Below are 127,355 nucleotides of genomic sequence, written 5' to 3'. Positions count from 1 at the left end.
CATCAGGAAGACATAAACATTATAAAGATGTATGCACCCAACACAGGATCACCCAAATATATAAGGAAAATCTTGGAGGACTTCAAAAAGATATAGATAACAACACATTTATAGTAGCAGTTATAACACTCTACTGTCAACAATAGATAGATCTTACAGGCAAAATATCAACAAGAATATTGTGGCACTGAACAACACCCTAGATCAAATGGACTTGATGCATATAAAACTTTTCATCCCAAAGTAGCAAAATACAAATTATTTTCAAACACACATGGAATATTTTCAAAGATAGACCACATGATAGGACACAAAACAAACCTCAACAAATTCAAGAAAATTGAAATCATAGCAAGCATTTTCTTGGACCATAAGGGCTTAAAACTAGAAACCAATCTCAAGGAAAAAATGCAAAAACATTCAAACTCATGGAGACTGAATAGCATGCTATTAAACAATGAGTGGATTAATAATGAGATCAAGAAGAAATCAAGAGGTTTCTGGAAACAAATGAAAATGAACACACAACAGTCCAAAACCTATGGGACACAGCAAAGGCAGTCCTGAGAGGGAAGTTCATAGCCATACAAGCCTACCTAAAAAAGATGGAAACATTTCAAACTAAAAACCTAACCCTACAGCTACAAGGACTGGAGGAACAACAAATAATACCAGAGTGATTAGCTAGGAAATAATCAAGATCTGAGCACAATTAAGTGACATAGAGACTAAAGAACAATTCAAAGGATCAATAAATCCAGGAGCTGGTGGAGCAGGTTCGTTGAAAAGATAAACAAAATGAACAAGCTTTTTATAAGACTCATCAAGAAGAAAAGAGAGAGGACCCAGATAAATAAAATCATAAATGAAAGAGGAGAAATAGCAACTGATACCTCAGAAATGCAAAGGATTGTAAGAAATTACTATGAACAACTACATGCCAAGATATTTGAAAACCTGGGTGAAATGGACAAATTTCTAGAAACATATAATCTTCTAAAACTGAATCAGGAAGATGCAGAAAGCCTGAACAGACCAATAGTAGCTAATGAAGTTGAAGCAGTAATCAAAAACCTCCTGGCACATAAAAGCCCTGCACCAGACAGTTTCACAGGAGAATTTACAAAACATTTAAGGAAGACCTAACTCCTGTCCTTCTCAGACTATTCAAAAAAACCCAAGAAGAGGGATGACTCCCAAACTCTTTTTATGAGGTCAGCATCATCCTAATTCCAAAACCAGATAAAGACACAACAAAGGAAAACTACATGCCAATATAGCTGATGAACATTGATGCTAAAATCCTTAACAAAATATTGGCAAACCAAATCCTATAGTACATTAAAAAGATCATACACTATGATCAAGTGTGATTCATCCCAGGGATTCAAGGATGATACAATATTCACAAACCAATTAATGTAATATATCACATAAACAAATGGAAAGACAAAAATCACATGATCATAAAAATAGATATGGAAAAAGCATTTTATAATGTACAGTACCCATTTATGATAAAAACACTCAGCAAAGTGGGAGTAGAGAGGGCATTCTTCAACATAATAAAGGCCATATACAAGAAATGTCCAGCCAACATCATACTCAATGGGCAAGAACTAAAAGCTTTTCCACTAAGATCAGGAAGAAGATAAGTGTGTCCACTTTCACCACTTGTATTCAACATAGTATTGAAATTTCTATGGGGCAGTGACCAGACAAGAAAAAGAAGTAAAAGGCATCCAAATTGGAAAGGAGGAAATAAAACCGTCATTGTTTGCAAATGACACGATACTTTACATAGAAAACCCTATAGATTCCACCAAGAAGCTACTCAACCTACTAAGTGAATTTGGCAAAACAGTGGTATACAGTCAATATTCAAAAATCAAAGACATTTTTGTAAACTAACAATAAAATATCAGAAAGAGAGATCAGGAAAAAAAAATCTCATTTGCTATAGCAATAAAAAAAAATAAAGTACCTAGGAATAAACCTAACCAAGGAGGTAAAAGGCTTGTACTCAGAAAACTACACAACACTAAAGAAAGAGATTAAGGAAGACTCAAATAAATAAAAGCATATACCATGTTCATGGATTGGAATAATTAACATCATCAAAATGGCCATACTACCGCAAGCAATTTATAGATTCAACACAGTCCCTATTAAAATGCCAATGACATATTTTACAGTTATAGAGCAAAAATTTCACACATTTATATGGAACCATAAATGACCCTGTATAGCCTCAGCAATTTTGAGAAAGAAGAATCCCAGGGATCACTATACTTGACATCAAACTGTATTACAAGGCCACTGTAATCAAAAACAGTTTGGTACTGGCATGAGAACAGATACATAAACAAATGGAACAGAATAGAGGGCCCAGAAATAAATCCATGTCTGTATGGTAAATTAATATTCAACAAAGGTGGCAGGAGCATAAAATGGAGTAAAAATAGTCTCTTCAGTGAATGGTGTTGGGAGATCAGGACAGTTACATGTAAAAAAAATGAAACTTGACCACCAACTTACACCATATACAAAAATAAACTCAAGATGTATAAAAGACTTAAATAAAAATCACAACACCATGAAAGTCCTAGAGGACAAAATAGGCAGAAAAATCTCAGATATTCCACACAGCAATAGTTTCATTGATACATCCTCTAGGGCAGGGGATATAAAGGAAAGAATAAACAAATGGGACTACATCAAATTCAAAAGCTTCTGCATAGCTAAAGAAAACATCAGCAAAATGAAAAGAGAGCCAAGGGTATGGAAACATATATTTGCCAATGATACCTTGGACAAGGGTTTGATCTCCAAAATATAAATAAACTCACATAACTCCACTCCAGGAAGACAAACAATCCAATTAAAAAATGGGCAAAGGACATGAACAGACTCTTCTCCAAGAAGGAAAAACACAGGGCCCAGAGACATGTCAAAGTATGTGCATCATCACTAGCCATCAGAGAGATGCAAATTAAAACCACAATGAGATACCACTTCACACCAGTCAGAATGGCCATCATAAACAAATCAACAAACAACAAGTGCTGCCAAGGTTGTGGAGAACAGGGAACCCTAGTACACTGTTTGTGGGAATGCAGACTAGTGCAGCCACTGTGGAAACAGTAGGGGATTTTCTCAAAAAACTAAAAATGGAACTGTCTTTTGACCAGTGATTCCACTGCTGGGTTATACCCTAAAAATCCTGAAACACCAGTTCAAAAGAACCTATATACCCCAATGTTCATAGCAGTGTTATTTACAACAGTGAAGTGCTGGAAACAGCCTGTGCCCATCAGTACATGAGTGGATCAAAAAACTGGTACCTTTACACAATGGAATACTACACAGTAGATTCAATTTACACAATGGATTCCTGCCCTCCCTTGCAACATGAATAGAACTGGAGCATATTATGCTAAGTGAAATAAGCCAGGCAGTGAAAGACAAATATCTAGTTATCTTACCTCTAAGTGGAACCTAATCAACAAAACAAACAAGTGAGCAAAACTGAACCGGAGACATGGAAATGAAGGACAAACTGACAGTAACCAGAGGGTAGGGGATAGGGGGATAACAAGGGGGAATGAAGAGGAAGGGTCAAGTCAAGGAACATGTATAAAGAACCCATGGATAAAGATAACAGGGAAGTATTGAATATGAGAGATGGGGAGTGGGTAGGACAAGGGAAGAATAATGGGGGAAAAATAGGGACAATTGCAACTGAACAACAATAAAAAAATTTTTTTTAATTGCTTTTTCTGACTACACATACGTACCTCTCCCAAGGCATTTGATAATGGCTCTTAAAGTTGAGAGAATCAGGCTAATTAAATGAGTTTGTTGGTTTCCTTGCCCTAGATGCTGTGGTAGTTATGGTCCCTTAGAATAACAGTACAAAAGTGGCAGGAACATGTGAGTGTTCAATTTGTAGTGACTGAGCCTTTTATGGCATATTCTATCGATTTTTAATGTTTCTATTAGAAGTAATGCATATTCTTGGTAAAATATTTACAATCTGTGGAAAAACATAAAGAAGAAGAAAACAATCTTAGATTGTCAACAATTCCTTCTTCCTCCTGTTACCACTGTAATTCCACAGAGGTATCTATATCTGCAGACCTTTAACAGGTAGTGTGTGGATAAAATCTTTCAGATGTGAAACAAAAGCCTTAAAGAAAGAGAGAGAAGACTACGAAGAAAGGAAAATGTGTCAGAATAAGAGATGACATGCACTACATAGCACTAAAAATGATAATTATGCAAGTTATGTAATAGCATAAAAAACTATTTGTGACATAAGTAAAATCAAAGAGATGTGCATAGGAAAAAGAGTAGGTGAAAATATTATGAAATACTAATAATTATGGAAATTAGGTGGTGAGGTCATGAAGTACTTTTAAGTCTTTTATTTTCCCTATCTTCTGTATATGGTTATCTTTTTATAACAAAAATATTTTCAAAAATCTGTACTAATCAAAACCTTTTGACCTTTCCTACTGGTTTAGTGACACCAGTTAACTTGTTTCAAAGAAAAACTAGAGACCATACTGCTCACCTTACTTTTAATGGCACATGTAGGACACATTTATTGATTTGCGACTCTTACTTAGAAATTGACACAAATAATACAAGTACCATGGCATCTTACTGTATTAAAAACAGTGACTTCCTTATTAATTGGAAGAACTGAAAAGTTAACCCAAAATTCACAGAAATGTACAGCTAGTAACTGAGATAGAGTAAATGACAGAAGGTGTTCAAGTTTGTACATCTAAATTCTAGACTTAGATTTGTCACTACTGTCCCCAGTTTCCTATTTCAAAATGTAAAAAGTGAGAAAATGTCCTGCCTAGCACATTGACTTGTTATGAGGGCAAAACAAAACAAAAGAAAACAAAAGAATCCACAAACTGAATGCAAAATCAGAGGGCCAAGAAGAGAGGGTAGAAGGGATTCCCATTAGATGCTTATGCCCACTGCAAGTGGCCTTTGTTTAGGTAATTCAGGGATGGGACAAATATACCATCTTTGAATTTGGCCATTTTGTTGCTGAGAGCTCTATTTTTACAAAGGCCTTTCTTATATCAGACTCTGGAACTTCATACCCTCTTGTCCTAGTTCCAGATCTGGGGTAGGGTACCTTGGTTTCTAGGTTGTCCTGATAGCTTCCAGGTGTGCAGATATCAATTCCTTTGGCTCTGGGCTAGCTAAGAGGCTGGCTGGTCTTCTCTGGCCACAAGCAAACCTTGTTATCATTTTCTCTGAGTGGCCTGGTGGGAGAACATTTGGAAAACACTGCTCTGGAGGCAGATTTCAAGCGTGACCACCCTTCCTTGTATTAGAAGTTATGCTTCCACTAGGGTAGCTAAGCAAGCAGTCTCTGATCATACTTAGAATTCACAGAGGATGTCTTAGTCAATCAAAACCCCAATATTTGTCTAGTTGTGTTTTCCATCCGTGCTTCTGCTTTTTGTGTGCCTTGTCTTGTCCTAGCAAAATTAGGCTTGGGAAATAAAGAATAGGATTTTAGATTTGTCTCTGTTAACTTTCATATAGTTAGATTTGGCCTCTGGTTTCATCTTAATGGGATCTCTTGGATTATTGATTTGCTTAGTCAGTGAATTTGCAGTCCATGTTAACTCCAGGTCCCCCTCATGTAGATAACTTGTGAGATTTGCCTTTATACTGTCGGGATCTGATATGAGCCTCCCAGCTCCCTTTCAACCTCTAGCTTGGCTTTACAACTCTTCTCAGGCATTCATGGACTCTGGGAATACTACCAGAATCCACCTCCACATTCTCTGTTTTTTTTCCCCCCCAAAACCTATTTGATAATTTTTTCCCCTTCAGATTTTAGTTCTGTTTTATAACCTTGAATTTGCTTTTTTGGGGGAGGGGTGGGGAATGTATTCCATTCATTTTCCTTCCCTCTTCTATTCTTGACTTGCAACACAGAAGGGTGATCATGACCATGTCCACACCCAGCCTGGCTGCTGTTTTCTTGGGAGGGATCAAGTGCAGCACCTGAGGTTTTCACTCAAGACCACTCTTCAGACTGACTCGTTTGCGATGGAGTATGGGTGTTTGTGAAAGTGCCCTATTCTTCTAATCGCATTCTTCATCTTGCTCACAGAAAGAAGTCTGCACATGCTTTCATTAACTTCTGATTTGTTAAGTCCACAGTCTTCTGCCTAGTCTCCCCATTTATGACCCCATTAAATAAAAGATTGCAGGAGTTTTGCCAGACTTAGCTCACTCTTAGTCAGTTCATGCTTTCTTTTAACCATCGTGGTTAAGAGACTATCGCTATCATAATTCATCTAGAATCTTTCCTGTCACTAATCTGTGTTGGCAAAATCCTGTAAGCCCAGAAATAGATGTAAAAGCTGTTTATAGGTCTGAAGTATTAAGAAATGGCACTTTCCTAAGAGGTTTCATAGGAAGCTGGAAGTCACAATGTGGCTCAGCAGTCTGGGAAAGTTATAGAGATGATTGGATTTGTTTATGTCATTGCCTGGAATAAGACTGAAATCAGTAGACAAGATTCAAACCAGATTCTGCCAGGGCCTACCCACAAATGTTATAAGGCAGCGTTTGGACATGGTATGTTAAATTTTCCACAAAAGTTAAACTAACAGAATGTGTCACCAGAAGGTACTTTAGGTTAATCATTCAGGCCAGTGCTCCTCAAACCTTAATGTGCACAGGAGTCACAAGGGGAATCTCATTTAAATTCAGATTTTGATTCAGTAGTTTTGGTGTGGGGCCTGAGATTCTTTATCTCTAACATATTCCCTAGTGGTACTCATGGTCCCTGGCTGCACTTTATGCAACAAGCACTTAGACTACACTCTATTTTATTTTCATGTGCAAAAACTGAGCTATAGACAGGTAAAGTGATTTTCCTAAAGCCACAGTTTTCCTGGGGCCCAGGTCAGTGTTTCTTTAATTACAAAATTGCTGAACTTAGTAAAACAGAGGTTCACAACCTTTTCTTAAGACCCATAGCATGTAGAAGAAGAGCTGAGTTTAGATTCCAGGTATGTACATGCTTGTACACAGGCACACACTTATGCACACACATATGTGCTTCTCCATGTTCTCCTTTCTCATCAATTGTGATGTTTAGCAAAAATGGATTATTTGTGGATCACAGAAACCATGTGAATTCCAACCAGATTAAAAATATTCTTAAATGCAAGTCAATTATGAATATGTAAACTTTTTTATAAAAATATTCCAGGACAATACATAAATTATTTCTGACTGCTTATGTGTAAATACAGGTGTTCTAGAGTCCTGCAAAGACAATGTTACTGATAAAACCAAGTGTACTTATGCCTTCCAATAATTTTAATAGTAACTCTGGGCTTGGCCCAGTGAATTCAGTGCTCTGGCATACACAAATGACCCTGGAGTTTTGGAAATTTTCTTTTAACTTTTGATATTGAATTTTTCTTGCCAGCTATGACTGTTTATCCTAGACTCTGTGGGGGAACTAAGCCATTGACAAATCCCAGGCAAGTGTGTGTGTTCATGTGTGTGTGTTCACACATGTTAAACTAAACAGTACAGATTCCTGACATTTTTCTCTTCACTGAGAAGCAGGAAGGAGGAAGGGGGAAGAAATTGCCTTGACTGGAAAAGGTAGGAAAGTCCTTGAAATGAAATCTCTCCTTTCTGCTAGAGATTGAGTAAAGATAATAAGCTAAACTGATTTTAAAAATTGGTCACAAATTCCCATTTTTGGAGGTGAATATCTATTGTGAGTTAAGCTGATAAGGTCACGTTCAAGGTCTGCTTGTCTACTTGACAGTAAGCTTCTTGGGGCCAACGCTGGGTCTTTGTGATCCCTTTTTACTTCCAAAGAGCCCAGAAGAGGGTATTGTACCCAATGGAAGGCCAGAAGTATCTCTTGAATGAAATATCATTTGCCCTCCGGGTCCTACTAGTGTGTTTCTGAGTGTAAGGACCAAATCTGGGAACTCACGAGGTGGTATTTATTTATCTAAAAGCTGCAAACCACTGCTGACTCCAGCTTCTCCTTTCTCTTTACTAGCCTTTTTTGTCTACTCAACACCTCCTTTACTTTCTTTCTTTATAGGGAGAGAGATAAAAAGGGAGCAAAAAAAAAAAAAAAAAAAAAAAAAAAAGAACAGCAGGGGCAGGGGGAAGGATGGGAGAAGGAGAAGACAGAGGCAGAACTGTGCCTGGCTACTGGTGTAGAGGAAAAGGAGCTCGGCCTCCTTCCTCCTTCTCCTGAGACATCCCTCCCTCTAGCTCCCCAGCTACCTCTGCTCTCTGTTGTGGGAACCTATGCAAGTTGGGACACTTTTGGTTATAAGTAATTGAAAATTCAGCTCTACTGACCTGGCTGAAAAACACCAAAAAGCACATATTGGCTCTTGTCATTGCGCATTCCAGAAGTAATATGGGTTGAATCAGTTTGTACCACTTTCTCTGTAATTCTCTGAAAATACTGCTTTGTGTATGAGCTTCATCCTCAGACTTGTTTTCCTCCATGTCTTAAGAGGGGTGCCCAGAGAAGCCTCTTGACAGGGTGCTTCCCAACACAGTTGAGCAGAAGCACTAAGCCTTGCTCTCACTATGGCCAGAAGGATGCCATGTACTGCCTGGCTTTGCTCAGGAGTGCCCATTCTTGAATTTTTTTGGAAGAAAGGGTAGGATGACCTTGGCTGGCTCAGGCCACTGGGACCAACTATGGAGCTGGAGGTGGAGTTCATCTCCTCAGCGTCATGGCTACTGTACAATATGAGGGAAGGTAGAAAGCTCCCCCAACTTTAGATGGGCTTCTCAGCTACTTCAGTGAGATTGTCAGATGTCTTTTGGTTCACTAAATAGGCAGGTTAACATTGTCAGCCAAACCACTATAAGAATGTTACCTTAAACTTCAAAATCATTCTGCTTATTCTTAACATTGTTGAAATCCCTGTCCATGGCTAAAGGGAAACATTTCATCTCTCCATTAAAGCTTATTAATCTACCAATTAATCATGTCTACTTGGTAATTACCCAGAATGAGAAGGCATTCTGAGGTGGCCTCTGGAAAGGGTAACAAGAAGAGTGAGGAAGTTGTACTGTCCCTGAGTGCATATGCCCCATTCCCAAATAAATAACCCTGATCCCAGGTAGAACTTGAAGAGCAGTGCCAGATTGACTAAGGGATTCTTGGGGGAAAGTACTTGCTTTTTCTATGCATCACTTTTTCTCATCTGAAAAATGGGTCTAAAGAATTTATATTTCCTAGAAAATTGTGACACATCATAAGGGCCCTCACTGACTGTCTCTGTTATTGTTACAGAGAGATGACACAGGTTAAGAGGAAGACAATCAGGAAGCTGCAGACATTATGCTTCAGAGAACGAGAATGGTGGTGAAGACTAAAGTATGAGGAGGGAAAAGAGGAGTGGGAAGTGTTGTGAGAGTGGGTGGGGTCACATTCAAGAAGATAAGGAAAGAGAGTGGCAGGATGATGGCTGCAGAGCGTATGCAAACAAAAGTTTGAACAGTGCCTTCTAGTATCATCCAGATGAGTACAAAGGCTTTTTTCAAAGGCCCATGGAACAAGGTGGGAAGATGTGCTGAGGCCAGACAATGGAAGGCCTTGAGTGCCAGAACAGGAGGTTGGGCCTTTTTCCTTTCTGTGTTGCAGCTTTTTGAGTAGCACTATGATAAGATGGACCCTGTGCCATTTTGAGAACATGATTCTGAATGCGGGACATAGGAGGGACCATAAGAGAGAAATAAAAGAGATAATCGGACAATACCATGTCTCATGAATGGATCAGGTGTTTCTCAGGGCACATGGCAGGGATGGTGGGCACATGATAAAGAAGCCTTGGGTCTGAAACAGAAAAAACTGAATTGAAGGTCCTGTAGCATCATGTATGTAGATGTTTCATAATAAATATTGGGAGGTTGGCAGAAGGGCAAAGGGTGTGAGAGCCCAGACTTGGATGACAGGAACATATGACAGGCTGGACATGTCAGCAAGACTTGTCCAGGTTTAATGTGAACTTATATTAGGGGAGAGACATGGCCTTGTGAAATGCAAGAAGTGAATGTGCAGTACAGAGTGCTGGTGTTTCATAATGCTTTGGCACGTTTTCTGAATGCTTCTGGCTGTCGGCCTGGTTCTGAGTTTCCTGTTTATATTTCCCCACATGTGTCATGCTGAGGATTAAAGCCCCACAGGCTCTGACACAGGCATCGCCCAGAACCTACTTTCTTCTTTCTTTTAGTTATAGCACATTTGGGTCATCTGACAAGATATGAGGTAAAAGTCTCGTGCTGCACAGACCAGATTCAGAGCTCTTTCTCAAAGAAGAAAGGAATTAGTCACTCCATCCAGAGCTAACTTCAAAATGGACTTTTACTTTTAAAAACCAACCTCAGCTCAGCTGGCTCCATTTGGGGAAGAAACCCACAGGCCTCCCCTGAAAGTGACGAACTCCTTCCAAGCTGGCCATGTCCAAATGCCCCAGTGATGAGGAAAGGAGGTGACAAGATGAACTGCACTTCAGGTTTGTGTTCCTGTATTTTTTCTTCCTGTTTGTTTACTTTTGCATTGATGTAATATTTAGAAGGGACAAATGAAATCTGATGAAACTGATAATGTTATGCTGTTTGTTGAAACAAGATTTGAAGATTTTCTTGGAGTTATGTGGCTCCATAGACATATCTAACTTTAAGATGTGTTTGGGAGTCATATTAAAAGATCACTATGATTATGGATCTTTTATTCTATCAAAGATTAACCATGCAATATACTCATATGGGAAATATATTTTATTACTCTCTACTACTTATAAACTCTAAATGGTTATGTGACTTTTGGTAAATTGTGGTTAATTAAAGTCTTATTAAAATGCTATTTGTTGCTGATCTTGTTACGGAAAGCCAGACTCAAGACACGATTCAGGGAATGGAGTAAGCCTTTATTCACACGCGCGGGCTCAGAGGAGGCAGTCTCCAAATTCTGAGCCCTGAATCGGGGTTAGATAGGGGTTTATAAGCCCTAGCATTCTGGCAGGAAACGGCTGGGCTTCCCAGGTGGGGGAAGGGATTAGCATTCAGGTGGGAGATGGATGAGATTGATGTGCTACGCAGGCGGGGGAAGGGATGTGAAAACGGGCTACAGGAACAGATAAGCAATGATTAACAGTTAACCTGGGAGGGGTCTCTGGCTAGGCTGTTCCTCTTAAATCATCTTGCCCTTATCAATCTTAGAATTAAGATTTATTTTGTCACTTTCCATTAAGCTTCTCTAGTTTTAGAGGGGCATACTCTAGCCCAGTGTCTGACTGAAGGTGTTGCAGTACTACTAGACATCTGCTGGTTGCACTTGAAGTTATAATATATTATGTTAGCAAGACTTATACTTGCTTCCTTCAGTAAGGGCTTAAAATGTAACCTTAAAAGCATGAGCATGTTTTTTTCAAAGGCTTTACAATGTGACACCTATAACTATAAGGAAGGCTGTACACCCTCTTTGTGGGTGATCAAAACTGTTTTGTATTTCTTTTTGGACACCCTTGAATTCCATAATTTCTATTAATACTGTCATTGTGGGAAAGAGTAAGAAAATGGGACAGAATCTGGCAGATTCAAGAAAGGAAATAAAACAAAAAGAACAAAATGAGGTTTATCTTTTAATTTGATTAAAACTAAAACTCCTTGCTCTTATGTAAAATGCTAGTTTGCACTGTGGCTCTGAGGATGGGAAGACCTGGATGGTGGGGAAGGATGTTTTGAAAGATACAGAGAGTGACCAGCTGGTTTGGGAAATTACAGTATTCACCCCCAGGTGACTGGAGACCATATGTGTGTTAGAGCCTGAGCGTGCTCACTATAAATGTATGGATCATACGGGCTAAGGAAGAGGACAGTGCTGCCCAAGGGAGCAGAAAACATTTCTTAAGATGAATTTGACCTTCCTGATAGTGGAAATAAATTTTAAAAGATAATAATGGCCTTTCTCAGATTCAACCTGCCGTTGTTAATCTTTTAACCCTTAAACCCTTTGGGCACCTGCCTGCTAGCATACTTCGGTGAAAAACTTGACAGGTGTGGTCAAGGACTGGCTAAGATCCACTTCTGAAACAAATCCTTAAAAATTTATGCAGACAGCACACATTCAATGTCAAAAGTAAAACTAAAAGGGAATACCTATAGATAAGTTAAAAAGATGAAAAAAATACCCCCTATCATTGTACATCATTGTAGTAAGACATTTATATAATTTACAAAGTTATCCCCCTGACAAGTTTAGCACCTGCCTAGCACCTGAAATTATTATAAAATAATATTGAATGTCACCTGGACCTGTAATATTTTTTTAAATGCAACCCCCATCATTGTGAGGTAATATTTTGGTGGGTATTTTTTTTCTCTGAACACATATACATTTTGAGAGAACGTTCTTGTGTTGTACCTGTTGTTTTATAACCTATTTCCCTTTCAGCAACGTATTGTGAACATCTCATCATGATAATGATTTTCTTTCTACAAAAGCTTTTAAATCTCATTATACAGATAACTTATTCATTCTTATTGGTATATATTTCATTGTTTTATATTGTTAATATTATCAAAACTAACATCTTTGTAGAAAAACTTTGTATCACTGCTGGATTATTTCCTTGGGACCAATTCCCAGAGGTGGAATTGTAGGGTCAAAGGGCACAAGGAGTTTTGAAGCTCTTGATACTTGCTACTAAATTAATTTAGGAAAATACTATTAACTTATATTCCCTCCAATGTGGTATGAATACCATTTTCCTACACTTTCACCAACATTGGGTTTTAATATTAAAAAAATAATACTACTCTAATAACTGGCAAGTCTACTTTCTTGTCTTAATTTCCTTTAACACAACCATTTGTAAAACCTCTGGCTTCTTATTCTGTCCCTTTCAGTTCAGTTTCTTGACTTTTTAGCTACTCATTAGCAAAACAAGCTCCTCTTACAGTAATTTATGCCAACCTAATTTCCTGGCCCTTTGACCTCATTTGATGTTGCTAGGCAAGTCTGCTGAATGGGAGTCAGATGCTTTTGATCTGACTTTTTACCATTTGAATAACCTAGGGCAAACCTCAGTATTTATGATTTTATCTCCTTTTTTGTCTTTAAAACGTAGAGATAAGAAATGACTTTCAACCTCACTATATAGTTATATTGGAAACATAAAAAGACAAGATAGAATAAAAAGAAAAAAAAGTAAAAATACAAAATGGCACTATTACTATGATTGTCACTATGAAGTTTATTTATATTCTTACTTTATAAAGTATAGTGTTTGGAGAACTGAATGCTGAAATTCTGACAATGTCTTCTAATTCTAAACTTGGAAAGTTGTGAGTGTGTATTACAACATATTTCTTGGTCCTTAGATTCAGCAGCAGCATTTGGTGTGTTCCCGCAGCACACAGATATATTTTTACATTAGAAAAATGTTTTTTACTTGGTTGCTTATTTATCTCAGTTGCATAGAGGATAACACTCTGCTCTTCTTATACCACATTATCATCATCCCCTTGCTTTGTTTGCTCTAACCCTTGAGAGCTCCTCAAGGGTGGGTGCTGGTTTTATCTGTGTTTCTCTCTCCAGGACCTGGTTTGGGGTCTGACACTTGGCGGGGGCTCAATAAGTGTTTCTTGAATGAGTCAACAAAAGGGAGCTAGGAATATTTTTACCTAATTCTGCAAAGACAGTAATATCTCAAAAAGTGATTACAGAAAATTTTTAAAATGGAGATTTTCTGGGAGGCAAATTGATTATTTTGTTTATTTAGTTTTGTTTGGGTAGATTTCCATTTCTGTTGAGTAAATATTTAAAGCTCTTAGTGGATATTAGACAAATAAACACAAGCCATGAGTAGGGCCAATAAAATGGAGACCGCAGCTTTGGCATGGGCAAGCCCCTTGGGCTTGGTATGAGTGTGAAAAGCTTTACAGTGAGTACAGCATTTCACTCTGATCCTCAGCTCAGTGTTAGGCTGTTAAAATCAGGACCAAACTGACATTTCACAATGGTTTAAACTTTGTACTGAATAAATAATGATGATGGCTAATACTTAATACTATGTGTGAGACTTGGTTCTAAGTATCTCAAAGAGGAAGTAGTCAGTATTATTATCTGATTTTGCAGATTAAGAAAGTGATACACAGAGAACTGATTTGCTTAAATTACTCCAGTAACTGGTGCACAGCTGGGACTTATGATGCAAACACTCTACTCTGGAGCCTATGCATTGGTGAGGGTAGGACTGACCAAACTGGAGAGACAAGGACATGTGGTTTTTGGATGGCCGATGTTTGTGCTGTTAACTTGGGTATATAATATGGTCACCATTTATTGCATTTGCACTAAGGAGTAGGTACTGTTCTGGGTTCTTTACATCCCTTATCTCTAATTTTTCTCACAAACCTGCAATATTAGTATCATTATTCCAGCTTTAGTTCCAAACATAATGAGACTCTGAGAGGTCGCGGTAAGTGGTCCAAAGATGACAGCTAGGAATTAAGGAACCATCAATTTACATCAAGTCTATTTAAGTTCCCAGATCATGGGCCACACTGGTCTGGACAGTTAAGTGCTGATATGCTTGATTCTTCCATCCAAAGGTGCCAAGAATCCAGTGTTACTTCACTTGGATTCATCTTGAGCCTGCAAACTCAGCCAAGTCATCCCCTTACTTAGGGGTTAGAAGGAGGCACTGAGCCTCAGTCTTTCTGAATCTACATAGGCCATTTGGAAATGGCTCCAACAATTGATTTTCAGGCTGATGCTCCCTGGCAGGACCATTCAATTTATCATGTCAACCAAGACATAATGTGTTTAACATATGTGGGGACACTTTCCTTATAATTCATATCTTGAGCCTCCAATTTTGCTCCAAGGAAGTCCTAAGAATGTCTCCAAAGGGCTGGGGTGGAGTATGGTGAGTGCTAGCTTGGAAGTGGAGGCCCAACTTCCTTTTCTCCTGAGCAACTTATCTATCTTCTCTTTGCTTAGTTGTTCTAGTTATAAAATGAGATAAGAATATAATTTAAAATGGTATTTTACTTATTTTCTCTTAAACTTTTCGGTAAGATTTTGGAATTAAACTTTTTTAAAAAATAGATAAGACATGTTTTATTTACTCTTGAACAAATATCCCACAATTTAATAGGCTATTCAGTGAAGTCTCTCTCTTTCTTTTCCCCAGCCATTTCTTTCCCTCTTTCTTACCAATAGGTAACATGGTTAATATTTTCTTGTTTCTTTCCACCTGTATGAGTCAGGGTCCCCAGAAAACAGAACTGATATGATATGTAAGTATGTATCTGAATAGGAAGGAATTTATTATAAGGTGTTGGCACATCCCATTATGGAGGGTGAGAAGTCCCACAATTGGCCACCTGCATGCCATAGACCTGGGAAAGCCAGTGGCGTATTTTCAAGGTTTGGGAACTGGAGAGCCCATAGTAGATATTGGTAGAGTCCAGGTCTGAAGGCCCGAGAACCAGAAGCACTGAGGGAAGGAGAAGACTGATGTCACAGGTTAATTAGTCAGGCAGAGTGAATTCAACATTCCTTTGCTCTTTTGCTCTACTTAGGCCCTCATCAGATTGGATGATGCCTGTCCACATTGGAGAGGACCATTGGCTTTACTCAGTCCACCAATTCACATGCTAATCTCTCCCAGAAACACCCTCACAGATACACCCAGAAACAGTGTTTGACTGACTCCCTTTGCATCCATGGCCCAGTCAAGGAGACACATAAAATTAACCATCACACACATTAATGATATACATGCCTCAGTATTTGTTTCATATGTGTATCTAATATTTTGAACATTTTGATGGACTCTTTTACTATTTACAATCTTGCGCTATTGCAGCCAATATTTCAATGGAAAATAGCCTTGCTCATGTTATTGCGCAGAAGTACATGCAAATGTATTAGCAAGTGTATTTGTAGACTGAATTCCTAGAAATGGAATTGCTGGGTCAAGACTATGTGCATTTGTGATTTTGATATTTATTTCAAAATGGTCTACCCACCTCCCATTAGGTCATATCAATGAACACTTGCACGAAGAATGTTTGAGAGAATATTCCCTATATACTTGTTAACATAGTATGCAAGCAAACTGGCTTTTATTAAACTTTGGTGATCTTATGGGGGAGGAGGTTAACTCAGTGTGTTTTAAAAATTTTCATATTTCGTATTATGACTGAGATGTTTTAAAGGGCAGTTTTAGGTTCACAGCAAAATGGAGAGGAAGGAACAGAGAATTCTGAAGTATTACCTGACCCCAGACATATAACTTACACCCCCTCCCCAATTATCCATATGGCTGCCTTCTTAGAGTGGCACATTTGTTATAATTGATGAACCTGTGCTAACAGATCATAATCACCCAAAGTCCATGGTTTATGGTAGGGTCCACTCTTGGAGTTGTACATTCTCGGGATCTGGACAAATGTATAATGATGTGTATCTATCATTATAGTATCATACAGAGTAGTTTCACTACCCTAAAAAATCCTCTATGTTTTGCCTGTTATCCCTGGCAACCACTGATCTTTTTATTGTCTCCACAGTTTTGTCTTACAGAATATCATAAAGTTGTAATCATACAGTATATAGCCTTTTCAGTTTGTCTTATTTTGTGTAGTTATATGCATTTCAGTTTCTTTTCTGTTTTTTTTTCATGGCTTGATAGATTATTTCTTTTCAGGGATGAATAGTTTTCTACTGAATGGATGTACCATAGTTTATTATGCACATACTGAAGGATATCTTGGTTTGCTTCTACATTTTGGAAATTATGAATAATACTTACATAAATATCCATGTGCAGGTTTTTGTGTGGACATAAGTTTCCAACTCCTCTGTGAAAAGACAAAATATTGTGATGGTTAGGTTGTAGGGTAAGACTGTGTCTAGTTTTGCAAGAAACCATCACACTGTCTTTCACAGTGGCTGTATAATTTGCCTTCTCACTAGTAATGAATGAGAATTCCTGTTGCTTGAGATCCTGGTCATTACTTGCCAGTGTTCTGCATTTTGGCCATTCTAATAGGTGTGTGAGTATTGAGGTTATTTTAAAACCATTTATGATCATAAATTTTGGTTTGTTCAATGAGTGTTTTTTAACCCCTGGCTGTGTGTCCAGCTGTGGGATGCCACAGTGGGGAATGAGGATTTGACTGCTGCTTTCAGGGGTCACAGAAAAAACAACCAGACAGCAGTACACATGGCACACTTGTGAAAAAGAAAGATGGCTGCTGAGACAGTGACCAATGAGCTGAGCCCTACATTAGCCTGGTGACGAGGCATTGTAGTTGAGGGGGATGAGGTCTGAGAGGACAGGCCAACAGCAGGTGGAACAGCAGCATTAGAGCCTTGTTGGAGGAGCAGAAAGGGGGGCCTGTCCAAAGCTGTGTAGTGAACAGGAGACAGAGGTAGGAGCCAGAACACCATGGCATTTGGACCATGGCAAAAACTTGGGAGTTTCTTCTAGATTTCATGTAGCTTCAGTCTCAGGCTGGGGTCTGTAAGCCTTACTTCATAGACTGTAAATGCTCACTGCATGGTATTAGGGATGCATAGCTTCCATGCACAAGCACTGGAGATGTCATTGTATTTGTTGCAAAAGGTTTTGGCAGGGGTAACATTTGGTATAAGTCTGGCACCCAGGACATGCCACTCTGTTACCCAGCCCTGAATTCCTGTGTTTGACAAGTGACAAAAATTTTGCCTAAATATGGCAATGGAATCATTCCACAAGAATACATTCTGCTTCTCCCAGAAATAAGATAGTTTATAAAAGGCTTTCTCATTCATAATATCATGCATTTCTAAATGGACTATCATTTTGACAAGTTTTTATGGAGTGTCCAGTCTGGACTAGGCCTTGTGCTGGGTGCTATAGGTGGTAAGAGGAAGAAGCAAAGATGAAGAAAAGGCGAAGACACTTAGAGCCTAGTTTTGACACAGAAACAGATGTTAGCAATCAGAAAAAAGGCAGGAAAAGGACAGCAGAGAGAGCTAGCATGCCTCTTTGCTCCAGATGAGAACTCTGGCCTTACAGTGCAGAACGTGCAAATCTGCTTCGGGGACCTGCTTGGTGGTGTTAGGAGCCCTTTGGGGCTGTAGCTTCTCTTACATCCATCTTTGGAGGTGTGGAAAGGGTTCTTATCTAACTCTAGAGCTGAAAAAATAAGAACTTTCTTCTAGACTACTGAGTGGACAAAGGGTGGATCTGGGACTGGCCCTTAAACTTGGAGACCATGGTTCTCTGTGCTCTAGGATAGAGCAAAAATTCCTAAGCCTTATTTTCCTGTAATAGTCTTCAGAAGAGGATCTCAATCTACTTTGTATCCTCTTTTCTTGTGGCTTCTCTGGTTCTGTTATTTCAGAGCTGCTTTATTTACCTGTCTATTCTTGGGAAATGCCCTGCCTGGTTTCAGGGGCTGTAGCCTCGTCGACAGGCGAGAGGGCCCCAAGACTGGAAATAATCAAGGAGGCCTTGGGAAAACAGGCCACTGAGGAGACAAAACCTGTCCCCCTGCTTGGCCCTGTGATGGTCAGTTAGTCAAAGACGGGTAAGATCTCTCACGAGGAGGGACAACTTAAGCCAGACACAGCCGGTATGGGCAGCAGGCAACGACTTGTGGGACACGGAGAAAAGGCAAAAAGGCCTGCACCTCTCAGCTTGGCTTGGACATGACCCAAGTCCTCATTCCATCTGAAAGAAGTCTCCTTATCTATTGGTGGCTCTGCCCTGCCCGCCTGGCTCAGGCTTGAAACAATACTAAAGGCAGGAACAGCTCTAAACTGGATCAGGTGATTCCCGGGGATAATCAGGCCTAGAAGTAAGTTCCTCTAAGCATGCTTTGTTCTTCCCTCAGAAGCTATGATAACCGGCTCATACTGGGAAGGAGATTTACATTATTCATAGACCCTGACTGAAGCAGATCTCTTGTGTTCTTCCAATTGTTTTCTATGATCTCTGTTTTCTGTAAACATAGCCTTTTGACATTGATTGATGAGATTTGCATCCATCCCACTGTGCATATGGTTCTCAATAAAAACCTTTGGAAAAAGGGGCTTGGGGCCTTCTCCACTAGAGGGAAGAGCCATGTCACCTCTCCTGGAAAACAGAGAAGTGTTTGCAATGACTCATGTATATTACCCCCATCAGTGACAACCCCAGGATGGGCTCTGTGGGATTCAGAGCCCTGCTCCCTTCTCAGCTGGCTCCAGACAGTAACCCTCAGATCCAGGAGCACCCTGCAAAGCACTTCCTGTGACAGTCTATAGCATTGACAGGGCCCTCCAGAAAGACCACAACCTTGGGTGCCTTGAGTCAGCCTCTAAGCTTAGAGGTGCTTCCATCTTGTGAAGACACATTGGGAACTGAGACCCATCTGTCATTTGTGGTCAATGCAGAGTGGGGATTAATGTATGCGTGTGTGTGTGTCTGAAATGAACACCTCAGGAACTGCTGGCCCAGAAGAGGTGTTAAGGGATGAAGGTTTTCATGGATATAGGAACATCTGGGCAGAAAGTGGGAAGACTTTGAGGTCAGTTAACACCCCAGGGAGCTTTGCCTCTTGGTCCAGGAGAAAAAGGGCATGGTTTTCTTCTGAGAGGAAGGGACTATGCAGGTGAATTTTAGGTGCACAACACAGACAGAATTGCCCAAGGGAACACAACATCAAGTGATAATGATAGGTAAAAAAGGGTTTCAAAGGGATATTTTAAAAAGAAAAGTCCCAAAACATATTTATAAAACTTGAAATGTGTCTGTGCTAGCCAAAATTGAAATAAATATTTTAGGAGTGACAGATTTTTAGGCTTTCAGTTTCCCTATATTTGTGTTCAATCTGTCAATGACAATGGTATGATTAGCTTCAAAGACTAAAATTTCAGTAAGGACTTTAACAAGTTTGATGTCTGAAACTTTCAAACATAGCCAAATCAATGAACAAATAAATATATATTGCTATAGAACTAAGTGATGGCATGTTTGTCTTTTGTGGAAGTTTTCCTCTTTTTTAACAATTTGAGGGGAAAGTGCTGGAAATGAACATGCTTATTTCATTTGACCATGACATCCTTCTTGGCTGAGATTAGCAGTGTTGCTTTTAATGACTGTAGCTGCTCAGTCATTTATGCTAAATATATTTCAGCATGACCCACAAAACCAACACATTCCAAAGCCATGAGTTAGCCCCGCAAAGAAGGATGTTGCTTCCCTAATTCTATTCCCAGAGTTATTGAGAGGGTATAACTTGACTGGAAATCCTGAGGCAACTTTGTTCGACATTTCATTACCTGTGATTTCATTTGCTGGCCCCTTGATCTCTTCACTCTAGGCTTATCAGCGGCTATCTTATCCTGGAGGTACTAGCAGTGCTCAGCCTCTCTGTAGTCATCCATTTCCTCCTAGCAATGTCTGGGTGATATTCAGACATTACCTATGTTCCTTACATAGATTTTATTATGCTCAAGTTGTCCTGAAGAAAACTGAAGCCAGGAGATAGCAGGCAATTTCTTAAGACTGAAGCAAATGAATGAGTCAGGATTTGGACATGGGTCTGCTCGACCCCCATACCTCTTTACATCTCATTGTGCTGAAATGATAAGGGGACTCAAAGGAGAGCAGCACTAGTTTATAGAACAGTTCTCTTTCAGATGTAGTTGGAACAGTCACATCTATATGAGTACTAACGTTTATCAGAGTTTGTTCACAATAAGCCCATGACCTCTGATAGGAATTTTTCATTCAAATTGGCACATGTTAACTGTAAGCTAGTTGTTTAAAAAATACATTATGTGCAAGGGTTACTTTCCAGCCTCTGAAATGGCCAGCAGATAATATTTAAGCTAAAATCAATGCAAGTGAACTGCACATAATAATTAAGTACAAATGCAAGTATAATAGAGACTCTATAGATATTTCTCTGGAATGATTAAACAGACCATGCCTGAAGTAGGTAGGAAAAACCTGGTTTCACAAATAGTATCTACTACCTGTCAAAAAATAATCCGTACATCAAAAATATAAGAGAAATGTTAGCAAAGGTATAGAAAAATGAAAACTCTTGTCACTATTGGTGGCAATGTAAATTGATAAGTAACTATGGAAAATAGTATGGAGGGTCCTCAAAAGATTGAAGGAGAACTACATTATGATCCAGCAATCCCACTTCTGGGTATTTATCTGAAGGAAATGAAAATAGGATCACAAAAGAGAGATCTGCACTCTCATATTCATTGTAGCATTATTCACAATAGCCAACATTTAGAAATGACCTAAATGTCTGTCAATGGACAAATAAAAACCTGGAGCTTATTTATAAAAATTGTGTATTGATTCTTACATGTGTAAACTTCAGTCACCTTCAAGTGCTCTCCATTTGATGCAATACCCCTACTGAGACATTTTTTTCCCATTGCTCAAAACAGTTTTTTGAACTAGTTGATTTTGATGCCTTTTATTGCTTCCACCATTTTTCTGTTAAGATTTTATTTATTTAATCTGGAGTGAGGGGAAGGGAGGGAAAAAGAAAGGGAGAGAAACATTGACGTATGAAAGAAACATTGATTGGTTGCCTCTCACATGTCTCCAACTGGGGACCTGGCCTGCAACCCAGGCATGTGCCCTAACTGGGAATCAAACCAGTGACCTCTTGGTTTGCAGGATGGCACTCAATCCACTGAGCCACACCCGCCATGGTGTTTCCACCATTTTTTGTTTCGCCTCTTCCACATAGGCAAAATGTTTCCCTTTAAGGATTTTTTTTCACCTGGGGAAACAAAAAGAAAAGTTACTTGGGGTAAGATCAGGTGGAACAGGAAGAGTGGGGCACAGGGGGTCATGCTGTTTTTTTGGTCAAAAATTCGTGAACACTCAGTGTGGTGTGGGCAGGTGCGCTTGTAAATCACCCATCATGAAATGGCAAACGCATTGAAAGAATCTTAAAAAATATTCACTGAAGCTGAACACAGTCTTTCACCACAACACCAGCTGGTATGCTGATACAGATGGGTTCCTTGAATACTCACCTACTCAGGGAGACCTGTAGTACAAGGGGCCCACCCTCCAGAAGATAATTCCATGTTTTGGGGGGCCCTCCTTATATATAAGTGAATATTTAATAAAATGAAATATTATTCAGTTATGAGGAAGAAGGAAATTCTGCTGTTTGCAACAACATGAAGGCACTAAGCTAAATGAAATAAGCCAGACAGAGAAAGACAAGTAATATCAGTTATATGTAGAATCTAAGAAAGCTGAACTCAGAGAAACAAACGGTGGATAGTGTTACCGGCGGCTGAGGGTGGGGGAAATGAGGAGATGTTAATGAAAGAGTACAAATTTCTAGTTACAAGGTTAAGTTTGGGGATATAATGCACAGTATGGCAATTATAGTTAATAATACTGCATAATAATAATACATGAAAGTTGCAAAGAGTAGATCTTAAGTGTTTTATGGCAAAAAAAGTAGTAATTATGTGATATGCTAGAGGTGTTAGTTAATACTATCATATTGCAATATATAAATGTATCAAATCAACACATGTAAGCCTTAAACTTATTCAATGTTATATGTCAATTATATGTTTTTAAAAGCTGGAAACAAAACCATAAAACAAAAAGAGGATAATCTGTAAAACTGTTAGCAAAGATTCACAAGATTTCTTTTCTGGAGGAAAACTGTATGATTGATAGCCAGTGGCAATAGAATGTGTACTTAGACTTAGTTGACTTTAAAAACCTCATGTGAACTTTCCATGACTACCTCTTTTGAATAAATCTGCCTCAAGGTTTAAGCATTTCTCTGGATTAATTCAGTAGATGACTCAGGGAGAAAGGGAGGGTACATTTTTACTATTGTAGTAACATGGGAAATTATACCCAATATCACTTAACATGCTTGAATATCATCAACCTCAAATTCTGAGAATTATTTAACTATAAGGTCAGAATTTGAAACTTTTTTCCCCTTGGCTGAAATTTTTAAGAAATTTTGTAAGATAATGTGACTTGGTGTACAGAAACTAGGCTCATAGGGAAGTAAAAAATGTAGTTGAGGAAGGGGTGGAGAAGACAGGCACTTCTGTTAGTCTGAAACTGATATCCAGGTCATCAACTATTATTCCAGGCAAACCTGCTATGTGTGGCTAAGCCCCTGAAGGTGACTTTTTTTTTTGGCCGAATCTCTGTCTGCTGCATCAGTGTGGAAAAGGGTGTCTGTTCATTAGTGAAGGTAGTGAATGCATTCAGTTACATATAAACAGAGCAAACCTTGCTGAATATGATCACCCTCTGTGATCAGCAGTTGTCAGTCCTAACTATATGTATATTGGAATTACCTGAGGAGACTTAAAAAATTCTGAGGCACATGACTCTGAGCTTTTGAAGTGATTTCTCTAGGATAGAGTCTGGGCACAGGAATTAGAAAAGCTCACCAGGCGATTATACTGTGCAGCTAGTATAATAAGATGGATTGAGAACCACTGACCCAAGAAGTAGACAGTCATAAATCCTGTAAGTTACCAAGTAAACAAGACACTGGCTAGAACACTGCTGTCCTGAATGACTGCCAAATCCTGCCTGCCAGCAGAATTTAGGTCCATTTCCCAGAAAACCTTGTCTTTCCAATTTATCAAAGGCTCTTTATCTTGACAGTGTGGTCTGAATTGCCTAAGGCACAGCAGGCATAAATACAGTTGACTTGAACAACAAGGGATTAGGGACACTGACCTTTGTACAGTTGAAAATCTGCATATTACTTTTTACTCCCGATAAACTTTCCTAATATCCTGGTGTTGACCAGAGGGAGGCCTTCCCAATAACATAAACAGTTGATTAACACATATTTTGTATGTTTATGCATTATATACTGTATTACTACAGTAAAGTAAGCTAGATAAAAGAAAATGTTATTAAGGAAGTTCTAAGCAAGGGAAAATACATTTATAGTATTTATTGAAAACAATTCGTGTATAAGTAGATCTGCACAATTCAAACCTGTGTTGTTCAAGGGTCAACTGCAGTGTAAGTGCAACCACTTTCATTCATTTGGCACATATTTAAACATCTGCTTTGTTCAAGCTAATAGGAAAAAGGCTACCTTTCAGCATTGGGCTGTATCAGGGGAAAGAACTCAAGCAATATGAGGCAGGGGGTGCCAATGCTCTCAAGAGGAGGAGGTAAAGTATCAGGGTTGGAGAAGGGGAAATGGTTGCCTGTTTCCCCTGTTTGGAGGGGTGGGAAGACCTTAGAATACACTCTAGAAGAGGTGTACAGGATTTAGGGTGGGCCTGAAAGGATGAGAAGTAGGGAACTGATCTGGAGGAACTGTCAAGAGAATTGGTGCATCATTTGACTCAAGCCAAAGAAGCATCAAGGGCAGGAGGGAAATGTGTAAAAAGATAGGATCAAGGGAGATCAGGTGGATTTGGAATGTGACATCCAGTAACCTGAGTTTTATCCTAGAGACAGTGGGAAGCCCGGCTGGTTTTGACAGCCAAGGTTGAAGCACAGGGCAAGTCTGGGCTTTGCTATTTTGAGAGAGGAAGGAAGAGAGAGAAACTGAGAGAAAGAAACAGAGAGAGAAAGAGAGAGAGAGAGAGAGAGAGAGACATTGATTTGTTGTTCAACTCATGCATTCATTGGTCGATTCTAGTGTGTGCCCTGATAGGGAATCAATACCTGCAATCTTGGAGTATCAGGATGACACTCTAACCATCTGAGCCACCTGGCCAGGGACTTGCCTAGCACTCTTTATCCAGCTAATCTGCATTGTTTAGAAGAGAAGTGTGTTTTGTCCAACCATCTGGTTTGAAAGGGTGGAAAAGAAGCCTGCATAAGCTACACACAGTTTTCATTGACAAGGTTGCAGCTGAGGTGATTTGGATTTTCCTAATCCCTGCTTTAGTCATCTCTGTTTTTCTCTAATCTTTGTCCCTTCCCAACACTGAGGAAGAAATTTAAGCACTTTCCTCTCATCTCAAACACAAAAGCTTCTCTCGATGAGCAACACTGAAACTCTGAGTATAAAAAGATTGTGTAGGCATTAAGAGGTTTGATAGTTAGCATGAAATATAATGAAAAATTTTGGCCATATTGACTCTTCAGTATTATGGTAACAGTTTTTTGCTCTTCTTTTCAAACAAAAATAAAATAAAATTTAAAGATCAGCCAGTTCTTGGTATATATGACCAACACACTCCTGTAAGTGATGTGTTCGGATTTTATTTTCTTTTTAGGGACAATAAGAGTGCTTTAGTTTTCTTTTCTTTTTTTTAAATGTAATTTTATTATATATATATATTTTATTGATTGTTATTACAGTTGTCCTATTTGTTATCTCCCCGTTATTTCCCTCCATCCTACACTGCACTTCCTCCCAGCATTCCTCCCCCTCCCCCTGTCTTGTTCATGTCCGTGGGTCGTACATATAAGTTCTTTGGCAGTATTCTTAACTTCCCTCTGCCTATTTTGTACATACTATTTATGCTGCTTATCCCCTGTACCTTTTCCCCCATTCTTCCCCCTCCCCTTCCTCTCTGATCTCCATTTCTATGATTCTGTTCCTGTTCTAGTTGTTTGCTTGGTTTGTTCTTGTTTTTGTCCTTTTAGGTTCAGTTGTTGATAGTTGTGAGTTTATTGTCATTTTACTGTTCATAGGTTTGATCTTCTTATTTGTCTTAGGTAAGTCCCTTTACCATTTCATACAATAAGGGCTTGGTGATGATGAACTCCTTTAACTTGACCTTATCCAGGAAGCACTTTATCTGCCCTTCCATTCTAAAGGATAGCTTTGCTTGATAGAGTAATCTTGGATGTAGGTCCTTGTCTTTCATCACTTTGAATACTTCTTTCCAGCCCCCTCTTGCCTGCAAGGTTTCTTTTGAGAAATCAGCTGATAGTCTTATGGGAACTCCCATGTAGGTAACTCTCTGTTCTTCTCTTGCTGCTTTTAAGATTCTCTCCTTATCTTTAATCCTGGGTAATGTAATTATGATGCGCCTTGGTGTGTGTTTCCTTGGGTCCAACTTCTTTGGGACTCTCTGAGCTTCCTGGGTCTCCTGAAAGTCTATTTCCTTTGCCAGATTGGGGAAGTTCTCCTTCATTATTTTTTCAAATAAGTTTTCAATGTCTTACTCTTCCTCTTCTCCTTCTGGCACCCCTATGATTTGGATGTTGGAAAGTTGTCCTGGAGGTTCCTAATCCTCTCCTCATTTTTTTGAATTCTTGTCTCTTCATTCTTCTCTGGTTGAATGTTAATCTCTTCCTCCTGCTCCCAATTGTTGATCTGAGTCCCAGTTTCCTTCCCTTCACTGTTGGTTCCCTGTACATATTTCTCTATTTCACTTTGTGCAGCCTTCACTTTTTCCTGTTTTGTGACCATGCTACACCATTTCTGTGAGCACCCAGATCACCAGTGTTTTAAGCTGTGCATCTGTAGGTGGCTATCTCTTCATCCCTTAGTTCTATTTTTGGAGCTTTGATCTGTTCTTTTATTTGGGCTATATTTCTTTGTCTCGGTGCACCTGTTACATTGGGAGGGGTGGAGCCTTAGATATTCACCTGGGCAGGGCAACCCAGGTTGCTGTGTTGTGACTCTTTTGGTGGGGAGAGGTCTGAGAGGGAACAGTACAGCTTGCTCAGCTCTTGCCAGCTTTCAGTCATGTCCCCTGCTACCCATGAGTAAAGTAGGCCCTTCCAGTGCTCATTCCTGGGTGGATGGCTTTGTGTATGTTTACAATCCTGTGGGTCTCTCCAGTGAACTCTCCTGTGGCGCTGGGATTGGTTTTCTGGCAATTCTGGTTATTTTTTGTTTTTAAATTTTTTATTGTCCTTTTGGTTGTGCAAGGAGGCAAAGTGTGTCTACCTACACCTCCATCTTGGCCAGAAGTCTCTGATGTTTCTGGATTAAGTTTATTACATCTCAGTGCTCTTCAGTTAATTTTATTTTTTAAGTTAAATTTTAGTTTTTATTATGTTTTACTTTATTGTTTACAGTTATATATATCCCCATTACCCCCACCCCTTTACCCACCTCCTCTCCACTCCCTCCCTCACCATACCTTCCCTCTAGCCATAACCACTCTGTTGTATGTGTCCTTGGGTTTATGCATATGCATTCTTTGGCTAATCCCTTCACCTTCTTTCATCCATCCCACCCCTCTGCTCTCTTTTGTGACAGATGTTAGACTATTCCGTGTATTCATGCCTCTGTTTCTATTTTATTTGCCAGTTTATTTGGTTCATTACATTTCACATATAAGTGAACTCATATGGTATTTTCCTTTTGCCAACTGGATTATTTCACTTAGCATAATAATCTCCTGGTCCATCCATGCTGTTGCAAAAGGTAAGAGTGCCTTCTTTTTTACTGCTGTGTAGTAAATGTACCACGGTTTTATTATCTACTCATCTACTGATGGGCACTTGGGCTGTTTTCAGATCTTGGCTATTGTAAATAACACTGTTATGAATATAGGTATGCATATATTCTTTTGAATTGGTGTTTTGGGATTTTTAGGATATATTTTCAGGAGTGGAATTGCTGTATCAAAAGGCAGTTCCTTTTTTAATTTTTAAAGGAAACTCCCTACTGTTTTTCACAGTGGTTACACCAGTCTGCATTCTCACCATCAGTGCATGAGGGTTCCCTTTTCTCTACATCCTCCCCAATACTTGTTGTTTGTTGATTTATTTATGGTACCCATTCTGACAGGTGTGAGGTGATATCTCATTGTGGTTTTTAATTTGCATCTCTCTGATGATTATTGATGTTGAACATCTTTTCATATGTCTATTGCCATCCGTATATTCTCTTTGGAGAAAGCCTATTCAGGTCCTTTGCCTATTTTTTAAAAAGTAGATTGTTTTTTTCCTGGTGTTGAGTTGTATAAGTTCTTTATATATTTTGGAAATTAACCTCTTATGAGAGGTATCATTGGCAAACATGTTCTGCCAAACAGTGGGTTCTCTTTTCATTTTGTTGATGGTTTCTTTTCCTGTGCAGAAGCTTTTTAGTTTAATGTAGTCCCCTTTGTTTATTTTTCCCTTTGCTTCCCTTGCCCTAGGAGATATATCAGCAAAAACATTGCTACAAGAGATGCCTGAGATTTTACTGTCTATGTTTTCTTTTAGGATTTTTTTATGGTTTGTGACTTATATTTAAGTCTTTCATCCATTTCGAGTTTATTCTTGTGTATGGTGTTAAGAAGATGGTCTAGTTTCATTTGTTTTGCCTTAATCTGTCCAATTTTCCCAACACTATTTATTAAAGAAATTGTTTTAACTCCATTGTATACTCTTGCCTCCTTTGTCAAATGTCAATTGACCATAAAGGTGTGTCTTAATTCTGAGCTGTCTGTTCTCTCCCATTGATCTATGTACCTGTTCTTAGGCTAGTTTTGATTACAATAGCCTTATAGTATAGTTTGATATCAGGTATTGTGATACCTCCTACTTTGTTCTTCTTTCTCAAGACTGCAAAGATTATTCAGGATCTTTTTATTTCCATATGAATTTTTGGAATATTTGTTCTAGATCTGTGATATTTTAATAGGAATTATGTTGAATCTATAGATTGCCTTGGGAATTATGAACACTTTAATGATGTTAATTCTTCCAATACTAAACATATGCTTCCACTTATGTGTATCTTTCTCAATTTGTTTCTTCAATGTCCTACAGTTATCATAGTACAGATCATTTACTTCTTTGGTTAAATTTATTCCTAGATACCTTATTCTTTGTTGCAATAATAAATGGGATTGTCTTCTTCATTTCTCATTCTGATAGTTCATTATTGGTATATAAGAATTATACTGATTTCTGAATATTAATTTTGCATCCTGGTACTTTGCCAAATTCATTTATTAGATCTAGTACTGTTTTGGTAGAGTTGTTAGGATTTTCTTTATACACTATCATATCATGTGTGAATAATGACAGTTTTACTTTCTCTTTTAAATTTGGATGCCTTTTAGTTATTGTCTGATCAATGTGGCTAGGACTTCCAGTACTGTGTTGAATATGAGTGGTAAAAGTGGACGGCCTTGTCTTGTTCATGATCCCAAGGGAAACACTTTTGGTTTTTGCCCATTGAATATGACACTGGCTCTAGGTTGTTTATATATAGCCTTTGTTGTGTTGAGCTATGATCCCTTATTTCCCACTTCGATGAGAGATTTTACAATAAATGGGTGCTGGATTTGATTAAATGACTTTTTGCCTCCCAGGGATTCATTTGATCATGGTTATGATCTTTTTAATATATTGGTATATCTGATTTGCTAGTATTTTGTAGAAAATTTTAATATCTGTTTTCATCAGGGGTATTTGCTTATAATTTTTTTTCTTTGTTGTGCCTTTACCTTGCTTTGGACTTAGGATAATATTGACCTCATAGGAAAACCTTGGAAGTCTTTCTTTCTCTTGAGTTTTTTGGAATAGTTTGAAAAATATAGTTCTTTGAATGTTTGGTAAAATTTCCCTGTGAAGCCATCTGCTCCAAGACGTTTGTTTTTGGGAGTTTTTAAAATTATTGCTTCAATTTTATTATTGTAATCAGTCTATTAAGATTTTCTGATTCTTCCTGATTCAGTTTTGGAAGATTGTATGTTTCTAGGAATTTATCCATTTTGACCAATTTGTCCGTTTTTTGTTTGTTTGTTTTTTTTTTTGCCATATAGTTGTTCATGGTATTTTCTTACAATCATTTGTATTTCTTTGAAATAACCGTTGTTATTTCTCCTAATTTATTTCTGATTTAATTTATTTGGGTCCTCTCAATTCTTTTTTTCTTGATGAGTCTGGTTAAAGGTTTATCAATCTATATAAAAGAAAGAAAAAAGAGCAGGCACACCGAGACAAAGAAATATAGCCCAAATGAAAGAACAGATCAAAGCTCCAAAAATAGAACTAAGGGATGAAGAGATAGCCACCTACAGATGCACAGCTTAAAACACTGGTGATCTGGGTGCTCACAGAAATGGTGTAGCATGGTCACAAAACAGGAAAAAGTGAAGGCTGCACAAAGTGAAATAGAGAAATATGTACAGGGAACCAACAGTGAAGGGAAGGAAACTGGGACTCAGATCAACAATTGGGAGCAGGAGGAAGAGATTAACATTCAACCAGAGAAGAATGAAGAGACAAGAACTCAAAAAAATGAGGAGAGGATTAGGAACCTCCAGGACAACTTTCCAACATCCAAATCATAGGGGTGCCAGAAGGAGAAGAGGAAGAGTAAGACATTGAAAACTTATTTGAAAAAATAATGAAGGAGAACTTCCCCAATCTGGCAAAGGAAATAGACTTTCAGGAGACCCAGGAAGCTCAGAGAGTCCCAAAGAAGTTGGACCCAAGGAAACACACACCAAGGCGCATCATAATTACATTACCCAGGATTAAAGATAAGGAGAGAATCTTAAAAGCAGCAAGAGAAGAACAGAGAGTTACCTACATGGGAGTTCCCATAAGACTATCAGCTGATTTCTCAAAAGAAACCTTGCAGGCAAGAGGGGGCTGGAAAGAAGTATTCAAAGTGATGAAAGACAAGGACCTACATCCAAGATTACTCTATCAAGCAAAGCTATCCTTTAGAATGGAAGGGCAGATAAAGTGCTTCCTGGATAAGGTCAAGTTAAAGGAGTTCATCATCACCAAGCCCTTATTGTATGAAATGGTAAAGGGACTTACCTAAGACAAATAAGAAGATCAAACCTATGAACAGTAAAATGACAATAAACTCACAACTATCAACAACTGAACCTAAAAGGACAAAAACAAGAACAAACCAAGCAAACAACTAGAACAGGAACAGAATCATAGAAATGGAGATCAGAGAGGAAGGGGAGGGGGAAGAATGGGGGAAAAGGTACAGGGGATAAGCAGCATAAATAGTATGTACAAAATAGGCAGAGGGAAGTTAAGAATACTGCCAAAGAACTTATATGTACGACCCACGGACATGAACAAGACAGGGGGAGGGGGAGGAATACTAGTGGAAGTGGGTGCAGGGCAGAGGGGAATAAAGGGAAACAAAGGAAAAATAAGGAAATAAGAGAAAAAAAATAAAGGTTCATCAATCTTGTTTATCTTTTCAAAGAACCAGCTCTTGGTTTCATTGATATTTTGTATTGTTCTTTTATATCCATGTCATTTATTTTTGCTCTGATCTTTGTTATTCCCTTTCCTCTACTTTCCTGGGTTTTATTTGTTTGTTTGTTTTTTTTTTTTTGTAGTTCTCTTTGGTGTAGGGTTAGATTGTTTATTTGAGAATTTTCTTGCTTCTTCAGGTAGGCCTGTAATACTATGAAATTCCTTCTCAGGGATGATTTTGCTGCGTCCCATAGATTGTGGGATGATGTGTGTTCATTTTCATTTGTTTCCACGTAATTTTTTATTCTTCCTTATCTTATTGTTAACCCATTCATTGTTTAATAACATGCCATTTAGCCTCCGCGTGCTTGAATGTTTTTCAGTTTTTATTGTAGTTGATTTCTAGTTTCATACCGTTGTGATACTTGATACCAATAGATACTTGATATGATTTCAATCTTCTTGAATTTGTTAAGATTTATTTTGTGTTTTAACATGTTGCCTATCTTTGGTAATGTTCCATGTGCCCTTGAAAGTAATGTATATTCTGTTGCTTTGAAAGAAAATGTTCTGTAAATATCAATTAAAGCCGTCTCATCTAGTGTGTCATTTAAGGTCACTGTGTCCTTGTTGATTTTTTCTCTGGAAGATCTTACTGTGTCATTGCTGACTTTTTGTTTGGAAGACCTATACATTGATGACTATGGTGTTAAAATCCCCTATTATGGCTATATTGCTATTGATCTCTCTTTTAAAAGTCCAACAAGATTTTCTTTATGTATTTAGGTGCTCCTATATTGTTGCATATATGTTTATAGGGTTATATTCTTTTGTTGGATAAACCTCAATATAATTATGTAGTTACATTTACTGTGTTTTATGACTTTTTTTCCAAGTGTATTTTGTCAGAAGCATTGCTACCCCAGCTTTTTGTTTGTTTGTTTGTTTTGTTTGTTTGTTTCCATTTACATGGAATATTTTCTTCCATACCTTAACTTTCAGCCTGTGTGATTCTTTTGTTCTGAGGTTGGTCTCTTGTAGACAACATTTATATGGGTCATGTTTTCTTACCCATTGTGTTATCTCATGTCTTTTGATTGGAGCATTTAATCCATTTACATTCAAGGTTATTATTGTTTGGTATTTATTTATTGTCATTTTTATTCTTTATACCTATTCTCTCTTTCTATTTTTTCTTCTTAAAGCAGTCTTATTTAAACATTTCTTGCAGTACTGGTTGGTGGTAATAAATTCCTTTAGAGTTTTATTTTGTATGGGAAGCTCTTTATTTCACCTTGATTTTTAAATGATAGCCTTGCTAGGTAGCTTAGTCTTGGTTGTAGGTCTTTGCTTTATCTCTTTGAATATGTCATACCAATTCCTTCAGAAATGAAATACTTCTATTGAAAAACCAGTTGACAGTCTTGTGGGAGCTCCCTTTTAGGTAACTGATTGCCTCTCCCTTGCTGCTTTTAAGATTCTCTCTTTAAGCTTTGCCATTTTAATTATGATGTGTTTTGGTGTTGGTTCTCTTTGGGTTCATCTTGCTTATGACTCTGTGCTTCCTGCACTTGTGTGAAATTTCCCTTCACCAAGTTAGGGAACATTTCAGCCATTATTTCTTCAAACAGGTTCTCTATCCCCTCCTCACTCCTTTCTTATTCCTGTACCCTTAGATGATGTTACACTTGATGTACCAGAGGTCCCATAGATTTTTCTCATTTTTTAAAAGATTTTATTTATGTAGTTTTAGAGAGAGGGGAAGAAAGAGAGAGAAAAACATTGATTAATTGCCTCTTAAATGCCACCAACACATGACCTGTTCCACAACCCAGATATGTGCCTTAACCAGAAATTGAACTGATGACATTTTGTTTTGCAGGATAATGCACAACCCACTGAGCCACACCAGGCAGGGCTCCTCATTTTTAAAACTTCTCTTTTATTTTATAGGGGTGTCCAATCTTTTGGCATCTCTAGGCCACACTGGGAGAAGAAGAATTATCTTGGGCCACATGTTAAATACATTGCAACACATAATCACAAAAAAATCACATAATGTTTTAAGTAAATTTCTGATGTTTTGGTGGACCACATTCACAGTCATCCTGTGCTACATGTAGCCTGCAGGCCACAGTTTGGACACCTCTGGGTAAAATTTAGATGATCTACTTAGGTACTTAACTGTTATCTTGTCTTCTAAATTGCTGATTTGATCCTCTGCTCCATCTAAGCAGCTGTTGATTGTTTCTAGTGTAGTCTTCCTTTCAGATATTCTATTCTCCACTTGTCTTTTTTTTTTCCTGTGGCTTCAATGACCTTTTTAATGCTCATTATCTCTTCAGCTAAATTCTAACTGAGATTATCCATGTTCCTCCTAAGATCCTTGAGTATCCTTATAACCATTATTTTAAACTCTGCATCTGGTGTCTTAGTTGCTTCCATTACATTTAATTATTTTTCTGGGGATTTCTCTTGTTTTTATGTTTAGGGCATTTTCTTTGTCTCCCCATTTTGTCTCTGTGTATTAGGTAGATCTTCTATAACTCCCAAACTTGCTTCGATAGTTTTATGATGAAGGTGTCTTGTTGGGCTCAGTGGCACAATCTTCTGGATCACCTGAGCTTTGTGCTCTGGGAATGTTTCTCATAGGTTATGTGTACCTCCTGTTGTAGTTGAGGCTTGAATGGTGTTGGCCCTCCTGTGGATGGAGTTAACTCTTTAGGCTTGGTGGTTATAACGGTAAACCTTGAACGCTTTGTATGAGATGTTGTGCAGGGGCTGTTCCCCAAGGTGGGTTTGTTCCCAGCAGGGTCTGGTGCCTGCCAGAATCATTCTTTCGGTGTGCCACTTGTGTGACTAGTTGGTTAGAGCTCTGGTGTATTATGAAACCCACAACTGGTTGTGTTGGTTCCAGGTCCGCTTGGGTGGGGTTTAGGTACAGGTGCTGTCAGATGTTGTATGTAACCAGCCTTTGGCCATCTGTCTGTAGCTACCATGCTATTCACTGTTTGTGCCTGGCTCTACTGGACCTTATTGTGGATGGGAGGGACAAATCTTTGTAAAAGGGTTGGCTTCTTTCAGTTTAGAGTTGGGGGAATATCTGTAAAATGACTGAGGAACCCTGAGGTCTCCCTCTACCAGTCAGCTACTCCGCCTCTCCTTGAGTTTGCTGGTGTTCCTACAGAACCTTCTGAAAAGAGACTGTAGAATGAGTCCAGGCTAGCTGAAATAGGGCCAAAGGGTCTCCTACTTGGGGATCACACAGTCAGGTACTCAATGAGGAGAAATTAACCCCTGCTTCAAAGCCAAACTCCTCAGGTTCTGCCAGAGCTTCCAACTCTAGTACCCTTAGGGGGGCTTGCTGCAGGTTCAGGTTGGGTACAGCTTGATGTCCCCACTGCAGAAGCAAGTCCAGCCATCCTGGGCTCAGGGGCATAGATCAGAGTCTTCCTTTGGGGATGATGCCATCCAGGACTACAGAAGGGGGCCTAGCAGTTTGTCCTTGTCCCAGGCAATAGCCTCTGAGGGTCTCACACTTCGAATGTCCCTACTCTGAGCTGTTCTTCCTTCACCCCAGGGAATTGCACCCAGTGGAGGTACTGGGAATTGGCAGGGCTGATCCAAGCTGTCTTCTGTAAGAGGTGGTGGCTGCAAGCCTTGGAGGATGGGGGCAGGCACTTCTTCACCTTCCAAGAGTAGCATGGGCTGATTTGCAGGGGAGCTTGGATTTGCCTTCTCAGCACTTGTCCTTCTGGCTCCTGGATAGAAGACTCCACAGGAGACACAGTCCAAAAATCCCAGCTATGCATGGCTCCCTGTCCCCACCTCCCTGAACACTGCTGAACCGGTCAGGATAGGCCAAAGTTCAGCCTTGGACAGCACTTGGATCTCTCCATGCAGCTGGTCTCATCTGAAAGCCCCAGCCTTGTGTGGCTCTCCTATGCCACAGAACTCAGTGGGAGTAGGAAGACTGAATAGTTAGCTCATCGGGTATGGGGAAGGGTGCAGGCTGTGAGCTGGAGGTAGGGAAGATTGGTTTTCTTTCCCACATCACCCAGTTTAGTCACTGTCCGGGTCTCCACCAAAATCCTCCACAGAAAATAGAAGGCTCCTAAAGTCACTGCTGGGTGTAGCCAGCATACCCCTCTGCAGGAACTGAGTACATCAGTGTGGGCTCACCAGCAGTTGGAGTCTGGACCCTGAACTCAGGTGCAGGCCAAGTCTCCCAGGTGGACTGAATCTCCACTGATTCCTACCACCAAGTTCTGCAAGGGCTCCTCTTCCCATCTCTCTTGCTCTGGGTTGGAGATCCCTGTGTGGAGTTAAGACCCCATGATACTAGGGGGAAGGAGTTCCACAGCCACAATATCCCTCTAGAGTCTCAGCAGCCACTGTACCTGCTATCCCTCTCTGTGTCTCTGCCTTTCCCGCCAGTCTCTGTGGCTTCTTTGGTAATCACTGCTTATACTATTTCAGGTCACATAGGCTTCTATTAGTTTTTTAAGTTGATTGTTCTGTAGTTTAGCTTCAAATCCAGTTTGGGGCTGGGAGTAAGTGGGCATAGCTTCCACCTACTCCATAGTCATTTTAGAATCTTCAGGGAATTTTATTTACGAGAAAGTCTGCTGCTAGTGATCCAGCCTGAAGGGAACTAGAGAGAGATTAGTTTCCAGGATTTGAGATCACTTTTTCTAAATCTGATCTTATAGTATCAAAAAGTATTTATTAGGTGCTTTGCACTGTATTAGACACATTAAAGGGGACCAAAAAAAAAAAAAAGGGTTTTGTCCCCAAAGCCTCTTGGGATCTCTTGTCCCCCACTGAAAGAAATGTGTGAAATCATGGTAGCAGACTTTCTATACATGGTCCTAGTGTTTTCTTTGTGACCAGGCTAACATTTTTCTAGGTGAAATTTGCATATCTATAGTTCTCAGTTCTGCTTCTTACTACTGTCATATAAATTCATAATCCCATTGTGATATGTTTGACCCAGTTTGAAAAAATCTAATGATAAATGAAATTTATTCTAAAAAGATAATGCACATTTACACATGAATCTTAGATACATGACAAAGTAAGAAAATAAAACACCAAAAAGTCTTAGTTTTAACACCTTGGTTTTAAATATTTGACATTATTGTCCCATATCCACACCTTTTCTCATCAAACCAAGTGTCTGATTTTGGAATGGGAGGACATCTCTTTTCTACACTTGAAATTGTAGCACCTTCCTCACTTGTCTTTGCTGGACCAAGATAACAACACAAAGCACCTACTATGTACCAACTACCCCAACAAACACTCCTCTTAGTGTTGTCACCATCCTGGCAAGGCAGGCTCTATTATCCCCATGTGACAGGTGGGAGAACTAAACTTGATGAAGCACAACTGGAAAGAGGCCTCCATGGCGTATCCTCCCTATGATTTAATGCTTTTTGTGGTATGTCTGTGTATAAACATTTGCTGCTCAGCTTTCTTGTTGACATCACAAAATTAAGTGGTTGCATATACTACCATTGCTTACCTCTGACTTCTCAGATCCTAAAACAGCCGCCAACATTTCTCTTCACTCTACACAAAGACCCATCTTTGAGTATTTGTCCTTTTTTTCTGGAATGTTTCCTCTTTATTTATTTAGGTGACTCTCACCATGTTCCAAAGAGGACTTGAGGCAGCTTGCTGCTTCTTTAAATGTTTGTCCCAGTCTGTATGGCCTCTTGGGGATGAGTAATATGGGTTTCTCAGAAGGGTGTTTGTGTGTGTGGGGGACACTGCTGGGCAGAAAATATGAACTCTGTCTGGAGCACTGGTTTCAAAAGTTACCCTCATTATATTAAGACCTTGGAAAAGTGCTAATGCTGCTGCCTCCTGGGAGTTTTCCATTAAAATTAGTTAATTGGCATGGTAAAAAATATGTTTGTAAAGTATCAAGAGAAAAAATTATATATATTTAAGTGGCTCAAAATAAGCATACAAATGTGCCAGATGCAAAGAAAACATTTACTGAGAGGTAATCATAAAAACCATAAATTAGTGCTGAAGTTAGGTTGGACCTTTTTTCCATTATTCAAGCATATCTGTTAAAACATAAGCTCCTTATTGCATTTCACTAATATGCCTTTGTCCCTGGAGAGTTTTCACTCTCAAAACACTTTGTACTATCATGTGAACTTGGGATATTTACCATGAAAACCAAATTGCACTTCCTTTGATCTGCTAAAAATTAGAAAATAAATTTTGTGCAGGCAGAAGTTTATTGTTTTAAACTTAAGTTATTGTTTTAAACTTAAGTTCATAAAATAAACTGGAACTGAAGCCTTAATGACACAGTTTCAAAAGGCAATTGTAATATTCACTTGAGAATCAGATGTTGAGAAAGACGTATGGTACACTTGCTGGGTGTACCCCACCCCTTCTCAGCCTAGTGGGGAAAGAAGCTGAGGAATCTTCATGGATATTGCATAAGTACAGACTGTGCACTCTTGGTCACACAGGTGGATTTCAGTTGTAAATCATTCCCATGGTCGTTAGTTCCCTCTCAGACCTTTGTAATAGCCCCTTTGGGAACTCAGATAGAAAAAATGGAGTTATCTTGAAATGGCTCAATCCAAAACCATTTGAGGTCTCAAAGGCTTTCTTTTATAACCAACTTTTACATGCTTATTTGCTTATATGTATCAACCCACATATCTGTCATGTAGTTTTTAGTGTTAAAATACTTCAGCACAGAGACTTTGATGTGTTGGATGAGTATGCATATATTGTGTGTGTGGGTGTTGTGTTTGAGTTGTATGAATGTTGCATAAATGTGTTTGTATGTATATTGTATATTGTGTGAATATTGTATATGTTGTGTGACTATTTTGTGTGGATGTTGTTTATTGTGTGTGTATATTTTATGTGTTTTTTTGAGTGTTTTGTGAATGTTTTATGTGTTGTATGTGTGACTGTGTGTTGTGTATGTTTTGTACAAGTACCTACCACATATTTTACTAAGTCCTTAATAAATATTTGTTAAATAAAGGAAAAAATATAATTTCTGCCCCTGTGAATCTCACTGTATAAACTTACAGGTGATTGGATTGTCAATTCTTTGAGGGTAGGACATGTTTTGTGTTCATTTTTCTGTTGTTTAGTGTTACACAGAGGGAGGTGATGCTGGCATGAAATAAGTAAGGGCTCACATGGGAAATATATATTTTGTAACAACACAATTTTGCTCTCACGCTCAGTCTTCTTGAAGCAGATATTTATTTTTCACATCCAGCTTCTGATACACTATAATGCCTTTCTTTACTATGTTTATAGCTTTATTATCTGTAGAATGTGAGCTCTATGTGGTAGGGATCTTATCTAATATGTTGCCAGATGCATCCCAAGTACCCAGAACACTGCCAGGTATACAGTATATGCTCAATAAATATTGACTGAATAAGTGTAAGAATAAATTAGTTCCGGCATGTTTGGTCTAAGTCAATGTTTTCAGTCAAATACAGGTATTATCTCTGCCATAGTGTACTTTAGATCTCAGTAACTTTTGATAAGTAGTTTTTCAGGGTTTCTCTATCTTGCTTCTCTCTGGTTTCTCCATAAGGGTGATCTAGTGTCCTATAGGGATCTCCTCCCATGCTGACATTGTGGAGGGGGCCCTGACCCAAACTGCTTGTGTCATCCTGCTTGGTCAGTGCTGGTGGCCTCTCTTCTGGATCCTTGCTGCATCCTTTCCACTGTGTGTCTATTGTGGTGTGACAGGTTTTACCTATGGTGTGGGGCATCCAGCTACCCAGTTCCAATAACCATGGGCCTTGCCATAGTCACAGATCTGGTTCCAGAAAATCTTGGCAGCTTCTCCTATTTTGCAGAAGGCAGTTGCCTGGTCACTGTGATTCTCCTATGCCTGGCTGGAAACTAGGTCTCACTCTGTGCCCACCTTCTCTAAGGGAATTGTAATCTCTTAGGCAACCCCAGGGAGAGGAGGGCACCAACCCAATAACCACAGGTTTCTCCTCCCTGCTTCCAGACTTGACCGTAAGAGCTAAGCTCTTGCCCCTTCCTTTTTCTCTTTCTGTGGGCTCTTCCCGTTTGCCATAGGACACTTCCCCCCAACCCCCATCCTTGGCTGTGTCATAGAAGAGCCCCACTGTCCTTGCTATTCTTTGCTTTATGGATCTAGTCTTGCTCCCTGACTCTTGAGATATAAAGCCCAGTTTAGTAAGTTCCAAATAAATGTCATTTCTCTGTTTGCCAAGCACAGTTCTCTACGTACTTTAAAATACATCTTGGAGTAGAAGAGATGGCAGATCATAGTTACTTGTAAGCATTTTTTTTTCTGTCCTATTGTGTATATTACAATTAAAGGCCATGGACTTAAACTCTATTCTGAAGTTCAAAGATTAGCTTCTTTGTTCTCATCTCCATCTTCCTCTCTCCGAGGTAATGGATGCCTCTCATTCAAAAGTGTGAAGCCACTGGGCAACTGGAAATAATTAAAAGGTGACCCAGAAAGAATATACATTTGTCTTATATCTTCAAAAAATATAATTATCAGCACATAAGATCACACTTTGAATCAACAGAAATGGGATTGGACCAACCTAATGAAACTGGCTGGCTCTTAAGCTAGTTCAAGGAATACAGCTAAAGAAAAAAGTGTCCATCTCAAAGAGACCTAGCCTGCAATTGAGGAAGACACAACATGTCCCAGACAATGGCACAGTGCCCATTCAGTCTATGGACAAGTCACAGAACCTGAGGAGTCCTAATGCACAGTGAGAATAAAGGCTCCCAAGACTGATACTGTCAAACACTGGAATCACCCTCCTTTTGATTCCTTATTAAGAACATTTATGATAAGATCTTGATGTCCCATGTATGTCCTTTTTGGAGACGAAAACGTTTCAGTAAGTTGTAATAGCTTGTCCCTGTGGCAGTTATAGGTTTTATTTTAAGCTTAAAAAGTCAGAATTCCACTCCGGACATACACATTTGTCTCAGAAGGCCAATGTGAGTTGAGTATAAGACACTGAGAGGCTTAAATCCCCAAGTCTGTATGATGAGAGCTAGGCCTTAGAGACAAGTGAATTCTCAGGTTATGGGCATCTTGCAGGGCATTTTGGGGTTAACCAAATATCCTTTATAGTACAATTTAACCTCAAACAAAGCCTTTCTTTTAGAACTTTTTGTCACTTCTCTTTGTTTCTGTTTCTGTTTCTCTCTCTCTCCTTCTCTATCTCTCTCTTTCACACACACATAAACACACACACAATAATGAATGTGTGGACAGGAAATAAAGATCTGCTAAATCCTGCAATAACAATCAAATCTAAGGAAAAGATTCTCTAATAAGAACATGGAATTCCCGGTTAGATGTTCATTATTACAAGAAATAGGAGTTGTCCATTGCAAGAACCATGGGCAAGTTTAAATGAGCCAACTTTGATCAAGCAAAAAGAGAGAAGTTGTAGTCAACATTCAGGAGAGCCTCCTGCAAACCAAGAGGAAGGATGCAGCCTGGCTTCTAGAAGGGATAGAACCAGCCTAGGAAGTTTTCTGTCAGAGTATGAAGGAGTCTCTTTTCATTTCTTGTCTCTACTTTTTGCTTTTTTTCTTTCTCTGAAAACTGGCTTTCTTTGGTCTTCTGGTTTGTATGAACTCCCAAAAGGAGTTCAAAGCAGAACAGTACCTTGTTAGTTTTGACTCTAACCATAACACATAGAAATTAACTCTGTGTGTTTTAAGCTTGATGCAAAATTCTTGGGAGAAAGACTGTAAATGTTCTACCTTTGGATCTAGTAAATACCCTTGGCTCAATCAGCTAGGATCAAGAGTATCTTCCTAGGATGGCACTTACAGAATGTAGATGTGGGTGAGGGAAATTGGTTTGCGTTCCTGAGGAGAAGTATGCAATACACTTAGTAAATGCCAACCCAAAGACATCTACATAATTTCAGAAAGAGTGAATCCAGCCTGGAGTTAAGTATTCAAGTATATTCAGTCTGTTTCCTTAAGGTGATATGCTATTCCGGTCTAAGGTGTGTTGGTTTAAAGGATGGTATAATAAAATGGTAAAATTTCATCCATCAAAGTTATTTAACCACAGGTGTACCAATGCCAAGCTTATTATTAATCCAATGCCAATCCTTATTACATGTAAAGTTTTATTTATATATTATTGAGAAAGCATTATGAAGCCCACTTTGAAAAACAAGATGAGTCTTAAAAATACACTTAGCTTTTATTAAGTGAAAAACTCCCAGAATTCCATACTTAAAACAAATTTGAGTAAATAAAAGCAAAATTTACCATTAATGGGCTAGGAGAAATAGTTCTGAATTATATTAATACTTTTCATATATGCAACAAAAAAGTTACACTTGAAAATAATATACACTAATACAATTAAAAGAAAATATATAAATATTGGTAGAGTGTCCCATATGGGTCCTTCTTGGTAGATGCAGATCAAGAAATGAGACCTGGAAGAGATTGTAGAAGATGGAGAATAGGAGGAAGGGGAAAAGGATAAAAGGGGGAAGAGGGAGAGGAAAGGGGGTCTACTGAGTGAGATCATAAAAGTAAGGTATTCAGATGCTATCACCACTATTGAGATAGAGAAAGCTTAGACAATAATAGTGCAGGATGTGGCAGAGCGGCTGCCTTCATAGCTCTTGAGGCTGATGACTGGGAGGATCTCCTGGGGGCTATTCCTTGGTTATTACCCAACTATCTGGAACCTATTGCTCATTTAGCATGTGCTGTCTTCTCTGTGCACAAGTTGGTAGGGAAACCACAGTACAGGATCTACTCTTGCAACTTCCTTTATCATCCTTTACATGAAGAATTATTCTTAGGTAGGATTTAGTCTGGTACAATGGCTTCTTTTCTCCTTGGTAATCACTCTTGGCAACCTTATTATTGTTCTTTGGACTGAGAGCTCCTGAGGAAGTGAAGGGAAGAGCTTCTGACAGGGTGAAGGACAGTCACAAAGGTAAGTTCAGACTTAAGTTACATTTAGCAGCTAGAATATACACTATGGCACAGGTGAGGAATGGGAATAAGGGAGATGTTTAAAAAGGGAAAAGCACAAAATGTTAAGATCTTCCTGCTCCACTGTGGCATTTATTGCTCAAGGATGTCAACTAATATTGTTGGGTCAAATCCTTCTTGAGGCCTGGGGTATAACATTCCAAAGCAGAGTTCACATTAACAAAAAGAAGTTCTGAGATCCAAGGTGGCAGAGCAGTAACTGAAAGCTACATTAACTTCTTCCCAGAGTCCATCTGGAATTACAACTAAATTATAGAGAAATTATCTTGAATAACCAACTGAACACCAGCTGTAAAGAAGCCTTACAACCATGGACAGACAGAAGAAAACACATCAGCATAACTTGACTGGTAGGGAGTGCAGAGGAAATATGAGAGGGCTGGTTGGGCTCCCACAGGAAGCAGCTGAGGTTGCCAGAGGGATATTTCAGTGGCTAGGGGGTTCTCCCTGAGAACTGTGGGGTTTAAATCCCAAGATGGATCTCCAGTTTACAGCACCAGAGCTGGAAAGGAACCCAGATAACATCCAGCAGTGAAAAGCAGCGAAGTTTCTGTCTGGCAGGGAGAGATGGTTGGACAAGCAGGAAGCCTTTTAAAGGGCCAAGGCACAAAATTTCTTTTGCACCCACTTACCCCGGGTGCTGGCAAAGGGATGGGAGAGTGGACTAGAGATGCTTAAGGAGAGTCTGAGGTTGGTGGCTCTGGGGAGAGAACTGAGCGAAGAGCCATGATGACCTATGTATTAAGTCATCCCCCATACTGCAGAAGCCATCTTTCTCAGGCAGAACACTTCTCTCTGAATGACATCAGCCTAAGGGAAAACAATAGCCTGGCCTGCAGGAATTACTATGTCCAACCCTGTGGTGCTTATTAAGCCTGACTGATGATTACAGATTGATTAGATTAACAAATGATAATATTGACAGCTGATTAGTTTAGCATCTAAGGTGGAAAGTACAGAGAAGTAGCCAAAATGGGAAGACAAAGAAATAGACCCCAAATGATAGAACAAGAGAATTTTTCAGAAGAACTAGATGAAATGGAAGTAAGCAATTTATCAGATAGAGTTTAAAGTAATGACTTTACAGATACTCAATTGCATGAAGGAAGATATAGACCATAAAAAAGAATCAGTCAGAAGTAAAGAATGTAATATCTGAAATAAATAAAACAATGGAATGAATAAACAGTAGGTTAGATGAAGCAGAGGATTGAATCAGTGTTTTGGAAGACAGAGTAGAAAAAAACAATCAGGTAGAGAGGCAAAACAAAACAAAACAAAACAAAAAAACAAACAAACCCAATAATTTAAAAATATGGGGAGAGCTTAAGAAACATCTTGGATAACATGAAGCATAATAATATCTGCATCATGGAAATACCAGAAGGAGAAGAGAGTGAGCAAGGGTTTGAGAAGCTATTAGAAGAAATAATAACCAAAACCTTCCCTAATCTGGTGAAGGAAAAATGTCACACAAGTCCAGGAAGCTCAGAGAGTCCAAAACAAGTTGGACCTAAAGAGGCCTATACCAAGACACATCATAATTAAAATGACAAGGCTTAAAGATAAGGAAAGACTCCTAACATCTGCAAGAGAAAAGCAGGCCTTCCCCACAAGGGAGGACCAATTAGACTGTCATCTTATTATTCATCAGAAACATTTCAGGCCACAGAAACGTAGTATGAAATATTCAAGGCGATGAAAAACAAGGACCTACAATCAAGGTTACTTCATCCAGCAAGTCTATCATTTAAAATTGAAGGAGACATAAGGAGCTTCCCAGATAAGAAAAAACTAAAGGAGCTTATTAACACCAAACTAATACTGCAACCAATATTAAAGGGTTTGCTTGAAGAAGAAAAAGAAGAAAAAGAGAAAGGTGGGGGTGGAGAGAGGAAAACAGTCTGACAATAAATTGGCACTACATATGTATCTATGAATAATTGCCTTAGATGTAAATAGCTTAAATGCTCCAAACAAAAGAAACAGGGTGGCTGAATGGATAAGAAAACGAGACCCATATATATGCTGCCTCCAAGAGACCCATCTCAAATCAAAAGATACACACAGACTACAAGTAAAGGGTTGGAAAAAGTTATTTCATGCAAATGGAAAAGAAAAAAAAAAGCTGAGGTAGCAGTACTTATATCTGACAAAATAGACTTTAAAACCAAGGCTATAGTAAGAGACAAAGAAGGACACTACATAATGATAAAGGAACAATTCAACAAGGGGATATAACTCTACTAAACATTTATGCATCCAACATAACAACACCTAAATATGTAAAGCAAATCTTGATGGACAAAAAAGGAGAGATCAATGGAAATACAATCATAGTTGGAGATTTTTAACCCCTGTATGACTTCAATGGATAGATCTTTCAGGCAGAAAATCAACAAGGAGACAACAGACTTAAATGGCACACTAGCTCAAATAAATTTAATTTATATCTCAGAGCATTTCACCCTAAAGTACCAGAATATACATACTTTTCAAGTGTACATGGAGCATTTCCTAAGGTAGAACACATGACAGGATACAAAACACGTCTCAATAAATTTGAGAAGATTGAATTCATATCAAGCATCTTCTCTGATCACAATGCTATGAAACTAGAAATCAACCACAAGAAGAACACTGAAAAACATGCAAAGCCATGGAAGCTAAATAACATGTTATTAAACGATAAATGGGTCAAAAATAAGATCAAGGAAGAAATCAAAAGATACCTTGAAACAAATGAAAATGAGGACACAGCAATCCAAAATCTGTGGGACACTGGGAAAACAATTATAAGAGGGAAATTCATGGTATTACAGGCTTATTTCAAAAAACAAGAGAAAGCTCAAATAAACAATCTAACTTCACACTTAAAGGAACTTGAAAAGTAATAGCAGACAAAGCCCTGTGTAAGTAGAAGGAAGGAAATAATTAAGATCAGAGCAGAAATAAATGAAAAAGAGTCTAAAAAATGATACAAAAGATCAATGAATCCAAGAGCTGGTTCTTTGAAATGATAAACAAGATTGACAAACTTTAACCAGACTCATCAAGAAAAAAAGAGAAAAGACCTAAATAAATAAAATCAGAAAATAAAGAAGAGAAATAACAATTGACACCAAAGAAATACAAAGGATTGTAAGAAAATACTACGAATAACTATATGGCCAAAAATTGGATGATCTGGTCAAAGTGGATAAATTTCTAGAAAGATACAATATGCAAAAAAAATTAGGAAGAATTAGAGAATCTGAATAGATTACACCTAATGAAACTGAAGCAATAATTAAAAAAAACTAAAAAAAAACTCCCAACAATCAAAAGCCCTGGAGCAGATGGCTTCACTAGTGAATTTCACCAAACATTCTCAGAAGAACTAATACTTCTGCTTCTCAAACTATTTCATAAAACTGAAGTGGTGGAAAGGCTCCCAAACTCATTTTATGAGGCCAGCATTATCATAATTCCAAAACTGATAAAGGAACTACAGAGAAATAAAATTATAGGCCAACATCACTGATGAACATAGGTGCTAAAGTTCTCAACAAAATATTAGCAAACCAAATACAGCAATACATCAAAAAGCTCATACAGCCTGATCATGTAGGACTTACTCCAGGAAAACAAGGTTGGCACAACATTCTTAAATCAATAAATGTGATTCACCACATAAACAAAAGGAAGGATAAAAACCATATGATTATATCAATAGATGCAGAAAAAGCTTTTGATAAAATCCAGCACCAGCTATGATAAAAACTCTCAGCAAAGTGGGAATAGGAGGAACATACCTAAACATAATAAAGGCCATGTATGACATACACCCTGCCAGCATCATACTCAACAGGCAAAAACTACAAGCATTCCCCTTAAGATCAGGAACAAGACAGGGATGTCTGCTTTTATCTCTCTTATTCAACATAGTACTGGAAATTCTAGTCATAGCAATCACACAAGAAGAAGAAATAAAAGGCATCCAAATTGGAAAAGAAGTAAAACTGTCCTTATTTGCAGATGATACGATACTGTACATAGAGAATCCCCAAAATTCTAAGAAACTACTAGAACTGATAAATGAATTTAGCAAAGTAGCAGGATATAAAATTAATATTCAGGAATTGGTTACATTTTTTATATGCTAGTAATGAACTAACAGAAAGGGAAGTTAAGAAAACAATACCATTCGCAATTGCTTCAAAAAGAATAAAATACCTAGGAATAAGCCTAACCAAGATGTAAAAGATCTGTACTTGCAAAATTATAAGATACTGAAGAAAGGAATTGAAGAAGATACAAATTAAGTGAAAGCACATACCATGTTCATGGATAGGATGACTTAACATCATTAAAATGTTCATACTACCCAAAACAGTGCGGGGGGGCGGGGGGGATAGGTAGGAATTGAGCAAAAAAGGATAAGGACTCATTGACATGGAAAACAGGGTGGTGATTGCCAGGGGGAGGGGATTGTAAGGGAACTAAATGGTAATGGAAGAAATATAATAAAGATTATATATTCAAAAATAAGTAAAATAAAAACGTTCTAAAGAGAAAGCTCTAGTTATCTGGACTTCAAAAGGAAAGATAAGCAAAGCTGAGATGGTCTATCTGAAAAAATACTTTGGTAATGTTTGCAATGCTGGAATACTTGGAATTTGAAAAGGTTCTTCCACGTGACTGACTTCTTGTGAAATTGGCCATATGACATGGATGAGGAATAGAATAAAGTCAAGGATAAACAATTAGACAATAAGCACAAGTCAAAAGAAATAGTGTGTTCATTTTCAACCAGTAGCTTTGTTTTGAGGGATGAATTAAGATGTTTAGATCAGTGATTCTTAATTTCAATAGGCTTAACACTTTTTTTTTTATTGTTCAAGTACAGGTGTCTTTTCTTCTTAATACATATTTTATAACATTCTCTTTATTATCCTATAATGAAATTTATTGATCACATAACCTACCTACACATATTAAAAATTTAACTATATTACACTAACCATAATATGAAGGAGGAATGGAAGTCATTCTATCTTTAGTTCAATATGTACATAGGTGTGCCTGACTGAATTACACAACATGGAGAAGCTGTCAGATGCAGCAGCACACAAAGGAATCTGTAACCTGGCAGTGTGAGTGCAGTTGGAAAAAGTCTGTGTCTCTCTTGAAACTCAAATATCATGAATGTCATTGTTTTCAATGATGTGATTTCATTCTGTGGTGAAAATCTTTTTAAAGTTCCAGAAAAAATAAACTTCTACTTCCTCTTAATTTTCATTGTAGCTGCATTTCTGGAAAATCCAATACATACTAAAACTGTACAAAAAAGTATTTTGGGTATCTATGAAAAACTGAGTTAGGTTCCAGGCTCAGATTTTACCTGCATTCTGGCCTAGTGGAATATTGGAAAGCTTTGTAGAATAGAGGACAGTTTCTTATGCAGCGCAGTCCTTGTTATTACAGAACCCCTAGTACCATCAACTTCTGTCCAAGAAATAAAGCGCACTCCTGAAAGAGACAATCCAAAGTACTTCCACCTGTACTTGGAACTTCCCTAGTGTCTTCCCCACTTCTCTGTAGACCCCTATCACACAAGCATGGGTTGGAAGGGCCCTCAGGGATCTTATTGTCTTGCTGCCTGTCAAGTGCCTAAGGAGCAGTTAGCAGCTCTTTAAACATACCGATTCCCAGTTACAATCCAAAGAGTCTGTTCAGGAAGTAGAGCTTTAGAAGGTTCAGGAGGCTCTGCAACAAGCCAGCTATGAGGCCTACTGATCCAGTAATTTCTCTATCTGATTCTTAACAGGTTTTCCATAACTGGGACTGGTGGGTTTGAAGGAGGAGGATTTTAGTGTCAGTTCTTCTCCCAGTTCATTTATTAGCCCAGAAAGCAAGCCATGAATTAGAGCAGCTGGTCTAAGCTCCTTCATAAACCCTTCTTCTGGGTCTTGGGTGTGGCAGCCTTGAAGACGGTTGGTTTGGTGAGTTGGACTTCAGCTTTTTCTGCTTTTCTTCTTCATGTATTCTGGCCCCCAACTTTGTCAAGAATGAGAAACACTGTCTCCAGGTCACCATCTTTTGATATCCTATTAGCTTAGTCAGCTTTCCACATACCTTTAGAAGGATCCAGGACTGGAAAGTTGTCCCAAAATTAATGACCTGCATATATGTATGGATAGGGCATGGCAAGACAAAATAAAAATGGCCGAGAGAACAGGTAGCTGTTGTGAAAAAGCTGGGGTAAAGAAGACAAAGTATTGTTAAATGGAAAGGATAAAACATACTGAAACCAGTACATGGACTTTCAATGTGCAGTTAGGTGATTCATTCATTCATTCAGCTAGTCAGTCAGTCAGTAAATAATTTAAGTACACTTAGCACATTCAGGCTTTCTTGTAGACAGTGATAATACAGCAGTGAACAAAACAGGTCCAAACCCTTCCCTCATGGTGCTCATATTCTAGTAGGGATAGATAATTAATAAACAAGAGCACAAAGTAATACAATAAGTTAGACTGTATACAATAAGTGACACATGCTATAAAGGGCCAGAAAGACTTTGGATGGGGGAGGGATGTTTGGGCATGTGCATGTGAGTGCACGTGTGCATGTCACATCTAATAGCTTGTGAAACCTATTTGGCAATGAGAGTAATTGCTTTGGCAGTAGTGATCTGAAGTTTGGTTATTTAAGCAGTGTAATGGGTACAGGAAAGAGGTATTGCTGTTGTCAAGACAGGAAATGATTCAAGTCTGGGTAAAACTTTTTAACAATGAAAAACAAAAAGAAACAGAACCACTGTGGCATGGTAATAATTAAATTTCTGCATTTACGTAAGGAGTTGAGAAACTTCTGGCTGCAAAGTGACCTTTCATTTCCTGTAAGTCTCTCATTACCTCTGAGTACTGTTCAGATTTCAGTTCCTGATAATCCTTTACTATATTGACTAAGTTCACTGTCCTATCACACAGAGACCAAATTATTTATACCTTTTACACTTGGCTACTTTAGACTTGAGTATTTGTGAAGAAATATCTTGATGTTTAAAAATGGTTTTGGTTGGTGCTTTTGGAGTGAGGAATTTATCTGCTGCGTTTACTAGTGTGACTCTTAGCCTGGAATACTGATCCACTCTTTACCAAAAAATTCCCTATTCCAAAATGACATCACATTAGGAGTTTATGCTTAATAAAACTTCTATAATATTTTCTTATTTGCATGATATTATGCAGTTATAAATACTGTCCAGTATAGATTATCTGTAATTCTCTCAATAACTCTCCAGTGTAACTGGGCAGGAATTTTTATACCTTGAGTAAGTTACCCAAATAAAACTAATGTATGACAAATAATGATCATCCCTAACATTGGCTATGTCAGACAATGTTTAAATGCTTTTTATATATTAACTTATTTAATCCTCACAACAATCCAATAAAGTGAGGACCATTAGTAACATTTTTTTTTACCATCAAAGAAACTAAGACATAGAGAAGTTAACTGACTTGCTCAACACTACACAGCTAGTGCACGGCAGACCTGGACTCCAACCTGCAGCAAGCAGTTCCTATGTATTTTAAGGTGCTTTTTACTTTACAAACAATAACACCACAGGGGTAAAAGGCAGATGTGGGAGTGAAAGACAATCATCTTTGGAGAGTGAACTGAATCTCAGTTTGGTTATTTAACTCACTGAATAATCTGGAGAAGTTCCTTAAGCTTTCTGGAATGTCTCTTTCTGCCCATAAAACAAGAGGATAATTATACTATTTTTAGTATGGTGAGCATGATATAAGATATTCTATTAAAACATCTAAATTCTTTTTTTAATGTGTTTTTATTTCTATATTTTTTTAATTTTTAAGTCACATTTATTCTACTACAGTTGTCTCAATTTTTTCCCCTTTTGCCCTCCTCCACTCATCCCATCCCCACCCCCCGCTTCCACAGTCAATTTCTACTGTGTTGTCCATGTCCATAGGCCATTCATATATGTTCTTTGTCTAGTCTCTTCCTCTTCCTTCCACCATTGTCCTCTTTCCCCATCTCCTCTGGTCACTTTCAGTCTGTTCCATGTTTCCATGCCTGTGGTTTATTTTGTTCATTAGTTTACTTTGTTGAACAGATTCCATTTATTTGTCTTTCACCACCTGGCTTATTTCACTTAGCATAATATTCTCCAGTTCCGTCCATGTTGTCGCAAAACATAGGAGTTCCATCTTTCTTTTTTCTTTTCTTTTCCCTTCTTTCTTTTCCTTTCCTTTCCTTTTCTTTCTTTCTTCCTTCCTTCTTTCCTTCTTTCTTTCCTCCCTCCCTCCCTCCCTTCCTTCCTTTCTTCGTTTTTTAAATACAGATTGATTTTATTTTTTAAATGTCAAAGTTATTTACAAAATTAAAAAAAATTTAAAACCATTATAAAGTCTCACCAATTAAAACAACATGACACCAGCACAGAAATAATCAAGTAGATCAATGAAAGATAATGAGCATTCTAGAGAAAAACGTATATATCTGTTTAACAATGTAATATATGATTAAGTTGGTATTTCAAATCAATGGGGAAAATAAGCCTTATTCAACAAATAAGGTGCATGGATCACTAGTACTTGAAATAAAACATATATAGAACCCTATTTCACACATTATACAAGAAATATTCAGGTGAGTTAAAAATCAATATGTAGGAAAAAAAAGAGTTTTAGGAGAAAATACAAACTAATATTTTTCTTACCCTGAAGTAAAATATTCAAATACAGGAGCTATAAATTAAATATTGACGGTATGACTATATTAAACATTTAAGACTACATAGTAATGTATATATTAAAAAAGTTAAAAGACAAAGAATAGAATAGGAAAGTATTTGCAACACATCTAAAACATGGTAAATGGGGGGGGGGGGGGGGTTGTTTGTTTTTTTAGAGAAAAAAGTTCCACAAACCTTTAATCAATAAATGGATAAAGAAGACCAAAAAGTCATTTAAAGCTTCTTAAAAATAATATAAATATGCAAGAAATATACAAAAACAGGTTTAGTTTCAATAAATAGTAAAAGAACAATTAAAATTAAGACCTCATTGTCACAATCAGATTAATACGTATTAAATATATTGGTAATATCAAGTATTGGCAAATGTGAAAGGAACTCAGTATTCATAGACTCATTTTCTTCATTTTAAAGCAGCCCTTTTAGCATATTTTGCAGTGCTGGTTTGGTGCAGGTGTATTCTTTTAGCCTTCTTTTGTCAGGGAAACTCCTTATTTCACCTTCCATTTAAATTGAGAGCCTTGCTGGGTAGAGCAGTCTCGGTTGCAGACCTTTGCTTTTCATGACTTGGAATATTTCTTGCCATTCCCTTCTGGCTTGCAGGGTTTCTGTTGAGAAGTCAGATGCTAGCCGTCTTGGGGCTCCCTTCTATGTTACTACCTCTTTCTCCCTTGCTTCCTTTAGGATTCTCTGTTTGTCTTTGATATTTGCCATTTTAATGATGATGTGTCTTGGAGTGAGCATGGGCCTCATAGGGTTCCTCTTGAATGGGACCCTCTGTGCTTCCTGGATTTGTATGACTTTTTCTCGCCTCAGACTAGGGAAGTCTTCCATCATTACTTTTTCAAACAGGTTCTCTATCCCGTCCTCCTCCTCTTCTCCTTCTGGTATCCCTATTATATGGATATTCTTGCATTTCAAGTTGTCCTGCATTTCCCTGAATGCCTCTTCATTCTCTTTGAGTCTTTTTTAATTTTCTTGCTCTTTCTGGGAGCTTTTTCTCTACCTTGTCCTCCAGCTCACTGATTTGTTCTTCTCCTTCATATAGCCTGCTTTTGATTCCACTTACTGTATTCTTCAATTCAGAAATTGTATTCTTCATTTTCTCTTGCCTCTTATTGATAGTTTCTATGTCTTTTTTCATGCTGATATAGTTTGCAGTGAGTTCCTCATAGTTTACCTGTAGTTTTTTGTAATTCTCTCTGAGCTCACTGAGCTTGTTGAGCTTCCTTAGAACTGTTGTTTTGAACTCAGTATCTGATAGCTTACTTGCCTCTATTTCATTTAGTTCTCTTTCTGGGGATTCCTCCTTTCCCTTCGAGTGGGGTTTGTCTTCCCATCATTTGTGCGACTCTTCTTTTTGCTTCTGCTTCTTAAGTTGATCTGTTTTGATTTCCTGATTTTCTGGTGTGAACTTTTATGGTAGGAAACTGCTGTTTTTACTTTCTGGATCTGCCTCTGATGATGTCAGATGTTCTCCCTGTCTGACCTTAGGCGGTCTGTTTGAGACTTCCAGGAATCTGCTGTTTGTGGCTGTCTCCTTCAGCTGTTAATCTAGTCACTCTACATGCAGCAGGCTCACCTAGACAGCTCAGAGCAGGGTGGAGTCCCTCCTGGGGGCGGGGTTATCGGGTCCTCTCCCACTGCTGCTGTATGGGGGGAGGAGTCCGCACTGGGATCCCATTGGCTACTCTATCCGTTCTCTGTCTCCAGTCTCTCCTTAGGTATCTCTAGACCTCTCTGCGCCCCCCTTTAACAAGGGATCTACTATCTGTGGCTGCCACTCTGCACTCAGCAGACAGCTTTGACAGCACCGGGCGGGGCGGAATCCCATCTGCGGGAGGGGCTATTGGGTCCTCTGATGCTGCTGCCGCTCATGGGGAGTGGTCTCTGCCTGAGCAAGATGGCTGCTGCCGCATGGGGGATGAGTCAGCACCAAGATCCCCCCGGCTACTCTCTCAGTTCTCTCCCCAAAGCCTCCTTCCCCAGTCTCTCTTCATGTCTCTAGCCCGCTCTGCTCCCGCCTTTGCTGGAGACCAGGGCAAGTGGCTGCAAATCAAAATGTTTGTGTTGGCCCCTTTAAACAGTTCTTTGCGTCTCTAGCCACCTGCCTCTGGCAGAGAGCAACCCTGCCGCTTTTTGAAGCTGGCTGTTTTCTGGTACTTTTTGGGCTCTAGTTCTGTGGGCTAGAGATCCTTGTTTTTGGTTTAGACCTCGCTCTTCTCAGGGGGGATCTATTTGGCCCTTTCAGTATTCTAGTGCTGCTGCCCATGGGTGCCCTGCCCCTCTTCTTGAGTCTGTACTGTACTCCTTACCAGTTAGATTGTGTTAAAGCCAATTCTCCTGTCTGTGAGGTCACAAGGCTCCTCTCTCGCTATTGTTCAGTTGTTTGTTCCAGGTGATTTCTCCACAGTTTAGTTGTAATTCCAGGTTTGTCCTGGGAGGAGGTCAGTGTGGCTTCCACTCACTCCTCTGCCATCTTGATTCTCCTAAAACATCTAACTTCTTACCATATATAACAGGTGTTTTGTATTTCTATGTTTCCTTCTTACATAAATGATCAATTATTAGACATAGGTCAGGTGAGTAGTTAAGAAAGTGTGGTGAAATAAATTGGAAATGGCACTGGTGGTTTTGCATACCCTTTGAACAATTCAGGTGGGACCTGTGGTACGTAAAAGAGAAGTTAAGATCTCAGTGGTGAGTTAGGGCATGATTCCTTATGGGTGATGTTTATAGGGGTTGCTGTTCTGTGAAACATCACTCCTGTGTCTGGGTGGTTTGTGATGCTGCTGTTGTTGCAATATTCTCCCTTCAGCCTCTTGATTTGCTCTTTGTCCTTGCTCCTGGGAAGATGTTTCCCTGAACTACAGTGGTCTTCAGAGGACTGAAAAAGTTTTATGTAGAACAAAAGTTCTCACACTTTTAGTCTAAGGATCCATTTACTCTCTTAAAAATTATTAAGAGCTTTAAAAAGATTTTTTCCATGGTTAATGCTTTTGATATTAACTGAATTAGAAATGAAAACAAATTTAGAAGTAAATTTTATTGATCATTTAAAATAACAATAAATTCATTATCTTTAACATAATAACATTGCTTTGATAAAATATATATTTTGAAAACAAAAAGATTAGAAAAGTACTTCTGCATTCAACCTTTGAGATATATGTCATGTAGCTTCTAAAAATGTACACTTGTGAGGCAATGTACATAAAGCACATGAGGCACATACAATTTTTGAATTATTATTAAAGTAGTTTTGACTTGTGGACCCTTGTGAAAGGGCCTCAGGGAACTTTGAGAGCCACTAATATAGAATATCTTTTTCTTTTTAACATATTTTTTAACATTCTTAGAATTTCCTCTTAACATCTCCCTTATGATGGCTATATTTAACCAGCTAATCACAGTTGCTTGTAATTTGTTCTTCAAAAGTCTTGGATTTGGCAAACCTGGAGATAGAGGATTATATTCTTTAGACTTCAATTATCTCCATCCTTCCCCCTTTTTCCCCTTTCTTTCTTCCTTTCTCCCTTTTCTTCCTTCTTTCCTTCCTTCCTTCCTTTCTTCCTTCCTTCCTTCCTTCCTTCCTTCCTTCCTTCCTTCCTTCCTTCCTTCCATCTCTTCTTCCTTCTCAATTATTCTCCCTTCCCACCCTTTGTGGCACACCTTAGGCATGTTTGCATTCAGGCTGGTGCCTCACAGTGGGTCCCTCTGCCTCTGTCCTTACCTGACATTATTCTCAATTTACTTCCTCAAAAGTCTTAGTCTTGATTAACATTTATTAATTTTGCATTATATTTTATAAATATTTGAAAAAATTTCCAATCAAAATTAAAAGAAACATTTTTTGAGATGTGTAAAGAGTTTTAGGCATGTTCACAGCTTACTTTGCAAACTATGTAGCAGAATTCTGTTGCCAGCCAAAATTGAGCAATAGGGCCTGGAGCAATAGGCTCTCACCACAGACAGCCTTCCAAACCATAAAAAATACATAAAACTAGAGTGTTTTAAGATGCTAGAAATCAGTCAATGAAGGACAGTGATCCCTAAGAGACAGGGACCAAATGAGGTGGGCGCCACTATTGCTCCTGCTTACTGATTGGAAGAGTTTCCAGTCCATGAAAGAGTGTACAGCCATTTCCACAGGGAAGGAGGACTGAGGCACAACTCAGAAATCTTCCTGAATTGATAAGACAGAGCTTAGAGCCAAGGAAGACCAAGTGGTTCTAGATCACAGGAAGTATACCGGAGAGGAGGGAGCTGCAACTACAGAGGACTTCACATCTGTCCAGGGTCCTGTTTAAGAATTCTGCAGTGTACCAATCAACACTTTTGGATGAGGAAACTACCTGAGGCCAAAATAAGAACACCTATGGGATCAGATAAAATAGTAGACAGTGTACTAGGCCAAAAATAATGTCTATTCCTACCTGCCAAACAGAAAACTTCATAATTCACAGGCATTTGGAAGGAGACTAAGAAGAATCATGCTTCAGCAGTTAGACAAAAATGAGCCCCAGAATGTCTGCTGCTGTGGGCTTGCCTGGGAAGTTATAAAAGCATGACCCAAATAATCATAGTATTTCTAAGAATTTAAATGTATCCCAGAACACAAAAATATCCAGAATCCAAAAAGCTAAACTCCACAATTCTTGGCATGTAATAAAAAATTATGATGTGTGCAAAGAGAGGGAAAATAAAGAGAAAAATCACAACCAACTAAAAACACACATGTGTTAAAATTAGCAGATGAGGACATTAGAGCAGTTATTATAATTGTATTCCATATGTTCAAAGAGCTATGTAGATAAATGAAAAATGAAAAACAAAACCCAAACAAATCCAAGACCCACATCTAACATCTAGAGATAAAAACTAGAGTCAATCTAACATATATACTAGATGAAATTAACAACAGATTAGACATTGTAGAAGAACAGATTAATGAATTTAAATACAGCAATAAAAACTATCAAAATAAAACATACATGAGGAAAAACAAACAAAGTGTCAGTAAACTGTAGGACAATTTTAAGCAGCCAAGTACACATGTAATTGAAGTCCCCAAAGAGAAGAAGGGGGAGGTAGCAGAAGAAATATTCGAAAATAATGGCTAAAACTTTTCAAATTGGATGAAAATTATAAACCCATGGATCCAGGAAGCTCAATAACCCCCAAGAAACGAAAAGAAAATTGTACCAAGTTTCATTATAATCAAGTTACTTAATGTTATAAAAGTAAAATACCTTAAAAGCAGAGAGGAAAGAAAAAAACATACCTTCAGAGGAGCCAGGATGACAAAACAGAAGATTTTTCATGGAAACAATACAAGCTAGAAGACTTATGAGTCTTACCTCTAAAATACTGTAGGAAAAAAATTATCAATCTAGAAATCTATACACAGTAAAAATATCCTTCAAAAAATAGGGCAAAGTTAAACTGTTTCAAACATTAAAAAGCTGAATTCATCATCTGCAGATCAGTTCTACAAAAATATTAAATGAAATCCTTTGGCAGAAGAAAAATCAAAAAAGCTCTGGATCTGTCCAAAAGAATAAAGAGTATGAGAAATGGCAATGACATTACTACTTAAATTTCTTTAAAAGAAAATTATCTCTTTAAATAGAACAAATAATAGTATAGTGTGAGGTTGATAACATTTGTAAAAGTAAAATGAATGACAAAAATATCACAAATGCCAGGCAGGGAGAAATGGAAGTATAGTATTATAGGGTTCTTGCATATGAACTGACATATCACTAATGGAGAAATTTTCAGTTCTAAATCCCTCATTGAAAAAGCAAAAAAGTGTCAAATCAATGACTTCAGCCTCTTATTTAATTAACTAAAAAAAAGAATAAATCACACCCAAAGCAAGCAGAGGAAAGAAAAAATAGTGCTCAAAGAAGAAAGCATTTAAATAGAAAACAGAAATACAATAAAGACAATCAGTGATCAAAAGCTGAATCTTTGAGATCAATAAAATTAACAAATATCTAGCAAGAATGTTGAAGACTTAGCAGGAATTATGTGATATTACTGCACTATCCTACAAATATTAAAAAAGGTAATAACAGAATATTAAGAATAAAATTATGCAAAAAAACACTGAAACTGAGGTGAAATGGACAAATTCTTTGAAAGACACCTAACTCAAGAAAAAATGGATAACTTGAATAGCCCTCTATCTATTAAAGAAATTGAATTTGTAGTCAAAAATCTTCTTGCAAAGAATACTTCAGGCTCAAATCATTTCCTTGGTGAATTTCACCAAACACTTAAGGAAGAGGCCCTGAATTATCCAGACTTTATTCTAGAGCTACAATATCTCCTAGAACAGTTAGCAGTGGAGGAGATGTACAATGGTTGTGCTGTTCAATATGGTATTCACTAGTGATATGTGGCTGGTGGAATTCAGGAAATGTATTTTTAATTTTATTAAATTGTAAATAATTTAAATAGCCTCATGTTTCTAGAAGCTACATGAGTCTGATAATAGATCTAGAGGAATATGCCTTCTGAGAGCTCATACATAAGTCAGACTCAGGGGAACTTCTGTATTTCCTGACTGAAGTCTGGTCCAATCTGGATCCTGAATCTTTTATGCCATTATTGGGGAATTGTGACCTTAGACCGCTACTATTGCCATTCAAGGCCCAGTGGCATTGGCTTCCTCTGAGAACCATGCCAGCTATGTTCTACACTGCAAGCTGGGCTCATCAGCAGGTCTAACGATATCAGGGTAGGAACAAATTAGCACCCACCATCCAGGCTCTTAATTCAATGATTTACTATGAGGATCCCAGGAGATGAAGAAGGAATCACTGGTGCCATGGCCTCTTCTCCCAACTCTTGAACCCAAAGCACAGAACTGTTCCACCTCTCATCCTCCCTCAGTCATGGATAACAGTAATTATTGATGAACAGCAGTTTACTTGCTGCTGAGTTGTTTGTTATGAGGAAAGAGGAGAGAAAGGAATCTTTAGTTAAATGTTAACATAATCTTTGGACATTAGGTAAATGATTCAGCAAATATGGCATTCCTGAATCTGACATATTTTTCTTCTGCTTCTGTTGTGAGCAGTGACCTGCTCTTTACCCTTTCAACTGCTTTTGCTAATGGAGGCTTATTTCTTGAGGGATGCACTGTTTCTTGGAAAATCAACAAATAACAAGTCTAGAAACTAAATCATTCTTGTAGTTAACATTTATTTAAAAGAACAAGGTTATAGTTACTTCTTTCATTCTAAAAATGTTTGTCTAAAAATTCTTAGTATGTTTAAAGATAAGTTTATTTAGCCATCCTCTCTCATTTTTTCCTTTGTTTTCTGGTAAGATAGTCATAATAATAATTTTAAAGAAGTCCTCTGTAACTGGGCAATATTCAGAGGTGATGCCAGAGGTGTCCATTTATTTCTGAAAGACCTTGCATGCTAAGCTAACTCCATATGGTACAGCAAGGGCCATGGAGAATCATGACACATTTCTGAGTATTGTCACTGCTTTCTTATCTATTATTGAGCTACAAATACAGTGACTAGAAATCTATTATTATCTCTCATGGTTCTGTGAATTAATGGGACTCAGTTGGGTGGCTCTCCTTTGAAGAGGGCAGTGTACCCTAATAATTGGAGTTGATTTTGGTTGTCAGCTGGGGCAGTGGACAGCAATGCCTCCATGTGGCTTGGGATTTATAATAGTATGGCAGTCTCAGGATAATAGTACTTCTGACTGGCATCTTCAGGCACCAAGAGTGAATGTTTAAAGAAGCCTGGGAAGGTTTTGATGATCTGAACTTGGAAGTCCCAGACTCAATTTCACTTTACTCTATTGGTTGAAATTGATCAGGTAAGTTACTGAGGCCATCCCTCATTCAAGGGGAGGGAAATTAGGCTTCACCTCTTAACTAGAGGGAGGACAAAGAATTTGCAGCCATCTTTAATCTACTACAGTGCTCATATTAAAAGGAAACCACTTAAAGAAGATAAATTGGCAGTTATATTCAGAAAGAATTAAAGAGTTGAAAAGCTGCAATGTGAAACTCTGGATATTGGAAGGTGCTGTGGAAAATAAATAGTGCCAAAATTTAGAGACAGATTACAGAAACTTGCAAAGAACCAAATATAGTGACACTGTGTAGAATTAAAAGGGAAAGAATATTATATTTGAAAATGACTTATGGGAGGAATCAAGATGGCAGAGGAGTGAGTGGAAGCCACACTGACCTCCTCCCAGGACAAACCTGGAATTACAACTAAACTGTGGAGAAATCACCTGGAACAAACAACTGAACAATAGCGAGAGAGGAGCCTTGTGACCTCACAGACAGGAGAATTGGCTTTAACACAATCTAACTGGTAAGGAGTACAGTACAGACTCAAGAAGAGGGGCAGGGCACCCATGGGCAGCAGCACTAGAATACTGAAAGGGCCAAATAGATCCCCCTGAGAAGAGCGAGGTCTAAACCAAAAACAAGGATCTCTAGCCCACAGAACTAGAGCCCAAAAAGTACCAGAAAACAGCCAGCTTCAAAAAGCGGCAGGGTTGCTCTCTGCCAGAGGCAGGTGGCTAGAGACGCAAAGAACTGTTTAAAGGGGCCAACACAAACATTTTGATTTGCAGCCACTTGCCCTGGTCTCCAGCAAAGGCGGGAGCAGAGCGGGCTAGAGACATGAAGAGAGACTGGGGAAGGAGGCTTTGGGGAGAGAACTGAGAGAGTAGCCGGGGGATCTTGGTGCTGACTCATCCCCCATGCGGCAGCAGCCATCTTGCTCAGGCAGAGACCACTCCCCATGAGCGGCAGCAGCATCAGAGGACCCAATAGCCCCTCCCGCAGATGGGATTCCGCCCCGCCCGGTGCTGTCAAAGCTGTCTGCTGAGTGCAGAGTGGCAGCCACAGATAGTAGATCCCTTGTTAAAGGGGGCGCAGAGAGGTCTAGAGATACCTAAGGAGAGACTGGAGACAGAGAACGGATAGAGTAGCCAATGGGATCCCAGTGCGGACTCCTCCCCCATACAGCAGCAGTGGGAGAGGACCCGATAACCCCACCCCCAGGAGGGACTCCACCCTGCTCTGAGCTGTCTAGGTGAGCCTGCTGCATGTAGAGTGACTAGATTAACAGCTGAAGGAGACAGCCACAAACAGCAGATTCCTGGAAGTCTCAAACAGACCGCCTAAGGTCAGACAGGGAGAACATCTGACATCATCAGAGGCAGATCCAGAAAGTAAAAACAGCAGTTTCCTACCATAAAAGTTCACACCAGAAAATCAGGAAATCAAAACAGATCAACTTAAGAAGCAGAAGCAAAAAGAAGAGTCGCACAAATGATGGGAAGACAAACCCCACTCGAAGGGAAAGGAGGAATCCCCAGAAAGAGAACTAAATGAAATAGAGGCAAGTAAGCTATCAGATACTGAGTTCAAAACAACAGTTCTAAGGAAGCTCAACAAGCTCAGTGAGCTCAGAGAGAATTACAAAAAACTACAGGTAAACTATGAGGAACTCACTGCAAACTATATCAGCATGAAAAAAGACATAGAAACTATCAATAAGAGGCAAGAGAAAATGAAGAATACAATTTCTGAATTGAAGAATACAGTAAGTGGAATCAAAAGCAGGCTATATGAAGGAGAAGAACAAATCAGTGAGCTGGAGGACAAGGTAGAGAAAAAGCTCCCAGAAAGAGCAAGAAAATTAAAAAAGACTCAAAGAGAATGAAGAGGCATTCAGGGAAATGCAGGACAACTTGAAATGCAAGAATATCCATATAATAGGGATACCAGAAGGAGAAGAGGAGGAGGACGGGATAGAGAACCTGTTTGAAAAAGTAATGATGGAAGACTTCCCTAGTCTGAGGCGAGAAAAAGTCATACAAATCCAGGAAGCACAGAGGGTCCCATTCAAGAGGAACCCTATGAGGCCCATGCTCACTCCAAGACACATCATCATTAAAATGGCAAATATCAAAGACAAACAGAGAATCCTAAAGGAAGCAAGGGAGAAAGAGGTAGTAACATAGAAGGGAGCCCCAAGACGGCTAGCATCTGACTTCTCAACAGAAACCCTGCAAGCCAGAAGGGAATGGCAAGAAATATTCCAAGTCATGAAAAGCAAAGGTCTGCAACCGAGACTGCTCTACCCAGCAAGGCTCTCAATTTAAATGGAAGGTGAAATAAGGAGTTTCCCTGACAAAAGAAGGCTAAAAGAATACACCTGCACCAAACCAGCACTGCAAAATATGCTAAAAGGGCTGCTTTAAAATGAAGAAAATGAGTCTATGAATACTGAGTTCCTTTCACATTTGCCAATACTTGATATTACCAATATATTTAATACGTATTAATCTGATTGTGACAATGAGGTCTTAATTTTAATTGTTCTTTTACTATTTATTGAAACTAAACCTGTTTTTGTATATTTCTTGCATATTTATATTATTTTTAAGAAGCTTTAAATGACTTTTTGGTCTTCTTTATCCATTTATTGATTAAAGGTTTGTGGAACTTTTTTCTCTAAAAAAACAAACAACCCCCCCCCCCCATTTACCATGTTTTAGATGTGTTGCAAATACTTTCCTATTCTATTCTTTGTCTTTTAACTTTTTTAATATATACATTACTATGTAGTCTTAAATGTTTAATATAGTCATACCGTCAATATTTAATTTATAGCTCCTGTATTTGAATATTTTACTTCAGGGTAAGAAAAATATTAGTTTGTATTTTCTCCTAAAACTCTTTTTTTTCCTACATATTGATTTTTAACTCACCTGAATATTTCTTGTATAATGTGTGAAATAGGGTTCTATATATGTTTTATTTCAAGTACTAGTGATCCATGCACCTTATTTGTTGAATAAGGCTTATTTTCCCCATTGATTTGAAATACCAACTTAATCATATATTACATTGTTAAACAGATATATACGTTTTTCTCTAGAATGCTCATTATCTTTCATTGATCTACTTGATTATTTCTGTGCTGGTGTCATGTTGTTTTAATTGGTGAGACTTTATAATGGTTTTAAATTTTAATCCTAAACTTTGACATTTTAAATATAATGTGTCTTTGATGTGGACTTCATCTTGTTTGGGACTCTCTGTAATTCCTGAACTTGTGTGTCTTTTTCCTTTAGGAGGATGGAGAAATTTTCAGTCATTATTTCTTCAAATAGGTTCTCAATTACTTGCTCTCTCTCTTCTCCTTCAGGTACCCCTATGATGTGGATATTGTTATGTTTTATGTTGTAACAAAAGTCCTTTAAACTATCCTCATTCTTTTAAATTCTTTTTTCCTTTGCTGCTCTGATTGGGTGTTTTTTTCCATCTTATTTTCCAAATCACTGATTTGATCCTCTGCTACATGCAATCTACTGTTTATTCCTTTCAGTGCATTCTTGATGTGAGATATTGTATTTGTCAATTCAGATATTATATTTTCATTTCTCAGTAGTCCTCTTTTATGATTTTTATGTCCTTTTTCATGCTGTTGTATTTCTCACTAAGTTCTTTGAGCACCTTATATGCATTACTTTGAACTCTTTATCTGATAAATTGCTTGCCTCCATTTTATTTAGCTCTTTTTCTGGAGATTTCTCCTGTTCTTTTGTTTCGGGCCTGTTTGTCTCCCAATTTTGGCTGCCTTTTTATGTTTCTTTCTATGTATTGGATAGATCTATGATCCCCAATTTCATGGGGTGGCCTTATGTAGTTGGTGCCTTGTGGGCCCCAGTGGCAGTCTCTTGATCACCTGAGCTGGTTGTTCCAGGAATGTCTCTCGTGTGGGTTATGTGGGCTCTTCTGTTGTAACTGAGTCTTGATGGCTATTGGACTGTTTATGTGTGGGATCAACCTTCTGGCTGGCTGACCGTGAGGCTCCACCTTGACCATGGTATATGAGCTGCTGTGCAGGTGCTGATTACCCAAAGAAGAATTTGCCTCAGCAGGGTTTGGTGCCTGCCAAGATCCCCCTTTGTATATGTCACTTGTGAAACTTACTGGATTCTGCTCTGAATTTGTCTGAATTTGGCCACTGGGTGTGTTGGTTCTGGTCCACTTAGGGAGGACTCTGGTGCAAACCAATGTCAGATGCTGTCTGTGCCTGCTACAAGCAATCCACAGTTTGTGGCTGCCTCTGCTGGGCTTGATTGCATTTGCGAAGAACCAAGCAGTGCACCTAGCCTGGCTTTTACCAGCATCAGGTTTAGGAACAGGTCAAAAAAACTCCCAAAGCACTCCAAGTTTGCCTGTTTGTCTCTGTCTGCCAGCTGCCTGTTAGGTTTTGTCACTGAAAGAGCCTCTGGTGGACTTGGGAGGATGTGGCTGGTGGATCTCCCATGAAGGGAGGTGCTGGTCAGGCTTCAGAGAAGGCGGTGGGTGTGGTCCCCATCTCAGAGCCACATGACTCAGTCTGGCCCAAAATTTGCCCAGACCTCTGCAGGGCAGAGCCTGTAGGAGTCAGGTAGGTGGGGTCTCTGTTGCCTGGAGGCTGATTCTGCCAGATGCCAGGAGGATGCCAGGATCTCCCATGAGAGGAAAGTGGCAGTCAGGTTCGCAGGAATGTGGGGAAAATGGTCCCTGTCCCAAAGCCAGACAACTCAGTCACTGACATCCTCTGAGCCTGCCCAGACCTCTACAACCTGAGCAAGGCAGCTGACTCTTCAGCAGGGCCTAAGATATTTAGAATGGGGTGAAAAGGAATCCAGAGAGTGGGACTATTGCTTTCCCTTATGCTGTTCCCACAGAGAAGGGGAGTGCTCCACCCAGGAAACATGCTGACTGCAGTATACGAAAATGACTCAGCACAGGGATCTTGGTCCCCCTAGGTCTCTCCCCAGAGCCACAAAACACATACTCTCCTCACACAACTCTAGTGTGCTTTGCCCTCCCCCTGCAAGAACCCAAGGTGAACAGTTGTGAATGAAATTTTGTGTGTTGGCCCTTTAAGAGGGTGCCTGTGTCTCCAGTGGGCACCTTTCTCTTTCTGGTGGATAGAAACCCTGCTGCTTTTCATAGCCAGATGTTATGTGAGTACCTCTTCCTGGCTCTGGTGTTCTAGGCTGGGGAGCCTAGCTTGGGGTTTAGGCCCCATGCCTCTCAGGGTTCCCCTGCAGCTGAGATATTCCTCTGGAACCTCAGCTACTGACCATGGGAGTGGAATCAGCCTTTTTCACATCTTTGTTCACCCTACCAGTCTCAACGTGACTTTTTCTGTAAATACTTGGTTATAAGACTCCTCTTCAGCTAGCCTTCAGTTGGTTATTCAGGATGATTGTTGTTTAATTTAGTTGTAATTCCAGTTTGGTCCTAGGAGGAGGTGAGTGAAGCTTCCACTTATTCTCCCATCATCTTGAAGAAGAAAAAAATAACAGCTCATAAGTCTTTTGGATGGCAATGGATGGTTTGATTATCTGTGCTTTTCATTTCATGCACTGAAGCAATCATCACATCAAAGACAGTTAGCAGAAGAGAGGGGCTGCCAGTCTGGTTCTTCTAGATGCAGTTCTTGGAAGTTACTAATTCAGTCTCCTCTGGAACCTGATGTGCTGTTTCTGTGTTAGCATGGGAAAAAAACAGGTGCAAGGATCCTCTTTCAGTCATTTGCCTCATTGAGCATGATTAAAGCTGCAATTAGAACAACACATTGTCTGAGCTACCCACCATGTCCATCTTTTCTTCCACCTCTCCCAAAGGAGGTTAAGAAAAAGTTTATTGCCCATGGCATTCTTCTCATACTTTATACTTTCTCAGCAGCTATCATCTCTAGTTCACATGGGACTTTCTGAATTGTTGAGGTCTTGCCAATCAGAAAATCCTGAATATAAAGATGATCATAGAAGCACATATACAACTGCTTAGAGAAAGGGAAGACATTGAACTGATTAAAACTGAGAATGAAAAACTAATAAAAGGCACAGATTCAAAAAGTGGTTTTTGGAGGTTAGCAGATGGAAAATGTGTGTAAAGAAGCAGAAAACTAGGCTGTGAAAGGAAGTCCATCTAGGGCAGTGGTTTTTAAATTTATCTAAGGGAATGCTGCAGCTCTGTGAGCAGTTACTAGTAGTTACATAAATAACAAAAAATAGTAGGAAGAATCACGGAGGCCCTATGAGCAAAAATATATATTTTTTAATTTTCCACAATTAAAGTCAACTTGGCTCATGAATCTTCATTTCCATCTGGTGCCAGGAAAAGAAAATACTTGCCAGTTCAGAGTTATTTAATTTCTACGGGTTCAAGACCCAGTCTCCCTGGGGCAATGTCACAATCTATTCAAAATTCTTTCCTCTCCAAATGCCTTTTTGCCTCTGGATGATAACTGGAGTTCTTTAGGGTTGGTGGAGGAGAAGGGCATAGTCAAGGCTTAATCCTTGTTCTGTCTGCAATCCAGGGAAGGGTTCTGTTCATAGGTCATTCTCTGGATTAACTGACCTCAGCTGATATCACCATTGCCTTATAGTCCTCGACTACAGGAGCTCCTTTTGGTGTTGGCCTTCTCAGTCCCTTTGAAGATTTGGGAACTCTGAGTACTCTGGGATGCACTGGATTTTGTCCTCAGACCTAGGCATTTCTGTTGTCAGTGCTGTGTCTTGGCATGGGCCATACTGGACACGGGGCTTTTGTATAACATTGGTGGTGTCTAGGGCTACACCCTGGAAGCCCAGAAATGATCCTCTCTTCCAAGATTCCAACTATTCCCCCTTCTCAGGAGAAGGCCCGTGTTTCTCCTATTTAGTGGTGGTGAGAAATGGGGGAACAATGCCACTTCTCAGACCCCTTTTGGGGTCAATAAACACCAGTTGTCTCCCCTCTGCTTCCCTTCCCACCCATTGGTCAACTCTGCTCTTTCGAGTGGGAAAAACAATACCTGTACATCAACATACATTTTTCTGAATTCAGTGATTTATGATACAAAGTGAATGCTCAAAGTTCTTCAACAGTTGGCTTTGAGGAATTCAAGGAAACAAGCACAGTGATGCTTCCTCTTTAAAGCTTTCAAGCCAATGTTCATGTTTATAATGAACACTCCTTCAAAGTGTTCTGTCACATAGGCCACGGGAAATGTTTTATTTTTCAAACCATCAGATCAGGTTGTACTGGTCAATGTGGTTTTTCTTATGTGTATTATTAGGTCTCCTCCCCCAAAGGGTCCCATGATCTGAGCAGCTTGACAGGTGAGATAGACTGAAAATCTTTAGGGAACATGGTATCTCTTAAGGAATTTAGCCCCAGGGATTGCAGACAGTCAAGTCTTCCACTTCATAAGAATTTCAGAGGTGGGAGAGTAGTGAGGAACACATATTCCAGAAGATGTCCCAATGCTATGGAAACTCATTCTTTCTTTTTTTAAAGAGATTTTATTTATTTATTTTTAGAGAGAGGGGAAGGAAGGGAGAAAGAGAGGGAGAAAAACATCAATGTATGGTTGCCTCTCACATGGCCCCCACTGGGGACCTGGCTGGCAACCCAGGCGTGTGCTGTGACTGGGAATCGAACAGGTGACCCTTGGTTTGCAGCCTGGCACTCAGTCCACTCAGTCACACCAGCCAGGGCTCTTTCTGTTGCTTATAAGTTTTTGTCAAACACAACTGTCACCATCTTTATGAAGTGGTATGTTTTACACTGAAGCACACACTTGCATTCAGAGCATTTGTGCAATGCTGGAAACAGAGGAGAAAATGATATAGGAGTGACAGCATGCCCCTCATGAAGCCTCTAACCCAGAGGGTGAAGGAAGGCAGGTGGACACCTATGTTACCTAGGAAACGAAACAAAGGGAGTAGAGAGGGAAAGAGGTCAGCACGGCTGAGTGAGGAGGAGGTGAATTTGAGGTCCCAGATAGAACAGTAGCAAGGTGAGAAGGGGAGATCTTCAAATCCCATTTCCATTTATGGGGATGTTTGAGAGTCCTAAATGAGTCGAGGGGCCCATGTGTTTAGCAGGGCATTTGGGGTAGGGGTGGGTGGGAGGTGTCAGATTGTAAAGAAAAATAAAAGTATAATTTCATTTCAACATTACTGCACAAATCAATTTTACTTTCTACTTGTAAGCAATTAAAAAACCTTCACTACATAAATGGTAAGACCAATTCATGTTCATCAGCAGATGGCTTCCAGGCTATTCTGTGGCATGGAGCCAGGCTTACCTGTTTCAGCATTCACTGACTGCCACTAGGACACATGTGCTGAAGTAGCTTCAGGTGGAGGGTTCCAAGTAAGTACATCACTAGGGAGCTTGTAGAACAGTTGTTCACAACCCTGGCTGTACAGTGGAATCTCCTGGGAACTTCACAAATACTGATGTGTGTGCCTCAGTCCCGGAGGTTCTGATATGACTGATCTGGACATTAGTGCTCCAGATCTCCCTGGTGCTTCTAATGTGTAATCAAATTTGTGAGACCAGCACTCTAAGAAGGGATACTAAGTGATGATACTTCTGATGAATTATGATATTGTATCACCCTCTTCAGATTTGAGCCTGTTCCCTTGAGAAAGAGGAACCATACAATCTCTGGGACCAGATTTTTAAAAAATGGGAAACTGTCCTTATGCTAGGCTACAAGGCAATGTTAGGGATGATAAATTACTGCTGCTTGTTACTTTATGCTTTCCTCCAGCCCAGAATTTCTGGGGCAGCCAGGGTTAAATCAGTCCTTGAGTTTCTGATGGATATCAAGGCATGAGATAAGGAAGCAAGCCCCTGCCCAGCCTGGAAAGGAAACAGGAAGGGATGGTATGCTGCGTTAGGAAGGAAGCAATCATTTGTTCAGTGCCTCCTGGGAAGATGGCCCAGTTAAGCCCTCAGAACAAGCGGAGCTCCAGTCACTTGCTGGAGGCATGGAGTGGCCTGGGGAGAGCAGGTTCCAGGCTCTGCCAGACTCCAGCCCTCCCCGCCCCCCCCCCCCGCCACACACACGGAGTTTTAGGTGTGATCCTGGCCTTTCCTTGCATTTCTCTGAGTAAGAACTTCCTTTGCAAAATGAGTCGGTGGGAGTAAGTGGGTTTTATGCTTAAGAGAATATCCGGTCTGGCCGAGAAGACTGGTATCAAGACTGTGCCACCTGTAAGCTGCTTTTTCATATGGGGCATAATGATAACAATAAAAGTTATCAGGTGACTCTAGTGTAGTGTCAACTCTGTGCACTAGTTGACACTAATTGCTCATTTAATCTCTCCTATCATTCCGTGATATGGAAGCTGTTAGGATCCCTTTTCACAGAAGAGGGAACGGAGTTACAAGGAGGTTAGTGACCTGTCCAAGTTCACAAAGCGCTGGGGACTGGCTCTCTCTAAGGCTCCGGGAAAAGAAGTATGAGTGTTTCCGTCCGGCCTGAACTCCTGTCCAGGGGCCCCGCAATTGGGTGGCAGCCTGATTACGATGCCTAGGTGAGAAGTCCCAATACTCACTTTGGGTGGGGCTGCAGTCGCTGACCCCCAGACCGTGGTTTGGGAACGCATGGCAGCCTTCTAGGTCTCGGCATCCCGAGGGGTACGGGGTTATCCCTGGGACAGTTTCCGGAAAAGGTCGGGCGGGGGTGGGGCACTGGGTCACCTCACTGGCTCTCCGAGGTCTGGCTGGGCCTTGCAGTCTCCGCCCCCTGCCCGCCCCCTGCCCGCCCTCTGCCCGCCCCCTGCCCGCCCCTGAGCCGGCAGCCCTGGAGCCGGAGTTGCCCAGCAGACCCTGCTCGTTGGTGGAGCTCTGCTCGTGCCCTCTGCCGGGACCCCGCCTCGAACTGGCTCGGCGTGGCTGCAGGAGGAGAGATCACTGCCTACCTGCGCCCCCAAGAGCAGCGGGAATGTGACTGCCCCGCCCCGCGCCGTGCCCGGAGCACCCTCGCTCGGCTCCCAGGGTGCCCGGCAAGGCCGGCTCCGGCCCGCACGCCCCACCGGCTCGCCCACGTAGGAGAACGCTGGAGCTGGCGGGGCGGGGTCGCAGGTCGGGGACAGCTTGTCGCTGGGATTCCTTCGCAGCGTCACCTTTCCTTTCTGAAGCGTGAAGAAAGCGTCCTGTTACCCTTGGTCTTCAATTTGTGTAAGTAGGTTTTTTTCTTTGTTTCTATTCCTGTTTGGAGCTGGATAAAGGTTCAGATCCCTTTTGGGGGAGGGGACTTGCTGATGTTCTGGATAATTGTAGGTGCATATGTGAGGGGTGTGTGCGCTCTGTTGGGAGTGTGCGTGTAAATTGCTTCCAGGCATTGTAACCCGGCCAAGTTCATCTGGTTTAGGATCCCTCTCAAGGGTGCAGGATTTTACTTCTTAATGGTGTTTAGGCTCAGAAGGGTCAGGCTCCTTAACATTTTAAGGGACGAATGCCCTGACCACAGTGGGGTAGGGTAACTTGTGGACCCTCCAGGTCAAGGATGATGCTGGGTGGCATAGTTACAGACACCAGGAAGACTCATAACTTACAACAGGCATGTCCAGCACTTTACATTTCATAAGGCCCTTTACACTTGCTGCTCTTTCATCCTTCCAACAGTTCTGTGAGAGAGATGCTGTTAACAACCTCCTTTTACAGCAAAGGAAGCAGAAGCTTAGCAAGGTGACTAACTTGGAGAATGGGCACCCAGAAGGAGAGAGTTCGTAACTTCAAACACCATGCCTTCTACTTTTTGGCAGAATGGTTCCCAGCAGTTCCTATTTACCAGGCTTTTTCCTCTGCTCAGCTGGGAGGGAGGAATGCTGCAAGCAGGGTGTGTGGATTCCTGCCAGGGGCAGTTGTCCCCAGAGTTTTCTGGATGCAGGGGAGACTTGTCAGATGGGCATGTTCCAGTGGTTTCAGCTCCAGAGCTTAGAAACTAAGTAAGGGCCAATGATGCCATGGAGAAAAGGTAAGCTGAGTTGCATCCAGCATGGAATGTGATGTCTGGGTCACCTACCTTGGTGCCAAACTTCTGGAAGGTGAATGTACAAAATGGGACCTCTCTGTGCCTAATGATGAACTGAGGAAAGGTAGGAGTGGTGCTGGGGAAGTTGAATACTGCGCCCCCTCCACCACCCCCAATTTACTATTCAGCTATGGGATGGGGATTTGATGGGAGCAAGGATGTGGATCCCTGGTCTGTTTCCTGTCTCATTTGGCTCTCTGACATTCGGGTGTGTGTGAAGATCACCTGCATCTGTCCACCTTTGGGTCACCTCCATGTGGTCCCAAAACGGATAACTAACCTGCATTCTCACATGACCAAACCCTCTATTCCTAATAGGCTCTACTGAACCTGGTGTAGCATAATGTGGCAACAAGCCTTTTTTATGGCTTTGAGACAAGTACCATCTTTTGAGTAATTCCTTTACTATTAGTGAAATACTTTTTAATATTAGACTTACTTGTTTATTTAACAAATGCTTATTGAATGTCTGCTATATGCCAAGATACTGTTCGAGGTACTGCAGATAGAGCAGTGACTAATGTAGATGAAAATCATGCCCTCTAACACAAGAGTACTCTGGGTGAAGTCACAGGACATAATGCAGTTGCTCTGCCTAAGGGGCACTATGAAATTTGCCCCCTAGGCAGAGCAGGGGGCAATGGGTACACTGAACAGGGTATGGGTACACTGGCAGTTCACAGGCAGGAAACTACTTAGCATCTCTAGTGGAGAGAGCAAGAAGACAATGGACATGGACACAGCTCCTTGGTTCCCTAAAGAATAGAAGGGGTGTTGAGATAGACTGTGGCTTGGCTGTGCCCCTGGGAAACATATGGCTTGGATATACCAGGGGGAGGTGGATGTCCACCTGGAAGCAGGTAGAGATGTGGAAAGAAGAATGTCCCGTTTTCAAAGTGGCAAAACTAGATGATTGCAGTGAAACTACCATAGCCTTGTGGGTAGAAAAATACAGAGATTTTTATTATTTTGCTACATGTCAGACCCACTGTGCACTTGTGGCTTTCAAGAACAAGAGTCACCAGGATGCACTATGACTCCCTGGTCATAGTCTAGCCCATGTTTCAATCTGTTGCTCTCCACAGGTGCTTGGTTTGTTTTTCTCTCTTTGAGGTTGTCAGGTGGGCTGACAGGATCTGCATTGTCAGCAGCTTTGTTTTCCCCACTGATAGCCAGCTATGGCCAGAAAGTGCTGCTGCAGCCTTCTGGCCATGCTGAGCACGTGGGAGCATGCAGAGGGGCCCTGGCACCAAAGTGATCCCACCAAGTGTGAAAGGGGCTGTGGTTCCTCAAGGCCCCTGGCCACCTGCATACCTTTGGATTCTGTACTGTCTCCATTTTTCATGAACATGGCAGAATAATGAAGGCAAATTTTTTATTCCCACCTGTTCTGGGAGGGATTTATAAAATGCCATAAATGGATAGAACTGGATAGCATTATGCTAAGTGAAATAAACCAGCGGGTGAAAAACAAATACCATATGATCTCACTTATAAGTGGAACCTAATCAACAAAACAAACAAGCAAGCAAAATATAACTAGAGACACTGAAACAAAGAACAAACTGACAGTAACCATAGGGGAGCAGGGGAAGGGGATTGTCGCACTGTGTGGCCGCTATAGGGGGCACGCCGCTGGGAGGGAGCATCACAGAGAGCGCAGCACTCCCTGAAACCTGAGGGAAACCAGCTGGGGCCAGCTGAGGTGGGAGCAGGGCTCTGAAACCCGCAGAGCCTGTCCCGGGATTGTCACACATGAGAGGGAATAAACACAAAACATCTCAAACACTTCTCTGTTTTCCGGGAGAGCAGATGGGGCACTTCCCTCTTACCAGAGAAGGCATGGCACATCACTCTAGTGGGGAAGGCTCCATTGTCCTTTGTTTCAAGGCTTTGATTGAAAATCTTATCAGTGGGGTTTGTAACAGGAATGCATACATTATCTCATTACATCAGTATGGTAAGTTTCACAGTGAATATATACGATGGTTTTAAGAAGACAAGTGACAGGAGTACACTGATTTACATGGGTCCAAGAGGAGACTAGAATCAACAATAGAGACTATAGATAAGGGGAAATTAGACTTAAAGGTGCCTTAAAGATGTAGGGTAAAAGGTGTAAATAAAGTAAATGTCTTAATGATAGCAGGTAAGGGGTGCAAATAAAGCAAATGTCTTAACAAGGTAAGAGGTGTAAATAAAGGTCCTTCGCAGCATGACCTGACCAGAGATCTGAGGGAAGAACAGAGCACACTATAAAGAATTTACGTTTAGGCCTGATTATCCTGGAACCTGACAGATCTGATTTAGGGCTGTTTTTCCTGCAGTTTCAAACCTGAGCCAGGTGGGGGGATGGAAACACCAAGAGTTAAGGGGTCTGCTTCTGAACTGCAGTGAGGACTCTGGCCATGTCCAAGCCAAGCTGAGGGGTGCAGTGGGCCTTTTCGCCCCTTCTCTGTGTCCCCCAATTTCTTGTCTGCTGCTAAAATTGGACCAACACCTGTCTTAGGTTGTTAACCTCAGCGCGAGGTCACTTACCTGTCATTGGCTATTGACCATCCATGGCGAAGCAGAGAGGCAGGGGCTATGCCCCTGCCGGCCGGGGGTGGGGGACAGGCCAAGTCTCCTCAGGAGCCTGTTTCTCCAAGGCCTCCTGATTATTTCCAGCCTTGGGGCCTTCCAGTGTGTCGGCAGGGTTACAGCTTCTGAAACCAGGCCAGCGTTTCCCAACAGGGGATAACATGGGAAAGAAGGGGAGGGGTTGTCAAGGAACATGTATAAAGGAACCATGGACAAAGCCAAAGAGGGGAAGGAATGATGGTGGGAGGTGGGAGTCAGTGGGGCAGGGGAAAATGGTGGTGGGGAAATGGTAGTGGGAAAATGGAGACAACTGTACTTGAACAACAATAAAATAAATAAAAATGAAACAAAAACAAGGTTAGAGACAAAATGGAGGCAAAAGGTAGATTTAAAGTGCAGCCTGAGTCTAGAAATGAATACAGTAGTCCTCCCTTTATCCACAGTTTCACTGTCCACAGTTTCAGTTATCCACAATCAACCACAGTCTGAAAATATTAAATGAAAATTTCCAGAAATAAATTATAAGTTTTAAATTGTGCTGCTCTGAGAAGCATGATAAATCTCTCACCATCCCACTCTGTTCCACTGGGCTGTGAATCATCCCTTTGTCCAGTGTCTCCACGCTGTATATGCTCCTCATCTGTTAGTCACTTATCAGGTTGATTGTTGCAGAATCACAGTGCTTGTGTTCAGTTCACCCTGATTTTACTTAATAATTGCCTAAAGGTCAAGAGTAGTGATGCTGGCAATTCAGATATGCCAAAGAGAATCCATAAAGTTGCTTCCTTTAAGTGAAAATCACTTTTCCTCTTTAGAGGAAAAGACATACTATATACAAGGTTTAGTATCATCCATGGTTTCAGACATCCACTGTGGATTTTGGAAAGCATCCCCCATGGATAAGGGAGGACAATTGTAAAATGTAAACCTCACTGAACTATGTATGTTGCCAAGTGGGGCTATAAATACAGAAATGATCCTGGTGCTCCAATCCTATCTGTGTATTGGCACTCTGAGAAATGCCAGGGCTGGACCACAGAGCAGACATTAACATCTCCAGGGGTGTGCTCAGACGCTGGTATTTTTAAAGCCCCTAAATGGTGCTAACATGTAGTCAAGGTTGTTAACACCGATACATGTTCTTGGAGGCTGTGGGAGATAGGAATCCTGGCAGGGTACAATTGCTGTGTTTTCAAGGTGGAAAAGAAATGCTCAGGAGAAGTGAAAGCCTTCCTGGTACAGAGGAGCCAGAATTTGCTGCTGAAGGTCCCCATTTGAGAACAAGTTTCAGTCTGTCTCCTGAAATGACTCCCAGTGAAAGTGGAGTTTGGTAACCTCATTTAAGCTGGGCTCAGGGTGCTAATGGAGGGCGGTGTTGAGGCTCCCCAGGCTCTGCACATCTGGCTTCCCAAACTGAAGAACTTGTGGACCCCTGAAAATGCAGCCAGTGGTTCTTGACTAAGAGTTAAATTCAGACTTAGATGCTGTCACTTTAGTTCAATGCTGTGCACTTTGTTCAAAATCCAATACCCCCCTTTAATGCAAATATTTTAAAACACCCTTTTAAAAATTCTGAGGTAATTAATAAAACTTACCTAAAATATAATTAATATAATAACTAGATGTAAAAAGTATATAGAAGTAATTTATATTAAAATTGTGTATTTTGGTGTGTGGATGCTTGGGCAGAGCCAAAGTAGAACCTCATGAGATCACTAAATGCTCTATGTGGACTGACTGTAGGACAGCCACAGTTGCAGTCTGGAATAGATGAGTCCTGGTGGAGATCCAGATACCACTGAATGATGAGTGACTCTTGGTCAAAGTCTTGATGGTATTCAAAGGCCAGTGTGTCATTTTTCTAGTTAGTGCATTGCTGGAAAGGCCAGTATGTATGAAAAGTGTGCTAACAATACAGGGGTGGGCAAAAGTAGGTTTATAGTTGTTCATATGAAAAATGCAATAATAAATAATAATACAAGAATGAACTCTGTTTCATGTACTTACAACTGTAAACCTACTTTTGACCTACCCTGCATATATTTTATGTAAATGTGGGATGGAATGAGCTGCTGGACTCAAAAATGATAAGTGACGCTTTCCATTGGCATGAATGTGTAATACCTGGAGTCATGCAGGACAAAGGACAAGCCTTTGCTGGGCAGAACTGACTTCCGTTGTTCTGGAAATGTAGCATCCCTGGCTTCCAGCATTAAATGAATTGTTGTGATCACTCAAAGCATCCTCTTTCCCGAAATTTCCAAAATGCTTTGTCAGGGGCCATATTGGCCCTTTGAGAACCACAGCTTTCCTCACATCACTTTCTAGGAAGTGAGTAAAGCACTAACCCACATGTGTGCCCTTAAGAAGCAGGGTACCTATAGGGTGTAAGCTAGCTATCCAGGGGTGACTCGTGTTAATTGTCCAAGGATCATGAAAATGGTGATAGAATTGAAAATGGGAGGGGTCGGGTAGAGTGGGGGGTGACAACTAAGGCACACAAGGGAACTTTAGGGGGATGTAAATGGTTTATATCTTGAAAGAATATTCCTGGTGTATACAGTTGTCACAGTTAATGGAATTGTGCACTTAAGATTTGTTGTGTGTTTACTGTATGCATATTTTACCTCAATAGAAAACCCACAGAAATGAAAATGATAAAAAATTCTTTTGGAGTATTTCTCGTTTTCTGAGACTACTGTAGATCTACTGTTCTCACCTGATGGAAGGCAGTGCTTGGGGACATTCTGACAGTCAGCTGTTTGAAAAGTCTTATGTAGCACGGGCCTTGAGTGGAGCTGTGTGGAGAGATGAAAGAAGCTGGAAAGGGCGAGGCAGAGCATTGAAAAAAGGACTAGAGTCCGGAGACCAGAGCCATTCTTGTCTCTGGGTCTGGTTCCTGTTGGCCAGGGACACTAGGAGATATCAAGGGGTAAAATGGGGACCTTCTTAAACTCCAGTCTAGTGGCTTGAGTATGCCCATTCCTCTCTGTACCCCTCTTGTGACAGTAATCCTATCCCTCTGTGCTTTATTTTCCCCTGTGCCTTGAAGCTTACGTGAAACCACCCATCTGGTGGCTTCATGCCCTTTAATAGCTGAATAACTTAGATCTCATGGCAACACTAAAAGCTCTGTGGCCATCTTTGTTTTACCTTCTTATCCTTGTGCTTGAGATCCTTCGATGACTAACAAACACTCTTTCCTTCGTTTGTACAGGTAAATGGTCATATCAGTCTACTGTGAGCCAGGCTTTGGGATCCATCTAATGATTGGAAGATTGCCAAGCTTTCAGTGTTTCTTGGGATTTCAGGATTTCTGAGATGTTGAATGTTTCTGTTGCCTCTGTCATGGAGTAGTTTTGTTTGCTCATAGTTCTGTAAAGCTTTTTCTTGGGGGAAAATCCATGAGAACCACGGTGAACACACACTTGGGCTTTAGGATGTCTGTGTGTAGTGGAGTGTATGTTGTTCATCTCTGCAGAACAGAAACAGCCATGTCACATTTGGAGACTCGTCTAGGGTCATTTCCATGTTCTCCTTCCCTCTCTTCCATTCAGGAAGCCGCCTCAGTAGGCAGGTGCCCTGTCTGTTTGGCCTCATGACTGTGAGTTTGTGGGACTCTGGTGCTAACATTTCTCACAGTTGGGATGAATAGAGATGATTGTGGGTGTTGACAGAAGGCAGTGCCTCTCAAATTTTCCCACCAAAGGACTCCACTTGGAAAATGAAGAATAAATGCTCAACTGAGTACCTCACCTTAAGGGCTGTTTCTTTGATGCTTTGTTTTATCTCTTGGAGATTTTTCTCTCCACTTCAAAATATGGCCATGTTTACTCTAATATAAAAATGATTACTCTCCCCCAGAAAATCTTTGGGTAAAGTCACAGACTCTGAGTTTTCTGGTTACTTATAATTTCTCCTTGGGGGTAAGTATAGAATTCTTAAGTGTTCTCTTCAAGAACTTTATAAGTAAGTTTCTCTATGCCTACTCTTTAAAACTGACATTTTTGGTCTTATCAGTATTGGAGACTGTTTAATAGCTGTTTGAATCCTTGTAACAAGTGAAGGTCATAACTTTGGATTTTGTTTTAATATCATAACCTATTGCCCATATATGTTCTCACTGGCTCTAAATGGAAGTTGGAGGTTGTGCAATTTCCTGAGTTAAAGAACCTGCTTCAGTCCTTGCTTTTTCCAGGGACTCGTCCACAGTCACTTTTCAGTTATAGTCAATTAGTGGAAGCCTAATTCTCTGAACATTTCTTCATCATGTCAAATATACATATATGGACATGTTAATGTTTGGGATATGAAGCTTATTAAATTATGCTGTGTATTTATTTTTGAGGCACTCAGTGTGAAGAGTTAGTTGGTACGACGTGGAATGTGGAAATTACCATTATAATTTCCTCTTCAGTTGAAGAAGTGGGGCTCTGCTACTTCTGGCCCCTGGAAGAAGGAACAGTTACCTACTATTGTCTTGTCTCTCTTCTTGGGCTTCTGCAGAGGTTTGGCTGCTGCACCTTCCCTTAGACCCAGGCAGGAGAGGTTCTACCCAGGCCTTGGAGGGTCCTGCCCTGCTCCTTAGCCAGCTGCATGCCTTGGCATGCCAGGAGTCTGGAGACCAAGAGCATGTGCCTGCTTGGAACCCACCAGCACCTCCCTCTTGACCATGATCTATGGACACAGTGGGACAGCTGGAATTCCCTGGCAAAATAGCCTGGGCTCTAATTTTAGGGGCTCTGCAGGCCTCTGTCCTGGGCCATCCCTCATGGACTCCACTGTCTATGTCTCTCTGATATGTGTAGTGGGCAGGGTGTTATTGGGGTGATGGATGTGGACATGTGGATTGAGAGGTCTACCTCTTTATGTTCAGGGCCACTCACTATGTGGGATGGAGCTGGAAGCAGGCTGAGGAGTCAGACTTAGAGGTTAATATGATAGAAACAGCATGGGACACTGCTGTGTGCAGGCGAATTGTGGGACAGTGAAGCCTGTGCTCACTGGACACTGACTCCAGCACCAGGTGCCTCTGCTGCCACTAGCCCCACACTTATGCTACCCTGTTCATGCATCCCCAGGATATCAGGGGCATGACTGATGTGGGCCACCTCTGTCCCATGCCCAGCTTCTGTCTTGGAGGGCAAGATTCACAATGTGCAGGAATTCCTCAGGAATAAGAAGGAAATTTCTCAAGGTTGTGAGAAAGTCCTCAAGAATGAGGAAGAGATAATAGGTGCCATAGTCGTAAGTTGGAACAAATGCCCCCTGGGTCCTGAGGAAGCTGCCTGGATTCTTGTGGCACCCATCTGTTCCACAGCGGTCACTTTTCATGTGTGTGCACTGAGTATGGAGTTTCTTAAGAGTGACAGGTGGTGCTATATATAGATAAAGTCAGTCCTCCCTGGAAGTGGGAGCTTCTTTTGGGGGCCAATGTGTTCACTATTAGTTCTTATACCTAATCTCTGCTTTTGTAATTTAGTTCATGTTGAAATTTCTCATTCTGGATCTAGTAGGAAATTTCTTCATCTCTCAAATGTGCATTTTAAGTTTATCTTTAATAAACAAGTAGCTTTGTAGGTAAGTTCCATGTAACAAATAGTCATGTTGTCATATACTGATATCTGAAAATATGTCATAATTTCCAAAAAGTAATGGGAGCTATACGCGGGAAGTTCATAATGGCCAGCTTTTTTATGTGATTGCCACACAAAGCTGTGCTTCCTGTTTCCACACTTGATATCCTGCAGCGAATGGACCAGGCTGCTGGAGGTGGGGGTGACTGGCACAGACCTCCAGTTACCTTGGCCCCAGCAGACCGCTCTGGACTGGGCATCAGTACCTCATTGTACCACCTCACCTCTGCATGTCAATTGGAAGCTGCTCTAGAGAGGGTATTAGGGAATCCGGGAAATTTCATAGGTAACATAGGTATTACTGCACTTCAAATAGAAGAGGGAGCATTGTGTTAGCGCTGGTTAATTTCTGGTTAACTTTGTAGGGGAGTTAATCTTTTGCTTTCCTTTAATCATTTTATGTGGAAGAATCATCCACAAAATCACATGGTAAAATAATTCTGACTTTTTATTATTGTAGATATTTTCTTTTTTTAATTATATTTTATTTATTATGCTATTACAGTTGTCCTGATTTTTCCCACTTTGCCCTCCTCCATCCAGTACCCCCCACTTCCTCAGGAAATCCCCCCACCATTGTTCATGTCCATTGGTCATGCATATAAATAAGTTCCTTGGCTGCTTCATTTCCTATACTATTTTACATTCCTATGGCTATTCTGTAACTACCTATTTGTACTTCTTAATTCCCTCACCTCTTCACCCATTCCCCCATATCCTCCTCCCATCTGGAAACCATTAAAACACTCACCATGACCATAATTCTGTCTCTGATCTTCTTGATTGCTTAGTTTGTTTTCTAGATTCAATTGTTGATCATATATTTCGTGCCATTTTTATTGTTCATAGTTTTGATCTTTTTCTTTTTCTTAAATAAATCCCTTCAACATTTCATATAATAATGGTTTGGAGATGATGAACTCTTTTAGTTTTTTCTTGTCTGGGAAGCTCTTTACCTGCCCTTTGATTCTAAATGATAACTTTGCTGGGTAAAGCAATCTTAGCTGTAGGTCCCTGCTTTTCATCACTTTGAACATTTCTTTTTTTCTAAATTATTTTTAAATACTTTTATTGCTCAAATACATTTGTCTCCATTTTCCTGCCACCACTTTCCTCTGCCCCACCCACCTCCACATCCCACCTTCAATCCTTCTCCACTTTGGCTTTGTCCATGGGTCCTTTACACATGTTCCTTGACTTGACCCTTCCCTTCCTTTCCCCTGTTAGCCCCTTCCTGCATACCCTCTAGTTACAGTCAGTTTGTTTTTTCTTTCAGTGTTGCTGGTTACATTTTTCTTCCTTGTTTGGTTTGTTGATTAGGTTCCACTTATAGGTGAAATCATCTGGTATTTGTCTTTCACCTCCAGCTTATTTCGCTTAGCATAATGCTCTGCAGTTCCATCCATGCTGTTGTGAAGGGTAAGAGCTGTTTCCTTCTTTCTGCTGTGTAGTATTTCACTGTGTAAATGTACCATAGTTTTTTGATCCACTCATTTGTTGAGGGACACTTAGGCTGCTTCCAGCACTTGGCTATTGTAAATTGTGCTGCTATGAACATTGTGGTACATAGGTTCTTTTGAATTAGTGTTTCGGGATTCTTAGGGTATAATCCCAGCAATGGAATTGCTAGGTCAAGGCAGTTCCATTTTTAGCTTTTTGAGGAAGTTCCACACTGTTTTCCACAGTGGCTGCACCAGTCTGCATTCCCACCAACAGTGTACTAGGGTTCTCTTTGCTCCACAACCTTGCAACCACTTGTTCGTTGATCTGTCTATGATGGCCATTCTGACCGGTGTGAAGTGGTATCTCATTGTGGTTTTAATTTGCCTTTCTCTGATGGCTAGTTATGATGACCATCCTTTCATATGCCTCTGGATCCTGTGTATGTCCTCCTTGGAGAAGTGTCTGTTCAGGTCCTTTGCCCATTTTTAAATTGGATTGTTTGTCTTCCTGGAGTGGAGTTGTGTGAGTTCTTTTCTGTACATATTTTGGAGATGAAACCCTTGCCCAAGGTATGATTAGCAAATATATTTTCCCACATTGTTGGTTCCCTTTTCATTTTGCTAATGTTTTCTTTAGTCATGCAGAAGCTTCATATTTTGATGAAGTCCCATTTATTTATTCTTTCCTTTATGTCTCTTGCTCTAGGGGACATATCGCTGAAAATATTGCTGCATGGAATATCTGAGAGTTGCCTGCCTCTCTTCTCCTCTAGGACTTTTGTGGTATGATGACTTATATTTAAGTCTTTTATCCCTCTTGTGTTTATTTTTGTGTATGGTGTAATTTGGTGGTTGAATTTCATTTTTTTGCATGTAGCTGTCCAGATCTCCCAACACCATTTATTGGAGTGGCTATTTTTATTTCATTTTAAGTTTCTGTCCCCTTTATTGAATATTAATTGACCACAGAGACCTGGGTTTATTTCTAGGCTCTCTATTCTGTTCCACTGATCTTTGTGTCTGTTCTTATGTCAGTACCAGACTGTTTTGATTACAGTGGCCTTGTAATATAGTTTGATTGTAGGTATTGTGATCCCTCCTGCTTTGTTTTTCTTTCTCAAAATTGCTGCAGGTATCTGGGGTGGTTTATGGTTCCATATAAATTTTTGAAATGTTTGTTCTATATCTGTGAAATACCTCATTGGTATTTGAATAGGGATTGCATTGAATCTATAAATTGCTTTGGGTAGTATGGACATTTTGATGATGTTAATTCTTCTAGTCCATGAACATGTTATATGCTTCCATTTATTTGTGTCTTCCTTAAGTTCTTTCTTTGGTGTTGTATAGTTTTCTGAGTACAGGTTTTTTACCTCCTTGGTTAAGTTTATTCCTAGGTACTTTATTTTCCTTGTTGCTATATATAGCAAAGAGGATTTTTTTCCCCTGATTTCTGATTCTGACATTTCATTGTTGGTGTACAAAAATGCCTTAGATTTCTGAATATTGACTTTGTATCCCACTGTTTTGCCAAATTCACTTGTTAGTTTGAATAGATGCCTCTCATGTTATCTGGAAACGATGACAGCTTTACTTCCTCCTTTCCAATTTGGATGCCTTTTCTTTCTTTTTCTTATCTGATCTCTGTGGCTAGGACTTCCAGTACTACGCTGAATAGAAGTGGTGAATATGCACTACTTTGTCTTGTTACCAATCTTAGTGGGAAAATTTTAGTTTTTACCTGTTGAGTATGATGTTGGCTGTAGGCTTATCATATATGGCCTTTATTATGGTGAGGTATGTCCCCTTTATTCCCACTTTGCTGAGTGTTTTTATCATAAGTGGATGTTGTACCTTATCAACTGCCTTTTCTGCATCTATTGATATGATCATGTGATTTTTGTCATTCCTTTTGTTTATGTGATATATTACGTTTATTAATTTGCGAATATTGAACCGTCCTTGCATCCCTGGGATGAATCCTATTTCATCATTGTGAATGATCTTTTTAATGTATCCCTGGATGCAGTTTGCCAATATTTTGTTGAGATTTTTAGCGTCAGTGTTTATCAGCAGTATTGGCCTGTAGTTTCTTTCTTTGTCATTTTTTTATCTGATTTTGGGATTAGGATGATTGTGGCCTCATAAAAAGACTTTGGGAGTCTTCCGTCTTCTTGGATTTTTTGTAATAGTCTGAGAAGGTCGGGGTTAGCTCTTCCTTAAATGTTTTGTAAAATTCTCCTGTGAAACCATCTGTACCAGAGCTGTTATGTGCCAGGTGGTTTTTGATGACTACTTCAATTTCACCAGCTGTTATCGGTGTGTTCAGGCTGTCTGCTGCTTCTTCATTCAGTGTTGGAAGCTTATAGTTTTCTAGAAATTTGTCCATTTCATCGAGGTTCTCAAATTTCCTGGCATATAATTGTTCATAGTAATTTCTCACAATCCTTTGTATTTCTCTGGTATCAGTTGTTATTTCTCCTCTGTCATTTCTGGTATTGTTTACTTGGTTCCTGTCCCTTTTTTTGTTCATGAGTCTGCTTAAAGGCTTGTTGATTTTGTTTATCTTTTCAAGGAAGCAGGTCCTGAATTTATTGATCCTTTGAATTGTTCTTTTTGACTCTATGTCTTTCAGTTCTGTTATGATCTGGATTACTTTCTTCCTTCTTACCCAGTGGGCTCTGTTTGTTGCTTCTCCAGTTCTTGAAGATGTACAGTTAGGTTTTTGGTTTGAAATGTTTCTATCTTATTTAGGTAGGTCTACATTACTATGAACTTCCCTCTCAGGACTGCCTTCGCTGTGTCACATAGGTTTTGGACTGTTGTGTGTTCATTTTAATTTGGTTCCAGAAACTCTTTGGTTTTTTCTTTGGTCTCATTATTGACCCATTCATTGTTTAATAGCATGCTATTCAGTCTCCATGAGTTTGAATGCTTTTGAGTTTTTTCCTTGAGGTTGATTTCTAGTATTAAGCCCTTGTGATCTGAGAAAATGCTTGTTATGATTTTGATTTTCCTGAATATATTGAGGCTTGTTTTGTGTTCTATCTTTGAAAATGTTCCATGTGCATTTGAAAAGAACGTGTATTTTGCTTCTTTGGGATGAAAGTTTTTACCTATATCAGTTAAGTCCATTTGATATAATGCATTGTTCAGTTCAACAATATCGTTGTTGATATTTTGTTCGGAAGATCTATCCATTGTTGACAGTAGGGTGTTGAAATCCTCTATTATCAGTGTGTTGATGTCTATATCTTTCCTGAAGTCTTCCAAGATTTTCCTTATATATTTGGGTGCTCCTATGTTGGGTGCAGATAGGTTTACAATGTTTATGTCTTCTTGATAGATACTTCCTTTGAGTATTATGAAGTGTCCTTCTGGGTCTCTTTTTATGGCCTTTGTTTTGATCTGTTTTGTGCGATAAAACTTTTGCTGCCCTGGCTTTTTTTCCTGTCCATTTGTTTGGAATATTTTTTTCCATTCCTTACTCTCAGTCTGAGTAGGTTCTTTGTTCTAATCTGGATCTCTTGCAGGCAGCATATGTGTGGGTCATGTTTTCTAATCCACTCAGCTATCCTATCTCTTTGGATTGGAGCATTTAATCTATTTACATTTAAAGTTATTATTATTGATAGGTACTCATTTATTTTTTTCCCTTTGTACCTGTGTTTCTCTTTCTCACTCTTTTTCATCTTCTTAAATCACTCCCTTTAGCATTTCTTGCAATGCTGGTTTGGTGGAGGTGTATTCTTTTTGCCTTGTTTTGTCTGTGAAACTCCTTATTTCACCTTCCACTTTAATTGAGAGCCTTTCTGGGTAGAATATTCTTGGTTGCAGGCCTTTGCTCTTCATTACTTGGAATATTTCTTGCCATTCCCTTCTGGCTTGTGTTTCTGTTGAGAAGTCAGCTGCTAGATGTACTGGGGCTCCCTTGTATGTTATTACCTGTTTCTCATTTCCTGCCTTTAGGATTCTCTGCTTGTCTTTGATATTTGCCATTTTAATGATTATGTGTCTTAAAGTGGGCCTCATTGGGTTCCTCTTGAATGGGACCTTCTTGGGCTTCCTGGACTTGTGTGATTTTTTCTCTCCTCAACCTAGGGAAGTTTTCCATCATTACTTTTTCTGACAGGTTCTCTTTCCCTTCCTCCTCTTCGTATCCTTCTGACATTCCTATTATACAGATATTATTATGTTTCAGGTTGTCCTGCATTTCACTCAATGCCTCTTCATTCTTTTCGAGTCTTTTTTCATTTTTTTGCTCATTCTGGGAGCTTTTTTCTATGTTGTCCTCCAGCTTGCTGATTTGATCCTCCGATTCATCTAGCCAGCTTTTGATTCTTTCTACTGTGTTCTTCAATTCAGAAGTTATATTCTTCATTTTCCTCTTGCCTCTTGTTGATAGTTTCTATGTCCTTTTTCATGCTGTTATAGTTTGCAGCAAGTTCCTTCCAGTTTCCCTTTAGTTTTTGGTAATTCTTTCTGAGCTCAGTGAGCTCATTGAGCTTCCTTATAACCATTGTTTTGAACTCAATATCTGATAGTTTACTTGCCTCTATTTCATTTAGTACTCTTTTTGGGGAATCTTCCTCTTCTTTCAATTGGGGGGTGTTTCTTTGTCTTCCCATTATTTGTGAGCTTTTTCTTGTTTTGCTTCTGCTTCTTAAATCGATGTCTTGACTTCCTGACTTTGTGGTGTGAACTTCTATGGTAGGAGACCTTCGAAATTCAGTGGTGCAGTCTCAACGATCTAATGAATTTGCTCCTCTTTGGATGTCTTTTATACCATTTATATTGGCTGTCTGGATGTAGGTTTGTTTTGATTGTTGTCTGGTCATTCTTTGGTGGGTCCTTTTCTTCAGCTGGTTGACTGAGGGTCACTCTGCCCACCACATCTTGCGTTTTTTTGTGCGGGTGCTGCCTAGGAAACAAACCCACATACACAAAAATAACTACCCCCCCACTGTAATCCCACTATCAACAGCAAATGAACCAATATTAATAAGGCTGTAAAGAGATTAATGCTATTATAGGAAAGGAGAGAATTAACTATTAGTATAAACTCTAATGACTTAATATGCACAAAGTTGATTGATGTAAAATGAATATTAAAAAGCTATGTATTATAGTAAACATCGCCAGTCATGGAGAGGAGCACAGTCGATTTCATCTTGGTAGCCTCTAGTATTTGCCACTGTTTTTTCTTTCTGGATCTGCCTCTGATGATATCAGATGTTGACCCCATCTGACCTTAGGCAGTCTGTTCAAGACTTCCAGGAATCTACTATCTGTGAATGTCTTGTTCAGTTGGTAATCTAGTTATTCTGCACTCAGCAGTTAGGCTTAGGCACCACAGGGTGGGGCAGAGTCCGTCCTGGGGGCCAGGCTATTGATTCCTCTCACTCTGCTGCTGCTCAGGGGAGTGGTCAGCCTGAGCAAGATGGCTGCTGCTCTGTGGGGGATGACTCAGCATGGAGATCCGGTTGGCTACTCTCTCAGTTCTCTCCCCAAGCCTCCATTTCCAGTCTTTACTCAGCTGTCTCTGGTCCACTCTTTGTCTCTGTTAGCCAGGGATCTACTATCCGTGGCTGCCACTCTGCACTCAGCACTCAGGCTTAAGCACCACAGGGCCAGGGCAGAAGCACTCCTGGGGATAGGTCTAATGTTTCCTTTCACGCTGTTGCTGCTCAAGGGAGTGGTCAGCCTGAGCAGGATGGCTGCTGCCGTATGGGGGATGAACCAGCACCAGGATCCTGCCAGCTATTTCCCTCAGTTCTTTCCCCAAAGCCTCCTTCCCCAGCCTCTCCTCAGGCATCTCTAGCCCACTCTGCCCCCGTCTTTGCTGGAGTCAAGGGTAAGTGGCTGCAAATAAAAATTTATGCATTGGCTCTTTAAATGCCCCTTTGCATCTTCACCTGACCATCTCTGGCAGAGAGCAACCCTGCTGCTTTTTGCATCTGGCTGTTACCTGTGTACTTTTTGGGCTCTGGTGCTGTAGGCGAGGGATTCCTGCTTATGGTTTAGACCCACTCTTCTCAGGAGGATCCAATTGGCCATTTCAATATCCTTCTGGAGCTGCTGCCCGTGGGCACCCAGCCAGCCTTCTCCAGTCTCCACTGCACTCCTTACCAGTCAGGTTGTGCTGAAGCTGATTCTTCTGTCTGTCCAAAGTTATAAGTCTTCTATCTCGCTATTGTTCAGTTGGTGTTCCCTGTGATTTTGCCATGATTTAGTTGTAATTCCAGATTGGTCCTGGGAGGAGGTCAGTGTGACTTCCATTCACTCCTCCACCATCTTGCCCCTCCCCTCTCTGACTTTGAATATTTCTTGCCAATTACTTCTAACCTGAAAAGTTTCTTATAAGAAATCAGCTGACAGTGTTATGGGAACTCTCCTGTAGTTTACTAACTTTTTTTCTCTTGCTGCTTTTAAGATTCTTTATCTTTAACCTTTGGCATTTTAATTTGGATGTGTCTTGGAGTGGGCCTCTTTGCATCCATCTTGTTTGGGACTCTGTGCTTCCTGAACTTGCATGTTTATTTCCTTCACCAAATTAGGGAAACTTTCTTTCATTATTTTTTTAAATAGATTTCTAATTTCTTGCTCTTTCTCTTCTTCTGGCATCCATATGATGCAAATATTAGACCTCTTGAAGTGGCCCAGAGGGTACTTACAGTATCCTCATTATTTGGATTCTTTTTTCTTCTCATTGTTCTGATTGGTTATTTTTTGCTTCCTTAGGTTCCAAATCATTGATTTGATGCTTGGCTTCATCCAATCTACTGTATAACCAGTGTTTTGAAGTCTGTATCTGACAGGTTATTTATCTCCATTTTGTTTAGCTCTTTTTCTGGAGTTTTGACCTGTTCTTTCATTTGGGCCATGTTTCTTTGTCTCCTTGTTTTGGCAGCCTCCCTTTGTTTGTTTCTATGTATTAGATAGATCTGTTTTGACACTGTATCTTTGTAATGTGATCTAATGTAGTAGGTGTCCTGTAGCGTGTAGTGACACAGCCTATCCTATCACTAAAGCTGGGTACTTGAGGTGCATCCTTTGTGTGGACTGCGTACACCCTCCTCTTGTAGTTGAGCCTTCGTTGCTGCTTGCAGATCAATGGGAGAGATTTACCCAGGTCAGTCCGGTGCAAGGATTGGCTGTGACCACTTACCACCAACCTCTACCATCTGTGTATGATCACCTGTTCAGGGGCAGGGTAGTGGTGCTTAGATGTGGTCTGTAGCTGTCCACTGGGTGGGTTGGCTCTGTGGTTTCACAGGTAGTACAGGCCAGTCAGCCCTCACTTGTGTTTTGCCTGGGGCCGCCCTGCCTGAGTTACAAAGCAGACTGAGATGAGTGCTACTTATACTGGGCTTGGAGACTCCCAGGCAAAGTTAAGCTGTGAATCTAGGCTGGCTGCTGCTAGTGCTGGTGTTTGGCTCACTGAGAACAGCTGTTGCTTGTTTGAGAGGATTTAGGAAGTTGTTCAACATGAGCCAAGACCAACCATTCATATGAAAAAGCAGCTTGGGTGGGCCCGTGCATTAGGTGGGGCAGAGACTTTGAGGATTTCCAAGGTGGGTCAAACAGTGTTACTTAGTTTGATGGCATTTCAGATACTGTGCCAGCCTGCAGGCTCTGTGGTGGGAGGGCCCAGAAAACGGACAATGGCCTCTGCTAGCCTTGATGCCAGACATCTCTGCTTTCCCCTGCATGCCATTAGTGTCCCTTAAGCCATTACCCTGGTGCAGAAGCCCAGAGGAAGTAAGTCTGAGTTGGTGAGTCCATGTGTGGGTTCTTTAAGAGGAATTGCTTGGGGCTCGAGCAGTTTCTTCCACCAGCTCAATCCTTGCTGGTCTTTGCAACCAGTAGTTGTGGGGACTTACCTTCCTGGTATTGGAACCCTGGGCCAGGGGGTCTAGTATGGGGCTCAGACTCCTCACTCCCAAGATACCCCTCCCAAATTTTTATCCACCACACATGGGTTGGGAACCAGTCATTCAGTGGCTGTGCCCCTCCTACCAGTCTGGGTAGATGTAGTTTCTTTAATTTAATGTAGTTGTCAGACTTCCATTCAACTCTTTCTGATGGTTCTGAGTGATAGTCTTTTTCTGATGGTTGTTCTATATTTTAGTTGTAATTTTGATGTGGTCGTGTGAAGAGGCAAGTCATGTCTGCATACGCCACCTTCTTGATCAGAAGTCCCTATTATCATCAGTATTTTCTAAAATTATATTTTGAATTTTACTATAAACCAGTTTCAAAAATCATGATGGACTTTGCAAGGTCACCTCTGAAGAATGGAGATTTTACTTAACTGATCTTCCTTCTGGCATTGATAGCATCTGTCTCTAGTCCTGCTCTTCCCCAGCCTTCTGGCAATGAACCCTTTGTCTAACTCCTTTAGTTTTCTACTTTCTCCAGAATGATTTGTGGCTATCTCGAGACACCAGTAATGGTTCCTTTTGCTTTTCTGTTTTCTGCCTTACACTTAGTACCCATAGTTTATCCTTTGTACCCCTTGATTCTATGCCAGGTTTTTGTCCTTATGTCTAATGCAAAGGTGGTAGGTGAATTCTTTCCTTCTTTCCTTTCTTTTTTGTCACAACTATTTATTGTACTATTACCAGATGCAAAATGTGTAGGATGGGGCTTTCTTCATAGGAGTATGGGAAAGGAGAAGTGCTGCCCTGTACCTTTCCCTTCTGGCCCAGATAGGGAAGGGTAGCAACCAGGGGAGCCATCCATTGCTGCCAGACAGAGAAGCTGTGTGATTTGGCATTTCTGGCAGTGGAGGAAGGCATTTTTTACAAGGTCCCTAGGAGAAGACTCTGATCATAATCTGCCCAAAGCTGGGCAGATTCACAGAAAAAGCTGGCCAGCTAGGTTGGGTGGAATGGAATAACAGTCCTGGGAAGCAGCAGAGACACCCTGCAGAGGCAGAATGGCACAGTATGTACAGACAGGCAAGCAGCAGAGCTTAGAAGGCCCTGCAAGTTGGAAGATGCAGGTAGAAGAGCAGGGTGGGTGTGGCCTCATCTCAGGAAGTCAGATAGGAGGGAGGTGGTAGGTGAGGCCAGGTGCTATAGCACTGTGCAGGAAGATGGAGACTGAGGGCCCTTTGCATTGAGGGACTCTGAGCTGGTGGTGGCCTGGCAGTGTGTCTCAGAGGAACAATGAACATAGGAGACAGCTGGCAGTGTTTTTTAGCGGTGGACAGGAAGTGGAGGAGGGGACTATAAAATTTCTTGTGAAGAGGAAGAGGGAAAGTTAAGTATTTAGGGAGACATAAGGTGTTAACTCCTCTGGATCTTCCAAATAAATTCATTCCTCATCCCTGTCCTCCTCCTCTTCCAATCTATTAATTTCTCTGATGTTCTCCATGTAATTCCCATCAGCTGCAGTCATTTCTGAGGCACACTATGGGGGGTTGAGGGACCCTGTGTTGGTACTGTGAACAGGCAGATCATGGAGTCTTCCCTTTGATTTCATGATACAGTATGAGTCATGTTCATAAGCCACTGTACCTCTGGAACTGTGCCCTTTCTCATAAGTCTAAAGTGAATAATAAATTGGTATTTAGTTCATTTTGTCTAAGCAAAATGTCAGTCAGGCTGTTTTATGGATTGAGCATTAAATGGCTTTATGCTTAGGGCTTGCAAGCTTTTCAAAGGCCTAAAGAAATGATTCAGACCTTAAAAAATATGAGACATCAAAGTACTAATAATAAACTGCAGAGGCAGAGAATAAATGGTGAGATGTCTCCAGGACATAATGGAAGGGCAGACATAGCTAACCTGTTTTGGAAGTATTTCAGGTTATGTAATTTGCAATGCAGGCATAGTCTGTGCTTGTTATAAGGGAAGGCAAGGACTCAGAAAGTGTGCCTGTTCTTAAAAATGGCCTGTTCATTTTTGTTTTGGCAGCTGGTGTACTTCTCTGAGCTTTATTCTCCAAGTGCATTAGGCAATGAGGTTCCCAGAGGTGTTTGATTCACTTCTGTGTCTCTGTGTCTAGCAGAGTACCAGGTGTGTGTGTGTTTAATCAGAAAGAGCTGGTGGTGTGGAGCTCTTTGATTTCTTTACCTCATGACTAGGTTTTTTGAAACTGTGGAATGTGCATTTCTTAAACATATGACTCATTTCCACAAGCCTTTTTTTTTTTTTTTAACTCCTGTTTGAGATCTGTGTGGCAGTCAGTGACTTTAAGATTCTTTATTTAAACTTACACCCTTGTATCCTCTTCCTTCCTCAGGTAGACGTGACCCTTAAAGATGGTGACTCTCTCCTGAGCAGCAAGATCACTTTCTACAAGAAAGGCCCTCTTGGAGGTAACAGGGTTCATTCCACCCAGGGGCTCACTGTGAGCTGAAGGACTGCAGCCTCAATTTTAGGTGGTCCCAGAATACCTCCCATTGTATACAAAATATGTTATTTTATTGGTACATTTTTCCTTTGCCACAATTCTATGATTTTATCAGATTTCCGAAGATGTCTGCAACCCATTAAGAGCTACTGCTCACTCACTTCCCCAGGTTTGCTTTTCCTAGAGCCACAGCAATGACCTGTGTGATGATAGGTCCAGTTCAGGGTCTGTACCCTCTCCAATTCCAGTGCGTTCCAAGCCCTCCTGTCCATTTCACTTACTTTTACCTCACATTCAAATTCTTGATTTGAGTCGGAGGCAACACTGCTCACCTAGTCTCAGGAGACCCAGGCTCAGTGAGTGCCAGGGTGACACCCTCTGGGCATCCCTTGCAGCTGTCTGGATGCCAGAACCTGCCCTCCTTACCTAGACCTGCCCAGTCTGGTCCCCGCCTGAGTGAATCAGGGCTGATGAGTCCCAGACCCACTCAGTCACCCCTCCTTTGCTCCTGAGAGGTCTGAGCTGTGCCCCTTCTGTGTGTCTTTCGCTGTAGCGGGCCACATCTGCTTTCTCTCTCATTAGGACCTCCCTGTGGCAGCCTGCTCTCCCCGCTTCCCCTCTTGTCTCCAGTTTATATGCCACACAGATGCCAAAATTTCTATAGAAAATCAAAGTTTGATTGTATCCCACCCTGTGACTTAAAATCTTTAAGTGAGTATCTGGCTACCTAGAAAGTGCAGTCCCAGTATCTCAGCAAAGCTTTCTGTTTGGGGTACTTTCAGCCACTTAGCTTTTCCTGGTGACACCCCACCTTTGGTTTATGCTCCAAACTGACCTCTTCCACACCCTCCCTACCACCCCAAAACCTCCAGGGGTCCTGTCCAGGCTGAGTTAGGGCCCTGCCTCCCTCAGGCCCTGGGCACTTCTGTTCCCATGGACACACTGCTGTTACCATATAATTGTCTGTGGACATGTCCGTTTTCCATGCTAACTGACGAGCTTCTTGAGCTAGACCCAGGGTCATTATTCCTGTTTTTGTTCCTAGGACCAACTGTAGATACAGCTATGTAGTAGTCAACAAACAAATGTTGAATTTGGTAGTGAGTGAAGAAAGAAATGAATGAACATCTAAAGGTGTTTTATCAAAACCGCTATTTGTCATCAGAGCATGGGGTGATTTATAATTGCTAACATTTGAGCGTGACCATTTGCCAGACAGTTTTCTCAGCCCATAAATGAGGACAGTTCATTTAATATTCACAAAAATGTCAGTGAACAGTGTTATCATTATCCCCATTTCATCAAATGGGGGAGCTGAGGCATGGAGGCTGAGTGCCATTGATGGAGTATATGGAACATGCAATCACATATGGCCAGATGGCTAAATTGTGAACTTCTTGAAAAGAAGTTTCTCCTTTAATATTTTATTTTGTTTATTTAATTTTTTTACTACTCTTGTGTCTGGCACTAGCACTCTGCCTGGCATACAGTAGATTACAGATGTTGTTGAGGGACTTTCCTACTTGGCTGCCTCTCAGTGACTGGTAGTATGAGGATTGGTCAGGTTTGGCTTCACATTTGGAATTTGTCTTGCTTTAGAGTATAACAGGGTTTGTGTTGAGTTTTGTTGGTAGCATGGTTTGTTTAATCTTAGCTGCATGCTTTTCCTTTTTCCTTTCTACTGTTCTTAGTCTCTGGTCATGTGAAACTAACCCCATTCCCATAGCCCGGAGCTGACCTCCTGCTCTTAGGATCCTAGGACTGACATGGATTCAGAAAGTCCCCTGCTCTGGGGGAAGAAGCCTCTCTCCCATCCTCCTTTTTCAAAGAATAGTTCTGGGGCAGGCTAAGTAAAATGTGGACCCATGGGGCTTGCCTTCTGCATTTCATAGACTTTAGAACAGGAAGGCATCCAAGATCATCTAACTCATCGCCTAGCTGTGCAGATGAGAAAACTGAGGCTCAGGGAGGAGTCATGTCTAAGGTTACACTGCCCTGTGGCAGCAGACCACTAACTTGGACTTAGAATTATTAAATGGTCTTTTCTCACAATTAATTTGAAATTTTATTTTTAAATGTGCTCTGTAAGAGTACAGCCAGGCATCTTCCTTTTCACCTGCCTGCCTAGTAATCAAACAAGCCCTATCTTGTAACTAAGTGAACTAACAGCTGGTAGTGTTCATTATTTTTATAGTTCCTTTATTGTGTTTTTGATAAACGAACACAATTAATTAATTGGCCTGGAACTGGTAATTGGGAAACATTTTAATCCTTTTTTTGCTTCTCTAGCAAAGGGACTTAAAACACAGGCTGTACAATGTCAAAGCCTTCTATTTTATTTTAACAATCTGAGCATAGTTTAAAGGTAAATATGACAATACAATGAATCTGAGCTAGTTTGAGAGAAGGTCAGTTTATGGATGTAAAAGTCAAAATTACAGGACATGTAAAGAATGCATTCTAACTGCTCTGGGTAGGTTTCCAGGCTTGTGCCAGGCATATGGGTCCTCTTCCTCATGCTGGGGGTAATCCAAGGAGAACATGAGTGGGGATGTCTCTCATGCTTGGAGTCTTTTTTTTCTAAATTTATTTGAAAAGCACATTATAACATTTTTATACCTTTTAATACCACTTCTTAAATAGAACATTTTTCAGCTACCATTCAAATGATTGCATGTCATAACAATCTAAATTAGTGATGCCTTAGTTAAAATATTTTGTGTTTGCAATTAACATATAGCTACTGATAAGAATATAGGCCAATGTAATCTGTAAAAATCAAAGGGCAGGTTTTTTCAAAGCATAAAATTATCAAAGCATGGTCTGCTGGGGACATTGCCGCATTTAGTAAAGTCAGGTAGAGGATAACCATTTCTTTTGTTCATTTTTTAAATTCATTCCATGAGAACTTATTAAGGGCTTCCAAGTTCCAAGCATAGTGCCAGAGGGCTGTAAGTGCAGTGGTTTCTGCCCTCATAAGAGGTGGTGGGTGCAAGGCAGTGCTGTGTCTTTCGCTGGGGTTGGGGAGCCAGTTTGGTGGACAGAATTTGGTTTGGGGCCTGTTGAGTTTGAGGTACTTAGTGACCCTGAAATGGATTTTGTGCAAAAGTTCCCTGGAGGTCCAAGACTGGAATTTACTGTACATTAAGGTCCCCGTTCAAGAGCAACTAACAGGAATACTCAGAAAGGAAAAGTCATTGTACTGACCATTAGCTTCATTTGGGCTTGAGAAGTTCAGAAAGGTAGGCAAAATTGAGTTTTTTTTTCTTTTTCACATTCAATTGCTATTTTAGTGATCTTGTTTTTGTAGATAAGGCAATAGTGTGGTCTCCTTCCAACATGAAACAAGTGCTTAATCTGATTACACCCCTGCCTGTGTGTGAACAAAGCATTATATAATTAAAATAATAAGTTAATAGGACCTCATTTTAATATGTAGTCCTATGGTTGATCTATACCTTTTGTAGCTGATGCTATGTTGGTATGCCTTCTAAGCCATAAAGAGGGAAGGGAAACTGTGGAGGTTTTGCTTTTGTTTTTTACTTTGTGATACAATTAATGCATGCTCATGGTAGAAATTTTAGATAAAAACCTCCAGAGAAGGGGAAACCCCCCAAACACCAGAACCAACCCAATTTTAATATATTGTTATTATCTTGTTTTAGTCTTTTTTGGTGTATTTTCATGCAGCTATATAATTTTATACAAATGATTTAGTGTACCGTATAAGATGAAGGTATGACCTTTGAGCTGAACCTGGTAGTGAGGGGAGACTTTTGTGAGTGGGTCCTGTTAGTTGGATGCATTTCAGCGAGGAAACAAATCCACATAAGAGCCACAAGTTGGTTTAGGGTCTAGTAAATAGTTCCTCTATCTTTCTCTGTCCCTCACTTTGAATGGAACTTAGATAACATTTGGGGGAAATTTAAGGGGTATTCAAGGCTAGAAATAAATATTGGGACAGATGATGGAAGTTTTACTATTTTTAAGTTGTTTGAGTTTGTCCCCAATTCTGTTAAAAAAATGTTTATTCCTCCTCCACTCCATTTTCTATCCAGAAACATGACTTCGTTAATGATGTAGAGAGATTTACCCATCAATGTGACTTGGGGGTGAGGGTAGAGACAGGTACATAGTTTTCAAGATTTTCTGGAATGGTAACATTTTTATTTTTTGTTTTTCTTCCATTCCCGTTTTTTCCAGGAGAATATGAAAGTGTTACTCAGACTTGTTTGTTTCATAGCTCTACTGATTTCTTCTCTGGAGGCTGGTAAGTTAAACATTTCCATGTATTATTTACTAAGAGAATCTATTATTTAAAAACATGAAATACTTTATTTAACAGTCATTTTTCTTAACTTATCTGCTGAATTTCAGGACACAAAGCCTCCTGGTCACACAGCTGCACTGCAGGGTATTCCTTTCAACATCTTTATTTCTCATTCACTTGTTTACATATCAGGAAGCTAAGGTTCAGTGAGGTTAAGAGCCCAAGGTCATGTCCCTAGTTTCAGAGCCAGAGTTAAGATCCAGGTCTCCCATGTCCAGGCCAGGCCTCTTCCAACTGTATTGCTGATTGGAGAGTATGATAAAGGAAACCCTGGCTTTCATTCTGAAGAGTAGTAAATGTAGACGTTATGAACCCACAGCTGAAAACCATCAAGTGACAGTTCTTTATTTTCTTTATTTATTTGTTTTCATGCTTTCCCTCTCCCTCCCTTACTACAAATGCATTTAACCCTTGCCACATGCCAGGCACTAGGTGCTGGGGGTAATGAAGTACATAATCCAGACAGAATATATACCTGCAGGTGGTTTACATTCCAGTAGGTTTAGAAAAGTAAATAAATATTTATTGTCATATGGTGATAAGTGTACAGAGAAAAACAGCAAGAATGGAAGATAAAAAGTTTTGGGATTGGGATGGGCAGAAGGTTAAAATTTTTTTTATTGCTTTTCAGTTACAGTTGCCCCACCCTTTTCCCCCATGGCTTTCCCCTACCCTGTCCCAGCCCCGTCTCCCACAGTCAATCCCCCTCATTGTCCATGCCCATGAGTCCTCTATTCGTGTTCCTTTGTTTGCTCCTTCCTCATCTTTCCCCTATTATTCTCCTCCTCCATCCACTCTGGTCACAGTCAGTTTGTTTTTTATTTCCAAGTCCCTGGTTCCATTTGGCTCATTTGTTTTGTTGATTAGGTTCCACTTATAGGTGAGATCATATGGTATTTGTCTTTCACTGTCTGGCTTATTTCACTTAGCATAATGCTATCCAGTTCTATCTATGCTGTCGTGAAGGGTAGGAGTTCCTTTTTCCTTTCTGCGGTGTAGTATTCTATTGTGTAAATGTACCACAGATTTTTGATCCACTCATTTACTGATGGGCACAGGCTGTTTCCAGCACTTGGTTGTTGTAAATAACGTTTCTATGAAGATTGGGGTGCATAGGTTCTTTTGAATTAGTGTTTCGGGGTTCTTAGGATATAATCCCAGTAATGGGATCGCTGGATCAAAAGGCAGTTCATCTTTAGAATTTTGAGGCAATCCCATACTGTTTTCCTCAGTGGCTGCAGCAGTCTGCATTCCCACCAGCAGAGTACTAGGGTTTCCTTTTCTCCACAACCTCACCAGCACTTGTTTCTTGATTTGTTTATGATGGCCATTTGACTGGTGTGAAGTGGTATCTCATTGTGGTTTTAATTTGCATCTCTCTGATGTCTAGTGACGATGGGCAACCTTTCATATGTCTTTGGGCCCTGTGTATGTCCTTGGAGAAGTGTCTGTTCAGGTCCTTTGCCCATTTTTTAATTGGATTGTTTGTCTTCCTGGACTGGAGTCATGTGAGTTCATTATATATTTTGGAGATCAAATCCTTGTCTTAGGTATCATCGACAAATATGTTTTTCCATATGGTTGGTTCCCTTTTCATTTTGTTGATGTTTTCTTTATCCATACAGAAGCTTTTTATTTTGATGTAGTCCCATTTGTTTATTCTTTACTTTATATCCCTTGCCTTAGGAGATGTATCAGTGAAAATATTGCTGTGTGGGTTATCTGAAATTTTCCTGCGTATGTTTTCCTCTAGGATTTTTATGGTATCACAACTTTATTTAAGTCTTTTATACATCCTGGGTTTACTTATCTTTTATTTTTTTAAACATTGCTTCTTTATTTCATTTATAATAGCAGCAGTTTTTTCTTTGTTTTGTTTTTAATCCTCACATCTTGAATTTATTTTAGTGTATGATATAACCTAGTGGTCTGGTTTCATTTTTTTGCATGTAGCTGTCCAGCTCTCCCAATATCATTTATTGAAGTGGCTATTTTTACTTCATTTTATGTTCCTGAACCCCTTTGTCAAATATTAACTGACTGTATTAACATGGGTTTATTTCTGGGCTCTCTATTCTGTTCAGTTGCTTTATGTGTCTGTTCGTATGCCAGTACCAAACTGTTTTGATTACAGTGGCCTTGTAATTAGTTTGATATCAGATATTGTGATCCCTCCTACTTTGTTCTTCTTTCTCAAAATTGCTGAGGTTTTTTGGGTTGTTTATGGTTCCATATAAATATTTGAAATATTTGTTCTGTATCTGTGAAATATGTCATTAGTATTTTGATAGGGATTGTGTTGACTCTATAGATTGCTTTGGGTAGTGTGGACATTTTAATGATGCTAATTCTTCTAATCCATAAACATGCTATATGCTTCCATTTATTTGTGTCTTCCTTAATTTCTTTCTTCAGTGTTGTGTAGTTTTCTGAGTATAGGTCTTTTACCTCCTTGGTTAAGCTTATTCCTAAGTATTTTATTTTTCTTGTTGCTATAGTAAATGAGATTTTTTTCCCCTTATTTCTGTTTCTGATATTTCATTGTTGGTGTACAAAAATGCCTTCAATTTCTGAATATTGACTTTATATTTTGCTGTTTTGCTAAATTCATTTATTAGGTCGAGTAGTTTTTCAGTGGAGTCTATAGGATTTTCTATGTACACTATCATGTCTGCAAACGGTGACAGCTTTACTTCCTCCTTACCAATTTGGGAGCCTTTTATTTTATTTTTTTTCCTGTCTGGTTGCTGTGGCTAGAACTTCCAATACTACTAAATACTAAGTTGCCTGGAAGTTGTGAAAATGGACACCCTTGTCTTGTGCCTGATCTTAGTTGGAAAGCTTTTAGTTTTTGCCCATTGAGTATGGTGTTTCTTGTAGTATGTTTCTTGGTGTTTCATTGAGTATGGCTGTAGGTTTCTTGTATATGGCCATTATTATGTTGAGATATGCTCCCTCTACTCCCACTCTGTTGAGTGTTTTGGTCACAGATGGGCGCTGTACCTTATCAAATGCTTTTTCTGCATCTATTGATATAATTATGTGGTTTTTATCTTTTGTATTGTTTATATGGTGTATTACATTTATTGCTTTGCAAATATTGAACCATCCTTGCATCCCTGGGATGAATCCCACTTGATCGTGGTGGAAGATCTTTTTAATGTATTGCTGGATCCAGTTTGCCAATATTTTGTTGAGGATTTTAGCATCTACATTCATCAGTGATATTGGCCTATAGTTTTCTTTCTTTCTTGTGTTTTTATCTGTTTTTGGAACTATGTAATACTAGCCTCATAACAAGAGTTTGAACTTCTTCCCTCTTCTTGGATTTTTTGGAATATTTTGAGAAGAATCAGGATTAGCTCTTCTCTAAATGTTTGGTAAAATTCTCCTGTGAATCCGTGTTGTCTAGGACTTTTGTGTGCCGGGAGTTTTTTAATAACTGCTTCAATATCTCTAGCTGATATTGGTCTCCTCAGGCTTTCTGCTTCTTCTTGATTCAGTTTTGGAGGATTAAATGTTTCTAGGAATTTGTTCATTTTGCCCAGGTTTTCAAATTTCTTGGCATATAGTTTTTCACAGTAATATCTTATGATCCTTTGTATTTCTGCGGTATCGGTTGTAATGTCTTTCATTTCTGATTTTGTTTACTTGTATCATCTCTCTTTTTTTTCTGATGAGTCTGATTAAAGGTTTGTCAATTTTGTTTCTCTTTTCAAAGAACCAGCTCCTGGATTTATTGATCCTTTGGATTGTTCTATTGGTCTCTGTGTCATTTAATTCTGCTCTGATCTTGATTATTTCCTTCCTTCTGCTTGCTTTGGGCTTTGTCTTGTTGTTCCTTTAGTTTTTGTAGATGTAGGGTTATGTCATTTATTTGAAGTTTTTCTATCTTTTTTAGATAGGCCTGTATTGCTATGAACTTCCCTCTCAGGACTGCTTTCACTGTGTCCCATAGGTTTTGGGTTGTTGTGTGTTCACTTTCATTTTTTTCCAGAAACTTTTTGATTTATCCCTTAATTTTATTGTTTACCCATTCATTGTTCTACAACATGTTATTGAGTCTCCATGTATTTGAATGTTTTTGAGTTTTTTCCTTGAGGTTTGTTTCTAGTTTCAAGCCATTGTGATCCAAGAATATGCTCGATGTGATTTCAATTCTCTTGAATTTGTTGATGATTGTTTTGTGTCCTATTATGTGGTCTATCTTTGAAAATGATTCATGTGCATTTGAAAAGAATGTATATTTTGTTTCTTTGAGGTGAAAGGTTCTGTATATATATATATCAGTTAACCCATTTGATCTAGCCTGTCATTCAGTGTCACAATGTCATTTTTCATTCTCTGTTTGGCAAATTTGTCCATTGTTGACAGGGTGGGTGTTAAAATCTTCTACTATAAGTATGTTGCTGTCTATATCTTTCTTTTGGTTTGCAGGCCGGGAATCATTCCCCTGAGCCACACCAGCCAGGGCTGTCTATATCTTTCTTGAAGTCCTCCAAAATTTTCCTTATACATGGGTGCTCCTATGTTGAGTGCATATATGTTTACAATGTTTATAACTTTCTGATGGATTCTTCCCTTCAGAATTATGAAATGACCTTCTATGTCTATTTATGGCCTTTTTTTTGAAATCTGTTTTATCTAATATAAGTATCACTGACCCAGCTTTTTTTTTTTCCTGCCCATTTGCTTAGAATATTTTTTTCCAACCCTTCACTTTCAGTCTCTGTAGGTCTTTTGTTCTGAGGTGGATCTCCTGTAGACAGCATATGTGCAGGTCATGTTTTGTTATCCATTCAGCTACCCTATGTCTTTTGATTGGAATGTTTAATCCATTTACCTTTAAGGTTACTTCTGATAGGTACTTATTAATCCATTTTTTCAGAAGATTAAAATTTTCGATAGTGTGATCAGAAAAAGCTTACTCCAAAGTTGACTTTTGAGCCAAACCTGAAGGAGAGAGCTATACAAATATGAAGTTGGGGATGGGAAAATTATTCCAGGCAGCATGTACCAAGGTCCTGAGGACAGCAGTACTGACATGTTCCAGGAACTAAAATACCACTGTGGTTGGAGCAGAGTGAAAGATGAGGGAGGTGATAACGGATGAGGCCTTTTAAGCCATAATACATGTCAAATGCAGATATGTGAAGTAAGATAATGTCTGAGAGTTGTTTATTTGATTTAGCAATTTAAAAGTAATAGGTGGCATTGATCAGAACAATTTTGGTTGAGTGGTGGGGCAAACCCCAGATCAATAGAAGTGTATATATAGCTAAGACCTTACTTTAGGTTTATACTTTTTATCACTATTGTTACTGCTACTGATATTCCCATTATCTAAATACTTAGGAGTCCTAGCTCTGCACAGGTAGCATGCTAAGTGCCTAGCCACTTTTATTTTTATTCTGTTTTTAAAACAGCTTTATTGAGGTTAAAACTGACACACAAGGGACCACACATGTTTAAAGTATACAATTTGGTGTGTTGACATACATACCTACCCCTCAAGTCATCATTGCAATCAAGATAAAAAATATATGTTCATGTTTCTAAAGTTTCCTGTTAATAGATGTTTCCTGTAGTGTATGGTTACTGAAGTTTCTTCTTGGTCATCTAATGATAGGTCAGAAATTTCCTTAGACTATTTAAAAATTACTTATTTGTGGATTGATTGATTTGCGAGAGAGAGAGAGAGACATCAATTTATTGTTCCACTTATTTATGCATTCAATGGTTGATTCTTGTACTCTGATGAGGGATCAAACTTGCCACCTTGGCATATTGGGATAGCCCTCTAACCACCTGAGCAATTTGGCCAGGGCTCCTTAGACTGTTTGACCCAATAAGTCTTCTACCCTTTGCTGAGGGGCCCAGTGTGTGTTGGGGTGTACTAAGGAAAGTTCACAACTCTGCCTTATTCTTCACTTCCTGCTTGTGTGTAACATTAAGGTCATCCATATTTAAGAGACCAGTGCCTCCCTTGGTCTTCTCTGGGCATTTACACCGTCATGCTTGCATATGTACTCTTAGATTATCCAGGCGTGTATTAGAGCTTTTCATATCTTTCTATGGACATTTAATTCCCCAGATCTTCCTTTTTCTTTTAGCCAGACTCTTGTCTCATTTGGTATTGGGGTTTCAGGCAGCTGCAGTTTTAAACAGTTGCCACTGATTGATTTTTTAAAATGAACACTCTGGGAATAGGGCTTTTCCTGTAGACTTCTGAGTCAGGACAGTAGCAACACAACTCTCTGAGTGTGACTTTTCCACAATGGTGCTAGTCAAGTCAAATTGTGGCAGTACTCTGGAACAGGACTTTTTGAGGGGCTCCAAACTTGGTTTGCTCTTGCAAGTCTACTAGTTTTTACAGCTACTGTGTTTGTAAGACTGCTGGTTTTCAAGTTCAGAATGGAGTTGGGAAGAGAGGAGGATGAGAGTAGTTTAAGTAACAAAGCCACAAATTCTACTGTCCTACTGAGATTTGTTTGTTGCTGGTGGTTTTGTTTGTTTGTTTGTTTGTTTGTTTTTATCCTCACCTGAGGACATGTTCATTGATTCTAGAGAGAGGGGTAGGGAGGGAGAAAACATAAATATGAGAGAGAAACATCTGTCAGCTGCCTTTCATAGACACCCTGATTGGGACTGAACCCACAACCAAGGATGTGCTCTGACCAGGAATTAAACCAGCAACCTTTCAGTTTGTGAGGTGACACCCAATCATCTAAGTCACACTGGCCAGGGCACTGATAGTTTTTTAAATAAATATCCTGATTTTTGCAACCCTTTGATTTAGAAAAATTTCCTGTCTTTTGTTGTTTTTATGGAGGAGTGAATTATATGGAGACCCTCACTCAGCCATTGTGCAAATCCTGCCTCAAAAGCTCAGAAGTTTATTTTATGTTTTTTTTACATAAGGATATCCAATTTATTGAAAAGACTATCTTTTCTCTGCTGAATTTCTTTTGTGCCTTTTTAAAAAAGTCAGTTGAATATGTTTATGTAATTTATTTCTGGAACCTCTTTTCTGTTCAGTGACCTATTTATCTTTATGCCAGTACTATACTGTCTTAATTCATGTGGCTTTATAATAAATGTTGAAGCAAAGAAGTGTTACTATTTCAACTTTGTTTTTTTAAATCAAAGTTTGAGTGATTATATATAAATTTTAGAATCAGCTTGTTAATTTGTACAGAAAGTCCTCAGATTTTGATGGGGGTTGAGTTGAATGTAACCCTATGAACAGAGTATATATGTCTTCATTTATTCAGATTCAGATCTTGTTTAATTTATGTAAGCACCATTTTTTAATTTTAATTGGATAAGTCTGATGCATCTTTTATCCTCAATTATTCATATCTTTTGATGCCATTGTAAATAGTACTTTTAAAAATTCAGTTTTTAATTGTTCTTAGCTAGTATATGCAAACCCATTCAATTTTGTGTACTCATATTACATTACAATTTACTAATCATCCTAGGTCTTTTGTAGATTTCATAGTATATTCTACATAGATGATCATGTCTACAATTAAAGCCATTTCATTTTCCCCTTCAATCTGGGTGCCATTTACTTTTTTTCTTGCCTTAATGTGCTAATTAGATCTTCCAGTGCAATGTTAAATAGAGATGATTAGAGTGGACATCCTTACCTTACTCTTAATCTTACTATATATATGAGAGCTGTAGATTTTTCATTGCTGTCTTTTATTAGGTTCAGGAAATTCCTCTCTATTCCTAATTTGCTGAGTTTTTATCAGGAATGGATGTTGGATTTTGTAGACTGCTCTTTCTGCATCTATTGAGGTAATTATATAGTTTTTCTTTTAAACCATGTTAATATATGGAATTTTATTAATTGATTTTTTTTAATGTGAATCCACCTTTGTATTCATGGGGACGTTATGTATATCATAATGTGTTATCCTATTTTGATATATTGTAGAATTCAGTTTGTACACTGTTCTAAAGAAAGTTTGCATCTATGTTCATGATAAAGACTGTTTTGTTTTGCTTTGTTTTGTTTTCCCTTGTAATGCCTTTGTCTGGCTTTGGTATTAGAGCAGTGCTGACCTTCGAATGAACTGGGAAGGTTACTGACTCTTCAGTTTTCTGGAAGAGTTTGTAAAATTATTGTTTTTTCCATGAATATACCAGTAAAACTATCTAGGCCTGAAATTTTCTTTGTTGGAAGGATTTTAGATACAAATTCATTTTCTTCAGTATCTGTAGGGCTCTTCAGGTATTTATTTTTTCTTGAGGGAGCTCTTATAGTCTGTGCCTTTCAAGGAATTTGTCATTTCACAATAATTTGTTGAATTTATTGGCATAAAATTGTTCTTAATGTTTCCTTATTATCCTTTTAGAAGTATTTTTTAAATCCGCACCTGAGACATTTTTTCATTGCTACTAAAGGGAGAGACAGGAAGAGAGGAAGGGAGACAGAAAAACATCAGTGTGAGAGAGAAGCATGGATTGGTTGCCTCCTATGCATGCCCGAACTGGGGATCAGTGTCTGGACCTAGGATTGTACACGTCCAGACTAGGGGTCGCACATGTGTATGCCCAGGCAGGGGATCAAACCCACAACCTAGGCATATGGCCTGACTGGAATCAAACCCACAAACTTTTGATTAACGGGTGATGCTCAACCAACTGAGGTACCTGACCAGGGCTTAAAGTGTTCTAATGAGAGATGGCACCTCTCTTTTTTCCTGATCAGTCTGGCTGGAAATTTTATCAATCATATTGATTTTCTTAAAGAACTGGCTTTTGGTATCATTGATTTTTTTCTGTTGTTTTTCTCTTTTCCATTTCATTGATTATATCTTGGATCTATATTTTATCTTTTGCTTACTTTAGGTATCACTTTTTTCTAATTTATTAAGTAGAAACTGAAGTCCTCAATTTAAGATATTTTTTCTTCTATAGGCATTTAGTGCTGTGGGTTTTCCTTAAGCACTTTTTCCATTGCATACTATCCATTTTGACATGTTGTGTTTTCCTTCCCTTTTTATTTCTTCTTTGACTTATGGGTTATTTAGAAGTATGTTTTTTAGTTTTTTTAAATGAATAATATTTTTTATGACTGCAGTCTGCATGCTGTGGATGTTATGTTCAAATCTGCTGGTACTTTTTGGAACTGATAAATTAGAAGAACAGTATGGCTTCCCAGCAAACAGTGCATTTTATATTAATTTAAAATGTTTTCTCAAATTTATTGGAAATTCCTATGTCTTTCTGTCATTGGTTTCTAATGGAATCCCACTCACTACAGAATATAACTTTGAATAATTTGAATCTTTTTAAATGTATCAGTCACTGGCTTATGAACAAGAATATTGTATATATTGAGAAGTTTGTTGTATTTACTTAAAAAATTTGTATTCTGCTGTTGTTGGGTAGGATTTTCTATAAATATCAATTATGTCAATTTGGTTGATATATTGTTCAAATCTTCTATGCCATTAATGATTATTTATCTAATTGTTCTGCCTGTTCTATCAATTATTGTGAGTAGGGCATTGGAATTTCTGACTATAATTGTGGATTTCTCTATTTCTTCTTGAAGTCTAGCAGTTTTTGCTTCAAGTATTTTAAAGCACTGTTAGTAAGTAACTGTTTAGGATTATTATGTACCTCTTGATGAATGACTCCTTTGTCATAATGAAATGATCCATTTTATTCCTGATGATATCATTTACTGTAAAGTCTACTTTGGTTGTTAACAATATAATAACCATCTAAATCTTCTTTTGATTAGTATTAACACGGTATCTTCCCCCACTCCATTTTTTAAACTTTTGACAAATTGTATCCTTATATTTAAAATGTGTGTAAGTAGTGTGACAGCGTGCGTGCGTGTGTGTGTGTGTGTGTGTGTGTGTGTGTGTGTGTGTTAGGCAGCAAACAGTTGGATCCTCCTTACTTTGTCTATTTTGACTATCTCTGCCTTTTAAATGGGGTGTTTAGACCATTAAAAATTTTGAATATGATTATTAACATATTGGGTTTAATTTTAGAACCTTGTTATTTTAATTTCTATTTGTCCTATTAAGTCTTTGTTATTTTTTTTCTCTTTTTGGTTTGATGAGGATTTCTTTTTTTTCTTTTTACTGATCTTCCTTTTGGATTGATTGAGGGTTTTCATGATTCATTTTATTTCCTGTGTTGGCTTATACTGGTAACTCTTTTTGTTTTTTTTAAAATAACTGCTCTTATATTGGGAACCATCCCATCTGGTTTCAGGGACGGTAGCCTCACTGACAGGTGAGAGGACCTCAAGGCTGGAGCTGAGCAAGGAGGCCTTGGGAAAATAGGCCATGTGGGAAACAAAATCTGTCCCCCTTTTGGGGTTGCAGCCCCTGCCTCCCTCACATCATCCTGCTTGGCCATCCCAGCGGCTGGCTTGTTAGTTAATGATGGGTAAGATCCCTCTATGGCAAGGGCAACCTAAAACAGACACAGTCACATAGGGCCCATCAGGGAAGGACTTAGGGGACATGGAGAAGGGGCAAAAGACCCTCACCTCTCAGCTTTGTCATGGCCAGAGCCCTCATTTTATCTGAAAGAAGTCTCTTTATCTCTTGGCTGCTCTGTTCTACCTGCCTGACTGGGTCAATGAAACAGTACTAAAGGCAGGTACAGCCCTAAACTGGATCAGGAGGTTCTGGGACAATTAGGCCTGGAAAAGGAATGCATTAAATCCTATGAAACTTACTTTGCTAAGAATGCCCTTGAGTTAATGAGTGCTGATGTTTGGAGTCGGAGCATAGGAAGAGATCAGTTTCCCAGGTTTCAGGGACAAATGGACACCATCCTGTCTACCAGACCCTGACCTGAGGCTAATCTCCGTGTTCCTTCAATTGTTATCAAGATCTCCATCTGTTTTCTGTAAACATAGCCTTTAGGCATTGAATGATAAGCTTTGGATGCATATTGTATACCCCTGCACATATAATTCTCAATAAAAGCCACTTCAAGAGAAGGACTTGGGGCATTCTCCACTAGAGGAAATCACCACCCACTTTTCCTGGCACCGCATTTTTCTGGCAGACCGAGAGAGTCTGGAACGACTTATTTCCTCATCCGTGGCAACAGGGGGACTCTGTGGGATGGGATACCCCCCTCACTCTGAGGTCTCTAGTATCCATATTTAACTTACCACTGTTTACCTTTATATGATACTGTACCATTTCACATGTAGTATAAAAATCTTAAGACACTATACATCTCTTTTAGAACTTGAACCTATTGTTTCAATGCATTTTGCTACTTTGTATGTTATAAATATCATAATACACTATTATTTTTGCTTTAAACATGCAGTTATTTTAAAAGAAATCTAAATATTAAGAAAATTATTTTATAATTATACATGTAGTAAGCAATTCTTGTGTTTTTATTCCTCTATTTAGATTCATTTTTCATCTGATACTGTTTTCTTTATTTCTGAAGGACTTCTTATATTTTTCAGATAGTGCAGGTATACTGGTGATAAATTTTTACAGCTTTTATAAATAAATACAAAAAAGTTTATTTTGCCTCTATTTTTGAAAAGTACTTTCACTGAATATAGAATTCTAGGTTGATTATATTTTTTCCTTCAGTACTTACCTTTATTCCACTTTCTTCAGGCATGTATTGTTTCTGGCAAGAAGGCTGCATCATTGTTTTCTTTGTTTGGTAGAGTTTTTTTCATAGTTCTTTTGCTTGGGGTTCATTGTGATTTTGGGGTCTGTGAATTCCTCATCTTCATAAAAATCTTGAAAAATTTCAACCTGTAGGTCTTTAAATATTTTTTTCTGATTCATTCACCTTTCCTTTTTTTCAGGAATTCCTGTTACATGTATTGAGGATGTTCTGCAGCTAACTAATGCCCTGTTAATTTTGTTATGTTATTTTTCTCACTGTGTTTAATGTTGAAGTTTCTAATGCTATGTCTTAAAGTCCACTAATTTTTTCTTCTGTCAAATCTGCCATTAATCATATCCCATGTTATTTTTATAAGTCAACATTGTAGTTTTCATCTCTGGAAATTTAAGTTTTTTAAAAAAGCTCCCATGTCTCTTCTCAACATGTATGACCTAGTATATTGATGAAGTGGAATGTAATAGTAATAACTATTTTAATATTTTTATTTAGTATAACTTTTGTTTTTTTTTTTTCTGTGTCAGTATTGATTATTTTCTCCTCATTATTGGTTATATTAAATCTTTGCATGCCTAGTCACTTTTGATTAGATGCTAGACATTGTTATTTTTACTATGTGAGGTGCTGGATACTTTTGTATTACTAAAAATGTTCTTGAGTTTGTTCTGTCACAGGTTTGTTACTTGAAAATAGTTGATCTTTTCAGGTCTTGCTTTTAAATTTAATTAGTCATGCTCAGAAAAAAGCTTTATTCTAGGCCTAATTTGCCCCATCTACTAAATCAAAACCCTCTGGGTATTCTACCTGATGCCCCATGGTTGATGAGGTTTTTCATTTTAGTTATTAACACAAATATTTCTAGAATTGTGTGTGCTCCAAGAATAATATATTCTAATCCTTATGACAATCCTCACTCTGGCTTGGGTAGTTTTTCTTATATCCTAACACTAATCAATACTCAGCTGAAAACTTGAGGGAGACTCTATGTTGATCTCCAAAGCATTTACTTCCTCCTTCTCAATCTCCCTCTTCCTCTCTATCTGTCTCTCTCTCTCTCTCTCTCTCTCTCTCTCTCTCTTTCTCTCTCTATGCAGGGCTAATCTCTTTGGCTCTCTGCCCTGCAAACTTTTGATTTACCTGTATTTCCAGCTCCATTTGCTCAACTCGGAGAACACTGGACTTTTCCTATATTTCCTCCTTACAATACCATGGCCTGGAATCTCTCTATACAATAATTTGGGAATATTACAGGGCTCCGCTTCTTTGATTCACACCTCTCTGATACTCCTGCCTTTTGTTTCCTGATGTTCAAAGTCTTGAACATTGTTGTTTCATATATGTTGTCCATTTTTCAGTTGTTCAGGTAGGAGGGTAAATCCAGTCTCTGATATTCCATCTTGTACTGAAGTAGCTCTCTCACCTGATACACTTTCACCAGTGTTTAGATCATTAAGAGGGGATAGGAAGTTAAATAACTTGCTCAAGGGCACTCAGGTAGTAAATAACACACTGGATTTGAATATTAACCTTTCAGACTTCCAAGATAATGCTGTTAATGATAAGTCTGCTAAAACTCTCATATTTAATATGAATTGATATACTGAATAGTTGATGTGTTTATACGTAGATATTATGTTAAGAAATAGTGTCAAGTTTCATATAGAATTTGATTTTTTTCCCTTCCTTTTAAAGGTAAATGTGAGAAACGTGAAGAACAAATAATTTTAGCTTCTTCCGCATATGAAATAGATGTTCGTTCTTGTCCTCTTAACCCAAATGAAAACAAAGGCACTATAAGTTGGTATAAAAATGACAGCAAGACATCTATATCTACAGAAAGAGACTCCAGGGTTCATCAGTACAAAGATAAACTTTGGTTTGTTCCAGCTGAAGTAGAGGATTCAGGACATTACTATTGTGCAGTAAGGTAAGAAAGTACTTAATGTGTTAAAAATATGTGTTCTGTGTACCTATAATAAAGACAGAAAAATCCTTTAATAGCGCTTAATTGACCTATTTTGATTTATTTCAGAAATTCAACTTACTGCCTCAAGATTAAAATAACTGCAAAGTTTGTACAACATGAACCTAACTTGTGTTACAGTGCACAAGCTATATTTACACAGAAACTACCTATTGCAGGAGATGGACAACTTGTGTGTCCTTATTTGGATTATTTTAAAGGTGAAAACAATGAATTACCCAAAATACAGTGGTATAAGGTAATACTATATTAAATATGGCATTTTACTTTCTAAGCAAATAAAACAGCTTTCTGTCAAAGATAATATATTGAATCTGCACAGTACTTTTTCATTTGGCACATTGTTTGCTTTTTAGTGGTAAAATTTAATAGGAACTTTTTTTTTGAAATTGTAAGACTACATATATTTACTTTGCAGCTTAACTAAAATCTGTTATTTTTATTTAATTAGATACAGTTGAGAAGAGTATAGTAAGGATACAAGAAGTTTAAAGATAAGACTGAGTATAAATTTAGAGTTTTTTAGGAGATAACTATTTATTACAAAATGTATTATTTTGTATTTTATTAAAAATATCTTGGTATTTAAATAACAGTGGTTTCTGTAACTGTCTTAAAAGTGATTGGCTAGCACTGTATACAGAACCTATTATATTTGGGAGCCTTTGATCTACCTAGTTTGTTGAAGCTTACTTGGAGAATCATCCTGTATAGGGTTAGAAACACAAAACAAATAACATCAGTAAAGAAAGGAAGTACAGCATTACAGAGGAAGTATGGTGTGAGCATTCTTTCCCCAAATGTGTTTTTTAAATTGCCAAATAAATTTGTTTTCAAAATGCAAGGCTTATAGGCCTAAACATTTAATATCCTAGGCTTATTATGACTTTTGCCATGAAAATTACAATATTAAAACTTATATGCAAGGAATGTTTCTTTGCATATATATGTATATATGTGTGTATACATAAATACATATAAAATATAATATACATATTATATATCTATAAAACATTTGCTGATATAAAAAAATGGATTTTTTTCCTGGCTGACTGGAGTAAGTTATTAATTGGCTTTCAATACTTCCATCCTGTCCCTCTCTCTATCTAGGATTGCAAACCTCTACTTCTTGACAATATAAATTTTATTGGAGAATCAAGTAAGCTCATTATCATGAATGTGACTGAAGCGAATAAAGGGAACTATACTTGTCATGCTTCCTATACATACTTGGGAAAGCAATATCGCATCACCCGGGTTATAGAACTTTTAACTCTAGGTGAGTCTAGGTGGTTCAATACTAGAAGTTTACATCTGGGAAATCCCAGAGACCACAATTCTAATATTACCTTTGTTTTCCATGGGGGAACTAAATCCCTGAGAATCTTGATGACTTGCCAAAGGTCACATGGTTTTAATTTTTGTTGTTAAATACTATGTAAATGGCTTTCATTCCTGCTTCAGATGCAGAGCTAATTAAACAGACAATATGAGCTACATTTTGCAACTGAACTGGGGGGCTCTTTTTTGGGGATGGCTAAAGATGGTTCTTCCTGAGAGCTCTGGGGCTGATTCCAGTTGGTGTATGAGGACAGTTCTGGGCTCCTTCCCGTGGGGAATCTGAATGTCTAGCAATGAGGATCATTTGCATGATGATGTGAATGCTAATGGGCTTTGGAAGAAGTTATACTCCCATAATCTCCCTCTTGTTAGTTTCCTGTTAGCCCAATTACTTTACTTCTCTAAGCCTGTTTCCTTCTCTATATTAAGATGATACAACCTTCCCAGGTTGTGGGGAAGATTAGAGATCAATTATGTGGTCATGTATCTGATGCAGAACAGATGAGCAATAAATAGGTTTATGATGATGATTCTTCTCAATTTCCTGAGGCTTTCAATTCTCTATTAACCATGTTTCATATTAAAAACTATTTTATAACAAAATGCACTCTGACAAGTTATCTGGGGATGGAAGAATGCTTGATTTTTCTGTAAATATCAGAGCTTTAAGCTTTCTGTAATACACAGAGAGCTACTCTAACCAGGAATTTGAAAGTTAAAAGGGTTTTTATTAATAATTATGCTGGGACAACAGGCATAAATAGGGAACATCTCAGGTCACCCAAAACATGATCACCCTACATATAGCTGAGCTATCTCAATTCTATAGCAATTTATTTTTTCAAAGTTTATATTATTAAATCAAAATTAAGTCCTACAAGCATTAGTGAATTGTAATTTTCAATAGTCACAACCACCTTGAGTTCTTAGCAGCCTCTCTCCGGTCATTGTCTACCTCCGGTTTATTTTTCTTGAGATATATCTGTCTACCTATGTATCTAAGTATCTGTCTATCAATAACCTATCTATCTGTCTATCTACTAGACCAGCAGACATATTCTTCATCTCCTTTTCTGATCCCTTATATAGAAATAACATACTTAATCATGGATGATGTCATTTTTTATTTTTTTATAAAGGCAGATTCAAAATTATTTATTGAGCATCTACTCTGTGCAAGGTACTGTTCTAGGTATATATTAACAAACAAAAGAGACAATATCTGGCCTTGATGGAGCTTACTTTTACTTTTTTTAAGAATACTTTACATTCAGGTTCATAGTTTTTAAGGACTGACCCCAGGTTACCCCTTGAAGCCAATCTTCTTATAAATAAAATCCAGATTACTATCTGGAGCTACTTAATATTTTTATGCCTGTTTTAATAAATTATGCCAAATTTCTTGACATTCTATTCTTGGGTCATTATTAAAGGTACAGAATGTAAGCACATCTAGCATTAGGTGGCCTTTCTGGGGAATAGTACTCCATCAAGGGAAGTATCTTTCCGTGACTGCTTGTCTTCCTGGATTCACTTTAAGAGAAGCACTTGTCTGGAGCCCCAGGCTCTGGTGTCATGTGTGGTTTTTTGTAGCACCAAACTATGGGTTTAGAAGGGTGCAGGTGTCTTAGTGGGTATTCATGGTTTTGCTATAGCCTTCATGTTAGCCTCTTTCCTTCACTTCTTGCCTTCTGTCTCCTGCCATAAATGCTTCAGACACTTATGGGACTATCTGGCAGGATGCTATATAGTGTGTTTTAGTATATTTAGCCAAGTGTTGTTATCACTTGAGATTCTTATGTATACGAGACTGACAAGACCTGTGGATGTTTTTCTTTCAGAGGAAAATAGGCCCATGAGGCCTGTGATTGTGAGTCCAGTTAATGAGACGATGGAAGTGGTCTTGGGTAAGTGCCCTTAAATTAGGGTGTGCTGAGATCATTATGCTAAGCAAAATAAGCCAGGGGGCGAAAGACAAATACCATATGATCTCACCTATAAGCGGAACCTAACCAACAATACAAAGATGCAAGGAAAATAAGATCAGCAACAGTGAAAGGAAAAGAAATCAACAGAGACAAGAGGGAAGGAGGGAGGGGGAGTGGGGAAAAGGAAGGGAAGGGGAAAGTCAAGGAACATATAGCAAGGACTCATGGACAAAACCAAAGGGGAAGAGCTGAGGGAGGGAAGGCGGGAGGGGGCAAGGGAAAGTGGTGGGGGGGAGGCAGAGACAAATGTATTTGAAAACATAAATTAAAATAAAATTTAAAAAAAAATAAAAAATAACTAGAAATTATCTTCATCAAAAAAAAGAATTAGGGTATGCTGAAATAATTATTTTGCATTCAAGATTAAGATAAACTATACCTTTACTACACATAATAGTAAGGTTGTTTACTAGATATATCTAAAATTAGAAAGAAGGTAGCATAGATTGTGTGTTAAATGTTTCTTTGTATTTCTTTCCTCTTATGGCACAAATCTAATCAAGTCTGATTTGCCCATCCTTGCCTTTCTGTGGAAATCTATTACCCATGAAAACACCAGCAAAAGGCCAATTTCAACAGCCCTAGGAATGAGAAATGTAATTTATTTGTCACACAGTGAATTTCTTATGCCCAGAGCGTTAAGCTTTTAGACAGAAGAGTAAGACTACAAGTCAAAAAGATAGTCATTCTAGAAAAATACTTTTTTACTTTTTCAAGTTAGTGAACATTTTTTATTTCAAGAATAAAGAAATCTTAGAAGCATTAGGCCTACACTGTACAATGCAATAGCCACTAGCCACATGTGGTTATGTATATGTATATTTAAATTAAGTAACTTAATTTAGTTCAGTTGAAAATTAGTGTCTCAGTCAAGAGCTTAATACAGATGACCAGTGACTACAGTATTAACACAAATATAGAACACTTTCATCATCACTGAAAGTTCTATTAGAAACCACTGGTCTAAACATAAAAACAGAGAGATACAAGTTATCTGTGAAGTAAGTGAAAGCTACATACCTCCTTCCAGAGACAAACTGGATTTACAGCTAAACCATAGAGAAGTCAACCTGAATGAATAACTGAGGGACAGATGAACAGGAGTATTATATCCAAGGATTTATAGAAGAAGTTACACAGAGACCAGTTAGAAGGTCAGAGACATGGTGGCCCCTGCAACCAGGTGTGGCAGCTGAGAAGCTGGAGGGATATCTTGGCTGTAAAAGTACCCCCTGAGGTTGCATGGGGTCTTAGCCCCACACCAGGACCCCCAGCCCAGAGCTCCAGGGCTGGGAGGAGAAGCCTGAGTGGCATCTGGCAGTGAAAAATCAGTGGGGACTCTGTCTGTTGAGAAGAGGAGAGAGTCTGTTAGAATCCAGGTGCTCTCCTAAAGGGCCACCACACAGAAGCTCACTCTTGGGCACTCATCTGGACCTCTAGTAGAAGGAAGGAGACTTATAGCATACAGGAGTGATAAAGAAAAGATCTGGGTGGCATGGCTCTGGATAGAGATCTGGAAGGTCGGCCACTGAGGTCCCTGTTCTGAGTCCCTATTCCACACTACCCTGAGGTGCCATCTCCCAGGATCAGGCACTCCTGTTCTTACAGAGCCAGCTGGGTGAATGCACTAACCCTCCAAATACTGGTGACACCGCCCTGCTGGGCAGAAAGGACTGTTGCCTACATCCAACAGGGACCTGAAGTGTGCTCTTTTTCTGGAGAAACTACAGACTCTCAGATGCTCATTGAACTGTGTGGCTTTGGAATAGGAACCAGTCTTTTCCCCTTCCTGAAGGTTTGGCAGGCGCCACCCCCAACAGAAGACTCCTTTGTCAGGGTCTCTGGAGGCCTGGCTATGGAGCTGAGGGGAAGCATGCAGTTCACCTGCCTCCCCCAGCCCAACTGGTGCCACTCCCAACAGAAGGCTCTCTTGATCTGTTTTCCCAAGTCATGGCGGCCCCGTTTTGCCATGCTTGCTCCTGCAGTGGGGATAGCTGGCTGTGCCCAACTTAAACCTGTGGTATGCCCCTCTTGAGGGAGCTAGAGTTGGAGACTCTAGCAGAGACTGTGTGTTATGGCTCTGGAGTAGGAGCCACATTCTCTCCATTGAGTGACTATGGTGCCCCAAAGTAGGGGACCCACTAGCCCTGTCATCCCAACCCATTCACCCTGCCCTACCGAGCTTTAGCTCTGAGAAAGGGTCAGAGGAGCATAGCCAGCTTAGGCCTACTCTATAGCCTTTCTTCATAAGACTCCGGAGGAAGTCCAAACTACCTTGGGGTCAGGGGGTAGAGAAGCCACCAGAAAGACATTGACCTTAGGGAGCCTTGGACTTTTTATTAATCTGCCCCCAGGTCAGAGTTTCAGGAAGCCAACCCTCCCACATACATCCAGGCCCCATATATGCACCCACAAACAGTGAATAGCATGGTTGCTCCAGACAGGTGGCCTAAGGCTAGTTACATACGAGGTCTGACGTTGATGTGCACCAGAGCTGTGGCCAAGAGGGCCCAAAACCAACACAACCAGCTGTGGTCTTTAAAACGCAGCAGAGCTCCATCCAGCTATCCACACAAATGGAACAACCAGAGGAGGACTTCGGCAGATACCAGATCCTGCCGGCAACAACCCTGCCTCAGGGCAGCCCCTGAACTGCTGCTCATACATGGTGAATAATGTCTGTCTTTAGAGTCACCTGGCATGAGGGTTAACTGTACCCATGAATGGGCCAACAACATTGAAGACTCAGCTACAAAAGGAGGGAGCACATAAGCCACAAAGAATCATTTCCAGAGCACCTAACTTAGGTGCTGTAGAAGACTGCACCACTGCAACCCACAAGGCACCTATGTCAGAAAGTCCTCATTACAAGCTGGAGAGTCAGCAGGTCTGCCTAATATACAGAGGCAAACATAAAGTGCAGATGAATGGTGAAAAAAGAAATGTGCCCCAAATTAAAGAACAAGAGAAATCCATGCCTCCCAAAAAAAATAAATGAAATGGAGGCAACAAAATATCTGATGCAGAGTTTAAAACAATGTTTATAAGTGTGGTCAAGGACATTGGGGGAAGAATGGATGACCTCAGTGAGAACTTGAATAAAAAGGTAGTTACCATTAAAAAGAACATAGAAACCACATAAAAAGAACCAGACAGAAATGAAGGATACAATATCTGAAAGGGAGAATACACTAGAAGGAATCAGCAGCAGGTTAGATAAAGCAGAGGATTGAATCAGTGATTTATAGGACAAGGTAACCAGAGCATCTACAAGACAAGAGAATTTTAAAAAATGAGGAAAGTCTAAGGAACCTCTGGGACAATATCAAGCATAACAACTTCGTATCATAGGTGTACCCCAAGGAGAAGAGAGTGAAAAAGGGATAGAGAACCTGTTTTAAAAAGTAATGACTGGCAACTTCCCTACCCTAATTAATGAAAAACTCACCCAAGTTCAGGAAGCACAGAGAGCCCCAACCAAGATAAACTCAATGAGGCACACACCGAGGCGCATTGTAATTAAAATGGCAAAGCTTAAAGGCAAAGAATCTTAAAAGCAGCAAGGGAGAGGCAGTTAGTTACCTGCATGGGAGTTCTCATAAGACTTTAAGCTGATTGCTCAGCAGAAACACTTCAGGCCAGAAGGAATTGGCATGAAATAGTCGAAGTGATGAGAAGCAAGGACCTACAACTAAGGCTGCTTTACCCAGCAAGGCTATCATTTAAAATTGAAGGCTAAATGAAGAGCTTCCCAAACCAAAGAAAAGAAAGGGTTAAAGAAGTTCATTACCCCCCAAACCAATATTGCAAAAAATGTTAAAGAGACTGCTTTAAGAAGAAGAAGAAATAGAGAGGAACATATATACATAGAATAAAGTGGCAATAAATAAGTACTTATCAATAACAACCTTAACCATGCATGCAGTGATTGTGGCTGATCTGAAGGATACAAACGCTTTTCTTAAATACTGTTACATATATCAGGTGCATAAGTTCAAGGTCATGACTAGCTGTGTGTTTGTACATGACTAATGTTAAGCCATACCTTGAAGCCATCAGTTTGGTTATAACACGAGTGCCATGAGGGTGTGTGATACTCAATAATAAATTGGGTTTGAGAGAGTGTGAACTCCAAAGTCAGTGTTAGTGTAGCTGTCTTTATTCACAAACTTTGAGGTCAGTGTTGTGTTTTTGGTTTTTTTTTAACTTACCACTGAAAATGGCTAGAAAAATATATCGATTCAATAGTCCAAGAGATGTTGAAGAACTTCAGCAAATGCTATTTGAGTCCAGTGATGAGACTGATAGAGATAAATGTGAAAATGAAAGTGGTTTAGAAGATGAAGATTATGTGGAAATTTTTTCAGAAGATTTGGATACAGAACAAGATATTTCTAGTGAAGAAAGTGAAGATGAATTAGATGTGATTGAAGAGTATTTTTTTTTGAAAGAATAAAGAAACAAAAAGGAGGAAAAATCCACTTAAGAAGGCAAATTAGAAAAGAGCTGCAGAATATTTTAGGTCAGCTTCTGTTAGTTTGGCCAAATGCAGAAAAATGCCTCAACAGAACTTGAAACTTGGAACTGCTTTATCACAAATGATATATTAGATTTAATCTTATACAAATACAAATAAATACATCAAATATATACATCAATTCTATCTCAATCCTTATTTTTTGGCAATCTTGAAAAATAAGAACAAAGTTGGAGATATCATATTACCTGATACCAAACTATGCTACAAGGCCATTGTAGTCGAAACAGCCTGGTACTGGCATAAGAACAGGCATATAGATCAGCAAATAGAACAGAGAGCACACAAATAAACCCACACCTTTATGGTCAATTTGTACTTGAAAAAGGAGGCAAGAGAATAAAATGGAGTCAAGACAGTTACTTTAATGAATGGTGCTGGGAAAATTAGGTACATGCAAAAAACAAAAATAGACCACCAACATATGCCATACACAAAAATAAACTCAAAATGGATAAAAGACATTTATGCAAGTTGTAAAATCATAAAAATCCTGGAAGAAAACATACTTAGCAAAATCTCAGGCATCTGCCCTGGCCTGGCGGCTCAGTTGATTAGAGTGCTGTCCCATACACCAAAAGATTGTGGGTTCATTCTCCAGTCAAGGCACATACCTAGGTTGCAGGTTTGATCCCTATTCAAGCATGAGTGGAGGTAGCTGATACATGTTTCTCTCCCACATCTCTCCCCTCTGCCCTGTCTCTCTCACTATCCCTTCTCTCCCTCCTTTCCTCCCTCCCTAAAATCAATAAGCATATATTCAAGTGAGGATTTAAAAAAAACAAAAAAAAACCTCTCAAATGTTTTTGCCTATGTACCTCCTCAGGCAAAGGAAACAAAGGAAAAAAATAAATGAGACTACATTAAACTAAAAAGCTTTCACATAGCCAAAGAAATCATCAACAAAATGAAAAGAGAACTCACTGAAAGGGAGAACATATTTGTCAATGATATAGCTGATAATGGATTAATTTCCAAGATATATAAGTAACTCATACAACTCAACACCAGGAAGACAAACACCCAATTACAAAAAGGGCAAAGGACTTGAATAGATACTTCTCCAAAGAGGACATAGAGATGACCAATAGACATGAGAAAACCCTCAACATCACTAATCTGAGAGATACAAATTAAAACTGCCATGAGATACCACCTTACACCTATCAGAATGGCTATCATCAAATCAACAAACAACAAGTGCTGGTGAGGTTTGGAGAAAAGGGGACCCTTGTACATTGTTAGTGGGAATGTAGACTGGTGGAGCCACTCTGTAAACAATATGGAATTTCATCAAAAAATAAAAAAAATGAAACTACCTTTTGACCCAGCAGTCCCACTTCTGAGAAAACACATATAAAGAAACCCAAAACACTAATTTGAGAGAATATATGCACCCCTGTATTCATTGCAGTATTATTTACAATAGCCAAGATCTGGAGACAGGTCAAGTGTCCATTAGTGGATGAGTGGATAAAAATCTGTGTTAATTTACACAATGGAATACTAATGGACTGTAAAAAAGGGAAATCTCACCTTTTGTGACAGCATAGGTGGACCTGGAGATTATTATGCATTACTATGCTACATGAAATAACCCAGTCAGAGAAAGACAAATACCACCATATGATCTCACTTATGATCTAATGAAGGGATCTAATGAAGAAAATAAGATGATGAACAAAATAGAAACAGAGGCATGTATACATGGAGCAGATTGACAGCTCTCAGAGGGGAGGGGTTTTGGGGGGACTCGATGAAAGGTGAGGGATTAAGCAAAAGAAAAAATACGTAACACGGAGACACAGATTTAAGTGTGGTGATAGCCAGAGGGAAAGGAGGCAAGAGGTAGGTGGAGGTGGGAAAAGGGAGGAAATATTGGACAGAAAGAGACTTTGCTTGGGGTGATGGGCACATAATGCAGTGTGCAGATGATGTTTTATTGAATTTTACACTTGAAACCTATACTTCAATAAATTCAATTAAAAAAGAAAATAAGCATAAAAACAGAATTTTGTACCAGAGAATCAAAAATCAAAATCAAGTTAGCATACAGAATTATTTTCTATAATAGTAACTGCATGATGACAGAGATTAGAAGTGAGTTTGTGACCTATGGATTCTGTACTGAATTCTACATCCAGATTTTTATTTAAAATAGTACTTAAGGGTATATATAATATTTGCTATTTATGGTGGAAGATAAAAGAGGCATTCTTAGTTATAAACTAACAGGTGAAAACTGAAAATTGAATATAGGCCAATATAATCTAGAGCAGTATTTCCAACCTTTTTTTTTTGTATTATTGTTCCCCTTTAGATCTGAAAAAACATTTTTCCCTAGTCATCTTCTTCTTTAAGTTAATACCACAGATAGTGTTATTTATCTGTTGATGTACTATGACACTTTGAAGGGCTACAAACTTGCAACAGCTAAGATTGTCTTGCCCCCATAAAACTGTAAAACAATACAACAGTGAAAGTATTTTATGCTCCAAATAAAGTGTACGTGGATATTTTCATGATTTGGTGTGAGAGAGATATTTTAGGAAAAAAATAGCAAAAACAGATAAACAGTAATAAATTTGACCAAACAAGAAATAAAAATATCTGTACCAAGGACTTTTTATAAACAAAAATGAAATAAAAGCAACTAATGCTGAAGGATTTTTGGAATAGTTTTCATGTATAATAAAGAATTAGTACCCTTAATGAATAAAGAACACTTCCATATCAGTAAGTTTAATATGAGAATGTGATTAAATAATGGATAGTAGGGATAATAAGCAGTTCTTAAAGGCAAATGAACACTGAATGTATGAAAAACATGTCAGTTGACTATGAATTGAAGAAATGCAGGTGAAAATTTAAATGAAATTTTTTTCTTTTCTGAATTGGCAGTGGCTAATCTGGGAGTTGGGGAGGTAAATGGCAGTTGCACACACTGTTGGGCAGTGTGGAATTATAGTCTCATTTGGGAGGGGTTGGTCAGATTTTAAAATGTGCATCACCTTTTAACTGAATTTTACATCCAGATTTTTATTTAAAGTAGTACTTAAGGGTATGTATAATATTTGTGTATAAGAATGTTTATTGGAATAATAACCACAGTAATGAAAAATTAGAAACAAATTGTGTTTAACATTAGAAAAGTAATTAATCATATTGTGTCTGTATTGTGGAATACTAAGCAGCCCTGAAAGGCTAATGGTGTAAGCCAGCATTCCCAATGTGGTAACCATTACAAATAGTAGACAATATACCTCATTTTAAAAAGCGCATTTGGGCAGAGAAAAGAAATGAGATGCATAACATTACTAACAGTGGTCATCTCTGCATGGTCGTTTTAAGGGTGATTTTTCTTTTTCTTTGTGCTTTCCTATAATTTTAAATTTTTATTCAGTAGTCATTTGTTAATACAGATAGGTAAAATCAGTTAATGCTATGATTAAAAATACATTGCCTTGCAGGATCCCAACTACAACTGATATGCAATGTCACTGGCCAGTCCAGTGACTTTGTCTATTGGAAGTGGAATGGATCAATGATTGATGATGATCCAGTGCTGGTGGAAGACTATAGACTGTAAGTATGCTGAAAGCCAACCTTGCAGTTGAGAAGTTCTGGTGCTAAATTACATGTTATACTTTATATAACCTTGTGGTTTAACCTAATAGCAAAAGTTAGTTAACAGTTGATTGATTTTTATCCCTTTGTTGCCCACACTGAGTTTTGCAAAGCTAAATAGGATTTTTGACATGTTGTACATTTAAGATAAGAATACACGTCATTGTGGTACAAATTCAGGACCATTTAGAAGGCTTTCTCTTAAATTAGTTAAATACGTTGCAACCGTCCAATGAAGCAATTTTCCTGAATAACCTTCATGTTATTCTATTTTTTAAGTAGTCTAAAACACTCATTAAATGGGATCAAAAATCATACACTCCACTTTTCAAGTCTCCAGTGGCTCCCTGTAAGTTCTGTAGGGATACGCTCCTGACTCCTTAGTATAACATTCTGACCCTCTGTCACCTGGCTACTCTACTCTTGTTCCATATATTCTTCTCTGCTCCATGGAGACCAAAATGTACATGTCTCTATTTTTCTTCTTGGAAGCTGGTGATTCTAATTCAATTTCTCTACTGCTGAGTCTTTTACTGACAGTGGCCCTAGGGCTATTACATCTCCCATCACTGTGGCTAACAGCCTGATTGTCACACCTGTGTTTAGGGCTCATGGTTACTTCTGCTGCAATTTATGCAACAAATTAGGAGATAAACCATGCACATGTGTCTTATTTGTTGTTAATGCAGTTTATTTAAACAAGTTTATTTTTTCTCTCTCTCTTTGGAACAGAGTGGAAAATCCTTCATCCAAAAAAAGGAATACAGTCATCACAATGCTTAATATTTCAGAAGTGAAAAGTAAATTCTATCTATATCCATTTACCTGTGTAGCCAGGAACACATATGGTATAAATGTAGCATATATTCAATTAATATACCCAGGTAAACAACAAAACTATTTGTTAGAAATGTAATTTTGTTTTAGCATGGTAAGAGTCTGTGATCTTGAGGTTTGTTATGCTATTTCCTCTACCCAAACTGCTCTTGGATTCCTGTTAACCTGGATAACTTCTTTCCTTTTTTTCTTTTCTTGGCTGAACTATTTCTTCTGTTAGGGAGCTTTTCTGTCCTGCTCTTTGCCAAAATGGAAGAGGTTAGGGCCTCTGTTATGTGCTTCCACAACACTGTATATCCCCATCACAGTATTTATCATGCTTAGTTTTCTTTACTTGACTATAAATTCTGTGATGGTGCAGGCCATTTATTTTACTACTTATTCTATTTCCAGAACTAGTAGCAACTTAAGTGTGATCATGGTAGGTATCTAATGAATATATTTAGGTGAATGATGGATGCAGAGGGGAAGTCTAAATATCTACTTTCTGGAGAGGATGTCAAAAGTTACTGATTTTCATCAGTTGTATAATCTTTAGACATGGTATTAAGAGTATTTGTGAAATATTTTAAGATTAGTTGTAGTTAAATTGAAATAGGGTATTTATGAGTGTATATATGAAAGACAATCTAAACAGACAAACTATTAGAACTGTAAGTGAATAGCAAGGTCTAGTCTACATATATATGTAATATTTCTACGTATGTTTGTAAGTACCAACAACAAACCAATACCAGTAGGAATTGAATTGAAATGATAACCTTTAAAGTAGCATAAAATAAGTTATCAAAGTCATAGGAATAAACCTAGCAAGGGCTGTTCAAGACCTCTGTAGTATAAACTAAGAAACAAAAAAAATTATTGAGATAAATTGGAAAAGACCTAAACAGATGGGGGAATATACATTGTTCATGTATTGAAACACTCAATATTAAAAAGATTTTAGTTGTCCCCAACTGAATTTATAGATTCAAAACCATTCCACTAAAAATCTCAGCATTATTTGTGCAAGTATGGGTGTGTGTGTGGGTGTGTTGTTATAGGCAGGCTTACTCTAAAAGTCACAGGGCAATATAAAGGGCCAAAAATACTTTCAGGGGTATCTAATCTTTTGGTGTTTCTGCACCATACTGGAAGAATATGAGTTGCCTTGGGCCACCCATTAAATACATTGCAACATGTAACCACAAAAAACATCTCATAATGTTTTAAGTAAAGTTACAATATTGTGTTGGATTACATTCACAGCCATCCTGGGCTGCATGTGGCCACAGGTTGGACACCCCTGATGGTCTTGAATAAAAACAGCAAGTCTGGAAGATTTATACTATAGGTATCATGATACTGTATGAAGCTACAGTTACGACGTCTATAAACATAAACTATCAATTTAGTCAATTGGCTGTTAGTCTGGAAAATGGTATATCTTGATTTCTACTTTATACCCATATCAATTGCAGATAGATCAAAGACCTAAATTGAAAAAATAAAATAAGAGAGCTTTTAGATTCTCTCTTCTTGATGCCTCTATGGCCCCTGACATTTAGAAGTCACTTTCTTCTTTCTTTATTCTTCTTTTTTACATCCCCCTTTTTACCTCCCCTTCACCTTACTCCTCTGCCCCTCCTGCTCTGTAATCAATCACTTAATGAATAATTAGCAAGTGAAGCCCAGAAAATGTGGAGTGTGAAACATTTTGTGTGGTATCCCTAGCTTCTTTTTTTCTTTCCATCAGCCTTTACCTTTTCCCACCTGACTCTTCTACCTCTAGGAACTTTAGTTGGCTTTTGAGTGACTTTGACTCATTTTACTATGGAATACTCTAACCTATGGTCTTTGTTATTTTTCTATAAGGTTGTATATTATACTCCTTAGGTAGAATTTTAATACAATACACCTTAGTTTTTTTGCATAGCATCCATTCTATGTGGCATTGTGCATTAATATCCATTATTAAGTGATAATGAATGGGTTAATACTATCTGGGATTTGGGACTCCAGGCCAGTCCCAAATGTGGTTTCTCTGGGATGATGATGTTTAATTTGCTGTGCTCAAATTTTAGTTCTTTTGGTTTTAATAATTTTTTTCCTCTTTTTTTTTGCTATAGTTTCCAATTTCCAGAAGCACATGATTGGTATATTTGTCTTGTTAACAGTAGTAATTACAAGCTCTGTTTTCATCTATAAAATCTTCAAGATTGACATAGTGCTTTGGTACAGGGATTGTTGGTATGATTTTCTCCCAAAAAAAGGTACAATTTTATATTCAGTGGAATGTTTTCTTGTTGAAGAGAGGGGCTAATTAAGAGATGTAGAAGATAACCAAGAGGGATTTACTTAAATTTTAAAATGAAATGTGGCATACATTAAAATAGTAGTTATTTTTATATTTAATTATAATTTCATAATTGAACAGACTGGAAAGCATTGTTTTCCAGGTTACTGCTTTAGTGTTTGTAACTGTGGGATAAAGGCATTTAGAGCATCTGTTTATAAGTCCATTTATTCAGAAACCATTGTTGAGGACCTTCTCTGTGCTGGGTACAACACAGATCACCCAAGATTTCCATCCAATCAAAGACAAGACTCAGTTTTCATGCATCAGAGAAACACTCTCCTCTTTAAACCTAGCCAAAAAAAAAAAAAAAAAAGTGAATACTACAATAATATATAAAAGGGAGATTGCTAGAATTCAGTGCTGTGACATTTGGGGAAGAAGATAAGAATTAGAAAATAGTTCCCATACTGAGAGGTAAAGAACTCTGCATTTGAAGTGACTATCAAATAATAGAAGAATAACGTGGCAGTAAAAAAAAATAAATAAATAGAAACTTGTAAGAATAGAGCACTTTAAAAAGGTTTGATACATTTGGTATTATGGTTTCATTCATACCATTATATGAAAAAAAATTCATTCTGAAATGCATGTTTGCAATATTGACTTTACCAAATCTCTTTCTTGTGGCCCTAAAATATAACATTTTCCCTTTAGTTTCAGATGGAAAAACCTATGATGCATACATACTATATCCAAAGACCCTTGAGGAAGGGTCCACCTCTAACTCAGATATTTTTGTATTTAAAGTCTTGCCTGAGGTCTTAGAAAAACAGTGTGGATATAAGCTATTCATTTATGGAAGGGATGACTACGTTGGGGAAGGTATGAACATAATGGGAAGAAGTAAAAATCTTGTTTTGAAACAAATGTAATTATTAAATTAATTGGGTTAATTAAGTTGGATTTCATCTTTCTAGAAGACTAGCATAGGCACACATATTTGATAATTTTAAGAACCTCTTCTATGGTGCATACTGATGGTTTTCACATTATTTAATGCAAAATATTTACTTATATTTTGTTGAAGTTAATTAAGTTGTATTTTATTTTGGAAAACTTAACAATTAGTTAGATCTGAAAATTGCTTTAAACCAATATACTAAAATAGAAGTAGTATAGATCAACTGGTTTAACAAGGTTTTTAGATTTCCACTGAAAGTGTTCTGAGTCCTAAGTGAAACATTCAGATCTAGTGGGTCAATTTTTTTTTTTTTTAGCTGGTCTCTAAAATGGAAACCTCCTTTAATCTGAAATAAGGCAAGAAAAAAAGAGTGTTAGAGACATGGGGGATGTGATGGGAGGAAACTTCTGGGGTTTTAGTTCTGGAGAGAATGATTATAAATAGAAATTTTACTTACTATGCTGTCCTTCATGTTTTCCAGACTTTGTTGATGTCACTAATGAAAACATAAAGAAAAGCAGAAGACTGATTATTATTTTGGTCCAAGAAACATTGGGATTCAGCTGGCTGGGGAGTTCATCTGAAGAGCAAATAGTGATGTACAATGCTCTCATTCAGGATGGAATTAAAGTTGTCCTGCTGGAGCTGGAGAAAATCCAGGACTATGAGAAAATGCCAGAATCCATTAAATTCATTAAGCGGAAGCATGGGGCCATACGCTGGTCAGGGAACTTCACAGAGGAAAGGTCACAGTCTGCGAAGACAAGGTTCTGGAAGAATGTCAGGTATCACATGCCTGCTCAGCACCAGGCCCCTTCATCCAAGCCCCCATTGCTATTCTCAGCCACCAGGCCAGATGCCAAGGAGAAACTGCAAAGGGATGTGCACATGTCTCTTGGATAGCAGGAAGGACCTTGGCCAAGAGTTCCTCGGATGACTCCTGTTTTAGGGCATTGCACATTGGGCCGTTTACAATCCAAGGGTGGGACCCTGGTCCAGTCTGGGGTTTACAGGGTCCCTTGAGTAGCCAGTGAAGTCCCAAAATGATTGATACTTCTCCGAAAGTATAGAAGTATTCTTGGAGAACTTTCCACTTGCCTTGCCTTTTTCATATGCATCTACAGCCAGCAATCAGTTTCTAAAGACTGAATCTCATTTATAGACCTTTAAAATTGTCATTTCAATGAACAAGGGGATTCTCTCCAGGATTCTAAGATTTTGAAATAACCTTAGCTTTCTGCTGGAGAATTTCAAAAACAAGAATAGCAGAGAATTGATCCCCTTTAATACATTTCCCCCTGGAATGATCACTCTGTTCAACCTTATTTCTCTGACTTTCACTTGACTCATTACTTCTTTGAAAGGACAGCTGTCAAGTCACTTCCTCTTCCCACTGTGTCATACACATGGCCCACAGATTAACCATCCTGTCTGAAACACTGCTCCCATCATCTCACTCTTGCTAAAGACAATTCCATCTCCAAGTGGCTCCCCTGGTTCAGGAGCTAAAGCCTAAGTTCTCCCATTAATGTTTCACTGATGCACCCAAACCTGCAGCCTGTCCATGCGGCCATCTCCTCTCTGACCTGCTGTGTGAATTCCCAGGTCAGCCCATGTGCCTTTGAACCTGCCCCCAGTGCTCCTCTACCTCTGCCTCCTTCCTGTCTTCTCTGAGCAGAATGCCTTCTGGAATTTCCTCTATCTGACTGGAATTAAAAACTTACTCCAACTCTGTTTTCCCAAAAGACTCCTCTTTCAGTCAATCTGATGGTACTTACAGTTGGCTGTCACTGTGTGAGAAGTCATTCTATTTCCTGCTGAAGCCCTGCTCCCTGAGGTCTTGCTGCCCACAGTGCGTTCACAAATAATTTGCACACAGGACATAGATTTGTATAGTACTTTGTACAAAAATATCCAAAGATTGCCTTATTTCATATTTGCAATCATCTCGATTTTATAGAGAGTAAGTGACCTGTGGTAAAACAATTACACTCTGTCCTGGGCTTGCACCTCCCAAGTGCTGGCTTCTACGACAGCGTTCAGAAGACTTGATCTCAGGTCCATATATGTCCCTTTCACCCCGACCTCAGCACTTTTGTTGGAAGAAATGATAGTTTTCTAGGATAATGGCTGAGTCAAGGCATGCTTCTAATTAAGAGACCAAATTTCAAACTTTTGAATGTTGGAATTTACAAAAATTATGTTAGAATTTATGAAAAATTTTCTGCTTGTATATATGCATTCCCTAAAGATAAATGCATCTTGGCAAATAGAAAATGAGAGCAAGCTGGGTTTTCCAGATATAAAAAATAATTTTAAAAACTTAAAAAAACCCTGGAAAACTGAAAAGTCACATGCATGTGCTGTTTACTGAAATCGTATGGACATGGGTAAGCCTTCTGTTTTTTGTATTTTTAATACTTAGTATTATAGTTGAACGCAAACTTTTATTTGGTAGTTTTTTCGCCTCAAAAGTAGTAAGAAACAATTTAATATTTTGGCTTTCCTCTTTCCACCTCTTTTGTCTTGGATTCCCTCCAGCAGCCTGAGTGACAGTGCTGTTTCCCAGTTGCTGTTTTTAAAGAAAGTGCCTTCTTTCCATCTGGCAGCACACAGACCCTGCAAGCAGAAGCATTGGGGGTGGAAGCAGGGATTGTCTCCTCCAAAAAAGGCTGATCAGATGATTTAAGTCGTGCTGAGCATGTTTAGTCGGTCATCTGTAAATATATTTGCATGTCTAGTTCCAAGAAAGCCAATTTTGAAACTGAGAATTAGCCGCAAAATTGGCCAGAAAGTAAGGAGGATGGAAAGCAACCAGGAATGAGCAGTGGTGTTACTGGCATTGCGCCTGGGATTTTGGGAGGGACAAGAATTAGGGAATATGCCTAGGTGGAGGAAGGGCCCCAGTAGGAAGGTGGGATGTCACACTGTCACTCCCATCTGTGGTAGAGGATTCCAGAGGAAGGAAGTAGCTACACTCCTGGGAACTTCCTTTGTTTTATTGTTTTCCCCTAAAGCCTCTTCCTTTTAGGACTTCCCCGTTAATTAGATTTTACTGCATTTTCTGATGGTGTGTATATGTGTGTGTGTGTGTGTGTGTGTGTGTGTGTATATATATATATATTTTTTTTTTTGTCTGAGTGTTTAAGAAGTTTGCACATACACTAAAGTGATTCATGTCAAGTTGTTAACATTTGCTTAGCAGAATTCATATTTTCATTCTCCTGACTCTAATTTACTTGCAATTAAAGTAAAAGTATTGAGCCAGTTTTTTAAAGGACATTTTTGATAAATTATATTTGTACTGGTTAATAAAGAACGGTTTTTTACAAACTTGTGTGTATAATTCTGCGGCAGATACCAAATATTTTTATATAGTAAAAATACCAATTATGTACAGCATATATCATTGATCAATGGACTATCCTTGTTTTCTAATAAAATTATGAAAACCGGGTGTTGAGTATTCTCATGAAAATCTGTTTCCTTGCCCACCCTCTCCTGGGCTTACCTGCACATGCCCAGGTCTCATGGAGAGGTGAGGAGTATTAGCCAAACGTTGAGCCCTAACTTCCATTTGTAGCCTCAACCATACTCTGTTTACTTGCTTTTAAATGGATGATAATACACATTTTATTATTATTAACCCTTTACTAGACCAGCAAATAATGTCAATATTTGTATAGACTTTTACATTTCACAAAAGGGTTGACTCATGAGATAAACATAGTTGGCAGACTGTGTCAAAAATGCAAGCTCTAATGTGTACAAATCCTAGTAATCAGCAAGCCTTTTATACCCACCTGGTCAGTGCCTTTTAATTCTGCCTCATGGCAGTTCTAACAAGCAGACAATGCTGTTGGCACCTACTAAGGTAGCAGGTCAACTTAGAATTGGGGCAGGGGTC

General features: G+C 39.2%; 1 protein-coding gene across 8 annotated transcripts; it reads left to right on the top strand.

The window, feature by feature from the left end:
- Window positions 1-10,200: 10,200 nt before the first annotated feature.
- On the top strand, window positions 10,201-126,554 carry IL1R1 (interleukin 1 receptor type 1). 8 transcript variants are annotated; one of them, XM_054577975.1, is made up of 13 exons: window positions 10,201-10,565; window positions 80,255-80,331; window positions 89,800-89,875; window positions 94,114-94,180; window positions 107,588-107,822; window positions 107,928-108,117; window positions 108,990-109,158; window positions 111,062-111,127; window positions 119,216-119,330; window positions 120,105-120,256; window positions 122,318-122,461; window positions 123,202-123,369; window positions 123,930-126,554. In XM_054577975.1, exons 4-13 carry the CDS (start codon window positions 94,120-94,122, stop codon window positions 124,349-124,351), a joined length of 1,722 nt encoding a protein of 573 aa, XP_054433950.1. In that variant the 5' UTR covers window positions 10,201-10,565; window positions 80,255-80,331; window positions 89,800-89,875; window positions 94,114-94,119; the 3' UTR covers window positions 124,352-126,554. The 8 variants fall into 8 exon arrangements, with proteins under 8 accessions (XP_054433950.1, XP_054433951.1, XP_054433949.1 ...); XM_054577978.1 differs by lacking the exon at window positions 10,201-10,565 and adding an exon at window positions 69,019-69,034; XM_054577976.1 differs by lacking the exon at window positions 80,255-80,331.
- Window positions 126,555-127,355: the final 801 nt, after the last annotated feature.

Source organism: Pteronotus mesoamericanus, unplaced genomic scaffold, assembly GCF_021234165.1.
Source record: "Pteronotus mesoamericanus isolate MK-2021 breed Mesoamerican mustached bat unplaced genomic scaffold, CSHL_Meso_final contig_48, whole genome shotgun sequence".
Taxonomy (NCBI): Eukaryota; Metazoa; Chordata; class Mammalia; order Chiroptera; family Mormoopidae; genus Pteronotus; species Pteronotus mesoamericanus.
This window is presented reverse-complemented; position numbering and strand designations above follow the sequence as displayed.

Coding starts and splice junctions, on each gene's coding strand:
- IL1R1 (XM_054577973.1), top strand. CDS start 10,529: ATGAGGAAAGGAGGTGACAAGATGAACTGCACTTCAG. Junction 94,181..107,587: donor GATTTCTTCTCTGGAGGCTG/GTAAGTTAAACA, acceptor TTCCTTTTAAAG/GTAAATGTGAGAAACGTGAA. Junction 120,257..122,317: donor TATTCAATTAATATACCCAG/GTAAACAACAAA, acceptor TTTTTGCTATAG/TTTCCAATTTCCAGAAGCAC.